The 108,901-nt window shown below is 36.9% G+C and overlaps 5 protein-coding genes across 8 annotated transcripts; 1 reads left to right on the top strand and 4 right to left on the bottom strand.

The window, feature by feature from the left end:
- Window positions 1-9,006: 9,006 nt before the first annotated feature.
- Window positions 9,007-17,242, top strand: LOC100378948 (blastula protease 10-like). The gene is made up of 8 exons (XM_085496199.1): window positions 9,007-9,184; window positions 9,483-9,555; window positions 10,086-10,289; window positions 10,691-10,817; window positions 11,315-11,431; window positions 12,059-12,156; window positions 16,282-16,412; window positions 17,049-17,242. The coding sequence occupies exons 1-8, from the start codon at window positions 9,087-9,089 to the stop codon at window positions 17,170-17,172; spliced, it is 972 nt and encodes a 323-aa protein (XP_085352325.1). The 5' UTR covers window positions 9,007-9,086; the 3' UTR covers window positions 17,173-17,242.
- A 5,964-nt stretch (window positions 17,243-23,206) lies between these two features.
- LOC100378205 (galectin-8-like) lies at window positions 23,207-29,462 on the bottom strand. Its single transcript, XM_002731539.4, has 8 exons — window positions 29,188-29,462; window positions 27,588-27,676; window positions 27,142-27,352; window positions 25,327-25,449; window positions 25,075-25,131; window positions 24,557-24,645; window positions 24,094-24,418; window positions 23,207-23,670 (listed from the first exon to the last, which is right to left on the bottom strand). The coding sequence occupies exons 1-7, from the start codon at window positions 29,320-29,322 to the stop codon at window positions 24,094-24,096; spliced, it is 1,029 nt and encodes a 342-aa protein (XP_002731585.1). The 5' UTR covers window positions 29,323-29,462; the 3' UTR covers window positions 23,207-23,670.
- Window positions 29,463-40,168: 10,706 nt separating this feature from the next.
- Window positions 40,169-45,347, bottom strand: LOC146748053 (uncharacterized). The gene is made up of 2 exons (XM_085496198.1): window positions 45,325-45,347; window positions 40,169-44,817 (listed from the first exon to the last, which is right to left on the bottom strand). The coding sequence occupies exons 1-2, from the start codon at window positions 45,345-45,347 to the stop codon at window positions 40,743-40,745; spliced, it is 4,098 nt and encodes a 1,365-aa protein (XP_085352324.1). The 3' UTR covers window positions 40,169-40,742.
- Window positions 45,348-45,685: 338 nt separating this feature from the next.
- LOC100378801 (galectin-8-like) lies at window positions 45,686-89,906 on the bottom strand. 4 transcript variants are annotated; one of them, XR_014931596.1, is made up of 10 exons: window positions 89,658-89,906; window positions 61,120-61,208; window positions 59,551-59,761; window positions 55,761-55,883; window positions 55,491-55,547; window positions 54,547-54,635; window positions 53,874-54,084; window positions 46,300-46,491; window positions 46,100-46,154; window positions 45,686-45,876 (listed from the first exon to the last, which is right to left on the bottom strand). XR_014931596.1 is itself a non-coding variant. In XM_002731543.4 (10 exons), exons 1-9 carry the CDS (start codon window positions 69,064-69,066, stop codon window positions 46,146-46,148), a joined length of 1,047 nt encoding a protein of 348 aa, XP_002731589.1. In that variant the 5' UTR covers window positions 69,067-69,171; the 3' UTR covers window positions 45,686-45,876; window positions 46,100-46,145. The 4 variants fall into 4 exon arrangements, 2 of the variants coding, with proteins under 2 accessions (XP_002731589.1, XP_085364000.1); XR_014931595.1 differs by lacking the exon at window positions 89,658-89,906 and adding an exon at window positions 68,932-69,171; XM_002731543.4 differs by lacking the exon at window positions 89,658-89,906 and adding an exon at window positions 68,932-69,171 and having other exon boundaries at window positions 46,369-46,491.
- A 4,102-nt stretch (window positions 89,907-94,008) lies between these two features.
- Window positions 94,009-105,966, bottom strand: LOC100378653 (galectin-8-like). The gene is made up of 8 exons (XM_006812467.2): window positions 105,715-105,966; window positions 102,415-102,503; window positions 101,191-101,401; window positions 99,246-99,368; window positions 97,849-97,905; window positions 95,341-95,429; window positions 94,815-95,139; window positions 94,009-94,361 (listed from the first exon to the last, which is right to left on the bottom strand). The coding sequence occupies exons 1-7, from the start codon at window positions 105,847-105,849 to the stop codon at window positions 94,815-94,817; spliced, it is 1,029 nt and encodes a 342-aa protein (XP_006812530.1). The 5' UTR covers window positions 105,850-105,966; the 3' UTR covers window positions 94,009-94,361.
- Window positions 105,967-108,901: the final 2,935 nt, after the last annotated feature.

The raw sequence follows: 108,901 nt of genomic DNA, 5'->3' as shown, positions 1-108,901 counted from the left end.
GGCATTTGGCAAGAGATAACGGTTAATGTGACCTTGTTAATATGCATACATGTAAGTGAACTGTTGTAGAGCAGAACATACAACTAATGCTACAATTGAGGCATTTGGCAAGAGATAACGGTTAATGTGACCTTGTTAATATGCATACATGTAAGTGAACTGTTGTAGAGCAGAACATACAACTAATGCTACAATTGAGGCATTTGACAAGAGATAACGGTTAATGTGACCTTGTTAATATGCATACATGTAAGTGAACTGTTGTAGAGCAGAACATGCAACTAATGCTACAATTGAGGCATTTGACAAGAGATAACGGTTAATGTGACCTTGTTAATATGCATACATGTAAGTGAACTGTTGTAGAGCAGAACATACAACTAATGCTACAATTGAGGCATTTGACAAGAGATAACGGTTAATGTGACCTTGTTAATATGCATACATGTAAGTGAACTGTTGTAGAGCAGAACATACAACTAATGCTACAATTGAGGCATTTGACAAGAGATACAACTAACATATCAGATAACCATATGTGTATATGGTCATATTGATTATACAATACCATAACTACCTTCAACCACCCTGATCACTGCTTGCAGTTATATATTTTTAAATGCCTTATTTGTTCTATTAGAAGCACACCTGCTCAAATATAAATGACAAAAGCATGTCTATGGTCGAAATGAGACTTATTAAGATGATTTTGCATGCAATTTTTGCTTATGGTGTGCTACTGATATATTAAATACAGTATTTATTTGTAATCCACGCCTCTAGTACACTTAGTACACAGGAGTTCTTTCTAAGCTTTCTTTGATTTTTGTTTGTATTAGGGATTGGACTTTAATTACTGGGAGTTGGGTTGGGGAAACTGATGAAAATTTTTTTATGATCCTAAGCTGGATAAATGATATTTGCATTCAATATCACTTCACTAAAAAAATCATTCTTGTCCAGGGAATGACTAAGGAGTGCAAAAGTCAATAAAAAAGTTGATATAGATTCTGGTACAATAGATTAATACTGAAAATAACAAACAATAATAGATCATTGAATCGCATGGTAAAACTACAGAGTAAGTATTTGTGCAGCCTGTAACTACTGATTTATAGAAATAGGAGCTATTCTTAGATCGCTTAGGCTGTTCATATTTGTAAAGCATCTAAATCATCTAAAATAAACAGTTGGTGGGCTAAAGATACATGACGCCCGTCTGCGTTGCTCATAACAACATTTGTATCTTCGTGTTTTAGTAGCAAAATTTTACCCGATCAGCGCAGAGAAAATCCAACAAATCTAGAACGCAAATGTTACGTTCATAATGTTGAACTATTTGTTGACCGCAGAATGTAAAAATAGGTGACTATTAAAGCGATAAGAATAAGCGGCAATGGGATTATGGGATCTTCGTATTTTTTTAATCCAGGGGTCAGTATCCAGTATTTGATTTTTTATTTGAGTATTTTCCAATATATACAAGGGTTGGGTATGTACCAGGATCCGCCCCTGGTTCGTATTCTAAAACTGGAATATTTTCAAATGTCGATATCCTGGGGTAAGGCTGAATAACGGTATAGATCATCTATATTTTCCAATATGTTAACGCCTTTTCTATTTCAATACTCTAGATACATGACTGAGATTACCATAGGACGATTCCGATACGTCATAATTACGATGTCTGGTCATATACGATGAGTTAAATCGTGATATTGCGAACCTTCAATAGGAAAGAACGAGCAATGATTACTGTGTCTTCCCCCGTTAAATAAATCACCCTTGTTGCCTCCACAAAACGCAAATAAAAACATTCAATACTCACGGTAATAACAAGAATAGTTCAAGCTATATATTTCAGTATTTTATACGTACTTATTTGTTAGAATAACACATAATACGATGTATACCATCATTTCTCTATGTATGACAACTATTATGCCATGTGGCATATTACACCGAATGACCGGATTACCTGTTCACGCCACAGTGCTAAAAAGATTTACAACAGTCTGAACAGTGTCATTATCTGCTCACTCGGAAGTTGTCTTCTGTAATTAGAGGTTATTAATTACAATAATAATTTTCAATTTACGAGAAAAGTCCGTACTTTGACACAGAAAATAATCCATTTTAGTATTCATTGCAATTGTTATTGATCGATTTATCCAACAGCTTAGGTGGTCACTGGTTGGACATTTATCACCTTGAGCGAATTTATTACCGAACTCGTTTGAAAATAAAAGTGAAATTGTTTGCCATGTGGTAGATGTATTGAATTATAACATTTGATGCTATTATGCCGTCTTTTTGTCACAGTCGTGAAATCATGAACTACATTATCGTTGCTAGGTGACAGTAAAAAAATTTTTCATATCAAAGATAAATTGTGCGAAAATAATTAATACTGATTAAAAGTACTAATCCTGTGGGTACATTGTCACAAATCATTGGAGGGGCAACATTGTCACTAATCATTGGAGGGGCAACATTGTCACTAATCATTGGAGGGGCAACATTGTCACTAATCATTGGAGGGGCAACATTGTCACTAATCATTGGAGGTGATACATTGTCACTAATCATTGGAGGGGCAACATCGTCCCTAATCATTGGAGGGGCAACATTGTCACTAATCATTGGAGGGGATACATTGTCATTAATCATTGGAGGGGCAACATTGTCACTAATCATTGGAGGGGCAACATTGTTACTATTCATTGGAGGGGATACATTGTCACTAATTATTGGAGGGGCAACATCGACACTTATCATTGGAGGTGGATACATTGTCACTAATCATTGGATGGGGAGACATTGTCACTAATCATTGGAGGTGGAGACATTGTCACTAATCATTGGAGGGGCAACATTGTCACTAATCATTGGAGGGGCAACATTGTCACTAATCATTGGAGGGGCAACATTGTTACTATTCATTAGGGGGGATACATTGTCACTAATCATTGGAGGGGCAACATCGACACTTATCATTGGAGGTGGATACATTGTCACTAATCATTGGATGGGGAGACATTGTCACTAAACATTGGAGGGAATACATTGTCACTAACCATTGGAGGGGAGACATTGTCACTAATCATTGGAGGGAATACATTGTCACTAATCATTGGAGGGAATACATTGTCGCTAATCATTGGAGAGGGATACATCGTCACTAATCATTGGAGGGGGTACATTGTTCATAGCTGTTAGATTTGTTCATTTCGTGGAAATATTTTTAGCGAATATTTTTGTTATATTTGGTAAAAATGCTTTGTTGGCTTCTTCTTGAAAACTGGAAATGAATTACCTTGATACTTGAGATGTAGATACTGTGGGCAAACGATAACACTAATTCTCTATTTTCGGTGAAAATGTTTGTTTATATTTCTCCACTTCAATCGCGTTTTTATACTTGATATATGTGTACCTTGAATGAAAGAAATTCCGTTTGTGACAGTACGGGAACACGCCGCGCATGAACAGACATACCCTTCAACTAGGGTTGATGAATCCACTACATGCATGGGTACTTATTATCAGTGATAAGATAAACATATGTGTTTAGACACTTATAATAGGATAAATTCAAAGCCAAGGTTGTTTGTTTCACCACTATAATGTTCATATATATATACATGTTTTTAAAGGGCTGTAGTCGTCGCGCCGCGCATGTGCAACATTTGTGTTGATAAACATTGATTTTCCCAGAATCCAATGCGCTTTTCTAATGAAATCTCGAGTACGAGTGCCACTTGCACTGGTTACCGACAATTCCATCGATACCTTCCAAGCACCAAAAAAGACCGTAAGGTAGTTTGTTTTTAACATTAAATGCTTTGTATGAAATGGCAAAAGAACTAAAACTGACACGATATTTGGGTAGCAGTCTTATTACAGTAATATTTCTTTTATTATGTTTGTTTATTTTTTAATATGTAATTAATTTTTATTTTTTCATGTATTTTATTTTATTTAAGTGTACCTGGTAGTAGTTATTTTAAATTCGGATAATCATAAAAAAATACTAGCCAAATAAAATCAAACTAAAAGAACAAGGTTTTATTTTAATCTGACTGGACAGCAGCCAATTTAACTCGTCGTAACTTGTGGAAGATTAATAGTATTGTAAGTGTCATACATTACACGTTAGGAATTCCAAAGTATGTGTCTCACATTCAGAACCTGTTCTCCTTGGACCCGGTTTCAAATTCAGTGCCAGGTGAATGAATTCGGGAAACGTAATTTTCCTACTGTCTCCAATGAAAGTAGCAATGACAACAAATCTCTTTCTAGATACAGCTCTGAGTCAAGAAACAGGCCATGAAGACTTACAAAATCCGTTTTGGGGTAAACATGTCTTTTAAGTTTACTTTTATTGTTTACGCTAGTAATATGCATTCGAAGTGTTGAGTAACTAGCATGCACTGTCACTATTTTAGCTAATTTAACACTAATTCAAGATGTGAATAATTTACCGAAAGTATATTCTCACAATAAGATACCTTAGTCAAATCTAGCAATCCATTTCTGATAGTGTTTCCCAAGTTTGTTTTTGTGTGTGGTAATTTCATAAACCAAATGATAAATGGATTTAACCAAATGTTTGAATAAAGGGAAGTATGGGTTGTTTTTACGAATGCTGAGTATCAACACAAGGTGGCTATAAATCTTAGATAAAGCAGGGCCGTCGTTTTATCTTTAATAGGACTCTGGAATGCCTTTGTGATTGTTTCGGGGATCGTTTTTCTTTTTCACATTATAGTCTCTCCAAGTGTTTAAAGTTAAAACTATGAACTCTTGTCATCTTTTATTCCAAATCAGTAAAAGTAATTTATTTTAAAACTCTGTAATCCAGCGGTATCATTGGTAATAAAGCACTCTACAGACATTTGGAATAAAAGGCACTTTTGATTCTAAGTAGGAACAGCAATATATCGAAACAACTTGAATTTACAGTCTACCATATATGTGATTACAATTAATCGGAACTCCCACCGTCTTTTACGATCGAAAAATAGCTGATAATAACCTTACGGTTTGGCATCATTTTAAATTATCCCAACGGAAATTGACAGCCACTGTGGGAGACCTTCGTATCGATGCTCATTTGTTATTATAATCACCGTCATGTCCACCTCATATAAAAACCCGTAGTTTCTCAACTTCATGTATTGTAGCAAAGATGAAGTTGTTCGTGGTCACCGCTTTTGTGACGTTTGTCCTATATAGTTCAGCATCTCCCGCCAAGGAGGTAAGATGATGTATGTTTACGATTGCGACATTTTTTTACATTCGCACAGTTTTCTGTAATATTTGTGACATAACTTGGAGACGGAACTTGTGTTAGAGGTAATACTTGAATATTACAAGGAATCGTAGAACTGAAGTGAACGCGAGTTCTTATCATGATAGTTAATTTTATATACCACAGAAGTTAAAAAGGCGGGTTATTTTCGGGGTTGAAGTAACTACGATTACTGTAGTAATTAGCGCACTGTTTTTACGGTGGTTATGACTTTCAAATTCGCCAATTTTATTTAATCAGCTCATTAGGATACACCGCTACCACTGATAAAATAAAGGTTCTAATGGAAAATCAAAAAAAGTTCATATACGCCAGGTTCAAATGCAACTGATCATTATGTAAGTTGATAGAATTTAGCGAACTTTCTCGATTTTGGTGCTACAACATAAATCCGTTCTCACTAAATGCATTCGTACTAGAGGGCTCTGTTTCATGCAAATTGCAATATTATTGTTTTCACTGTTCTCTTTAAATAAAGCATAATATTATATAAACCAAACAATACAACGCAAGTGTAATTTACACTCGCCTGTCGGACTCGTTTCATTCATAAGATACATGACCATATGTGTGGACGCGTACCACTAACTATGCATGATTGTTTGTTCAGGATATTCTAACAGTAAGTTGGCTTTCCCAAGATCAAGTTCATGACCTTGATATATACTCGTACTGTATTGTTTATTAATTACACCGATATTGGTCATCTGTCATCATTTATGGCATGCCGGTAATTATCTATGTTGATAGAAATACGCACGATAAATGAGTTGGAAATCTTAATATTTTTTCCCAAAGCACGGCGCACTTAAACTTGAAATACAATGTCAATGTCACATCATTAATCAACATATTATTATAATTAATTACAGGAAATTTCCGTATCCCCACTCCATTTTAATCTAGTTAAAATAAGAGTCTAGTTCGGGTTTCATTTATTGTTAATTCTTCCTTTTTTATTTATTTATTTTTCATACATGTTATTTAATTTAAATTTTTTGTAGTAGTTGTTTTTAAGTGATATTATACTCACGTTTATTCAACGTAGAATAGAATTTTATCAAATAAATATTGGACATCAGTTCATCAACATTCGTCATACATCGGTCATCCACTCTGATGTATCCTCAGCTCTCCAATCATACAACGGTCATCAACTACAATCGTACAACGGTCATCCATTCCTAATCTTACATATTTATAAACACTACGAACGCTGCGATAAAAACTTCCCATTTTCAAAATTGTAAAATTCTTACGCTGTTTTTTGGAGGGCCCTGAAAATAAGAAAATTAAAATATATATCAAGAATAATTTATAACAAAATGCATTACATAAGCGCGCCAATAATAACTTTCATAATTACCGATTAGACTAGAAAAAATAATTGTTCTCTATGTTCGAATTTTAGTTGTCTTGAATTATGACCGAAAAAGCCTGAATGAAATCACAAAGTATACACTGTGTTCAATAATTCATGTAATAACAATAACTTTAATCAATATGATTTACAAAATTCATACATCAAATATTTGTAAAGACACTTTATAGGATATTTACAGCATCATTGTAACAACAGCATACTGAAATATACCTATAGAAGGTCTATATTATTTACTATCTTGCATACATCGTCTTACATTTTCAAGGTATATTGTTCCAGCTCAATGCCTTCAAATATTCAATTTGTTTAATTTGTGACGTATCAGACTAATACTGATTTACATATACATGGCTAAAATTATGACGAGTCGTCATGACTACCATGTTGAACCCTTCATAGCCACGCATAGCATTTATTCTGCAATACTTTCTACATTTTTATTCAAGGCGCTGTTACATCAGCTAAAAATGGAAAACAACGTCGATCCGACGGAGGCGGAGACTGCCTATTCACCAAATTCAAATGAGGGCGACATCGTTCTAAACCCGGGCCAGCTTCGTGACTATAAAGATATGTCACGTCAATATGATGGCAGAGAGAAACGCAAAGCAGTCAATACAGATAACTATAAAGTTTGGCCTAGTGGTATTATCCCTTACGAATGGGATACCATAGGTACAGTTATTATTATAACATACTTCACATGTATCTAGAAAGGAACCAGATCTTATATTATGCTCCAGAAAAAAGTAACATGAAATATAAAATATATTACTTAAAATATTCGATACGCCATTTTGGTCTATTTTCGAATATTCAATGGAAAATGATTTGTTCTATTAGGTAGTCGTATTTATTTTGCTATAAAAATTGCTTTAAATAATTTATTCCGTATATAAGCTTTTCTAAGGCTGTACAATTAAACATAATAAATACAGGTAATTGTGAAAAGAGAATATGTATACAAACACACATATTACAATGAACCTGTCACCTCGCTATAATCTTCGTGGTGTGGAACACGTAAGCGTCTAATTGTACTTCAAATAACTAGTGGTTAGAAATAGAAGGTATGCTAAGAGTTTGTTATGTGCGGTAGACATATAAAACAATAAAACTCATAATTACATATAAAAATAGCTTTGACTATTATTTTATAGTTCAGAATTCGTTGAAGTTTTGAGTCTTAAATACATTATACCGATTGCCCGACTTTCAATTGATTTGTGTTTATGTGAGTAGGCCAAACATTATTTAAATCCTATATATAATTACATATAATTGATTTAGGTTCCATTTTAGAATATTCTCTGTCATTAAAGGTGCCCCATGCGGTTACTGTCAGTTACAGTCACTTTAATTTTGGAGGGGTCCTCCCAACACTCAGTACATGCCATAACATACATGGGTGGGTTCTGTTGGAAAGCCAGTGTTAGCTAACTGTGATAATCTGTGTAGGGTCCATGGTCACGCCTAAAATCATTGTCACATTTAATGTGAATTAGTCATCGTGAATAATTGGGATTAACAAAATAACATTTCCATTTCCAATAAAGATTTGTTTCATACGTAGAGTGGTTTAATTGAGTCAGTTGAGTCAAAGAAAGACAACGTTTTATGACAACGTTCAATGACAACGTTCAATGACAACGTTCAATGACAACGTTCAATGACAACGTGAACAGCATGGATTGTGACAGGCTACTAGTATCCTGGGAATAATACCTAAATATTTTGAATTGTGCGCAAGTGAACTTTTGAAAATAAGTCGAAGGAAGAGACCCCTTCAATAAATGTATTTATCAAAAATTAAGTACACGAAGCAAGCGCCTTTTAAATGTTAGACACTCATATAAATATTTAAAACTCGACAGTTTTGAATACTTATTATGAAAAGGTGTTAAAAATCGCTAGAAATATTAAGTCACGAATTACACATGTAAACTATTCAGAACTCGGTCGGCTGTCGTCAACGATGATTGGACCAAACGTAGCCTATGTTTTTATCACACCATACTGAACTATTCCATTGGCGTCGTGTTGTCCGTCCTATAGCGCATTCTACAAACAATGACGATACTGTGCTGTACTGTGATGTTTGTTTGTTTCAATGTCATCTAGTTTTTGGACTTGTACATGATTTTAAATATTTTGTTTTTTTTATTTTAAAATATCTACAATGTAAATACAGTCCAAGTACACACCATTATGATTATAACATTGCCAAGTTGTTGACATATTATTTATTTGTGTTATTTTTACACTCAAATTAGTTGTATTAAATTCTTCTCATATGAGAATTGAAATACAAAATATAAAATCACTGTAATTACACTTTACGTGTCATTGACCTCAGCTGAAGGGAACAGACCAAACGCACAGAAAGCTATGCGCGCATGGGAAGAAAATACCTGTCTCACTTTCCCCGAGTGGCCAGCAGAGGGAGTTAATCATAATGGTAAACTGTCATTCGTTGATGGAACTGGGTGAGTTCATATCTGTGAATTGAACACAAAATGCATAGTTTGGTTACATACAATTTGAATGCATGATGATTCACTATATATGAGATCACTTATTGTCAATAGTGCGAATGTATATAAGCATATATTTTATATATACGTAACCACATGTTTATAAGTATATCGTATATTCGTCCCTAGATACCGACGTATCTAACCGCAATAGTAACTATGGTTTTCAGAGTGGGTTCCTTTATCTCGTCTCTGTGTAAACCACTATATTTCTATTCTCTCGGGATGTATATTGTCCATTCGTTTCTAGATGTTGGTCCAATATGGCGTTTACTGGAGGAACTCAAAAGGTGTCTTTAGATTCCAGTGGTGGGTGCAGTGCGGTAAGTTTGTTGTTTGTTTGTTTGTTAATGATGCTTCATTCAATTTAAGAACATTTAGACAGGAATTTGTAGTATGATGCACGTAACTGGAAAGTACATTTCAACTTGAATAGATAGCGTGCTCTTGGTTGTTCGCAGTCGTCATTGAGCACATTTTTTGTATGCTTTTGTCCAATGGATTTAATCTTGGCATGTACAAACATTTTTTAAACTTATGAAATAGATGAAAGCATGATTTTTGGGATAAAATATTAATAAATTTTGAATGACGGTTGAAACAACTTGTCTAATCACAATGTAAATCGGACAATAATAGAAGGAAGCTCGCAAAGACTCATGGTAATTGGCGTTATTAAATGGTTTTTATGGCATATACTTTGGATTTTAATTAAGCGTCTTCCGTGTAAATGTTTTATAATTAGTCTATAAATTTCCATAAAAGACATCCATACCTACCGACATTCATACGGTAAGTATGATGGTATTGTGATTGGAATGGTGTTGTATAAGTTTTCTTTCATTCCAAACAGTTGGGAGTGGCGCTGCATGAGATTGGACACGTAATTGGGTTATGGCACGAGCATACAAGACCAGATAGAAACGACACTGTAACTATCAAAGGCGAAAATATTGAACCCGGAAAAGAGTCGTCTTTCACTACCAAGGATTGGGCGATGGTTGACTCCCATGACGTACCATATGACGTCACCTCAATTATGCACTATGCTCCAAAGGTAAATTTGTTTTATTTGAATAAATTGTTTATTTTGAATTTTCCTCATCTTTATGCAATAATACAGCGTTTGACGGAAATTTAGTCAATATATAATTGTTTTGTTGGTAGTCGATGAATCTCGTGTTTCTCTCGCATTCAACGAGATCTCGGTCACATGATTTGCGTCTTAGGTGTAGTAATAACACACACCTGTAACTCAAACCACAACAAACAAATTGAAAATTGAAAAAAAAAACATCGTTTCAAAACAACATTATAATTGTAATATAATAACTACGTATTCCAGAAAACAATTTCTAATAGTTGTTGAGATATAGAATAACTGGGAAAGTTCCAGATTTGTGTCGTGACTTACTTACTCTATAATTAAATGATACTGATTATCGTAAATTCCATTAGGCTTTCAGTGTTAATGGATTGCCAACCATCGAAGCTGAAGCGGAAGAATTCCAAAGTATAATGGGAAAGCAGACTTCACTTTCTCACTTGGACCACAAGATAGTGAATCTGATGTATAAGTGTAACGGTAGGATTGGATTATCTTTCGGTAAACGGGTAGGATACAATTTTGAAACAGAGATCCAGTATATATTTAGAGATCAAACATTTTAAATCATTGGAGAGACTGGAGGAGTGTTCTCAATGCCAGTGGCGGACCCAGTAAAATGTATTGGGGGGGGGGGGTTCCAAGCTACGCTTAAAATATACGGAGCGTAAATCGCAGAGAAGCTATGCGTAATCCAGATGGTATGAATCGTCATGCGTATTTTGGGGGGGGGGCATGGCCCCCTGGCCCCCTCTGGATCCGCCACTGCTCAATGCATTGCTCGTGGTGCTTTGTCTTTCCTGCCAACATGTTTTTCCTGCTAAACCTGGCATGCGTTTTTGTCTATCTTGCAATTGTGTCTAAAAAAATCGTCCAGCAACCCCAATTATCTCAAACAGTCGTCCTCTTATGCGCTAATTTCACAACTAGTCGGAGGGTACCTGAATACTAAAATGTCAATGTTGTTTTGTTCACAGCGCATTGCACAGATATGCCGGTATGCTCGGTAGGTGGATACGTCGGCAAAGACTGTACTTGTGTATGCCCGAGAGGATTCACGGGGGTCACGTGTGATGACGTCATAACTCAAGCAGGTGCATAATCCTTCGGGACATTTGAATATTGATACAATAGAAGTACAGCGCCTCCATGAAAGCGGAGACCCCCCAAAAAAGGAATTCTGCGGATGGACAGACCACGTGCTTTAACGATTAGTTGTTTGTGGTGTCGCCGAAAATAGCACCATGTCATATTCAATGAATCAGTATGATCATTGCTCTTGATCACATCAGTATTTTATGGGTTGTTTGTTGATAATTTCACCCTCGCTTTTATCATGGACTATCGAGAATGTAACAGTGCATCTCATCTCACGAAATCGAGGATTTTAGTGGAGAAAAAGACAAAGAGTGACAGAATAAATGAAATGTGCGATGAGAGAGGCAATGTGATGTATCAATAATAACGTCGGTATCACCATAGTTACCCATAGCAATGCCATAACTACCTCACCCATAGAAACAAATAAATAATGATCGAATAACCCATAGTGATTTTAGATGGTCACCCAATCAACAGAAACGTCACCACCAGAACCATGGTTACTCATCAACTTCCATATCACCTTGGTTACACACATAGTAATGCATGATTATTAGAGAGGGACATTTGTCATTATCCCAACATGCTTTGCAAAGCTATATTGTATTTGTTCTTGGCAGGATGTGGTGGTAAACTGACCGGTACTTCAGGATCATTTAGCACTCCTAACTACCCTTCTAACTACGGTGACAACAAGGAATGCAGCTGGTATATTGAGGTACTATTTGTTTTAAATTCAGTTCAAAGATAAAATCCACAGATTGAAGATGATGTATCATTCCCAACTACTACTGCATTGAGATATACATACCATTCCATACTGTTATTTCATTTAGACTTCAATCATCACACATGAAAGTCAATTACATCGCTATGACAGCTCTAATTTTAGTATGTCTCACTGATAATAGCACGATTGGCTATATGTATACGCATATTTAAAATTAAGACAAACTACAATACTATTATACGTAAACAAAATAAATATTATAAATAAAACACTTTTACCATATACAGTTGATGTCACAGCAGATGACTTGCAAGTTGTCACAACAGATGACTTGCAAGATGTCACGACAGATGACTTGCAAGATGTCACGACAGATCACTTGCAAGGTGTCACGACAGATGACTTGCAAGATATCACAACAGATGACTTGCAAGGTGTCAAGACAGATGACTTGCAAGATATCACGACAGATGACTTACAAGATACTAATATCACGACAGAAGACTTGCAAGATGTCATGACAGATGACTTGCAAGATGTCACGACAGATGACTTGCAAGATGTCACGACAGATGACCTGCAAGATGTCACGACAGATGACTTGTAAGATGTCCCAACAAATGACTTGCAATATGTCATGTCAGATGACTTGTAAGATGTCACGACAGATGACTTGCAAGATGTCACAACAGATGACTTGCAAGATGTCACAACAGATGGCTTGCAAGATGTCATGTCAGATGACTTGCAAAATGTCACGACAGATGACTTGCAAGATGTCTCAACAAATGACTTGTAAGATGTCCCAACAAATGACTTCTAAGATGTCACGACAGATGACTTGCAAGATGTCACAACAGATGACTTGCAAGATGTCACAACAGATGACTTGCAAGATGTCCCAACAAATGACTTGTAAGATGTCACGACAGATGACTTGCAAGATGTTACAACAGATGACTTGCAAGATGTCCCAACAAATGGCTTGCAAGATGTCACAAAAAGATGACTTGTAAGATATCACAACAGATGACTTGCAAGATGTCACAACAAATGACTTGCAAGATGTCCCAACAAATGACTTGTAAGATGTCACAACAGATGACTTGCAAGATGTCACAACAGATGACTTGCAAGATGTCACAACAGATGGCTTGCAAGATGTCATGTCAGATGACTTGCAAAATGTCACGACAGATGACTTGCAAGATGTCCCAACAAATGACTTGTAAGATGTCCCAACAAATGACTTCTAAGATGTCACGACAGATGACTTGCAAGATGTCACAACAGATGACTTGCAAGGTGTCACAACAGATGGCTTGCAAGATGTCATGTCAGATGACTTGCAAAATGTCACGACAGATGACTTGCAAGATGTCCCAACAAATGACTTGTAAGATGTCCCAACAAATGACTTCTAAGATGTCACGACAGATGACTTGCAAGATGTCACAACAGATGACTTGCAAGGTGTCACAACAGATGGCTTGCAAGATGTCATGTCAGATGACTTGCAAAATGTCACGACAGATGACTTGCAAGATGTCCCAACAAATGACTTGTAAGATGTCTCAACAAATGACTTGTAAGATGTCACGACAGATGACTTGCAAGATATCACAACAGATGACTTGCAAGATGTCACAACAGATGACTTGCAAGATGTCCCAACAAATGGCTTGCAAGATGTCACAAAAAGATGACTTGCAAGATATCACAACAGATGACTTGCAAGATGTCACAACAAATGACTTGCAAGATGTCCCAACAAATGACTTGTAAGATGTCACAACAGATGACTTGCAAGATGTCACGACAGATGACTTGCAAGATGTCACGACAGATGACTTGCAAGATGTCACGACAGATGACCTGCAAGATGTCACGACAGATGACTTGCAAGATGTCCCAACAAATGGCTTGCAAGATGTCACAAAAAGATGACTTGTAAGATATCACAACAGATGACTTGCAAGATGTCACAACAAATGACTTGCAAGATGTCCCAACAAATGACTTGTAAGATGTCACAACAGATGACTTGCAAGATGTCACAACAGATGACTTGCAAGGTGTCACAACAGATGGCTTGCAAGATGTCATGTCAGATGACTTGCAAAATGTCACGACAGATGACTTGCAAGATGTCCCAACAAATGACTTGTAAGATGTCCCAACAAATGACTTCTAAGATGTCACGACAGATGACTTGCAAGATGTCACAACAGATGACTTGCAAGGTGTCACAACAGATGGCTTGCAAGATGTCATGTCAGATGACTTGCAAAATGTCACGACAGATGACTTGCAAGATGTCCCAACAGATGACTTGTAAGATGTCCCAACAAATGACTTCTAAGATGTCACGACAGATGACTTGCAAGATGTCACAACAGATGACTTGCAAGGTGTCACAACAGATGGCTTGCAAGATGTCATGTCAGATGACTTGCAAAATGTCACGACAGATGACTTGCAAGATGTCCCAACAAATGACTTGTAAGATGTCTCAACAAATGACTTGTAAGATGTCACGACAGATGACTTGCAAGATATCACAACAGATGACTTGCAAGATGTCACAACAGATGACTTGCAAGATGTCCCAACAAATGGCTTGCAAGATGTCACAAAAAGATGACTTGCAAGATATCACAAGAGATGACTTGCAAGATGTCACAACAAATGACTTGCAAGATGTCCCAACAAATGACTTGTAAGATGTCACAACAGATGACTTGCAAGATGTCACGACAGATGACTTGCAAGATGTCACGACAGATGACTTGCAAGATGTCACGACAGATGACCTGCAAGATGTCACGACAGATGACTTGCAAGATGTCCCAACAAATGACTTGCAATATGTCATGTCAGATGACTTGTAAGATGTCACGACAGATGACTTGCAAGATGTCACAACAGATGACTTGCAAGATGTCCCAACAAATGACTTGTAAGATGTCCCAACAAATGACTTCTAAGATGTCACGACAGATGACTTGCAAGATGTCACAACAGATGACTTGCACGATGTCTCAACAAATGACTTGTAAGATGTCTCAACAAATGACTTGTAAGATGTCACGACAGATGACTTGCAAGATATCACAACAGATGACTTGCAAGATGTCACAACAGATGACTTGCAAGATGTCCCAACAAATGACTTGTAAGATGTCACAACAGGTGACTTGCAAGATGTCACGACAGATGACTTGCAAGATATCACAACAGATGACTTGCAAGATGTCACGACAGATGACTTGCAAGATATCACAACAGATGACTTGCAAGATGTCACGACAGATTACTTGCAATATGTCACGACAGATGACTTGCAAGATATCACAACAGATGACTTGCAAGATGTCACGACAGATGACTTGCAAGATGTCACGACAGATGACTTGTAAGATGTCCCAACAAATGACTTGTAAGATGTCACAACAGATGACTTGCAAGATGTCACGACAGATGACTTGCAAGATGTCACGACAGATGACTTGCAAGATGTCACGACAGATGACTTGCAAGATGTCACGACAGACGACTTGCAAGGTTTCACAACAGATGGCTTGCAAGATGTCACAACAGATGACTTGCAAGATGTCACGACAGTTGACTTGCAAGATGTCACGACAGATGACTTGCAAGATGTCACAACAGATGACTTGCAAGATGTCACAACAAATGACTTGCAAGATGTCCCAACAAATGACTTGTAAGATGTCCCAACAAATGACTTGTAAGATGTCACAACAGATGACTTGCAAGATGTCACGACAGATGACTTGCAAGATATCACAACAAATGACTAGTAAGATATCACAACAGATGACTTGCAAAATGTCACAACAAATGACTAGCAAGATATCACAACAGATGACTTGCAAGATATCACAACAGATGATTTGCAAGATATCCCAACAAATGACTTGCAAAGTGTCACAACATTATATTTTGTTCTACTGTATGCGTGTAAAACAATTGTGTGTATGTATGTTTAAATTCGTACGCATATGATTGTCTGATTTCCTCATTGGTATGTTTAAGAGGATGTTCAGATATTTCTGTATGAAATGTTCCACCTGACCATTCGTATTGCAGGTACCGGAAGACTCACGAGTTGCCGTCACATTTAGTCCCGATTTCAACATTGAAAACGGTGGGTCGTCCTGTGCATTCGATTACCTGGAAGTGCGCCAAAGTGAGCCGTTTATTGACGGTTACCCTAATAAGTATGTATCGTACTTTTTATTACGGATATATTTTGCCATTCATATAGAAAACACTAACTCTATACTCAACTATATTGTAAATGTCTGATAGATCACAATGTTCAGGGTGTCGTGCGCAAAACCTTGACACAAACTCTCGTTTTGTCGCATGCGAGAGTAACTCCTTCCTGACTGTATGTAACATTCCACTTTGACTTGCATCTACACCACGCCCACTATGGTATTAGTCACATTTCCGAAGGCATCTATGTCACGTATCTAATGTACATCTTTGATTATGTCTCTGAATGATGTATGACGGAGCAGGATGTTCCCGAATGTGCTCACTCTTTTCGTAATACATGACGTCACTTGGTTATATATCTATGTGAATTTCGTTTAATTACTCACAGTTGAATATATTCTTTTTACGTTTCCATGAAATGAACTAGTAAAGTAAAGTAATTAAAATCGCACGCCCAGTTTGGTAGTTAATTATTTCATTAGCCAATCAAAGTAAAGTAGAAATAACATACCGAGCCCTATAGATAATAAAACAACAACGTTAGATTGCGATATATTGTAGACTGTGTTCAAATTGGAATATTGTAACAAACGCCAACAAACATTTTCATTTGTATATTTTGCGTCTTTCAGATATTGTGGATATACTCTGCGTGGAGTGACTCTTGAATCCAAACTTAATGGAATGTTCATCAGTTTGGTTTCTGATCAGAGCTATAACTACAAGGGATTCGCCGCATCATATCAAGCCATTTAGGCCTGAATTATATTGAATTGATTTGTATTCAGTTCTATTTAATAGTTAATAAATAAGTCTTCTTCTTCGATACATATTATCTGAAAAGTTGTTTGTCATACATACATAGAAACGACATAACACAATTTGCCTTTATAAACTTAATTTCATTCAATCACTTTTGTATTTGTATTTGATATTACTGAAAGAGCGAGTATTAGCGAGTATTATCCAATAAAAACAAAATGTATGGCTTCTTCCCCAAAATATTGGAAACAAGCCAGAGTTGCTTCTGTATATTTGTATAACAAACCATTACAATTTGTTGATGATATAAAGTACCTTGGATACATAGTGTCAGCCTCTGGAGATGATGCTGGAGACATGCGTAGGCAACTCAGGTCAATTTATGCAAGGGCAAATCTTATTTTGAGAAACTTTGAGAAGTGTTCGGAACATGTGAAATGTACACTTTTTCGCTCATTTTTATATAGTAACTATTGCTTATAAATGTATGGAGCAATTATACTGTTAAGTAGTTGCGTGCTCTGCATGTAGCGTACAACAATGCACTTCGGTTGATTTTTAAATTAGAGAGGTCGAGGTGCAAGCGGTAATTGTGTCAGAAGAAATATTTTCAATTTTTCAACACTTTATAGAAAATCTTTGTACAATTTTAAATAGCGATTATTTCTGAGTGTCAATAGTATAATTGATAGTTGTATAAACAGTGATTTATTCCTAAGGTCAAGTTTTTGGCGCAATTATAGACGCCTTCTTTATAAATAATGTTATGTAAACTCACCCACAAATCTGGGGATAAAACTCATCTTGGTAAAATACACAAACCTTTATTTTCTAAAGAGTACAGTTTCGTTTATTTATATTTATTCGCCTGGCAATCGACAGGACAGGATAGCTTGATGAACCGAGTAAAACCTTATAGGACAATTTCCCAGATACATCACTTTATAAAGATTATGAATAAACGAATTCTGATTTTGTAACAGAATGGCGCACTCAAAAACCTCAAACTTGCATCTTTTCGAGTAAAAATTGATGTAGTCATGATTCTTGTGACAACTGTTATTTGTTTGTTAATGACAAATATATAAATTCATATTTGGCAGCATATCTGAAAACAAAATGGCGCCAATAAGTAAAAAGGCCGACATTGGTAGACCGTGAACTGGTACAGGAAGCAGGTATAGGTGAACCCTTCCCCTCTGCAGATAATTTGTGCAGACATTGCGAATTTAAAAGCATATTATTTATCAAGCAAAGTGCACTTCGTTTACAGCCTGATCATCTTGGCGTTTTCCAGTTATTGGATTTTTAATTATCGTAAGATAAATACCACAAACAATCAAAATAGCCATATAACATATGTCTAAGCCCCTTTTCCTATGACATTTTGTCATGCTCAATTTCTTATACCAAACTCAATTCCAATTTAACTCAATTTAACAAGATGACCTACATGAAATAAAATGATCGTTTTCAAAATATAAAATGCCATATTTGTTATGATAGCAAAAACATCTTGTGCACCAGAAATGATAATTTGTGTCATATCTGTGAACAAAATGTTGTCAATAGTCAAAATGGCCGACATTTAAGCGTCAAAATTCAATAATGTTTTGTCATTTTTTGTTCGTGAAGCTTGGGAGATAATACCTAATTACTTTATGATACTGAAAACAACTTAGGATAGCCCTCTTTAACAAAACCACCATATTTTAAATTAAAGATGGCCGCCGTGTTCGCTATACGATTCAGAACTCAACTGTGAAGGCAATGGCTGGAAAATCATATGCAAAGGGTGTACAGGAACATAAATATACATTGCAGGCTTATACTACTACCACGGTTGACATTATATTAAAAGTAAGGAGATAAAGTAATGGCTATAAGGAATGCAGTGCAATCTCAACGTCAAACTCAACATGAAGAAACAGATACAAGGATGGTTCTGCACTGTATGCACGCCATTACATATACTAGTTCGTAATATAGATGCTTTATCGGCGGCACATTAAGATAAGGTGACATGCAGTCATCTGTAGATGAAGAGGGCTACCTATGAAATATCCTAAATACATTCCTGTGCATGATGTTAGAAGATGTTTGTCATCTGGTCTGTATGAATTTCATGTCATAGTGTGATATGGTATCCTACTTTGAAATTGTCAGACACAGCAAAGTCCTTGGAAAGAACATTTGATGACAGAAATGGTCAATGACTGGTATATAATGTACGAGAGACAACAACTGTGGGAAAACACATGTGGTATTATTTTGCAAATTACAAAATTCAGAGTCACTGACAACGAATGCCTTGGTGTACCACATCCCCAAAGAAATGTATGGCGTCAAGCAAAACATTCCAACCTGTGTATTCCCTACAGAAACATGTAAGTATAGAGACAGTCAGTCACATATTACGAATCATTTAGACTAATGTATATCTCCATATGCATATGTTCATCAGTGCGAATAATGTAATATATATGAGGACAGGAAAGTTAAATGCTGGCCATATTCTATGTTGTTATTTTATAATAAATATCACAATATGACCTTTCATCTTTGACACGTGTACAAGTGTAGTTTATTAGACATGCGATAATTCATACACAGGTAGTAGTTATTCTGAAAGTATGCATATTCAATATCACGGCCATTTTGTTTTCTGCTGTGACATAAAAACCAGCAAAATACAATTTATGATGTGTTTATTGAATTTTTTTGGTAATTGAAACAAACTACATGAGTCTATAATTTTTTATCTTAACTAAGTTTTACTTTTCAGTGGTGACCATTTTGTTTTATTCAGCCATTTTGTTTTTCAAACCCGCCATACATCATGTTTATGGGATTCATGTTAAATACTGTAGTTCTGACAGTTTTAAACTTTTGAGTTGGCCATTTTGTTTTGTGTCCGCCATGTTGTTTAAAAATCATAATCCAGCAAACAAATTATTAGCAATTAATAAATGTTGTTTATCAACTTTTCCTCCAAAATTTGAAAAATTGTGTTAGTCTATTAGTAACCGATATCCCTTGATGAAATTGTTTTCTTGTAAATTGTAACTATTTCACCCCTTTCAGTGCGTTTACGAAAAAAAACAGCTATCTAAAAAATATTTTAAAATCTTTTTACTAGTATAGGAATAAATCAAAAACAGGCCTTTCTAATATTACGTCAAGAATACACGTAGTAAAAGTCTTGAGCAGGGGCTGTAAAACAGAGAACCCGTACGTGGTGGTGATGCGATGACTCATAGAATACACGTAGTAAAAGTCTTGAGCAGGGGCTGTAAAACAGAGAACCCGTACGTGGTGGTGATGCGATGACTCATAGAATACACGTAGTAAAAGTCTTGAGCAGGGGCTGTAAAACAGAGAACCCGTACGTGGTGGTGATGCGATGACTCATAGAATACACGTAGTAAAAGTCTTGAGCAGGGGCTGTAAAACAGAGAACCCGTACGTGGTGGTGATGCGATGACTCATAGAATACACGTAGTAAAAGTCTTGAGCAGGGGCTGTAAAACAAACAGAGAACCCGTACGTGGTGGTGATGCGATGATTCATAGAATACACGTAGTAAAAGTCTTGAGCAGGGGCTGTAAAACAGAGAACCCGTACGTAGTGGTGATGCGATGACTCATAGAATACACGTAGTAAAAGTCTTGAGCAGGGGCTGTAAAACAGAGAACCCGTACGTGGTGGTGATGCGATGACTCATAGAATACACGTAGTAAAAGTCTTGAACAGGCAGGGGCTGTAAAACAGAGAACCCGTACGTGGTGGTGATGCGATGACTCATAGAATACACGTAGTAAAAGTCTTGAGCAGGCAGGGGCTGTAAAACAGAGAACCCGTACGTGGTGGTGATGCGATGACTCATAGAATACACGTAGTAAAAGTCTTGAACAGGCAGGGGCTGTAAAACAGAGAACCCGTACGTGGTGGTGATGCGATGACTCATAGAATACACGTAGTAAAAGTCTTGAGCAGGCAGGGGCTGTAAAACAGAGAACCCGTACGTGGTGGTGATGCGATGACTCATAGAATACACGTAGTAAAAGTCTTGAGCAGGGGCTGTAAAACAGAGAACCCGTACGTGGTGGTGATGCGATGACTCATAGAATACACGTAGTAAAAGTCTTGAGCAGGGGCTGTAAAACAGAGAACCCGTACGTGGTGGTGATGCGATGACTCATAGAATACACGTAGTAAAAGTCTTGAGCAGGGGCTGTAAAACAGAGAACCCGTACGTGGTGGTGATGCGATGACTCATAGAATACACGTAGTAAAAGTCTTGAGCAGGGGCTGTAAAACAGAGAACCCGTACGTGGTGGTGATGCGATGACTCATAGAATACACGTAGTAAAAGTCTTGAGCAGGCAGGGGCTGTAAAACAGAGAACCCGTACGTGGTGGTGATGCGATGACTCATAGAATACACGTAGTAAAAGTCTTGAGCAGGGGCTGTAAAACAGAGAACCCGTACGTGGTGGTGATGCGATGACTCATAGAATACACGTAGTAAAAGTCTTGAGCAGGGGCTGTAAAACAGAGAACCCGTACGTGGTGGTGATGCGATGACTCATAGAATACACGTAGTAAAAGTCTTGAGCAGGCAGGGGCTGTAAAACAGAGAACCCGTACGTAGTGGTGATGCGATGACTCATAGAATACACGTAGTAAAAGTCTTGAGCAGGGGCTGTAAAACAGAGAACCCGTACGTGGTGGTGATGCGATGACTCATAGAATACACGTAGTAAAAGTCTTGAGCAGGGGCTGTAAAACAGAGAACCCGTACCCGTACGATGACTCATATAATGCAGTGCAGTCCTTTGAAAGACGTAAACGTATTAGACTGCTAGACGCGGAAAATCAAATTAATTCAAGCCAGAAATATTTTTGAAATATTCACCAAAAAAACAAGATAAACTATACTTGAGTATGAGAAAGACCTAATTTAAGGCAAAAACGGGTAGTGAATGTGCAGTGCAATATAATACTGACTTTCCAACACTGATAGTTTAAATACAGAGGTACATAAACTGCTGGGCACTCTCAGGGAAAAAAATATGTTTGGAACAACATATATATAAGAAACGTAAAACAAGCACGATAAACGTCTTGCAAAAAACGAAGAGAAAACAGAATGAGTGCTGGAATTGCAAATGTGCCAAAATAGCACCACGTATTGATGCCGATGCCATCGTGAGTGAAGATGATTTGTATTTTGAAAGAAGTGAATACTGTTAAATACATTAAACATCATAAGAAACAAAACAAACTTACAAGTGTGCTTATCTTAAAATACTGTTAAATACATTAAACATCTTAAGAAACAAAACAAACTTACAAGTGTGCTTATCTTAAAATTAAAGATCTTGCCCAAATATTTTTTTTTTTTGTATTTATAAACTTTTATTGGAGTTTGCACTGAAATTAACATCTTACGTACTGGTTTGTACATTACAAATTGCAATTAATCTACATATTGCCCAAATATTTGATGAAGATAGTGATGCGGAGGAGGAGACTGAGGAGAGTGATATACGCTCGTTGTCAATTACATTGCACAACGTAGTCTGCGATAAATTTATTCGTATTTACGTTTTTACAGAAGTTCGAATGTCGCATATTTTTCCCACTATTTGTAGTTGGTCACAAAATTGAAGACTGCTTGTGGCAGGGGTACTATGGAAGACGATTTGTACAGGAGATCAAAACACCGACACATTACAAGTTGCAGCAACTTATCAATTATATTTTGTCATCCATTCTCAACATTCTGTGTGTTATGGATGTGTCTTTGTATCCATCACGAGATTGTGGGATATACTACACCTAGACATTGTATTGTATCATTTTAAATCCCAAATTGTACTTACATTCACGGTGTTATATTTCACTTCATATATAGGAATCGAAACACAATATTTAAAAACACTGTATATACTGATGACGGTAGATGGCACTGTGAGTGGTAAGGTGGATAGTTCCGTCGTTATATAAATAACAACAGACTCACCTTGAATAGTACGATGTATATTTATTTAATTTTCTCTGGTAGTATTACACAGTAAATTAGAATTATATGTGGGATCAGTTGTCGTAACATATCGTATAAACTAGGTTCATAAGCACAGCGTGTTTCAAATTCCACGGTCAGTTGTAAACTTTGCGGCAGCCATCTTGTGAAGTGTTGCAAGACAGAAGTATCGAACGATATGCACTCGGCAACCAGTTTTCGCTTAAGTAGTTACCCAAAATATTCAGATTGATCTAATTTAGGGTTTCGGGTGTGTACATCATTCGCAATTTTAATTTAACGATGATTTATACGCCAATATACACTAGATTAAGTAGGTATTTGAAAATCCATATGTATGTAATGTAAAAAATATAGAAAAGTACAGCTGATTAGTGTTTAATTATTTTAGTTAATATTGTCTTCAATATTTGCAATTTGAGACCAGCCTCTCGACAAAATGATCTGTAGAAAAGGGAAAGAAAATATACAGTTAAAATTGGTGTTACACAATCTTGAAAAAATATACAAAATAATAAAAAAACTGGTCCAATTTATTTTTGAAAGAGCCCGACACCCACAAACAAGCGACTGTAAATCTTGAATTCATATTATGTTTTTGTTTGTTGTGTTCAATGTTGATATAAACACAGAAACATGATTTATTACGAACTGAAAACATTGCACAGAATAATATTCGAATACACTATGCACATTTGAATTGAATTAATAATACGTACCATCAATTCAAATCACACGTGCTTTAGAATTGTCACGAACGAATATTATTCTGTACCCAGTGTACGAACACGAATTGTCGAAATGCTGCCATTGTTGCCTTATATACCTTATCCTAAATCTATGATATAGTCACTCTGACTTACTAACCTATTGATAACGTATCTGGTTTATACGAACATCGCCGCCAACGTGCAGAGTATCAACTTGCTGGTAAGCAATTCGGTGACGATATTCCAACAAATGGCTGCCATTGACGGCTACTTTGTAACAGTCATTCTGACACAATATGATAATTTCGAAATTAGTATTCGCTTGAAATGGAAAATAAGGAGCAGTTCTCTCTTCTGGGCCCCATTTCTGTTGTTGTCTGGAATTTCGGACGATGACGTTAGCTGGGAATCGTGGATTGAAATGGAATACAACGTCATGCGCCTTCCCCTGGCTGTGTCCAATCTGGAAATTTACCATAAACCTTTAAGACGAAACAAAAAATGTAAAAAATGAATATTTCCAATCATACATATTCATTACTATGTATAACGTGGTAAACATTTGATAATTTCGTAATCTTAATAAACTCACAAATAACATTTAATGATTTATCCTATACCTGGTTGGATTGGGAGCCACAGTTCCGTTTATTATAACCATTCTACCAGGAAACATTCCATTCGGAATCGCTCCAACATAAGGAGTTGACTAAAAGACATTTTTCAAAAAAAGTATATTAATACACAAATTATAATAACTTTTTAATTTAGATTTTAACTTCCTTATCACTTTCGAAATGCAATCCACGTTTCTGATATCGGAATGTTGTAACAGCTTCTACACACTCTCGATAATAGTACAGAGAAGTATACGTCATGGGGTATACAGACATATCCAGCGTACAATTGAAGTAACATCCTATCCACAATTGTTGAATGCAATTGACACAGGACATTGATATTATTCATTTTTAATGAGTTTAAAATTGCCTTGTCATTATGCCAGCAAAAATACGAACATACAAGTGCATTAACCCGATCAAATAGGGTCAGTTTTAAAGAAAGGCAAATACTTGCATGGGTAATTATTATCACCCATTAAATCAATCATTTTAAAAATAGTAATCTTAATACTCACAGGGTTAACAATTGGTCCTGTCGGGGCCACAGCTGAACGAGTTCCTGTGACTTCAACCTGGATAACATAAACAACAGTCCATATTCCCAATTCAGTAAAAAAGAGACTTTTTGTTTATGGCACTAGTATGGGATCTTTACACACCAGAGAAGTGTAACTGATTGCAATTCTGTCTTCAAGTGTAATTAATTTAGCTTTCTGTTTGCACATTATAATAGTAGTATTCTATATATGCGATGTTTCTATGTTTACCTGTTCATCCTGGAACCTGACGGAGGTGATTGTGACGTCACCATTGATAGCAAGATAGTCGATCTTCTTCAGAGGTCTGACACGGTGTTTATACGTAATGTAATGCTGACCGTTGACAGCAACCTGTAAGGACGTACAGTTCAATATTTGGATATTTCATTTAATATAAGCAGTCTGAGGTATGGAGATCTGCATATCTGTAATCTTAACCAATCGAGGACATGACTTGGTCAAATGTAATTGCTTTCAGTGGTCTGATAAATCTTGATGATCACGTAATGGCCACGATTTAGAAACCACGAGTGACAAGTATGTGTGTGTGTGGGGGGGGGGGTCGGCCAATCAAAGTCGTTGCGAACTGTCGATATGTAACTATGTAACCACGGAAGTTCTAGACCGGGAGAGGCACTTGGCTGATCGAGTCTGGTCTTGGCTGATTACGTACGCGCGTTCTGAATTTCGAGGAGAAATAGGTTTCACGTTGTGCTATCACAGTGGAAGACCACGAAGAGAATCTAGTGTAAACTGAACCAGAGCATCGATTCAGCACGGTGCATTTGCTTAAAGATAAAATGGAATTACGTATATAGATACATCTGGCCAGCTTTAACTGTGCTACTAAAACCCCAAAACAGAAGAGGTATGGAACAACGTCACATACGAGCGCACATAACATACTTGAACGGGAAGATACCGCATAACGAATTCAATAAAAACTTGATGATAAATCTCGATTTTATTTTCTCAGGCGTTTTTAGCGTGTGTTGTTACCGTCGCTTGGAACTCAATTCCCGCGCGTGCGCAGGTGACGACCCTCCCGATTTAATTTATCCAGATATATCTTGTATTGGCGATTGCCCTTAAAATCATGTGTGTGTGTGTGTGATTTTCTGTGTCTTCACGTATTAATTCTTCTGCAGGGCCAATTTAGGTGCTAAAATCTGAAAAAAAATCCTGGTCCATTGTTGCCATGGCAATAACCATAACAATGATTTGTTGGGGTAACTTTTCACCAAGAACGGATTTTTAACTCTTCTGTGATTATTTTTGCTGGGACGATTTCGTTCATACTTGGTAGGCATGTCATACCTTCACTCCAGTTGAGTGGTAAAATTTCAAAAAAGAAAATCCTGACCCACTGTTGCCATGGCAACGGCCTAAAAACTGGTTTTTTTTTAATTCTTTCGTGCCAAATGTATTACTTCATAACAGTCTTGTATTAGCAGTGTTGAAATGGTCATGCTTTTTATTTTGGCTAAGTTGCTCACCGACGATAGACCTTCGGTGCCGACATTGTTACACTGTATTAAGTCCCAACGCAACTTTGAACTTTAAATGCTGTAAATGCTGAGTTAAATAAAAAAAGATGAAAATACAAAACGGTCGGAAATAATACGTTGTCATCTTATCGAAGTATAGGTTAAACGCCGATGATAATGATAACAAAAAAAACGTACTAGTAATAAAGTGAAGTGATTTAGGAGGCTGAATGCTCTTTCCAACTTTGTATATGGTTTTAGTTATAAACCAAGATTAGCTTCACGAAAAAATGTCGCCAATCAGCCTACCGGCTTGTCAAATGTACATGTTACAATTTAAAACAGTTCGCTTTTTTTTTTAAAACCGATTTCACAAATGTTATATATTCCGTCAAAAGGCCTTTATTTACAAATTTAACAGCCGTCGCGACGCAATGTATTTGCTGTGGGTCCCATGCGACGTATCAACGCGTGTAAAGACACACCCCGCCACCAGATTCGAAAGCCCGCCGTCTGACGACTGTAACTATTTAACATTGACATTTAATATCGATACCTTGAATTCTTCTTTGACAGCCAGGACCATAATCTCAAAGTTTTGACCAGGTACGAATGGCTGGTAAGGCACGCCACGTTCCTCGGCACCCCATTTCTCGTTTGTCAGCGTATTCCTAACAATATGTCCTGCTTTGACTCGCGCAGCAAAGTGGAATGCAATGTCTGCACGTGGTTTAGTACTGGCACCAATCTGAAAGTTTATAGCGAACCTGGAGGAAACATAACACAAAACCAATAAACATACATACCCCGAACAAACAAACAATGTCTACGTACTGTATATGTAACATTTTCATCTTTTTCGGAGATTTGTTAGTATGTGGCGATAGTTGTCGTAATTTTGAAATTCATGGTTGCGCCATTTATTGTTATTCGTCAGACACACATCGTTTTTTCAATATGCAATGAGACAACGTTAATGATACACGTGTGGTGAAAATGTACCTGTCGGCATTTGGGGGAACACTTCCCTGTATGACTACCATGGTCCCAGGTCTCATACATCCGGGGATTTGACCCAGGAAAGGAATGCTCTGTATAAACAAAATACATGTACATAAATAAAAAATATATATTGATTATTGTCATATATCATAACTACGTACCATAACCATTCATCAAAGATGTCAATGAACAATACCAAATACATCAGAGTTGTCAGACTGTTTTAATGATTATGACAAATTGCACTGGTCATGCTCTGATTGATCGAAATGTAAATTTACGGAAGATTATTTGATATATCATGCCCGAATTATTACTCAATTATGACGATGCAATGCAGGCAGGAATAAGTTTAGATCAAAAGATATCAAGGTTTAATAGTTTATTGAAACACTTAAAATTCCTCAGAAGGAATTAAAATGGTTGCACTGATTGCTAAAACACATATATAAAACATACAAACTTTACAAAAATTACTATCTAGATAGTAGTGCAAACACACAAATACAGTCATTTCATGTGTCAAAGTACAGTGGGTGTTGAAGGGCTTGAAACATTTTATCGACGATTATAAAACTATAACAACCATTGGCACTGCTTTTTTACGAGTAACATATGTAACAGACGGTGTCATGAGTCACAAACCTAGGATGTTGAAATCAGAGAGAGTTCTATTGTTGTCCCTTCGCGGATAAAGTACTTTCCCAATTGTCGCTTTCACATATGCTCGAAGGTTCACAGCTTATGTACAACAAAAATGAAATATTATCAAGTTCAAATGTTCTAGTATCGTCACGTAATTTACAATCAGAGCACTAGTAAAGTCACGTGTTTATTTTGTACGAATTAGTTACTGATTCAACCAACATTATATCAATGCAATATTATTGTAATACTAATACTAACGCGTAACCAAGATAAAATAGAATTTATAAAGTTTCATGAACAGCATTGCTTTCTTTGTTCAATACGTCTGGTGCACCAGTCCACGAACTCGCCCATTAAAACGGCTGGGATGGGTCTCCATTGGAAATCTATATGAAATAGGGTGGATGCTGACGTACGCAGATCACTTCCATTTCAATGCATAATTGTTTATTTATCATAAAGTTTGTCATGACAGTTTGCTATAAAGTCGTACTTTCAGAAAAGTTAAAATATAAGGTATAACATGAAGTGTTCATCGCCTTAAACTGGTATTATAGCTATGCGTGAAACGACACAGCCACTCAACAACGCCCCCTAATTGAATACCTCGCCAAACTAACCTGAGAGCCACGGACGTTCTGTTATTAAATGTCCATTTCATGATGAAATTACGTCCGCTATATTATATTATGCTTAAGTCGTATGGCATATAATAAAGCGGTCACGATCACATGACTTTTAAGCTAAAACGTAACTTTTGTTCCCGACAGTTACCGACTTTGGCCCGTGTCATACTCGTAATAGTGACTTTTACGGAACCCTGGACTATGGTCAAGGTGAGACCAGCGTGAAAACGAACTTGCCAGCCCTATTTGTAAAAATCCGAGATCTGTGTGCAACATCGTACATTTGACGCGTGATAAGGTGGATGCATAAATTACGCTATACTCACAGGGTTTAATAAGGGCTGGGCTGCGCCTGGCTCAGGGTAGCACAACTGCGGAGAAACTGCCCCCGGAGTAGGGTAGTGAGCGGCACAGCTACTGCTCATCGCTGGGTTCCAACCGGCAGGTGACGGGTATGCCATGATTTGTAAATAATATCTGATATATGTATAAATGAAATGATCTGACAACAAGCAAAGTTTCAGCTCAGCTCAGTATATGGCGTTATTGCACTTGCAATGTCACTTCCTCATGTACGCTATTTTATACGCGAGTGTGATAGTCATACTATTTACACACACTGATTGTTTGTATTCATTCGCGGGTATTCAAATAGTTCTAGAATGTGTTGACATCATGCGTTTTAAATTTACCAAAATAGCGTAACAAACGATTGAATATTACATACACAGAGTGTGCGAGTGTGTACGTACGTACGTGTATTTTTATTTTGCAATACACTATTGTTTTAATGCGCGGAAGGACATATGAGTTAAAGACTGAACCAATCATGTGAGCCTGACCAATGTACAAATACACAACACAGTTAGTTCGGAGAAAACATGACTCATTGGGCCACAGCCGGGGTGTAAATTTCATTTTGACTACTACACTTAAAGTACGGGAAAACCGCGTCAATCTTTCTGTTTAACCGCTATACACAAACAATTACTGCTGAAATACCGAGTGATGTTGTATTTTGTCTAACCACACTAGATGATCAAGACCTGTAACTAACGGGAAATGATGTCATGTTGGTCCTCCGAAATAGCACAGTAATTATGCATAGAAACCAGACTTTGGCGAGAAAAAACTGTGACGTTGAAAAGGTTAAACGAGTATAGTAATTAGATGACGTGCTACGGTTATTGAGTTCTATATTGACCCGTTTATTAAATATAGGCCAATTGGGTGATATTTAAATTTACGTTGCGATGAACTAGCAATATTGGCAGGGACTGATCTGCAAAGTTCACCAAAGAGCGCCGACTAAATTTAGTAACAGTCTTTCACTTTCGATTTAATAATACAAACAGTTGTTATGTGTGAACGTAGGGTATATCGAGTTCTAGCACAGGGAGCCCAGGAACTATAATCAACTGTAGAACGCAGTCTCTATGAGCGCGGGGGGGGGGTATCGGCTGGTATCTAGTGTAAGAAATAGACAAGGGATGAAGGCTCCAGCCAGCTCACATTTTTTAAACTCGAAAAAACAGACAAAAAGAATGAAAAACAAAATCTAAAAAAAATACCAGGTTGAAGAATATTAGTTGCTCCTTCAAATTTCACCAAAGCCTTGCCTACATTTTACCGATATCTGCAGAATAAATCAAGAAAACTACACAAATTGACTCCATTTAGGAATTCCTAACGGTTTGCCCGAACAAACGGCACAGTTGAAGGCGTGGCCTGTTCAGCATTTGTCAACAACCAATCACAAGTCTAGTTACGAACTACATCGAGGTCACGACTCGGTTAGCCTTGCTCAACTGGTTCGTAACCAGTCTTGTGATTGGTTGTTGCCAAATGCTACACTACACAGAACACAGAATATATTGGTACTGATTTACAATAAGAAAACATTCCGAACTCGGTCAGAGTGCCAGCCAGGCGGGGGTGACTCTATTATATGTGATTTTCTAAAATCGAACCTAGGGGTTTACAAAAACCTATTGTAAGTAAACAAAATGAAAGCATGACTCCCACCCATGCCACTGAGGGTAATATTACCAAAGGCGTTATAATTAAAACAAGAATAAAATATTTAAATGGACCCGAGACAAATTGATCTTACTACCCTGGTACTCGACTCTATAGGAGTTCTTACCTGCGCATCATCCCATGAGGTTTGCTGCTGGTCCAGCCAATGGTGAAACCGAGGTGGATGTGTCGGTCACGTTTAGAAAAAACGAAATCGTTGAGCACATGTCGGGCTACCCCACAGCCTCACAGTGTGGGACTTGGTAGTTTTAATTCCGCCAAGAAAGATCGAGGAACCATGTGACACCGTTCAATGAAAAATCGTGTTCTGATGGAGTAAGAGATTCCAACGGTACCGAGTAACTTGCAAGTCGGACTTGAAGTGAATTGAACTGAATGACGAGACTGTGTTTGAAGATTACACCACCGGTGCCGGTGCTTGAGGGGTAAGACACACCCTCACATATAAATCTAATCGTAACCCTGCCCCCTTTCAATTGTATATAACCCTCTACTGGTCACTTGTAGTTATTTGGAGGTGAATTTAATTGCATGGAGTTTTAGGGTTCATGTTAAGTGTGGGAGCATTAAGAAACTCTTTCCGCCAAGATGACGGAAACAAATTCCCTATTTATAAAAATGTTTAAATTGACATAAAATCACCAAAATAGAGAGAAGGATAATAGATATACTGACATAAAACAAATATGTTAGAAAATCACTCAAGACACCTGCATACACAATTGTCATTGATGGTATAGAATAAATAGAAATGTATGAATTATACAAAAATAATTACCAGTTTTATTACATACTAGGTCAAAGTTCATGTATTAGAGATTAAAACGTGGTTGTACAAATATGGCGCCTGTATAAGTACATATTACTATTAATGTTTAGTAATCTTTACTAGATTACTGCATTATCTGGGCATAACAGTATTCGATCAAGTATATTATTTGGAATAGCGGTTGAATAATACTGGTTAATAGATTGTTGTACTAAATTATATTGTATTTATATATGATCAGCTTCAAGTTATCGGCTAAATACATTAATTACCACACCCACCATTCTCAGGGTGGGTTGTTATGGTCGTGAACCTGAGATCTAGAAGGATGGATTTGCGAGCACACGAACAACACCTTGTAATGAAATATATATTAATACCGAATTCTAGTTAATATGGTATGCTTTATGACAGAATGTTATACAGGGTAAATTGTGGAGAGTCATAAAACAGGCATATTACCACATAGAATGTAGGATATCATTTGGTGATATCGACACTGGCTACTTTACACAGAACGGCGGTTTAAAACAGGGATGTGTTCTGGCTCCATTATTATTTTCATTTTACATTAATGAATTCAAAGAAATGCTTGATGAATCTTTACTTGGGGTTAACTTAAATGAAGTACTAATTAATGGCCTATTTTTTGCTGATGATATAGTACTTATTGCACCTAATGAAAGTCAACTAAGGGCAATGCATTACCCAAAAAATGTGTAATTTATGGAAAATGGCCGTTAACCTTTCCGACCACACCCTCTGCACAAAAATAATAGAACAATTTAATGCCTTATTTCCAGTTATGAAAGCAATACTTTGTAGTCATGGAAATATTAATCGAGTAGAATATGGTTTTTCACTTCGGAACCAGGTATTAAGGCCAGATTTAGAGTATGCTGGGGGGGGATCCTGATACTTAGTGGGACAAATATGGAGAATTTAGAAAAAATGCGTACGACAGGAAAATTCATTCTGGGTGCATGCAGAAATACTGCAAATGAGGCTGTCCTTGGTGATTTGGGGTTGTTCGCAATGAGATGTAGATTAGATATCATGAAACTAAAATATTACATCAGCCCCTGATGTAAAAGGGTAGCAAGCACTAGTACTTGCAATTTGCACATACAAAAAAATCAGGAGAGACAACAGTGACACTCAATGTCCAGAACTGTCGCCTGGCACAAAAACAAATTATAAAAATAAAAAAAATAAAAAAAAACATAGTGCCTGCAAGGTTACTGTATCGGCGAGAGTGTCAGAAATACAAAATCGTGCGAAGACGGATCTACAATGATGTCAAGTATTATAACCCGACGATATAATCGAAAGTGAGTGACACCCGCAATGTGACAACATTACCATACATGTGTTTACGAGTCGCATCTGTACTCACTAGAGACTCACTTCATTTCACAAGCTTAAGACTAGAAGTTTTTTTCACAGTTTATTGGTTTTGTATGGCACACATCATTTGAACTGTGTACTGCAATGTTTGTTTTGACTGCAGTGTTTGTGTCTATTTGCCATCCCATGATACATTGGACATATCGTTTTCATGACTGAGACTTCTTATAGTTGACTAAAAACTGAGAGTACTCCGACTAGGCTCTGATGAGTGATGGTGGCGACAATTCCCATTAAACACCAGAGAAGCTGAGTAAAGCCTAAACTGTTGTACTCTGGGTTGGTCTATTTAGGTATGTATCCTTTGGATCCAGCGAAACCTTATGGTAGTTCTGTCTGATGTAGTGTGGAATGACCATCTGAAAACACTGTAGGTTCTAAGTTGTAAGCCACAGAGATCTGATTTCTTAGCATAAAAATTAGGATTGGTTTGTGGGCTAATGGTATGTGCGAGTATGATCAATTTGTGAGTTTTTTGCCCATGACCTTGCATCAAAGAAACAAGGCAATGCATCGGACGGCAACAGAGGGCGGTATAACAAGGCATGAGAAACAGTGCTCCACTAAAATCATACAGTTGGGATGTTTGTGTCAGAGGTAAACATAAACAAGCCAACTTTTGGGAAGGTCAACGTCACTGAGTTGTGAAACAATCTAGAATATTATGTATTTGTCACTACAACGATTCACAACTTACTACTTACCTTTTCATTCTTTCCTTGGCCTGAAACATCTCAGTGCAACAAAGAGATGACAGTTATTTTTTGATCTAATTTGTAAGAATGTGCAAATCCGTTTTTCAACATGTCTCTTCTCAGTATGGTGGCCTCATATAGTATATTGGCGATCCGCTCCGCTAGGATTGCCCTTATAATCACTTTTGTCGTTTTGGGTGGGTGTGTGTGTGTGTGTCTGTGTGTGTACATTTCCAGTGTTTTCACGTATGATTTCTTCTGTGATTTTTTTGGCTTGGCCGATTTCTTTCAAACTTGGCAGGTGAGTCACACCTTCACCCTAGTTATTAGGAAAAATCGGAAAAAAATTGTTTGGTCCACCGTTGCCATAGCAACAGCCAAAAAACTGATTTTTGGATAGCTTCGCGCCAAATGTATCTCCTCCTACAAATTTTGGATAAAACACTTCAGACATAGCTCATTCTTCTCAGCTTGAGTGTGGGCACAAAGTTACTATTTGAATTTTTGATATCTGTTTTCATTACCGAGAAATTTGACCCCAAAGTTGGGGTAACTTTTCACCAGCAACGGCTTTTAACTCCTCTGTGATTTTTTCGGCTTGGCTGGTTTTGTTCATACTTGACAGGTAGGTCGTGCCGTCACTAATTGGAAAACAATCCTGGCCCACCACTGCCATTGCAACATCCAAAAACTTATTTTTGAATACTTTCGCCCCAAATGTATTACCTCCTACCAGTTTTGTACACAGTCAGCTGGCATCGGTGACGCTGGGTGTATATGATAAAGGGAAGTTGTGCAACCAAATTTGCCGAGTTCGCAGTTTTTCGCCAATAAAAAAATAACTAAGGCAACAACTCACGGTTTTTCAGCATTTTTGTAATAAAGACATTATTCTCCATCAATAATCCATCAACATTTCTACTAATTCTTGTGTTTTTTTTCGACGTTTTTCGAAAAACCTGCGATTAGGCTGCGAAAGTAGAACATTCCGGAGGGGGCGAAACGGAAGAGCCAAATTTAACGTGTAAAAATAGAACGCGTATTTTGACCTCTATGCGGTCGTTGCCAAAGAGCCCTGCGTCCATCGCCTGGCGATGCTCTTCCGTTTCACCAGTTGCGTTTTTTTTACTAAAATTTGGGCAGTACTGTCAGTCACGAAAATTGATGAATAAATTAATACACATAAAATATGAATCACGGGCTAATTCAATGGTCACCGAACACTCCACTGCTAAACAATATGTGGCAAGATAGTAGCGTACTGTATATTTGACCCAGATTTGACAAGCGTGGTACAGTTTTTTGCGCGTGTCCGTAATAACGCACACAAAGGATTGTGGGACAGAGTCCTTTATTTGCTGGCATTCTTGACTTTTGACTGCAGTTCTTTTTTATATTTGAGAGTAAATGCTTCTGATATGCTCTTAGGTTGCTTAATATCCGTCTGAAATTCTGGACTGTGGTCATATTTTTCGATTAGGAGTCGTATACAACGAACGGCATAATTGCGTGAAATTAGTTTGGAACTGTCGGTCCGTTTGATTGATTGTGCGTTTGTCCTGCCAGACATCTGGTGCCGTCGATTGCTTGTTGGCCGTTATAACTGTAACAACAAACTGGCTACATTTTAAAAACAATCAGCGACGAAAAAGCGGAGGTTAATGAGACAAACCATTTTACTCAAAGGAGTGGTAACTGTGATCTCATTTGTGCAGAAGAAACCCGGAATGTGACACGTTCGTATAAAAACAAGATTTGGATGGTAACGGTTCGACAATTTTCGAAATATACCGATAACTAAATCCTGTAATAACCTGGAGCTGCCTAACACCCCGGCCTGGCAACCCAGTCTGGCACCCATTTGAGTTCAGGAAGTAGAAGTTTCTCTGACCACGCGTTGAGTGTGTACAGTCATCATTGTTGTGAAAAACATTTGTGTGTGTGCAATAGTCCGGGAAATTTTGTTTTAACAAAATAAAAAGGTGTTTAGAGCGACTACCGTTGTCTTTAATCAGCTTCGAAAATTTTCCATATTCTATATGCTCTGCCATTGAGAAAATTACACTAGCTGACACTAGACCATTCTTCAGTGCAACGGGATATCTGTTCGTTTAGCTCAGAAACTGTACAAAACTGCCCTTTTTAGGGCCACCACATCCTCCAGAAAGAGATATACCGTGTTTTAACGAGGGTAACAGTTTGATTTAGCTATGGGTCCGTTGCTCTTTTTTTGTGTCGGCGTTTAGTCTTTGTGTTGTTTTTTTATAGTTGGTGTCATCAAATTTGTTGTTTTCAGACATTAGGATTTGTATCGACACAGAAGAACTATGCCCCCTATAAACTAGCCTAACACAAATGTGCGTCACCAATACAACATTTACCGTCACCTATTTATATTACGTGCAGTGGACGGTTGGGCGTTATGTTTGCTACAATGTATTTGTTTATCATAATTGTCTACTCTACTAACCAAAACATAACCGTTTACAAACCCTGTCGCCGACACTGGGACACGTTTCGATCTAACTAATTTCACGCAATTGTGACGTTTGTTGTATTTAAATAACTCACCATGACTAGTGTTTTGCATTATAAAGTATATTGTTATGAAGGTCAACACACTCCAAATTAGGTAAATATTTACCATTTCGTTTTTTCGCTTTCCAGCATTTACAGGAAACGCTTCATTCTAGAAAATCCTATCGCAAAACGATTGGAAATAAAAAATGTAACAGCAGAATACGTCCTAGCACAGTCACTCTACTAGTAGAGTGACTGTGGTCCTAGTAATAAACTAAGTTTAAATCCAGGTACTGCACCGCAGCAATAGGGACAGGCAGTTTGGGAGGTCAAAGAGAATAACACACACATACACATAGATGTATTGGATCCATATAGGGGGTAGTTTATTACTAAAGCACTATGAACTAAGAAACCAGTGTTTTCACAAGGAATATGCAAATTTATGCAAATGCTATGTAAATGTGAACATGCTGACTTTGAAAACACTTGTAACGTACATATCTAAAAACTGCAAACTAAACTAATGGACTAAAGTCCCCAAAGATCCAAGACATCGTAGTGAGAGTAGTTGTTACGTAGAATGTAGTCTGGCTATGAATTGGTTCATTGTTTGGCGCCTCAGAGGAAGGGATGGATGCAGATATTTTCTGAAGGAGTCGCTCTGCCAGTCCCCCAGGAGTTTGATTAACTCAGTGGGTATACCTGAGGACAACGCCCATGAAGCACCACCCCGGTGAAAACTGTGGGTTGAATACTGATCAGCATTATGCACCAATGGAGCCAAAAGAGAGGCCAGACGTTTGGTGAACATAGGAGGGAGGACTGGCTGGGAGGGAAGGAGTATAAAGGCTGGTCCTTCAGGAGGAGAGGGGGTATTCCTGAAGGCAGCAATAACAGCTGAAACGGGACAAAGAGGATGATTGGGGAGGATTGGGAGGGGTAAAAGCAGTTCACGACTTTTTGTTTGGATGGTTTTGGACCACCTAATTACCATACCTATGCCCCATGGAAACACCCGGAAGTCACCACATGACAAATGTTTAGCAGGATCAAAAAGCCGGATGGATGGGGGGAGAACATTTGATTTTCACAGGAGACCAAAAAACATAACCAAACATATAGCCCAAAACACTATATCTGTTACATGTGAGTGATCAAGCTGAGCATGAATACCAAGGAGAAGCTGTGGCGTTATAGGTAGCTTACGAGTAACGGAGGTACCCTTAACCCGGGCGATCCCTTTCATCAGAGAATTGAGGGTGAAATTCTCTGTGAGTGGGTTAGAGGATCCACATTCAGAATGCAAAAGTCTGATGACATTTAGATATTGGTGAATTGAGCTCGGCTTGAGACGCCTTGCCAAGTGGGCCACATATCTATATAGAACACCCGGGCTAACAGGGACTGGGCTGTAACCAAATTCTAAGCAGAATTCCAAAAAGGATTTCCTATGAACCTTGTATGTTCGTTTTGTGGAGTCTGCGAAGGTGCGGCTTCTATAGAAGGCGATCTCAGCATCCAGTTCTGACTCCATTTGTCGGAGTCGAGTACCTGCTAGACAAGAGAGAGTGCACGATGAGTCATATGATATGGTAATGACAGAATGAAGTTTCTGGGTTCCCAGTATGTGTCACTGTGAAGTAAGGAGTAAAGGCACTGTGCTTGACCAGGTTGGTGTAACCTAGATATAGCATCCGGAATGTCATTTTGCTTTCCTGGGATGTGTATGGCATGTATATTAAAATTGTAAGAAACTGAAAGCCAAAATAACTCCCGAAGAGCAGACATTACTAGCGGGTTGCGAGATGTACCATGATTGATATTGGCCATTGCGACTGTGCTACATACTGTGTAAATACATGCACTGTACAGTCTCGCCATCTAGGGCCCCATCTCCTAGCTGCTAAAATAATGGAAAGAACTTCTTTATGATTGATATGAAGGGATTTTGCGGCAGGCCAATCAAGACCCCAAGAGGTGTACTGCCAATCCCCTCTATGGAATATACCTGATGCCTGCGTGGAGGCATCCATGAGTATGTCTGTGATAGGGCGAGGGTCAATAAATTTGGTTGAGCCGTTAAAAAGAGGGAGGCAGTTTAACCACCATTGAATGTCGGCAACAAATTCAGTAGATAAAATGACCTTATGCGAAGGGCAGTGCAATTTGTTTAGCTGGTCTAGAATGCGGCGGAGGAAAGTTCTACCTCCCTTTATGACTCTGCATGCCCATGCGAGTTTACCCGCAAGGGACTCCAGCTGGCGGCGATTAGCACATTTTCTCTTCGAAAACTTGAGCAGCAGCTCTTGCAATTCATTCAGTTTTTGCGTCGGCAGGCGCAAAGTTAGCGTGGTGGTATTTATTTCAATACCAAGAAACGTAACCTTTTGAGTGGGTCCCATAACCTTACCCCAAGCAATGCGGAAACCTAATTGACGAAGTAGGCTGATGAGTGTGTTTAGGGCCATCCTGCATGTGGCGTAGCTTTCAGCAATGATGAGAAAGTCATCGAGATAGACAACCATGGCCTCACAAACACGGCGAGCCATCATACGTCTCACACTTTGGGTTAGCCTATGGAAGATACTTGGAGCCAATTTTGCACCAAATGGGAGGCGTGTATCATAAAGGTAGGTTGGTTGGCTGTCCCCCCCAAACGTCCATTCAATACCTGTGGCTTGGTAGTTAGAGGGATGGATTTTTACGGAGCGGTAGGCTGACTTTAGGTCAACCTTAGCTAGGTAGTTGCCATGTGAAATTAATTTTGTTGTGTCATCAATTGTTTGGTATCGGAAATGTTCATGAGAGGCATAATCGTTGACTGCGCTGCCTATTGGTTGACTGCAATCATGTATTAGCCTAACATCTTCAGAGTTAGGTTTAGGGATAGCACCTAGTGCGCTAACTATGGTAGGTCTATATGGGGTTGGTAAGTAGTAACCCTCCGCAATTTCTGAAAGTAGTTGGGACTCTACTTTCTGACGTGCCACTCCTGTAGCAGAGCGATAATTTTTTGTATATGCAGGGCGATATGCAACACCCTCAGTGGTTATGTGAAACCCATTTTTGATGCCTGCGAGGAGAAATTCAGCGTCGGGGTCATTTTGCAGTTCATTTTGCCATATTATGTAATTGAGAGCGTAATCTGGTGGGGCTGGTTTAGGGGTGGGTGGCGACTCCGTAATTAGTTTTTTGAAACCAGGGAAGGTGTGGCATGGGTAGTTTTAGGATGTACCTTGCGACAAGTAGGCTCTAGGCACACATGTGCATAGGTGCATGAAGTACCAAATTTGCAATTACCTCTATTAAATCCCAGGCATATCGGTCTACCTGATTGACTGTCAACCGGAGCTGGTGTACGATTTACCGAGTGGGAGTGAGTAGTATTACCAGATTTGAATTGTCCACTTACATTGTCCATAGTTTTGTTAGAATGTGGGGCAAATGGCACTTTTTCCTTTAAACTAGTATTTATTATCCGTTAAACAGCTGTCATATCACGTGCCCCTGTCTCTGATTAATATATCCAGTTTGTGTTTGGAATTCCATCAGCACGGGCCACGGAAAAGACAATTGCATTATATGAACTGTAACTCTGTTTAGGAAGTGTGATGTGGTGCTATATAGTGCATTGCCACTACACCATGTCTAAATTGTTAACCCTGTATTATATCATGGTTGTTCTTTCATTACATGTACTATGGATAATCACCAGGAACCGAATATTAAATTTGAGTTGAGCAACACCAGCCCACAGTTCCTAAAATCATCCTTGCCCACTAGTAAACAAAAAAACTTTGAGTTGAGCGGTACTGTTGTTTATCATAATGGAGACGTCCCTCTTAACAAGCAAGGAAACTATCAAAACAAGGATTGCTGTCCACACAAAAAGTTTTATTTTATTAATGTCGCCCAAAACCACATAGGTCATGCAAAACAACTCAGCTTTGAGGTACACTATTGACTAGAATTTTACACAGAACTAAATTCTACGTGTTGGTCTTCTGAGTACATAAGTAATAGCAATTAATCCGCATTTTGACTTTGTTAGTCACAATATTAACGATTTAAATTTAAATTAATTTAAATCAGCATCAGACTGACTGTATATAAAAAAAATCACGAATATATCCAATTTAAATTCACTTCGATTTAAATGGTCAATATTGATGAGTATTTTGTACTTTAATGGGATAAACGTACGCTCAGAACAATGAATCACGTAACCATAAATTGTATCAATCACAGAACACCATGGCGCACCATTCAAGTTTCCGCAAGCTGATATGCATATTTCATTGTATCGTTGCTGTCAAAGTACATGAATTACAAGACAACTTAGAATGAAAGTAAGCATAAAAAATATTACTGTACTCGTAAGGGCGCCGCCGCCATGAGTACGATCATTTTCACTTAATTATTGCCAGTTCTATTTAAAAAAGCATGCTTAATGAAAAAGGCCCATAATATTGTTAAACATTGCCCTTTTACTAGTTGACTGCAATACCGTTTTACTAGTTGACTGCAATGCCGTTTTACTAGTTGACTGCAATGCCGTTTTACTAGTTGACTGCACTGCGGTTTTAATAGTTGACTGCCATGCCGTTTTACTAGTTGACTGCAATACCGTTTTACTAGTTGAGTGCAATGCCGTTTTACTAGTTGAGTGTAATGCCGTTTTACTAGTTGACTGCAATGCCGTTTTACTAGTTGAGTGCAATGCCGTTTTACTAGTTGACTGCAATGCCGTTTCACTAGTTGAGTGCAATGCCGTTTTACTAGTTGACTGCAATGCCGTTTCACTAGTTGAGTGCAATGCCGTTTTAGTAGTTGAGTGCAATGCCGTTTCACTAGTTGAGTGTAATGCCGTTTTACTAGTTGACTGCAATGCCGTTTCACTAGTTGAGTGCAATGCCGTTTTACTAGTTGACTGCAATGCCGTTTTACTAGTTGACTGCAATGCCGTTTTACTAGTTGACTGCAATGCCGTTTTACTAGTTGAGTGTAATGCCGTTTTATTAGCTGAATGCAATGCCGTTTTACTAGTTGAGTGCAATTCCGTTTTACTAGTTGAGTGCAATGCCGTTTTACTAGTTGAGTGCAATGCCGTTTTACTAGTTGAGTGTAATGCCGTTTTACTAGTTGACTGCAATGCCCTTTTACTAGTTGACTGCAATGCCGTTTTACTAGTTGAGTGCAATGCCGTTTTACTAGTTGAATGCAATGCTGTTTTACTAGTTGAATGCAATGCCGTTTTACTAGTTGACTGCAATGCCGATTTACTAGTTGACTGCAATGCCGTTTTACTAGTTGACTGCAATGCCGTTTTACTAGTTGACTGCAATGCAGTTTTACTAGTTGACTGCAATGCAGTTTTACTAGTTGACTGCAATGCCGTTTTACTAGCTGACTGCAATGCAGTTTTACTAGTTGACAGCAATGCAGTTTTACTAGTTGACAGCAATGCAGTTTTACTAGTTGACAGCAATGCAGTTTTATTAGTTGACTGCAATGCCGTTTTACTAGTTGACTGCAATGCCGTTTTACTAGTCGACTGCAATGTCGTTTTACTAGTTGACTGCAACGCCGTTTTACTAGTTGACAGCAATGCCCTTTTACTAGTTGACTGCAATGCAGTTTTACTAGTTGACAGCAATGCCCTTTTACTAGTTGAAGGCAATGCAGTTTTACTAGTTGACTGCAATGCCGTTTTACTAGTTGACTGCAATGCCGTTTTACTAGTTGACTGCAATGCCGTTTTACTAGTTGACTGCAATGCCGTTTCACTAGTTGAGTGCAATGCCGTTTTACTAGTTGACTGCAATGCCGTTTTACTAGTTGACTGCAATGCCGTTTTACTAGTTGACTGCAATGCCGTTTTACTAGTTGAGTGTAATGCCGTTTTATTAGTTGAATGCAATGCCGTTTTACTAGTTGACTGCAATGCCGTTTCACTAGTTGAGTGCAATGCCGTTTTACTAGTTGAGTGCAATGCCGTTTCACTAGTTGAGTGTAATGCCGTTTTACTAGTTGACTGCAATGCCGTTTCACTAGTTGAGTGCAATGCCGTTTTACTAGTTGAGTGTAATGCCGTTTTACTAGTTGACTGCAATGCCCTTTTACTAGTTGACTGCAATGCCGTTTTACTAGTTGAGTGCAATACCGTTTTACTAGTTGAATGCAATGCTGTTTTACTAGTTGAATGCAATGCCGTTTTACTAGTTGACTGCAATGCCGATTTACTAGTTGACTGCAATGCCGTTTTACTAGTTGACTGCAATGCCGTTTTACTAGTTGACTGCAATGCAGTTTTACTAGTTGACTGCAATGCCGTTTTACTAGCTGACTGCAATGCAGTTTTACTAGTTGACAGCAATGCAGTTTTACTAGTTGACAGCAATGCAGTTTTACTAGTTGACAGCAATGCAGTTTTATTAGTTGACTGCAATGCCGTTTTACTAGTTGACTGCAATGCCGTTTTACTAGTCGACTGCAATGTCGTTTTACTAGTTGACTGCAACGCCGTTTTACTAGTTGACAGCAATGCCCTTTTACTAGTTGACTGCAATGCAGTTTTACTAGTTGACAGCAATGCCCTTTTACTAGTTGAAGGCAATGCAGTTTTACTAGTTGACTGCAATGCCGTTTTACTAGTTGACTGCAATGCCGTTTTACTAGTTGACTGCAATGCCGTTTTACTAGTTGACTGCCATGCCGTTTTACTAGTTGACTGCAATGCCGTTTTACTAGTTGAGTGCAATGCCGTTTTACTAGTTGAGTGTAATGCCGTTTTACTAGTTGACTGCAATGCCGTTTTACTAGTTGAGTGCAATGCCGTTTTACTAGTTGACTGCAATGTCGTTTTACTAGTTGACTGCAACGCCGTTTTACTAGTTGACAGCAATGCCCTTTTACTAGTTGACTGCAATGCAGTTTTACTAGTTGACAGCAATGCCCTTTTACTAGTTGACTGCAATGCCGTTTTACTAGTTGACTGCAATGCCGTTTCACTAGTTGAGTGCAATGCCGTTTTACTAGTTGACTGCAATGCCGTTTTACTAGTTGACTGCAATGCCGTTTTACTAGTTGACTGCAATGCCGTTTTACTAGTTGAGTGTAATGCCGTTTTATTAGTTGAATGCAATGCCGTTTTACTAGTTGACTGCAATGCCGTTTCACTAGTTGAGTGCAATGCCGTTTTACTAGTTGAGTGCAATGCCGTTTCACTAGTTGAGTGTAATGCCGTTTTACTAGTTGACTGCAATGCTGTTTCACTAGTTGAGTGCAATGCCGTTTTACTAGTTGAGTGTAATGCCGTTTTACTAGTTGACTGCAATGCCCTTTTACTAGTTGACTGCAATGCCGTTTTACTAGTTGAGTGCAATGCCGTTTTACTAGTTGAATGCAATGCTGTTTTACTAGTTGAATGCAATGCCGTTTTACTAGTTGACTGCAATGCCGATTTACTAGTTGACTGCAATGCCGTTTTACTAGTTGACTGCAATGCCGTTTTACTAGTTGACTGCAATGCAGTTTTACTAGTTGACTGCAATGCAGTTTTACTAGTTGACTGCAATGCCGTTTTACTAGCTGACTGCAATGCAGTTTTACTAGTTGACAGCAATGCAGTTTTACTAGTTGACAGCAATGCAGTTTTACTAGTTGACAGCAATGCAGTTTTATTAGTTGACTGCAATGCCGTTTTACTAGTTGACTGCAATGCCGTTTTACTAGTCGACTGCAATGTCGTTTTACTAGTTGACTGCAACGCCGTTTTACTAGTTGACAGCAATGCCCTTTTACTAGTTGACTGCAATGCAGTTTTACTAGTTGACAGCAATGCCCTTTTACTAGTTGAAGGCAATGCAGTTTTACTAGTTGACTGCAATGCCGTTTTACTAGTTGACTGCAATGCCGTTTTACTAGTTGACTGCAATGCCGTTTTACTAGTTGACTGCCATGCCGTTTTACTAGTTGACTGCAATGCCGTTTTACTAGTTGAGTGCAATGCCGTTTTACTAGTTGAGTGTAATGCCGTTTTACTAGTTGACTGCAATGCCGTTTTACTAGTTGACTGCAATGCCGTTTTACTAGTTGAGTGCAATGCCGTTTTACTAGTTGACTGCAATGTCGTTTTACTAGTTGACTGCAACGCCGTTTTACTAGTTGACAGCAATGCCCTTTTACTAGTTGAAGGCAATGCAGTTTTATTAGTTGACTGCAATGCCGTTTTACTAGTTGACTGCAATGCAGTTTTATTAGTTGACTGCAATGCCGTTTTACTAGTTGAGTGTAATGCCGTTTTACTAGTTGACTGCAATGCCGTTTTACTAGTTGATTGCAATGCCGTTTTACTAGTTGACAGCAATGCCCTTTTACTAGTTGAAGGCAATGCAGTTTTACTAGTTGATTGCAATGCCGTTTCACTGGCTGACTGCAATGCCGTTTTACTAGTTGATTGCAATGCCGTTTTACTAGTTGACTGCAATGCCGTTTTACTAGTTGATTGCAATGCCGTTTTACTAGTTCACTACAATGCCGTTTTACTAGTTGACTGCCATGCCGTTTTACTAGTTGACTGCAATGCTGTTTTACTAGTTTATAGCAATGTCCTTTGTTCAAGTCAAAGAAGAAATCATGGCCATGTTACGCTGTGATATAAAACCATCAACTTAAAGACGGAGTTTGAATTCATAGGTCGCACATAAAGCAATGAGATAACGCACTTTCCACTGAGTTAAAGCTTGTGACCATATACATTGAAAATAATCATTGAAAACGACACACTTCCTGCCACTTTTCTAAATAATGAAAACAAACATCACAAGTGAAAGTAAAGCAACTAAAGGGCAATTAAAGTATGTTTTAGAAATAATAATCGATTTGTTTTGTCATTATATCAGGTCATTGCATATCATATATTGTTACAGTATCAGTTTAGCATTTTCGTAGACACAGATGTATCTCTTTGTATTCTATCGGTATTAACCCTAACCCTAAACATGCATTGAAAAGGAACTGGCATGTACACCATAAAATCGAATATGGCCATATTTGGCTGAATTACAATAATGGATGTGCACCTGTAATCCAATATGTATGACCATTATACAAATATTGATCCAATCCAAATTCGCCCGGTTAAGGGCTCTGAAAACTGCTGAAAACTTGTGAATTATTTGCTACTGATCATGTTATGCTATCATAAAAGGTGTTTTGAGTCATGTGATGTATCAATTTGGATCATGTGATTTACCTTATAAAAATACATGTTACTTTAGAAAGACATACAGACTCAAACATATACGCACAGGATGGATGATTGTGCCTATGTATGATATGCTGTTTTGTGCATGTGCTTAAATGCGATTGGTCAAAGTATACCAGAGATAGGACCCGGTAACTTTATTTGTTAAAATAAAATGGCGTGGAATATAAATATATCGGCTATGCCAATATGTTATTTAAACTAAGAATCGAAAACAATATACTTGATTTTAAGTATTAGTATAAAAACATCATAAGAACCAGACATCTGCCGATACCAGGCGCACTGTACATTCACATTCACTTCGACCGCTCTGTTGAAAAAAGTAAAGAATTGTAAAATATACAAATTAAAATAACAGGTCTACTTATTGATATCGTATCTGGTTTATACGAACATCGCCACCAAAGTGTATTAAATTAGTATTAACTTGCTGGTAAGCAATTCGGCGTTTAATGAGCGAGCCTGAACTTCAAGGTTCACATCAATGACAACACAAATCTATCACTGTTTCCAGTAAACATAATTATACTTACATGTTGACAATGGGTCCTATTGGGGTGGCAGCTACGTAAGTCTTATCTACTGCAACTCAAAAATAAAACATCACACAAACGTTAGTTATAATCCCAATTAAGTTAAACACAGATTTATAATTATATTAGGTATATCAGTATTCATGATAGATAATGTTTTGTAACTGATAGAATTCAAAAAATGCTAAGGCTGAACTTACTGTGTCATATTAAACAAATGCTTTATATAAAATGTCATAGGTGATAGGTTACTATTTTTTGCCGCGTACCTGTTCATCCTGGAACTTCACAGATGTGATTATGACGTCACCAATGATACCAAGATAGTCGATCTTCTTCAGAGGTCTGACACGGTGTTTGTACGTAATGTAATGCTGACCGTTGACAGCAACCTGTAAGGACATACAGTTCAATATTTATGTCACCAATTCATCCTAAAATGTATACATACATTTATTCGCAGTGACCCATATTAAACAGTTATGGAAGTTAGGTAGCATTAACATCAATGATCAGATTTCCTCGACGTTTTCACTGTGGTTTTATTGTATGCTGATGTCCACTAAACAAAGAAGAAACGATACAGTCACAAAACAACTTTTCGCACAAAACAGAATCAAATATCCATGTAAATGGTAATTTTGAGGCCCATGGTAGAAAGCTCTCACAGCTTCCGTTTAGTTGTCAATAATTAAAACAAACAAATATAGTTATATGATTGGTAATTATGGTAGTAAAGAATTATTAACACTTTGTTATAATCATTTTAAATGAAATAATGATTTTCTTGGCAGTTTTTCTGCCTAAAATATTTGGTACTGAAAACAAATGAAAAGTTAATTTGTCAAAATCATAAATTATGTGGCAATTTAAAAAAAAAATGCTAAAACTTACAATATGTCTCTATCGTTGAATAAAATACATTTTGTTGAGAGACACCGGAAAAATAAATACAAGAATGAAACCAATTTGATCATTCAATAAACTTGAATTTATTAAAATTACAATATTCTGTGCCTGCAAATAGCAGTACACCTTATATATGAAGGCATTTGGTTACAGTGTTTTATGATTTATTTCAACTTCAAGTCAATATAAAAAAGAAAAGTCATCGAAATAACGTAACAATTATTAATTTCAATATGTATTGCCAGTCATTGTAACATTCGCAACGCCTTGATTAAACACAACTGTATGATAGATACTACTGGCCAAACAATATTTCTCAGCTCAGTATCATTCTTCTGAAATGTATAATATTATAGGTTATGTGATTTTGCGTCATAGGTAAGCATTCACGGCTCTAACAGTAGTGCACATATTCTTCTCTATTAGTGTACAGATGAATGATATATGGACCTCAATATTATGATAAAGTGAAGTGAAGACATATCATGCCGTATATAAATCAGAGTAGCCTATTCATGAAGGAACTTTCTACGTAAAACAAATGAAGCTGAAACAATCAGAGATCATCAACTTAGTTGATTCGTTGTATTGTTTTACCAGCTTATAATATCTGACATAGAAACGTTTGAATGTTGAGATAATAAGATAATAAGTTATAAAAACAAACTTGACTTAGCAGCTTGGATGACAGATGCCTATAATGTTTCTCATATTCATCCCACCCTGTGTAAGCTCTAGAATATCGACTTACTTGCGAAATGTATACCATATGCAGGAGAAAGAAGGTTCTTACTACAAAGATTGAAGAATTTGATGAAGGTAAAATAAAAGTCATTTCGTTTGTTGTACAGTCTGTGGTTTGTTTAACTCAAATTCAGGTAAATATATCAAATAAAGATAACTATTAATGGAATGATTGTCAATAAAAAGTATATCACCCATATAGTTGAGAATGAATGATTTTCTCCCTGAATCTGTTATTACAAATTTTGCCTCATAGGAGTAAAGAAAAAAAAAGGTCAGCAGAGGACCACAATTAGTTCCCATTTAAATGCCAATGCTTCGTTGAAACGCACCAAACATCACAATCAAATTTAAACATTAAGTATTATCTTGTGTTTTGAACTTTGCATACCGGTAACAAAATAGGTGCTTGTGTACCCTGATACATTGTACTTGCATCGTGAAGTACCATTTTTGCATGTCTTTCAAACGTATTTTGGAAGACCATCTTGCAATCTTTGATGGTAGAAAAAAACAGATGTTAAGATCTAGCAAAGTCGTTCGTTAAACACTTAAAGAACTATAATATATAATAATATAAGCTGGGCAAGTCATTGGCTTTTCCGGAGTTAACCACCACCCACAAAACGCACACACACACTCACACTCACAAATAAGTATTTGTCACCTGTCTTCCAAATACCTTGAACCGGACTGATCATTAAATCTAGTAACAAATGCTCATAAGCATTCTCCAACTAATCTATTAATAACTGACCGGATGCATTCGTCACTTGTCTTGTAAAAACTTTGCACAATGATGGTTACAGAATACTTTTCCACCAGAAATGTTATTAAATCTAGTAAAACTGACCATTAACAATAATACACCTATTTTCAGAATACTTTCCCACCAGGACGGTTATTCAATCTAGTAAAACTGACCATTAACAATAATACACCTATTTTCAGAATACATTTCCACCAGGAATGTTATTAAATCTAGTAAAACTGACCATTAACAATAATACACCTATTTTCAGAATACTTTTCCAACAGGAATGTTATTAAATCTAGTAAAACTGACCATTAACAATAATACACCTATTTTCAGAGTACTTTTTCCATCAGGAATGTTATTCAATCTAGTAAAACTGACCATTAACAATAATACACCTATTTTCAGAATACTTTTCCACCAGGAAGGTTATTCAATCTAGTAAAACTGGTCGTTAACAATAATACACCTATTTTCAGAATACTTTTCCACCAGGAATGTTATTAAATCTAGTAAAACTGACTATTAACAATAATACAACTATTTTCAGAATATCTTGCATCAAGCTGATCATTAAATCTAGTAATAACTGATCATAACCATTCATCACCCGTCTTCTGAATACACTGCACCAGGACGGTTATTCAATCTAGTAAAACTGACCATTAACAATAATACACCTATTTTCAGAATACTCTTCCACCAGGAATGTTATTAAATCTAGTAAAACTGACCGTTAACAATAATACACCTATTTTCAGAATACTTTTCCACCAGGAATGTTATTAAATCTAGTAAAACTGACCATTAACAATAATACACCTATTTTCAGAGCACTTTTCCACCAGGAATGTTATTAAATCTAGTAAACTGACCATTAACAATAATACACCTATTTTCAGAATACTTTTACAACAGGAATGTTATTAAATCTAGTAAACTGACCATTAACAATAATACACCTATTTTCAGAATACTTTTCCAACAGGAATGTTATTAAATCTAGTAAAACTGACCATTAACAATAATACACCTATTTTCAGAATACTTTTCCAACAGGAATGTTATTAAATCTAGTAAAACTGACCATTAACAATAATACACCTATTTTCAGAATACTTTTCCAACAGGAATGTTATTAAATCTAGTAAAACTGACCATTAACAATAATACACCTATTTTCAGAGTACTTTTCCACCAGGAATGTTATTAAATCTAGTAAAACTGACCATTAACAATAATACACCTATTTTCAGAATACTTTTCCAACAGGAATGTTATTAAATCTAGTAAAACTGACCATTAACAATAATACACCTATTTTCAGAATACTTTTCCAACAGGAATGTTATTCAATCTAGTAAAACTGACCATTAACAATAATACACCTATTTTCAGAGTACTTTTCCACCAGGAATGTTATTCAATCTAGTAAAACTGACTATTAACAATAATACAACTATTTTCAGAATATCTTGCATCAAGCTGATCATTAAATCTAGTAATAACTGATCATAACCATTCATCACCCGTCTTCTGAATACACTGCACCAGGAATGTTATTAAATCTAGTAAAACTGACCATTAACAATAATACACCTATTTTCAGAATACTTTTCTAACAGGAATGTTATTAAATCTAGTAAAACTGACCATTAACAATAATACACCTATTTTCAGAATACTTTTCCACCAGGAATGTTATTAAATCTAGTAAAACTGACCATTAACAATAATACACATATTTTCAGAGTACTTTTCCACCAGGAATGTTATTCAATCTAGTAAAACTGACTATTAACAATAATACAACTATTTTCAAAATATCTTGCATCAAGCTGATCATTAAATCTAGTAATAACTGATCATAACCATTCATCACCCGTCTTCTGAATACACTGCACCAGGACGGTTATTCAATCTAGTAAAACTGACCATTAACAATAATACACCTATTTTCAGAATACTTTTCCACCAGGAATGTTATTAAATCTAGTAAAACTGACCATTAACAATAATACACCTATTTTCAGAGTACTTTTCCATCAGGATTGTTATTAAATCTAGCAAAACTGACCATTAACAATAATACACCTATTTTGAGAATACTTTCCCACCAGGACGGTTATTCAATCTAGTAAAACTGACCATTAACAATAATACACCTATTTTCAGAATACTTTCCCACCAGGAATGTTATTAAATCTAGTAAAACTGACCATTAACAATAATACACCTATTTTCAGAATACTTTCCCACCAGGAATGTTATTAAATCTAGTAAAACTGACCATTAACAATAATACACCTATTTTCAGAATACTTTTCCACCAGGAATGTTATTAAATCTAGTAAAACTGACCATTAACAATAATACACCTATTTTCAGAATACTTTTCCAACAGAAATGTTATTAAATCTAGTAAAACTGACCATTAACAATAATACACCTATTTTCAGAATACTTTTCCACCAGGAATGTTATTAAATCTAGTAAAACTGACTATTAACAATAATACACCTATTTTCAGAATATTTTTCCACCAGGAATGTTATTAAATCTAGTAAAACTGACCATTAACAATAATACACCTATTTTCAGAGTACTTTTCCAACAGGAATGTTATTCAATCTAGTAAAACTGACTATTAACAATAATACACCTATTTTCAGAATATCTTGCATCAAGCTCATCATTAAATATAGTAATAACTGATCATAACCATTCATCACCCGTCTTCTGAATACACTGCACCAGAACGGTTATTAAATCTAGTAATAACTGACCATAACTATTCATCACCTGTCTTCCAAATACCTTGTACCAGGATGGGTATTAAATCTAGTTAGAACGCCTGTCTTCTTAATACCTTGCATCAGGTTGGTTATTTAATCTAGTAATAACTGACCATAACCATTCATCAACTGTCTTCCAAATACCTTGTACCAGGATGGGTATTAAATCTAGTTAGAACGCCTGTCTTCTTAATACCTTGCATCAGGTTGGTTATTAAATCTTAGACTAGTAATAACTAACCATAAGCATTCCTTGCCTGTCTTCTTAATACCTTACACCAAAATGGTTATTAAATCCAGTAATAACCTCATAATATACCAAAGATCTGACATTGCGTTGGCGAATTGGTGATAATTTTCCAAGCTTTCTCCCTCTGTTTCACTACCAAAAATATACTCCAGTACATTTGCTATGCGCTTCGTCCGCGCTCCGAAGTTGGACGTGGCGGGTTTATTTGTCACACTTTTAATGAATAAATTATTTATTCACGTATGCAAACGCCCTTATTTGAAATCTCATCAATCGGCGCATCGCTAATCGAGTCTCACAAATCCTGTTTGGATAAAATCAAATCCTTCAATTAATTCTCAGTTCTATATTTTCTTGAATATACCCACACAATGAGCGTAAATTGCATCATGTTCTCAAAGCTTTCAGGTTGCAACCTCGACAAACGCATAGCAGCAATTTCTCGTTTATGTCTACAGTAACCCCAGCCAAAGCGGAAGGTCGTTCGACATGTATTTTGATGGTCGTTTTGTTTCAATTTGAATACGTTTATACAGAATTTTAGGGGTTGACCAGGTACACGCAAGTTCCATAAACATATACGACAGTTTTCACCAGGAGATATATTGATAGTTTTTTCCAGCAATTCGTTCCTAGTAAAAAGTAGTAACTAGTAAATTTGTCAAGATTCGTTATTTCAGAGTGTGCATTTCCACTGCGATCTCGTCAACATTTCACTCAACATTTTATCAGTTTTTTTGTTTTGAAAGTATCGCACGCCAAATCCATTGCTGATCAAGGTGGCAGTGAATGATATTTCACCCTAACAACGAAATAAAATGTAGTTTCAATGTGTGTTATCTGTTTACACTTTAATTTATTAATTTTTCATGTGGGTAAATTTGTTACTGTTTATAAACCAATCATTCGAGCTTCGAAAATCAGGTTTAATTTTCTAGACTCCTATTTCTAATATTCATTCATATTTTAATTCATTTTCTTTGCTCTACAAATATAAAACATGCAGCCTGTTAGCAATGAACAATATGTATAGTATAGTATCAAAACAACCAGACTTGCTGTTTTCAACAAGAATTGAAAATATCACTACAAATGACAAAAATAATGTAGTACCTATTTATGTAATATCAAAGCAATTGGACGGTTTCCAACAAGAAAAAAATCACAAAAATATTCATCACAATTAGAGAATTGAATATTTCACAAGAAATGAACAAATCTGAGAGAGGTCCACATGTAGTAGCTATATGTATAATTGGACTTGTGGTTGTTAACAAAAAGTCGAAAATATCACTTTTTACTAAAAATTACAAAATATTCATCAAAATTAGAGATTTAAAGATACCATTACAAAATAAACAAATTTGAGAGAGTTCCACATGTAGTACCTATATATGTAATATCAAAGCAATTGGACTTGCGGTTTTCAACAAGAAGTCGAAAATATCACTTTTTACCAACAATTTCAAAAATATTCATCAAATTTAGAGAATTAAAGATATCATAACAAAATGAACAAATCTAAGAGAGGTCCACATGTAGTACCTATATATGTAATATCAAAGCAATTGGACTTGCGGTTTTCAACAGGAAGTTGAAAATATAACTTTTTACTAAACATAACAAAAATATTCATCAAAATTAGAGAATTGAAGTTATCATCATGAAATGAACAAATCTGAGAGAGGTCTACCCAAGGTATACACCAAGTATTAAAGCATTCGGGCTTGTAGTTTTCAAGAAGAAGTCGAAAAGGTAAAATATTGACACGGACGACGACGACGACAGACAAATACTCATATGATAAGCTCCGCTTGACAAAGTCGACAGTGGAGCTAAAAATATGTGTGGTAATCATTACTTTTGAAAAATGACGGATCAGTTTATTTAATTAAATTTTTGGTAGGATAAACTGAAATATTGAAGAATAGTTGAAAAGAGTCTGACGTGGTCATAAAACTAATCTTACATCACAACCAATCTATATCAATTATGAATCGATCTATTTTGTTCTTTACCAATAGTAAGTATTTATAATTATTTGTTAAAGAGTCAAAATTCAAAGTTAATAACCTAGTCATATAACTATTATTTAAATTGATGAATTTAAGGGCAAACAGTCTATACATATATTTTATCAAATCTATGTTTTATTTTAAACTGTCTAATTTTTTGAATACGTTTAAACCTATTTCAAGTTTCATTTTGGTGTTTTTTAATTAAAATTAACCTTGATTTACTACTAAAATTGTTTTAATTTGTTGATTTTTATTTATTTAAATTGTGCCATTGACATTCAAATATGAGATATATCTCTACCTTGAACTCGTCCTTGTCAGCCAGAATCATTATTTCAAAGTTATGACCATGTGCGAATGGCTGGTAAGGCACACCATTTTCCTCGGCACCCCACTTATCGTTTGTCAGCGTATTCCTAACAATATGCCCAAGCTTTACTCGGATTGCAAGGTGGAATGCAATGTCTGCACGTGGTTTAGTACTGGTACCAATTTGAAAGTTAATACCAAACCTGGGAAAACAATTGGGTTACTTGATTACAATGATATAACACAAAGCAAGCAAACATACAGATGAACACACATCGTAACACATTTTTCGAATGTAAATTACTCATTCCATTTGTGCAACTGTGTTACGATCGCCACAGTTTCAAAATTAATAGCTGTCAGAACTGTTCATAAAACACGGAACTGGAGCTGCGTGAATCACAAATTATTTTTATAAGTAAATTTTAAAGGTTGATATACAGGATACCTATCTTTACCTATTCCTAATCCGAGTGCCAAGTCACAGTGAATTAAATTAAATTTTAAGTTGAATTTTAGCTAGACACATCAAATACCATCCCTGTGTACGATATGACACATATCGGGTCTGGACCCGCGTTTTGATGACAATCTACAGGCAGAATACAGGCACGTCAAGACATGTGCATGATATACATGTAAACGCGTTAAAAGTTGTAATGTACCTGTCGGCCTTTGGGGGGATAGTTCCATATATGATTACCATTTTTCCAGGACTCAGACATCCAGGGATGTGACCAAGGAAAGGAATGCTCTGTGGAAAATAATACATAAATCTATATTATTGACAACTATGCATCATAATTCATTTGTCACAGATGTCCAACAGGAATGAAACTGTAACATTGTGTCTCAAATTGTCAAGATGTATATTTGCTAATTTGTTGCTGTAAATTCCTAGTACATTCAGATCACATATTTGCATGAAATTGCCACAATTGAGATCGAGACGTTAATTAAACAATGTTTAGACTCAATAATTGGAAAATAGAAACTAGCATTCTTTAAAACAAATTGGCCGTCATTTGATCATTTTTAACCCAATCTGAAATTGAAGGTACCATTATGTATTTACTGCGTTTAAATTAAATCTAGCTATGATTGGAATCCGGTTCTGAATATGATTTAATACATTTTCGGCCTTATTATGGCTTTGTTCATCTTGTATCGGACCATAAGTTAAATGCGCGTGCATATGACAGATATTAGTTATGTATGAAGATTATAAGATATATGGATTTGGAGCTATATTCTTTAAAACAAAATGCCCGCTAGTCGGACATTTCGAATTAAAATCGAAAAATAAAATGACGTGCATGAAGGTTTAATCAAGTCCAATGCATGTACCAAGTGTGAACCGAATCCATCCATGCACGAGCTAGTGAGAGCCTATGTACACTGACTTACGGTAGTTTTACAGTAAGAAGATTCACAATTATAGGAATTCGTACATGGGTGCATTGAATTCAACGTTAATTTAAACAACAATAGATAATAGTAACAATCACCGTTTCGTCCGACAAATTGGTCCATGAATCAAAACGTTAAATTACTCATTAAATGACAACACAAATATATCACTGTTTTCAGTAAAGATAAATATACTCACAGGATTGACAATGGGTACTATCGGGGCGGCAGATACGCAAGTTCCACCTGCTGCAACCTAAATAACACACCATACAAACGTTAGTTTATAATCCCTATTAAATGAAACACTGATATATAATTATGTTACGTATGTATATCAGTATTCATGATACATGTTTTGTAACTGATAGAACTAAAAAAATGCTAAGGCTAAACTTATTTTACTCTGTCATGTTAAATAAATGCTTTATATAAAATGTCATAGATTACTAATTTTTTGACAATGTACCTGTTCATCCTGGAACTTCACAGATGTGATTATGACGTCACCAATGATACCAAGATAGTCGATTTTCGTCAGAGGTCTGACACGGTGTTTGTACGTAATGTAATGCTGACTGTTGACAGCAACCTGTAAGGATGTACAGTTCAATATTTATGTCACCAATTCACCAAAAAATGTATATATGTATTTATTCACGGTACTCGTAGGCCTCTAAAACACATTATTTACCATTAAAACATGTTTTCTCGACGTTTTCACTGTGGTTTTATCGTTTGCTGATATTCACTGAACCAATATGAAACGATATGGCCATCAAATTACTTTTCGCACAAAACACAGAACAGATATCCATGAAAATGGTGATTTTGGGACCCATGGTAAAAAAAAGTCCCACAACTTTGGTTTGATTACCTATGGGGAAAAGGATTATATATAGTTATAAGCTCGGATATTATTAAGGTCGTAAGCCTTGCCGCTTGAATACTTCACGACTTCAGTGGTGATGAGTAAAGTGCACATGTCCTTCTCTATTAATGTACAAATGAATGATATATGGGATAAAAAAAAGTCGGGTGTGTGTAAAAGAAAGAGCATATCCTGCCGTATATAAATCAGAGTAGCATATTCATGAAGGAACTTTCTCCGTAAAACAAATGAAGCTGAAACAATCAGAGATCATCAACTTAGTTGATTCGTTGTATTGCTTTGCCAGTTCAAGATACCTGCCATAGAATGTTGAGATAATAAGTTCTTTTAAAAAACCCTTGACTTAGCAGCTTGGATGACAGATGTCTACAATGTTTCCCATATTCCATCCAGAGTAAGATCTAGAATAGCGAATAATTTGCATACACCATATGTAGGAGAAAAAGGGATATTACGACAAAGATTAGAGAAATTGATGATGGTCCAATATTTCTTTTGTCATATAATCTAGAAGATCAAGTGTAATTTGAATTTGTCATGCGGTATGATAGTATACAGTGTGGAAAAGTCAAAAATGTTGATAGCAGAAATTATAGACAGTAACCTAGATATCGAGTTTTCAAAAAGTTGAATTCTGCAATAACTACAATTGATTAACACGAAAATATAGCAACAGAATTTTGAAGTTTATCTTTGATGTTAAGAACTTGGAAGGTTTTTTGGTTGAGCACTTAGATGAACCTGCTATAAATCTGGCTTTATGTTTTATGTAGGTTAGGAATCCCCATAACATTCATTACTTGTCTTCCGATTACCTCGCACCAAGATGGTTACTAAATCTACTAATATTCAGTCCTCATCTGGGCCGTCTGGCGCTTGAGGCGAAACAAGAAGTTTCTATCTGGCTCTGTCAACCGCTATCCTGGGGGCAGTCTCAAGGGACAGTCTCTTACTCCTGAGCTCCTTTTCTAGTGTTCTTCTCCAGGTTTCTCATGGCCGACCTCGGTTTCTCCTCTCTTGAGGCGTCCAATATAATGATCTTCTTTAGAGAGAAGATGATGGCATGCGGCACACATGTCCCAGCCATCTCCATCGTCAGATCTACTAATCTACTAATAACTGACCAAAAAAAGTCACCGTCTGTCTGGTTGGTTATTATATATACTAATAACATACCACAATTATTCATTACCTGACTTCCAAATACCACTGAACCAGGTCGGTTATTAATTCTAGTGATAACTAACCATAAGCATGCATCGCCTATCTGCCAAATACCTCGCACCAGAATGCTTATTAAATCTAGTAATAACTGAACATAACCATTCATCACCTGTCTTCCGAATATCTTGTACCAGGATAGTTATTAAATCTAGTATTAACTGACCATAACCATTCATCACATGTCTTTCAAATATCATACATCAGGGTGGTTATTGAGTCTAGTAATAACTGAACTTAACAATTCACCACCTGTCTTTTGAATATCTTGCACCAGCATGCTTATTAAATCAAGTAATAACCGACCACAACAATTAATCACCTGTCTTCCAAATAATTTGCACCAGGATGGTTATTAAATCTAGTAATAAATGATCATTAGGCATTCATCGTCCACGTGCATACTACCCACTGGCAAAATATTAAAATACAAGATTCGAACAACTTCGGACAATAATTTTTGGAGATTTCATCTTTGACTACGGTTTCGTACTCGATTGTTCATTATATAATTAACCGATTCACATTTATGGATCCGTTATGTCCAGCCAAGAATGTCGGGCTCGGATGCACTCGAAACCTCATATAGTGGAATACGATACGAGTGTTTCAAAACTACCAAGCCACAGTCCCTCTATCAAGCCAACTGCTTCTGAGTTGATTCGTGACTGTTAGCAGGGAGAGTCTGTGATGCTGTCTTGCATGACAAACGAATCGTCCCTCAAGTTTATGAAAACAACTGTCAGGTCTATTGTATACGGATCAGCTGTGATGGAATTTGTCCACAATATGGAATGCATTTTCGTATACTTGCTAGTAAAAATCGACGCATAATTAAGTGCTGCTAATTCCGATTCATCGATGTCGAAGGTAACATTTTTATATATGTATGAGAAACTGGATCACATTGACAACTATAATGTACGGCTTTTGGCCAGAGTTATGAAAGCAGGTTATGTGACTAGTTTGATCAGAACACGGCAAAATTTACAATCCCACATCGAAACACTGGGTCAAAGTTTAATCTCAATTGTATTTTATATATTTATACTATAATTGTAGTAATAATACTTTTATCTTATTGTAATCTAATTTCACATTAAATTGATGGTGTATAACATCACCCACAACAATTGTGCCCACCTCATGGAGAAAGAATGACAAAAGTTCAAATGTCAAATGCGGAAAATTGTAGCTATGTGCATTTATATAAATTACATGTATCAAAATATTTCTTGCTTTCATTTGAATGTGTAATCTGTGTAGTGTTTCTGGAGTGCAAGAAGTCAAGTCCACCAGGGATGTACTTGGGCGATTTGGACATGTTTAGTGTAATACGGGGTGGCGTTTAGTCTAGGATAATGCAACATTGTTGCAATATTTTGTTTTAGCTTAATTAATTGATAAGCAATTGTTAGCAAAATAACAATCTAAATCGCAACATTGCCCAGCGGATTATTTTCGCGATGACAGTAAATCTGGTAATAACTGATTATATCTTTTTACCAGGCTAGTCGTTAAATCTAACAACCGAATGGTGTTATAGATCTCTGTTCAATAAACAGTGTAACTATATGTGGTGTAAAACAAACTTTCAATCAATTTTGATTTTTTTACAGAAAACATGGTGCTAAACTACCCGTGACTATCCTATGTTTTTATGTTGCATCCTTGTTTTCAATTCTCAAACAAATATTTGTAATTCATTTGAGTTGTATATATTAAAATATAATAATAGTTGAAAAATGAAGAAATAAAAAAATATATTTATGTTAGGAAATTACTATTTGCAAAAAAAAACACACACAATGGAATCTATTGACTGTAAATAAATTGATCTTGTCGGCCATATGTTAAGTTGTTTTCATAATTCTTTTTAGTTTTCGTCGATAAAAAAGCAAGAACAAAGCAGTTTTGTGAATAAATTCTCGTTGGTTTTTATATTCCTATGAGCTGAGAATTCAAAATACCATCGCCCGATTCGTACTGTTTCGTTGTAGCCGACCATCCCTTCGAAATCGCCGTGATCGTGTTAGGAATGGCTGTATTTGATCTTAGTTAAATTTAAAGAATCTTGAGTTACTACTAAAATTGATTTTAATTCATTGATTTTTTTAAATATTTATTCAATATGAGATATCTCTACCTTGAATTCGTCCTTGTCAGCTAGGATCATTATTTCAAAGTTTTGACCATGTATGAATGGCTGGTAAGGCACACCACTTTCTTCGGCACCCCACTTATCGTTTGTCAGCGTATTCCTAACAATATGCCCAAGCTTTACTCGGATTGCAAGGTGGAATGCAATGTCTGCACGTGGTTTAATACTGGTACCAATCTGAAAGTTTATACCAAACCTGAGAAAACAATTGGGTTACTTGATTACAATGATATAAAACAAAGAACATAAAGAAACATAGAAAAGAAACATAAAGATGAACAAACAAACAAATAATGTAGATTTCGAATGTAGATTATCATTTGTGCAACTGTGTTACTAGCTTCACAGTTTAAATTATTCAAGTCAATTTGAAGAAATATGTGTCATTGAATTAGATATTGAGGTTGCTGTACAGTATACCTACCTATTCCTAATCCGAGTGCTAAGTCACAGTGAATTACATTTTCAGCCGTTCTGAGAATTATTCGGACAGTCAGTTAGCAAAATGACTTGCAACTTTGCAAAACACTTTGGTCTTTGCCCAATCTAGACTTGTCGGCGCCACTTGAGTGACGGGCGCGTGGTTTGGGATTACTATTTCATAGGGGTTGTCTGCTTGGTGAATTGTAAGTATTATCTAGCGTGCGTTCACAGCAACCATTCTTTATTTTTTATAATTATATTGTAATTATTTTCAGTAATTTTGAAAATCACAAGTTGGATGTTGCTTAAATCTGTCAAAAAATGTCAACTCCTCGCTCATTTTAGTCAGTTGTACCTGTTACAAAAATGGACTAGACATAATAACGGTCGTTATACGTCATTTTCAAACTGCAGTTGAAAAAGTGATTCGATCAAGGAAGGCGCAGACTTTTGATTTGACAAAATCCATCAAACCATTATAATCGAGTTTTCCGTCTGTGTATTCCTGACATACTCACAGCACCAGTAATGTAAAAACAACTTTTAGTTTGGCCCAAAACTGTCGCGAAACTGCAGCGCGTCCCGCTAAGAAACTTTACTTTGAGCCTTCCCGCTAACGACGAGTTCATTAATACCTTGGGTTACTCAACACTCGGGAGTTGTTTTGTAAATTACGCTATGTCAGGTGGACTCAGATGGGTATAACAATTTAAAATAACACTTTGAATGCATATACAACATATAACCTGTCGAGTATATGGTAACCAACGCGTGTCGTTTTGAAAACAGCGTTTTACCCGCATCTTGCAAGATAATGGAATGATTCCAATTGTGGGCGTGCCAATACAACGGCGCCATCAAGTCTAGATTGGAAAAGACCCAAGTGTTTTGCAAAGTTCCAACATATATTGCTAACTGACTGTCCGAATAATTCTCAGAACGGCTGTAATTTGAGTTCTAACTAGATTAAACTGTAATTGCATTCCTATGTATGATTGCATTTTAATCGTTGTGCTGCCCAACAGATATCGGGTACGGACCGTGCTTTGGTGGAAGTTACGATAACAATGAGATGGAGAATACAGTCATACAAAGACGTATACGTGATATACGCATTAAATTGAAATGTACCTGTCGGCCTTTGGGGGGATAGTTCCATGTATGATTACCATTTTTCCAGGACTCAGACGTCCAGGGATTTGACCAAGAAAAGGAATGCTCTGTTTAAAATAATACATAAATCTATATTATTGAAAAGTATATATGAAGTGCGTCGAAGTACCATTATGTTAAAATGATTGTCATTCGACCATCATGAATCATTTCATGAAACAAATACGTGTATATATACCGATATATATGTACATTTTAGTTAGATCGGTTCAAACATGTGTTAAAAAACGGTTAGATACGTGGACTAAATATTGTATATGCATGTATAAAATGAAACAGTCAGACATAAGTAACAGGTACAGTTCTCTAATTATGGAGAATCGTTGTGTTTTTATTTTATGTCATATTTTATAAGATTAAACTATATTATATGTTATAATGAACAGATATGACTAATCATATAAATAATCAGCTTTCACATCAATTATATAATTAAATTTCGCAATGAAATTCTTTAAAAATAATGGTGTAATGTATATATTACACAAATCATGTTCAGTGTGAGAGTTATATTAATTAACTCACAGGTAAAATAATGTATTATTATTCTTATATACAAAAAATATTCAAAAGTGTTATCAACGATAAAATTACAATCGGCGTGATCAATGGGATATTTTTTATTTTCAGTTGTGCAAAAATGTACAATTTCGGTTATACTCCAGTTTTGTGTCTCAGACAAATAAATCGATTCCTAGTTATAAAAACCCACAAACTGAATTATTTATATATAATGAAAATTTTACATTATATCTCACTTAATTATAAAAAAATATTAAATAATATTTATTTGCAAATAAAGCAGTTCCTTGGTGTACAAAATTTCATCATCATCATCAGTGGAATAATTGAAACGAAATCAGGTGACTGGCTTCAAATTAAAGTATGTCCAATCAAGTTAAATTAAATTGAATTCAAACAATAATATCAAATAACAGAATAAGAAAGAAAATATTTCTCATGTTGTATTTACAAGTTAAATGTTTAAAAGTTCAGTAACATATAATGAAACAAGCCGGTAGGCTGGTTGGCGATCCGCTCCGCTCAAAAACAAGCAACATGTTGTTGGCTGTTTCCATGGTGTGACATAAACGTGAAGCTAACGTCGGTTTATAACCAATACAAAGTTCGCAAACACCATTCAGTCTTTAGAAGTCACTTAGTTTATTACTAGGACCACAGTCAGTATTCCACACAGTATTCTGCTGTTACATTTTTTATTTCCAAGCGTTTTGCGATAGGATTTTCTAGAATGAAGCGTTTCCTGTAAATGCTAGAAAGCGAAATAACGAAATGGTAAATATTTACCTAAATTACAATGTGTTGACCTTCATAATAATATACTTCATAATGCAAAACACTAGTCACGGTGAGTTATTTAAATATACGACTCCTAATCACCACAGTCCAGAATTTCAGACGGATATTAAGCAACCTAAGAGCATATCAGAAGCATTTACTCTCAAATATAAAAAAGAACTGCAGTCAAAAGTCAAGAATGCCAGCAAATAAAGAACTCTGTTCCACAATCCTTTGTGCGCGTTATTACGGACATAATTGTCAAATCTGGGTCAAATATAAGTACGCTACTATCTTGCCACAGATTGTTTAGTAGTGGAGTGTTCGGTGACCATTGAATTAGCCCGTGATTCATATTTTATGTGTATTAATTTATTCATCAATTTTCGTGACTGACAGTACTGCCCAAATTTTAGTCAAAAAAACGCAACTGGTGAAACAGAAGAGCATCGCCAGGCGATGGACGCGGGCTCTTTAGCAACGACCGCATAGAGGTCAAAATACGCGTTCTATTTTTACGCGTTAAATTTGGCTCTTCCATTTCGCCCCCTCCGGAATGTTCTACTTTCGCAGCCTAATCGCAGGTTTTTCGAAAAACGTCGAAAAAAAACAAGAATTAGTAGAAATGTTCCTGTTTTGGACGGATTATTGATAGAGAATAATGTCTTTATTCCAAAAATGCTGAAAAACCGTGAGTTGTTGCCTTAGTTATTTTTTTATTGGCGAAAAACTGCGAACTCGGCAAATTTGATTGCACAACTTCCCTTTATCATATACACCCAGCGACACCGATACCAGCTGACTGTGTACAAAACTGGTAGGAGGTAATACATTTGGGGCGAAAGTATTCAAAATTCAGTTTTTGGATGTTGCAATGGCAGTGGTGGGCCAGGATTTTTTTCCAATTAGTGACGGCACGACCTACCTGTGAAGTATGAACAAAACCAGCCGAGCTGTTGCTGGTGAAAAGTTACCCCAACTTTGGGGTCAAATTTCTCGGTAATGAAAACAGATATCAAAAATTCAAATAGTAACTTTGTGCCCACACTCAAGCTGAGTAGAATGAGCTATGTTTGAAGTGTTTTATCCCAAATTTGTAGGAGATACATTTGGCGCGAAGCTATCCAAAAATCAGTTTTTTGGCTGTTGCTATGGCAACGGTGGGCCAAAACATTTTTTCAGATTTTTCCTTATAACTAGGGTGAAAGTGTGACCTACCTGCCAAGTTTGAAAGAAATCGACCAAGCCAAAAAAATCACAGAAGAAATCATACGTGAAAACACTGGAAATGTACACACACAGACACACAAAACGACAAAAGTGATTATAAGGGCAATCCTAGCGGAGCGGATCGCCAATTATAAGGGCAATCCTAGCGGAGCGGATCGCCAACAAAAGTGATTATAAGGGCAATCCTAGCGGAGCGGATCGCCAATTATAAGGGCAATCCTAGCGGAGCGGATCGCCAACAAAAGTGATTATAAGGGCAATCCTAGCGGAGCGGATCGCCAACAAAAGTGATTATAAGGGCAATCCTAGCGGAGCGGATCGCCAACAAAAGTGATTATAAGGGCAATCCTAGCGGAGCGGATCGCCAACAAAAGTGATTATAAGGGCAATCCTAGCGGAGCGGATCACCAATAAATATCATTTGTGGTACTTGTTATAATCATTGTGTATTCGTCTGGGATTGCACGTGACATCTATAGTTTCGTATCAGTTGGAGTTTTATTGTCCTGTTATCTGTTTCCCCTTGTTTAGTAACGGTCTTGTAGTGTTTTGCAAGCCTAGATGTCATACGCTATATTCTTATTTTGTCGTTGCTTTGTATTTCATTATTTTGATATTAACAGCCTGAGATCAGGGCAGAATTCAGTGGCATTATCGATAAGTTATACGAGTCCTCCAAGAAAGTCATAAGGGACTCATCAGGGAGCAAATATTCAATTTCTTTTGGAGAATCGTCTTGTAGAATCTGAGACAGGTTTGATACATCCGAAGCAGTGGACTCCATGTCTTCCCTCCCCATTCTCAGAACACTCGGCGACCGTACATGTTTTCTGTTTAAACACATCAGTCATCAAAAGGCCTGCCAGGTCATATCTGTCTATGGGTTGGTTTCCACAGGGGACTGGTTCGTTGTGTCTGAAGTAGTATCCCGCTAGTCTATGTTTTCTGATTGTTTCCAATAGATTACCAAAGAGGTCTTTATTTGTGACATATTGACTCTAGTTGATGTTTTGTGCATGACGCAAGAAACGTGTGTATGTTCCATCAAGGTCTTTCTCCATTGCTTTGGTAAGTACAAAATTTACTCTTATAAATCCAATGGTACAAATTATTCGCCTCACGTCCTTGTGAAGGCGAGACAACTTTCTATTTGCATATAATGGAAAATGCAATCCAATCATATTTCTCTTAGTACATATCCTTGTATATATAAATATATTCTTGATATCTCTGGCATAGAACTGTGGACAATTTTTGTTTAGGTCACGCGGCGCAGTGGTTACTAAATCAACGTGCGCTCATACACTGGTTATATGTAAAAATGTTCAACCCGAGGTTGAATTCTATCATCTGACAGGTACAACAACAACATTACGATCACTGTGCCGCTCTAACACAGTTATGACAGACATAAATAGACGTAGTATATTCACGTTGCAAATTTCCTCAAACTAGTCTTGAGGATAGTGACAGTATAAATTAAAACACCAACAAATATAATAATTTTATTGACACAACATCATATCAAAGTTATACTGCATTATGGTCACTTAATACAACTATCAACAACATTAAAAATGGAATATACGTAGTTTGCGGCATTTAATAAATTGAAATTTGCATTCTTGACTAAGTTTATTCCTAAATATAAACATTAAGGAGGTAAGTTTGAGTATAGCATTTAAAAAAAACAGACAATATAATTGTTGTAAAGTATAAAAACAATCGCATGAATAAGCGTGCTCGACATAAGTGTGCTTACTGAAATTCAAAACTTTCGTGAAACTGTATATAGAAATACCCAATAATTAATTAACTGAAACGAACTATAACATCGTTAAACTCTTTCTTCATTGACACGAATGAAAGTTCCCAATATTTTTGACTCCCGTGTGCGAAGCACAAAAAGGGAGTCTTTGCAGTTAGTGTGTCTGTGTGTGTGTGTGTGTGTATGTGTGTGTGTGTACTTGGATTGCTATATGTTGCGAGGACAAAAATACAGATATATAGCTACTTCCGAGGACATACACACCTTCCGAGGACCTTTTTCATAGTCCTCGGAAAACATAATGTATATTAATAGTTAATTCGATTATTAATACGTTTTGCGTAGCTTAGGTTTAGTATCGGGGTAAGGTATGGTTCACGTTATATTAATATTAATATAATTATACCATTCCTTACCCCGATACTAAACCTAAGCTTCGCAAACATTTCTATGTTCAGTCACGGATATTCAACTCTTGTTTAATTAAACTTAATTAAAATGCAATTCTCCATTGTATTGCATTGTAATTGAGTTTAATTAAACTCCAATTAAAACGCAACCCTATATAGGAACGCGTTTTAATCGAGTTCATATCGCAACTATATTAAAAGTTAATTCAACTATATTAAAAGTTAATCCAATGAAGTCCTCGGAACATATAGCAATACAAGTATGTGTGTGTGTGTGTGTGTGTGTGTGTGTGTGTGTGTGTGCGTGTGTGTCTGTTCCATCGATATCTTAAGAACCAATGTTCGGATTTCAATGAAACTTGGTATATAGCTTGTCTGGGGCAATGCGCAGATTTGATTAGTTTTTGGTTGACATCCATGCATATTAATGAGCTCATCTGCATAATAATGTGTGAATTTTAAGCTATTTCAGTTATATCTCAAGAAGCATTAAAACGATTTTTATATAACGTGGTAAGAATGTTACTAATGATTGGCTGCTGCAATTCATTATTGTATTTTACATTTTAATTAAAATTTAGCATTTTTTATGTATTATTTTATTATTTTTTTTTTAAGTTTTTTATGCCCAATTGCACGAATACAACTAATAGGAATCGGTGAGTGGACTAATTTGCATAATGACGCGCATGCGTATTCTATTTGTTATGACCAGCAATTTATGATGGCGTCAGCCATTTTGTTATTTCCAGTGTGTTGTACAAAAACGAGGCAAGCGCTCGGGAGATGAAATGTATCAGTTTACATTATGAAAAGGTCTAAGAAATTACATGTATGATTTTTTATTATCATATAAGTAAATATATAAATAAGTAATTGAACAAATGTATAACCTCAATGACTGTGAAACGAATTACTGTGCAAGCTAGTTTACATTCACGTGTGGTGTACAATTACATTCAAGCCACGGAACATTGAACCCTGTGTGAGCCCAGTCACGAAAATAATGAATGTGAGATTCATCATCGCCAAAACCATGGCAGTGTTGTAGATTCGATTTCATGGTAAAATGTTGTGTAAATTCGTTGTACTTGTGAATCCTGATTTATCACCGTATTATTGAACGCGAGAACAAATATGGTGACCTCCAGCATCAATGTAGTTATATCAAGTCGCTGCCGTAAGGAGATATTTCCTTTGTATCACTTACCAACATTGTATTGTACTTCTTTCCTTTATTTTCCTTTACACATTTGGAAACTTGCATGGTGCACTTTCAACCCCACCTTCTCGTACGTAAAATGGGGCACATTCCCAGTAAAAATATCTATTTACACAGAGCTGACAAAATTCGCCTACATGTGTAAATTTATGTTGGGATTTGGAGAAAAAAACTCGTAAAACATACCGAATTTTGGTGTCGATTGTTGGTGGGCTGATCAGCATGTCGGATTATTTCTGAGAACGTTCTTCGTGTGGGAAATCACAAAATCATTAGCACTAAGTAAGCTGGTTTACCTTATTTTTGTGTCAGAGTACCCTGTACAAATGGCATGAATCGACATGCGATGATTACCAAAACAATTTGACAATCGGTGTCTCATTTGTTCACCGCTCCCTCAACACGGTGATTTGTTATGACGGTGGTTTGTTATGAGCGGTATTTTTTCCCAGCCCTTTTCGTCGGAAATTACGAATTCATTGGCTCTAATATATCCTAGTTTACTTTAGTTGTTTCATCCGATTATTCTGTACATTGATTTTACCACAGTCCATCATGATAGAGGGACTGTGATTTTACCTAGCAAAGGAAACAATCGGTGCTTGGCTTTGTTATATTTACACTATTGCAACATCTTATGTGGGCCCCCACAGCGTGAGCCTCGTGTTTCACTATTTTTTTCATTGAATATTACACCGCACGATATCCCTCAAATCGGAAGGCACATTTATTGCTCGAGTTACTGTTCCTATTAAGTGAAGCTGAGATAATTGCTAATTTGCATAACAATTCACTCAGTAAAAAGTTTGCTAATGCTCATAATTAAAATGGATGTAACAGTTCCAAGTTTGAATGTATTATCGTTTTGTAAAAAGTTAAATATAGTGCATAATATGGAGATCCCGTCATTTCTTTTTTTTACCATGTTTCTTTTTTATTATTTATGTACAGCCTTGCTAAATCTTGCTAAGCATTCAAAAGAGAGAATGTTTGTACCTGTTATCTATATTTTAAAATCGTCTTTTGAGTATGTTCCTCTATTCACAATTCTACAAAATGTTAACAGTCTATAGCCAAGACTGTTTGAATAATAAAAAGCAAAAAAAGAAAAATCCACTCTCAAGTGCCCACGAACCTGCATCTCTACCTTAAGATGTTATTGTTCATTTCAGTTCATTACTCATTTGTTTTGAAGTGTCAATGTGTTCAAAATTATTGGGTATTGTATCTACAATTTCACGAAAGGGTTGAATTTCAGTAAACACACTTATTTAGCTGCACATAAGTCGAGTACATTTTTCATGCGATTGGTATTACTTTTACAACAACTATATTTGTCTGTTTTTTATAATCAAACTTTACCTTTTCAATGTATTTATTTAGTACTTACTTGATTACGTGATTTGTTTATTTTATGTTATGATTTATGTACAATAGTACAAAGTGATAAATTATGAAATGCGAGATTTGATATTTACACTTTCATTAACACTTTCTAAAATAATAATAATAATAATGTTTTTACTATGCTATCAATAATGGAAAATGTTGTGATAATTAGCGCTTTTTTAATACATGTTCCTGGTAGAAACACATTTCAAAATGGAATAAACAATACCTTCGATCAAATTCAAAGTTAATTACTGTTATCATAGATGTACGAGCTCGTATCGTATGCTGAAAAGGCTCGTCTCTGGGTCTGATCGTAGTTTGTGCGCAACTGTAGCGTCATTCAAAAGACTTGATCTAAATACAATAACACATCATACACATGCACATGAGCGATATGTGCACAGGCTGGTAACGATAATGGTAGATGTTCATAATTACGTTATACTCACAGGGTTTAATGTCGGCTTGGTCGCCGCTGATTGAGGGTAACACATCTGCGGATAGGCCGCTCCCGGTGTAGGATAAGCGCCACAGCTACCACTGCCCATCGCTGGGTTCCAACCGGCAGGTGACGGATATGCCATGATTTGTAAATAATTATGTATTAATGGAATGGTCTGACCACAAACAAGATTCCAGTATATGACGTTATAGCGAATTTCCGCGGCACTTTCTCGTCACGACCACGTAGTCATAATATTCACACACACCGATTGGATGTATTCATACGCGAGATATTTAAGTAGTTCCTTAGTGTTACCTTTAAAATGAACCCAAATACTAAGAATAGTGTAGTAGTGTTAGTGTTATTACACATTGTGTGCAAATTGTAGTGTCCCTGCCTGGTAAAGACGAGGGTAATTATCCTTGTCGCACGATGTGTTCATACTTTTTGTATTCAAATACGTATGTAATATGCTCACATTTTACCTTTACAGCCGTTCTGAGAATTATTCGGACAGTCAGTTAGCAATATATGTTGGAACTTTGCAAAACACTTGGGTCTTTTCCAATCTAGACTTGATGGCGCCGTTGTATTGGCACGCCCACAATTGGAATCATTCCATTATCTTGCAAGATGCGGGTAAAACGCTGTTTTCAAAACGACACGCGTTGGTTACCATATACTCGACAGGTTATATGTTGTATATGCATTCAAAGTGTTATTTTAAATTGTTATACCCATCTGAGTCCACCTGACATAGCGTAATTTACAAAACAACTCCCGAGTGTTGAGTAACCCAAGGTATTAATGAACTCGTCGTTAGCGGGAAGGCTCAAAGTAAAGTTTCTTAGCGGGACGCGCTGCAGTTTCGCGACAGTTTTGGGCCAAACTAAAAGTTGTTTTTACATTACTGGTGCTGTGAGTATGTCAGGAATACACAGACGGAAAACTCGATTATAATGGTTTGATGGATTTTGTCAAATCAAAAGTCTGCGCCTTCCTTGATCGAATCACTTTTTCAACTGCAGTTTGAAAATGACGTATAACGACCGTTATTATGTCTAGTCCATTTTTGTAACAGGTACAACTGACTAAAATGAGCGAGGAGTTGACATTTTTTGACAGATTTAAGCAACATCCAACTTGTGATTTTCAAAATTACTGAAAATAATTACAATATAATTATAAAAAATAAAGAATGGTTGCTGTGAACGCACGCTAGATAATACTTACAATTCACCAAGCAGACAACCCCTATGAAATAGTAATCCCAAACCACGCGCCCGTCACTCAAGTGGCGCCGACAAGTCTAGATTGGGCAAAGACCAAAGTGTTTTGCAAAGTTGCAAGTCATTTTGCTAACTGACTGTCCGAATAATTCTCAGAACGGCTGTAAAATAGACAACGCAATTGTGCACGTACAGAGTATGTGAGTAGTACTCGTACGTATGTTTATTTATATCTCGCCATTTCATTATTTAATGCGGAGGGATATTCAATTCTTATGAGTGCAGTGAATGATTATGCAAAACAGTTTGTGGTATTCGAAGTGATGTCGTTTTTTTCAGTATCGGGAACTAGATTTCAAGTTGATAGGTACAAAAAGCAGTATAAAGGTTGTCACGAGGTCAATCTTTAGTTGTTTTTTTTTGTATATATCTATATAGTGGTACACAGTGCAGTCATGTATATTTGCATAACAATGGTGGCGCTATCACAGTGCAGGAGGTTGGGCCACCCCCGTATTTAAAATGAATGCGCCATTATCCAAAGTGTGGCTAGTGGCAAACCATGATTGGCTGAATTTAACTATGCGATTAGGTACACTTGGGTAGGGGTATAAAAGGCAGTCACACCTTAGCCATGTGCTTCCTTTTTTCCACTTTTTGTTTGTTTGCACAAATGAGGCAGGGTCCTGTGCTTTTGTTTCAATTCCGGAGTCTATTTGAACATTGGTTTATAAACTGTTCCTGTTCTGGGATGTAAAGTTGGCCTATTGAGTGCTGTGTAAACGAACATTCTAAGACTCTACATAAGCGCCACACCGGGAGATGTCAAGTCAACAGAAACAGTGTTCCGTGAAGTTGGACATTGAGTCGGAACTTTGCTGTATGCTGTTATCTGCAACAAAAAGGACAACTTCGTCGTGCTTCGGGTGGAAGTCAGAAGATTCGCGTAAACACAGATGGTCCAGCGCTGTGAAGGTCGGGAACTGTGAGTGCACTCGGGAAGTTACTAGGTTGGTTAAAGTTACGGGACAATTTATATTATTGTGGACCTTGTGTGCATTAATTTGGAAGCCATTTATTTGAAAGTACATTATTTCATTGTGTTTGTAATTTATCATGTATTAGTTGTTGCTAGGTGCAGCTCAATTCTTATTTATTCATTAATAATTATTTAAATATGTATTGACGTGTGACGTGTTTTATTGCTCCCCATTCCCCGTATATTCCAGTCCTTTATATATATATATATGCTGAATAAAATCACGCACACGGGAGGTAATAATCTGGCAGGTCTGACAGTTTAATAAGGTTTGTAGAAAATTCCGGAGTAGTGCAGGTGAAATTCTGTTTTGTGTGGTTGCGACCATACTGTTTCTATTCGGCCGTGTACTTTAGTGACTTGCGAGTCGCGTGTCAGACTGCTTGGCCCTTCCACACGTGACAAAGGTTGAGGTTAAAGGTTCGGGTTACAGGTTACTCCAGGTCGATAGCTTGAATTTGTTATTGGCAATCCGCTCCGCTAGGATTGCCCTTATAATCACTTTTGTCGTTTTGGGTGTGTGATTTCCAGTGTTTTCACGTATTATTTCTTCTGTGCTTTTTTGGCTTGGCCGATTTCGCTCAAACTTGGCAGGTAGGTCACACCTTCAGCCTAGTTATTAGGGAAAATCTGAAAAAAAAAATTGTTCGCGCCAAATGTATCTCTTCCTACACATTTAGGATAAAACACTTCAGACATAGCTCATTCTACTCAGCTTCAGTGTGGGCACAAAGTTACTATTTAAATTTTTGATATCTATTTTTCATTACCGAGAAATTTTATCCCAAAGTTGGGGTAACTTTTCACCAGCAATCGCTTTTTACTCTATGATTTTATCGGCTCGGCTGATTTTTTTCTTACTTGACAGATAGGTCGTACCGTCACTAATTGGAAAAAATCCTGGTCCACCACTGCCATTGCAACATACAAAAACTGATTTTTGAAAACTTTCGCCCCAAATGTATTACCTCCTACCAGTTTTGTAATAGCAGTGTTCAAATGATCATGCTTTTTATTTTGGCTACGTTGCGCACTCTGGTAAGATATCACTGATGCCGACATTGTTGCACTGTATCAACGTAATCCCAACGCAACTTCATTCTATACTGTCGCAACGCGGTTGGAAATAATAAATGTAACAGTAGAATTCGTCAAAGTAATAAACTAAGTGACTTCTAAAGACTGAATGGTTTTTGCGGAATTCGTATACGGGGCCCATTTTCATTACCGGGAAAATTGACCCCAAAGTTGGGGTAACTTTTCACCAGCAACGGCTTTTAACTCCTGTGACTTTTGCGAACTTTGTATACGGGCTCATTTAGTTAAAAACCGTCGTTAGCTTCACGTTATGTCACACCATAAAAACAGCCAAAAAACATTTTGCTTGTTTTTGAGCGGAGCGGATCGCCAACCAGCCTACCGGCTTGAAGATTAAAATATGTCAGACTGTTTTTATGTAAATGTCGTTATTTTGGCGCCTTTTGTGTGAGAATCACGAAGTGCTTCCACACAATAAAATGTTCAGTATTTGTAGTTTGTAATTTGTAATTTTAAACGATTGTGAAATGTATAAATATATTATTCATTACTTAAGAATAAATAATACAAATTTATAAAAACCTAAATACAGATTGGTATCTGGTATGTAGGTCACGTGTGCAGGGCAGAAATTGTGAATTGTAAAACGTGATGTCATTAGGGCTAAATGTTAGTTACTATAGTAACATGTAAATTAAGCCACCATTGGGGAACACTTTACCCAGGAAAACAACACCTTCAACACACCATGTGCATTATACAATTACTAAAATACCATGTCCTTGTATGGGGTGAGAATACCGCAAAAATTAGCTTGGTGTCATTATTTGAACATTGTTTAGTTGTTTGGTTTTTATTTGGAAACTAGTTTGGTTATTATTTGGTCATTATTCGGTTATTTGGTCTTTATTTAAACATTAATTTGCGCTTATTCCATTGTTATTACTGCAGCATCGTATTGCTATTGTTTCATTATTTCAACTTTATTTCTTAATTATTTCATTATTGTGTATTTGCTACAATATTATTTTGTCATTGTTTCATTATGTTACAATTGTGTCGTTATTTAAACATTATCTTGACATTCAATTGTCAAGATTCGGTTATTTTCACGTCCAAATGTCTTGACATTCGGTTCGCTTGACTTGCGATTACCTCAACATTCGATTACCTGACCTACATTAGCTGACCCCGCTATACATGTAGTGTTCAATCCATAGTCCCGGGCCGCCTCCGATAAAGCATTGCTCATGATGGCAATGTAGCCTTTGTAAAAGTTAGCGAGAATTTCTAAATGATGGCCGTTTCGTTAACACCCAGGGAACTGACTGAGGTCGTCAGAGCCTGTCGTGACGAAATATCAAACGCCGCAAAACGTGTTGTTGACACGACGCGCCCCTAACAAAATTCGCGAGAGATGACCCGACTTGATCATTAGATGATGACCAGAATGTGCCAAGAACCAAACACAAGACTGGTTACCGTGTCGTAAACTCGCGAAATTTGAAAGAACAACTAATATTCTTCAAGCTGGTATTTTTTTTTTATAGATTTTATTTTTCATTCTTTTCGCCTGTTTTTCAAGTTTAAAAAATGTGAGCTGGCTGGAGCCTTCTTCTCTTGTCTATTTCTAATACACTAGATACCAGCCGATACCCCCCCCCCCGCTCATAGGTACCGCTTATAGTTTATTATAGTTCCTGGGCTCCCTATGGTCTAAGCTGTGAAAAGTGAAAATAACAATTCGTTTCTGATGACGAGGCAGCTTGTTGGAACAGGCGCCGGCATTACTAAGGTATTACAACGAATGTGTTACAATCAGGTGCAGCCAATGGAGCTGTTCTCGGAAAAGCTGTTGATTTTTTCTATTTTTTGTAGGGGGCGGGAAATATCAGTACCCCCCCCCCCCAGTGGGCAGGGCAGATTTCTTAAAAAAATGCAAGGACAGGAAAACTTTTTTAGTGGGTAGGGTACTTACATAAAAAATATCGCAGGTTGGGCAAAACAGCCTTTAAGGCAGGGTATAATAAAAAACGCATTGGGGCAAATAACAGCAAAAATTTATTCCAGCTAAAATACAGTATTTTACTGTATATCAATTAGTCTTTTCGAGCCCAAAATAAGATAACATCTCAGACTACTACGCATTGACATGCGTGCATCGGTGTTTTTTTTATTTAATCACTCAAAAGATTTAGGAACACGAAAAAACACGCAGATATACTTTTCCCTTGTTTATTGTTTATACGTGGCGAGTATGTTTGATAGTTTATTACTTCTGTGTGAATATAATAAAATTATGTACTTTTTGGTACGGTATCACTCTTTTGGGAGGATATGGTGGCCCTGAAAAGGATCGTTTAGTTTAGTTTCGTTAGAAAACGATATGAATTTACTCGCCCATTCAAAATCAAGCGGAACCCTTTGTGTCAGCAAAATTTCCCCCTCAAAATGCAGGAAATAGCGTTTTGGAGGGTCTAGATTTCAAATTTTTGCATGCCCCCGGACCCCCTAGAGGTTGTGAGCAGATCTCGCCCCGATGTAAAATTTCGTGCCGTCCCATCTGAATTACAGATGTGCCAAAAACGTACAGCGTTGCCATAGATCTCGTCGAGTAACATTTTTTAGGGCAGAGGCATTCTCATTGGCCCAATAGAAATACGGTGTTTACTCCGATATTCGAACAAATATTGGCCAAATTAATGGTCGGTGTGCTTACTAGTAGTATCAGGGGGTAATTCTTCGGCCTAGGGGTTCTCCACACTTGCCAGGGGGGAATCTCGTCTCGTCTCTCTATCTCGTCCCCTTGAGGTATGGGATCGGGAAAGTCACTTTAACTTTACAGTCAAATAAGACACACACAACAAAATACGTTTCAGCTCTCGTCTTAGTCGGTCTGTGGAGCACTCTATAAGACACAGCGCCCTGGGGAAAAGTCCCCAAGACTATCGCAAGGCTGACCCAAGACTCTCTTAGACTGCGTCAAGGCTCGCCCCAAGTCTCTCTCGGACTGGACTCTCAGACTGCGTCTGTCGTGGAGTATTCGCCAAGACCAACTCAAAACTCTCTTTATTCATTTTCAAAACTCTAACCAATTACAAAACAGTAAAAGACTCTAGGGCGTAACCTTCAATCATAAAGCCAATCACACTAAGTACTGAATACGTCATATCTTTGATTAATCGTTCACTACATTAATAACTATGGATACCAACTGTCAGAATGAGTAGTCTGAATAGCGGCGGTTATCTGGTAATTAGTTCCAAACCACTGAGCCAAGTTCCGTCCAAAACTTCAAATAGGCCTGAACGATGACAGACATAACACAGCAATTCGCTAATAATCAGCTAATTAAGTCGGTCAACAGATACGCAAAAACAAAATCATGACACATTCCTTCACCCAAACTGAGAGATTATGCCTCCTGGCATAACACGTTCACAAATCAAAGATACCGTCGTCTACTCATCGTCATACGGGTTAAATACAATACTAATAAAAGATATAAATCAAAAGAGTAAAACACACTAATTAAGTACAATGGTTATAATGTCTCAAATATCAACGGTTATAAATAAAAAAAACAAGGGAAAGGCTACCAATAGGCCCGCTTTTCTCAAAACGGTTCACTGAGGTAACCCTTCGCTGCACTGTCTCCGTTACTAAGGTTACAAACTCTATATCAAAAGGTCAAAAAAACTAAGGCGTGGCGGTATAACCAAGCGATCAGTCAATCGCTGCAGTCGACAGCATGATCACGTGATTACCAGGGATGCGTCTCTCGGTTAAAGCATTGCAAAGCGGTAACTAATAAACAATGAATAAAAAGCTATTAATCAAACTCTTGTCATCTACGCTTATAAACTTCAACTGAACTCACAAGTCGTTAATCTAAACACAAGTCATACGGCATGGAAACGGAATGCAAAGACAATGTCGCTTTCATAACACATTACTCCTCTGGCAATTAAGACGGGAAAAGGCTAAAACGATAAAACTACTGAGTTACATATAAGCCTGTCAATCGTGAACAAAAGCTTGCGTTATCAAACAATACGTATATAAGCGCACCACCTCTCATTCCAAAAGACATTAAAAAACGTTACAAAGGTGCTATCAACTCAAAAAGCGTCAGAAGTATTCCGGAAACAACACATAAACAAAAACAACTCTTAAAACGTCGGTATCTCTGTACTCGACAAATCTCAAAACTCTGAAAAACTCATTAGGGCATTACTTTCCCCATCATAATCCTTACTCATAAACTCATTAAATCTCCATAAAACTTCACAAAACTCAAAACACTGTGTTGCAAATACTTGTCCACTGAGGCGCGCTTAAATCGTTATAAAGGACCTCGCACGTCACTAAATATCAGTTCAAAACAAAGATCTGGGCGCTTACATAACATACAATTCAACACCACAAAAAAAAAATGGTAAGAAAAAACGATAGGAAAAGCAAGCAATACATTACATTACATTACATTACCGAGCAATAGTGTTGTGATTGTGGAAAAGAGTTCAACGTCCTGAGTAACAGTGTCAGTTACAGTGTCCAACAAGCGGTTCTCTAAGCAATACACAGATATCTAAAGTCAAAGTCTATAAGCGTCTCTTCTCTTGTCGCGTTATTCCGGGTCGTTCTTTGTCATCTTCTTGTCTTTAATGTCGCTCAATTCTTAATTATACAGTCCTATCCGATACTCGTCCTTCCGAAGGGATTCTGAAATCTTCATCTCTTCAGCGTCGTTATCGGTGCCATACTGTTAACGGTGTTAGTCGTCAAGCGCGGTTTCGTCTCTGCCATGGAGCCAGTTAGTTCGGTTCACAAGAAAGACACCTCTTCGTCATTTCACTTTTCTTCACAGGATGTCAATGTGTGCTAAACACCTGCCTGGGATCTCCACTCGCGTATCAGGGGGGAAATCTTCTACTCTCGGGTTCTCCACACGTGTCAGGGGGATATCTCGTCTCGTCTCTCTATCGCGTCCCCTGGAGGTGCGGGATCGGGAAAGTCACTTAAGCTTTACAGTCAAATAAGACACGCACAACGAAATACGTTTCAGCTCTCGTCTTAGTCGGTCTGTGGAGCACTCTATAAGACACAGCGCCCTGGGGAAAAGTCCCCAAGACTATCGCAAGGCTGACCCAAGACTCTCTTAGACTGCGTCAAGGCTCGCCCCAAGTCTCTCTCGGACTGGACTCTCAGACTGCGTCTGTCGTGGAGTATTCGCCAAGACCAACTCAAAACTCTCTTTATTCATTTTCAAAACTCTAACCAATTACAAAACAGTAGAAGACTCTAGGGCGTAACCTTCAATCATAAAGCCAATCACACTAAGTACTGAATACGTCATATCTTTGATTAATCGTTCACTACATTAATAACTATGGATACCAACTGTCAGAATGAGTAGTCTGAATAGCGGCGGTTATCTGGTAATTAGTTCCAAACCACTGAGTCAAGTTCCGTTCAAAACTTCAAATAGGCCTGAACGATGACAGACATAACACAGCAATTCGCTAATAATCAGCTAATTAAGTCGGTCAACAGATACGCAAAAACAAATTCATGACAGTAGTTGCCACTATGATTACATGCATAAAATGAAATACGGAGAAAACATATGGTTATGAAATGATGATTCTAAGAAGTGTATACTGTCAATAAATGTGATATGAATAAACACAAACATACATTATTTTATAAACCGTCAAAGGTTATATATAATGATCGATAAAACGAATGAATCCCGACCACACATACTGATATTTCTGGAAATTACGTAAATACATTGCGTGATGATACTGAGCAGCAAATGTTTATAACCACAGTTTCATCTATCGAGAACCTTGTGCAGCAAGCGAAATTTCAGTTACAACTGCAACCCAGTTTATTTAGTCCATGGCGCAACTTTATGATGAAAACCGGTTGCAACCGGGGGCATGCAGTTCGATGAAATTCAGCTCCCCATCTACTAAATAGCAAATTTCTAGTCAACTACAGAATTGGGTTTTGTCAACCGTCGGAATAGGCTACTTTGGCCAGTAATATATGGGGAATTTGACGGAGGAGACATTCACAGCAATCGAATCAAAACAAAATTGAAACTGTGAAACTGCTTTGCGAGTCGACATTTACGAAAACCTCGAAGACAGCATAATTATGATTACTGCAGATACGAGACATGGCTGGTGAAAAACTCTCGTGACACTGACGTGATTGCTATTGACAATGAAACCCACAAATTCCTTGCCAATACAATTGAATGTATCGGCATCTTGACAATAATGGAGTGAACGTAAAAAATCACGCCCATAACAGGAATATGTCTGTCAATAAGTACCTGAGATAAGAGAGACCGGGAATGAGAATCAGAATGATACATAGTTCAACTTTTACTAAAAAAAAAAACGTGATGGCACTACCAAGTCCGATGGTTATTGACCGCGTAAGCCGTGTCATGATCGACTGTAATTCCCCCTCACCGGCTTCAGTCATCGCATTTGGAGAAGTAATATTCTCCAACTAAGTTTTGCGGCATTTGATATTGCGTCACGACAGGCTCTGACGACCTCAGTCATTTCCCTGGATGTTGGTGAAACGACCATTATTTAGAAATTCCCGCTAACTTTTACAAAGGCCGCATTGCCATCTTGAACAATGCTTTATCGGAGGCGGCCCGGGACTATGGATTGAATATTACATGTATAGCGGGGTCAGCTAATGTAGGTCAGGTAATCGAATGTTGAGGTAATCGCAAGTCAAGCGAATCGAATGTTGAGGTAATCGCAAGTCAAGCGAACCGAATGTCAAGATATTTGAACGTGAAAATAACCGAATCTTATGACAATTGAATGTAAAGGTAATGTCTAAATAACGACAATGTAACATAATGAAACAATGACAAAATAATATTGTAGCAATTACACAATAATGAAATAATTAAGAAATAAAGATGAAATAATGAAACAATAGCAATACGATGCTGCAGTAATAACACAATAATGGAATAAGCGCAAAATAATGTTTAAACAAAGACCAAATAACCGAATAATGACCTAATAATAAACAAACAAGTTTCTAAATAAAAACCAAACAACTAAACAATGTTCAAATAATGACACAAAGCTAATTTTGGCGGTATTCTCATCCCATAGACCCTGTTCCAGTAGCGATCGTACAAATTCCTCCCCCCCCAAAAAGAAATACATTATATACTAATTTACCAGGGCCTGATCCCCGGAGGAAATATACTTTACTTTAAGCCTCATATGAAGTTTGTCAATTGAAATGTTATCATTGAATAACATTGAATTCAGGCCCGTAGTTTGGGGGGGGGGGGGTCGGTCGAACCCCCTAAATTTTGGAAGTGAATAGATTTATGATCGTAGATTAGAACATAATAAAACAAACAGTATTAATTGAAATAATTATCATCAGTTGTGTTCACGTTACACGAAGTACGGGCTAAGATTTAAGCTGATTTAGGCTTATCTAGCATATTTGCATTTCGGCTAGACCCAATTGCGTCCACGCACAGGGAGGGTCAGTCGTTAGCACGGGCTAACGGCTGCCATTAGTTGGTGACCTTTGGTAAGCCGCTATTTACGAACGAAAAATGAATGACACACGCGAGGTTCTATTTCTGCTATTTCTGGCATGTTTCGTTCTAATTTTGAAGCGACGTGCACAGGAACGCGAGAGAAGACGGACCACTTATTTGGATGCACATAAACAGTATACAACGGGCGTAACAGAATACAGAGTTTTATTAATGCATGTCGTAGACAGCGAACCAAATTTATTTTGTCTACGATTGGAGCTGCTGTACGCTCTACTACAGTGACCCGATTAATGTGGAAGTGAGCGCGGAGTAATGACTGGTGGAATAGTGTCGTTATACGAACATGGGACAATTTTCACACCCAAAGGTCGCCGCGGAGGGCGCTTAGCCCTGGGCTAAGCGTTCGCGCATACTTCATTAGCCCGTGCTAAGGTCTAGACCGCGTCTTAAATTCGGATCAGATTTAACCCGTACTTAGCATTCCTTGGCCCGTGCTAAGCGTTCACGCACGTTTTCTTAGCACGGGCTAAAGAATTTGACCTCTTATCCCGTGCTAAGGAGCTGTGCGTGAACGCAACTATCGTTTAAATCACTTGACTCAGTGAGGTAACTATCAGACTCGGTCTAAATAGCATAGTAATGAGCATTTAGGTGGCAACGAGCTTTAAATGTCAATCGTGAAGTTACGCCGTCTCAGTTCAACAGCAGCCAATCAAAACAGGTTGTTATAAATGGGCAAGCTTTTATTCGGCGATTCCGAGATGGTGTAATGAAGATCGCGTTCAAGCAGCTGATGTTAAATATTAAAACAACATTGAAACAATAATGTAATGGTAGTCACTCTCTGAAGGATGTGGTGGTCCTGAATAGGTCCGTTTGTCTTGTGCTAGTGTTCGCTCAGTTAGTAAAGTGTGGGGTTCGAACGGGATTGAGACGACACTGTACTTTCATATTGGTTCATTAGTTTTGTATTCTTCAAGTTAATGATGGCATATATACTGTTTTGTTCTAAGTGTATCAGCCAAATGTAGTAAACATATTGTATTAGTACGTGTAGCCTGTGTTATTGGATATAGTGTACAACTACGGGTTTAAAACATCATTAAAAAAAATGACGAAGATTTATCATCACAAGTTGTATAGGTCGAGGAGCTTCTTGCAGCCAAACAATTATCCCACAGTGTTGCTTCAGCACTGAAACTATGCGATAAATCATATTTTTCAAACATATTTTTTTACACGTTTCTTTGATGTCTTAGAAAATTTTCTATGTTTTTAGTGGGTTCATAAAAAGGAGATGTAGTCATTGAAGTTTATTTATTTGTTTACTGCTAAACTGCTACTATATGCATATTATTCTACCGCCATCTAAAAACAGATTTACAGTGAACCAACAAATTTACGTACTGCAAGAAACTTGGTAGTATGCCATTGGTTAGTGCATTTAATTTGTTTGATGCAATCATTGTGCCAGCTATTTCTTATGGTAGCGATATGGGGGTACAAAAATTCGGAAATCGAGAGGGTACAGACAACATTTTGCAGATATCTACTTGGCATTAATACAAGTACAAACAATATAGCGATGTTGGACGAATGAGGAAGGCTGCAATTATGCTGTGGTTATTTCAAGCGTTGTCTCTTATATTGGTTAAAATTAAATAATAAATAGCTGGAACCCCAAAACATGTTATATCATGCTTAAACGATTAGACAAGACCGGCAGACTTACTCGGGAAACCCACATACAAATCTCCTGTTCAAATATGGTTTCGGCATTGTCTGGTTTGAAAAACAAGTTGCAGATACTGCAAATTTCTTAGAGATATTTACTCAAAGAATAAAAAAAATGTTGTCAGCAAGAATGGCATGCCTCAATTTCACAATCATCCAGGTGTGTACTTTCGGAAAAATCAATGTAGTATTATAACCTGGGAGATTTATTGGCAAGCAATTATAGACTAAAATACATACTGACGAGTTTTCGCTGTTTTGGCCATAAACATAATGTTGAATTAGGCAGACACACAAAAATACAGTTAGATCAATAAATTTTTAGTTTTTGCAGTGATACGTTTGAATTTAGCATGGTAGACAATTGAAATTATATGTTCATTTTATAATGATCTAAGGGCTAATTTATGCAAATACTGACAGTCTGGGCTTACTTCGTCGCTACACAAACTGCCACACCATATATCAACTAGCTCTGTATCTTTTCATAGACCTAAGGTCTATGATCTTTTAAAAGTTTTAAAGCGACGAGATAAATATGAATTCAGCTTAACTTAGTACCATATGTTTACAGGGATGTTGTATTGTTTTTAAAACGTGATATGCACTTTTCTACCCATTACATTTTGTACGGTGTGGTGAGGCTCTGTACAGAAATAAAATTACATAATTGACTAATACTAAAATGAATAATTGTAGACAGATTTCGACATGAAATTGTGTCACTTTTATGTGCACTAACATCTGTGAAGAGCGAAAAAGCTCGTGAGTAGCATTCTACCTTAAAATGCTTGGACAATAATGCTAAGATACGTACAGTCTTGTCTTTTTTGTGTACAACATTTTGCCGTAATGGATCAAGGGTGTGGGTGTGTTTGTGGGTGGGGAATGGCCTAGGACCCCTTCTCTAAAATGGTAAAATAGTTCAAAAATGTTATGTGGAATAACTTACCAACGTAACACAAAGTAAACCAATTGAATTTAAAACCGAGAATATAAAAATGTATGTAACAGAGCTCAACAACACTTTTTGAATATTATAAATAAATATATCATTTATTGTTGTTTTCGAACCCCCTATTTAAAAGTGCTGGCTACGGGCCTGGAATTTGATTTTTACAGTTCCTGACTAAGATTAAACATACGTTGATCCAAACCCTTACACGATGGGATGTATGTGCAAGCCACGACGCGAAGGGCGTGACATAGTATTATTACAGCAGACTAGGCTTTGACTTAAAGCTCCAATACCGGATATAGCGTACCGCGATTCACCACGTAGAGGTTTCTAGACAATTACACAAGTAAGATGATTCTTTCCGACGGGTAATTGCCACGTGTAAACAGGAAACGTAGTTTAGTATACTGCTGCAGCCTTATGCAGCACGGATCGCAGTCATGGCATTGTCATACAAATTGGACATAGGAAGGATTATGCAAGCCGTAAGGGACTGGACAGCGGGGTAGGTCGGTGGAGGGGTAGGTCGGTGTTTTTTTGGGGGGGGTCACTGATTTTTGTGCAAGTGTTGAGGGGAGGCTACAGTAATTTTTATTTTGAAAAAGTGTATTTTTGTGTGTTTACAATGTGCTTAATTTTCATCAAAAAGTGTTTTAATAACTCCCCACAACACGTTTCTAAAAATACCATAATATAATACACATGTTCTTAATTGCAACACTGCTTTCAATTAAAACGGTGTGTTTTTGTGAAAAACATGAAAGTGTTCCCAAGGGTTAAGTGTACAGAAAACGATGCTCAGTCGAAACATATTAAGGCTTTGTCGAAGATCTACATTTTTATTGTAGTGAGATTAGTTAAACTTATGATAAACTTTAAGCGTTTCTGAATTTCTATTCAACGAATTGTGACCGGTCTGTCGTCGGTACTTTGGACTTTGCATTATCAAATGGGTTAATTTGGGGAATCTATTTGGGGAATACTATGTGGGGATAATTCGGGAATTAAACTCGCTTGCAAGAGGTATTTTTGGATATATACACACACTCCAATCACGCAAGACAGTGAGTACACCGAATTATGACGTTTCAAATATTTAGTAAATAAGATCAATAAAACAAAAAAGGGAGCTAGGGGAGCTCTTCGTTCGCCGTGTCTTCTCCCAGTCTTTTCTTCCAGTCCTCTCCTTCCACTCCCCCTCTTCCGTCCGTCTCCTCCTTTATCCTCCCAAACCGAGCTTCCAATCCGTTGTGCGATTCCTTTGACATTCAAATCAGTTGCGCAATTGACGTATAATCAGATTCATGCCCTCACACGTATTATGTGTGCACGTGAATCGGTTGACAGAATCTTGATAAAATTAAGCTTGGAATATACAATACCTTCGACCCCGGGACCTTCGATCAAATTCATTACTGTTATCATAGGTATACGAGCTCGTATCGTATGCTGAAAAGTCTCGTCTCTGGGTCTGTTCGTATTTTGTGCGCAACTCCCGGGTGGGGGGTACTTGGCTGCTGATAATAATAATAATCTTTATTACCACCGTAAAGAAAATGTGACATTTCTTTTTTGGTTTACAGGTTACATGTAATAAAGTTTTTTTTATCACAATACAACAAAATATGTTGAAATAATAAAATGTCCAATACATATGCTATCGACATAAAATTTAAAATTTAAATTGTAGACAATAATAAAGATTTAATCTGCAAGAGATTTTTTTTCCAATGCTGTTTGTATGTAGTGTATTACTCCAAGTATACATTGCTTGTTTGTGTTGTTCATAATGTATATGAACCTTTGTCTACTGCTGACTGAATCAAATTTCTCCATATGAGAAAACAAGGAGTACAGATGTCTCCGTTCAACTGTATATAGTGGACATTGTGTGATAAAATGAATTTCATCTTCAATAACTGTACAGTTGAGACATTTTATGTCATCTATTGTTGTTTTTGGTCTTGTGTGTCTGCCTGTTTCTATGTGTAATTTGTGGCAGCTTAAACAAAATTTTCTTAATGTGCCTATTGCCTGGCTGTCAATAAGGTTTTTATTTTCATATTTTTGATTTTTTTTTTAATAGTTTAAATGTTCTTGGAGTCAGATCTCTCCATATCGGAGTTCCAAATATTTTCATAATGTTATTGTGTTATTCCTTGAAATTTTTGAAAATTGATTTTGTAAAGATTAGTGGTTTTAAGTTTTGTTAACCAGTAATCCTTAATTTCTTTATTGTTTTCCATCTCTGACAATGCATTAAGGGCTATGTTACTTTCATCAATTGTTTTGAGGCGTTTATAATACATAAGTGCTCTGTATTGTAAAGTACATAAAAGAGGTAGCCTTCTTATGTCCATTCTGACTGCCATATTACTAGCTTTGTTATTAATATTCATTAAATGTTTGCAAAACTGTAAATGAAATTTCTGTGTACTTGTTTTGTCCCAAGTGTTCCCATTTGTGTAAACTCCCCATATTTCACCAGCATAGGTAAGAATGGGTAGTTGGGTGGTTTCAAATAATTTCAAATGCACATTAACAGATGAGTTAGCATACTTAAGATTCTCAGCGCAGAGACCATCAGAGCCACGCGACTTTTGAGTTGGTAGCTTTACCGATAATATTCGCAATGTCCGCACTAGATACAAGAATACCGTTATTATAACAGTCAGATAGATAGTTATGAACTTTTGCTTTATATTGATCATTCTTCACGGAATTCAAAATAGCTTCAATATAATCGGTATACATATCCGCAATTTCTGGTTCACCCGAGGTACCCTCACCGTTGAGGGCGATGTACCACGTTTTTTGGTATGAGCCTTCTTCCAGAATGCACTGCACTCTTTACTTTGCAATATAATCAGCTCTAGCCTGTACTTCGTTCTTTCTGCAACTACGTAGTGCAAGCTTGAATTTTGATCTTGATGATTGCATCATATACTGAATGAAACCTTGTCTGGGTTTGCCTGCATCTCGCCACACAAGAAAACATTCACGGGCCCTATCATGGGCGTCTTTAACAAAATCATTCCAGCCTGGAGCTGGAACAAACCTGACCATAGATTTAAGTTTAAACCACAAATGTTCTGATTTTTTCAGTGCAGTCACAATATCTTTGTAGAACCGATTAATGTCACTACAATGATTACTATCTTTACATAATATCAGAGCAGCAAATGGCTTCCTCTGGAATGTCAATGGTTTTCAAATATAGCTCAGTGTGCTTTATATAATTTATCAAATTGTGTGTGTTTGCTTTCGCCCAATCAATGTGCATGTCACGTGGTTTAGTCTGGCTGGAGGATTGGCAGTTGGTGTGGATCAACTTTTGGGACTCGCACACAATGGACATTGGCATATGATCAGATGCAACACAGTCATAAATAATATGGATATCTATAATAGAGCGATGTGCACCAACATACGAAATACAATGGTCTAACCATGAGGTAGTGGAATGTGCCTCACTAACATATGTAAAGTTATCTGTATTTTTCACTAATAAGCACAGAGTCCGAAATTATAAGACTCATATTTGCACAGAACTCTTGGACTTCTTTACCGAAAAGCGATTTGAGGTCAGCATTCCAGTCCCCTATAATACAAACGTTGGGTGTGTCACAATCGTCGACGATGTCATCAATTTCACGGAGATAATTAATATATTCTTCTAAGTTGTCGTGTGAGTTTGTAGGGAGGTACACACATAGAAGAAACAACATGCTATTATCATTCCTGATTTCAGCCCCAATCAGTCTCTGATCATTATACGTTTTAACCTTAATCAAGTTCAAAAGTGACTTCCGCCACAGGATGGCTACACCCCCATATGGTCGCCCAACAATTATATCAGTACTTGTGTCAACAGCTGATATACCAGCCAGTGTCCTTGAAGAAGACAAATATTATGATCCTCGCACAGCTTATTGACAGTTGGTCTACTCGATTTAATAGATCTACAGTTGTAGGTGACAATTCTGAGACGATCTGCCATGGAGAATGAGTTAGTTACGACGATTATAGAATCTACGCACGAGCGCCCCCTTCGGCCACGTTTCGGGGCTCATAAGTTTAGAAAGTAGGACACTGTCTGAAGAAGACAAACAGAATGAGGAGTATGTGTCATATTTAGTAACCAATTTTCACATTTAACATTGACTACATTCAAGTTTGCCTGGACATATGCATCATTCATGACAGCTGTAGTATCAGGATCAAATCTACTGATGAAAATGCTTGTACGCTTATGAATAATAGAAAAACTCCCAGGAAGTTTGCAGGTGCCATAAACAAAATCACGTGGTCTCTTACGATAATGAAGACGACGGTTGCTGTCCACATTATAGTCACGTTGAGGATTAACTGAGTGTAATTTCTTTTGTTCGGATGACGTCAGCCCATTTAGCGATCCATTAATTAGCGCATCGCATAACTACGATGTCTTCGTCTTTGTCGACGGCTGCGTTGTGTTACATAACCATCATTCGTACTGTTATTGTCACTCATGCTTACATAACCAATTGAATACGATCACCATAATTGGCTGAAATCGCAGTATTTTCGTTATGAGCTTCAATCGCAGGTGCTATCGAATTAACTGTCAAACCATTCTGTTTACCATCCATTATATTTTGATCCGGTACTGACAGGGGCAGTTACCTCAGTATTGGATGATATATCCAGCTTTTTCTTGATGGCACGAATATCATTAAATATATCTTCATGATATTTAGAAATTGCATCCACATTATTTTTCAGAATTGTAATGTCACGTTTAGTGTGAACGTTGTCCTTCAATAGCAAGGAAAGATCGACGTGATCAAGGTCAAGGTGGTAGCTTACTCAGGTTTCTGGCAACAAAACACTGAATATGATCAGGTTCTATTTCATGTAGTAATCCCATGATGTTATTGACACACTTTTTAGTCCCAGCCTTCTGATATTTCGTCGAGTGGTTTGCTCACAACTCATATAACACACATTTAGCTTCATCGATCTCCGAGTCGCTGTACGGGTCAGTACATAACTTCACAAGCACATCTGTGGCAATAGTATCCATTTTGTCAACAAGAAAACATAACATTTCATTGATAACAATGCTTGTACCTTGATAGGTTGCATGCGCACTTGAAGATGCTCCATTAATCCAACTATTCACGTCTTCGTCTTTGTCCTCGACATTTCTACTCGGTGGAGTCGGGAACCGTTTAGAGTTGCATGTCTTGCACAAATCCAGATCGCCTTTACACAAAGAAACACCACGCGAAGTACCACAGTCATTACAGCGTATTCCACTCATCATGAGCAAAAAATGAGAGTCTCAAGTAAAAATCAAGGAGATAAGAAACATTTTTAGCAGAGACGAACGGCTGAGACCCCAAAAAAACCCTGTGCGCACACATGTCATAACACCGCTGGTAGTTTTACTTGTGGCTGTCGAACGGGCTGCAGTACAATTATTCCCTAGGCGACTCACAATACGTAGTACCTTTGTCAAAAGAAAAGGTGTTAAACCTCTAGGAACCACTTGGCACATAAGATTACTTTATGACTCACTATGAAGCAGCAATACAATTTTTTCCCATGTTGTTGGTATTTCTTTATAATAGTATGCAGTGTGATGATATGATCAGTGGTTCTATGTTCTATTGTCGTGTTGAAACGTATTTCGTTGTGTGTGTCTTATTTGACTGTAGAGCTTAAGTGACTTTCCCGATCTCGTACCTCAAGGGGACGCGATAGATATTCCCCCTTGACAAGTGTTTCTTTTTTTTCACCATGTTTCTTTTTTATTATTTATGTACAGCCTTGCTAAATCTTGCTAAGCATTCAAAAGAGAGAATGTTTGCACCTGTTATCTATATTTTAATATAGATTTTTGAGCATGTTCCAATATTCACAATTCTACAAAATTTTAACAGTCTATAGCCAAGACTGTTTGGATAATAAAAAGCAAAAAAACAAAAATTCACTCCCAAGTGCCCACGAACCTGCATCTCTACCTTAATTGTGACTTTTATTCCCTCATCTACTATACGTAACTGTACACTATTCTCATCTTCCTTCCTGTCATAGCAGTATTCACCTCGTGGATATATACTGTGTTTAAAGCTCTAATCCATACTTCTTGTAAGTCAGCTACAGTTAAATGTTAAATTTCACTGTTAATGTATTTCTCTAAGGTCTTTATTTGACCGTTTATTAAATCTGTCAGTGTGTAGTGTAGTTAGGGCTGATATTTTCAGTTTATTAAATATTTAATTAAATGTATGTTTAGATTTGTACAGTGTGCTAGTAGTACAGTGGCAGTGTAAACAAACAAGATGACCTTTGTATCGGTTCTATGTAACTGCTGTTACATGTCCTGTTACAACACTATATCATGATTGGAGGTAAAAACAGACCTCCATGACTATATTATATGCTGTTTTTTTATGGTTTTTTTAAAGAACTACCTAATTTAAAAAAGTAAGACTAATGAGAACGATACTCTAACCTAATCTAACGATAATCTAACCTAGCCTTTTAACTAAGATCCATGCATTGTAAAAACCTATGATATGGGACAGTCTAAGGAGGGACTGCGGATATGGTATACGTGTGTAGCCCACACTGCGAAACCCAGAGTCCATTTTAGACCAAATTGACACCAAAAATGTATACCCCATACCCCATGTTGTCTGGTAGATCCCATTTTAGACCCGCCATTTATCCAGCAGACCGTATTTTGGTCTTGACATATTAAAAGTAGACCGAAATTATCTTAATAAATACATGTACTTTGTATCAAATCATAAAAGTATGCATGCATCCCATCAAAACTATAGATATGTTTATCAAAAACATTTGGGAAATCCGGGAAAAAACACGAAATGCACAAAAAAACTTAAAATGGTGTTTGACATTGTGGACCCCATTTTAGACCAAATCCCTAAATTTTGTGGATCCCATTTAAGACCATATGACTGAAAAAAACACCCCAAAAGGCGGCACATCAGAGTAAGGTAAATTTCAGGGAGTAGCCCTCGGGCGCAACTGTAGCGTCATTCAAAGGACTTGATCTAAATACAATAACACATCATACACATGCACATGAGCGATATGTGCACAGGCTGGTAACGATAATGGTAGATGTTCATAATTACGTTATACTCACAGGGTTTAATGTCGGCTTGGTCGCCGCTGATTGAGGGTAGCACATCTGCGGAAGGGCCTCCCCCGGTGTAGGGTAAGCGCCACAGCTACCACCGCCCATCGCTGGGTTCCAACCGGCAGGTGACGGATATACCATGATTTGTAAATAATTATGTATTAATGATCAGACCACACAAAAAATCCAGTATATGACGTTATAGCGAATTTTAGCGGCACTTTCTCGTCAAGACCACGTAATCATACTATTCACACACACCGATTGGATGTATTCATACGCGAGGTATTTAAGTAGTTCCTTAATGTTACCTTTAAAATGAACCCAAATACTAAGAATAGTGTAGTAGTGTTAGTGTTATTACACATTGTGTGCAAATTGTAGTGTCACTGCCTGGTAAAGACGAGGGTAATTTTTCTTGTCGCACGATGTGTTCATACTTTTTGTATTCAAATAGTTATGTAATGTGCGCCCTTTTTACCTTTAAAATATACAACGCTATTTTGCACATACAGAGTATGTGCGTAGTACTCATACGTATGTTCGTGGTATTGTTGTTGTTTTTTTCTCAGTATCGGGAACTAGATTTGAAAGGTACAAAACACAGTAGGTTCGGGTTACAGGTTACTCCAGGTCGATAGCGCTTGAATTTGTTATGTAAATGTCGTTGCGTGAGAATCATGAAGTGCCTCCACACAATAGTAACATGTACATGTAAATTAAGCCACCATTGGGGGAACACTTTACCCAGGAAAACAACACCTTCAACACACCATGTGCATTGTACAATTACTAATCTACCATGTCTTTGTTCCAGTAGCGATCGTACAACCCCCCCCCCCCCCCGAAAAAAGAAATACTAACATTATATACTAATTTACCAGGGGCTGATCCCCAGAGGAAATTACTTTACTTTAAGCGTCATATAAAGTTTGTCAATGGAAATGTTATCATTGAATAACATTGAGTTTATTTTTTACAGTTCCTAACTAAGATTAAACATACGTTGATCCAAACCCTTACACGATGGGATGTATGTGCAAGCCACGACGCGAAGGTAGTATTATTACAGCAGACTAGGCTTTGACTTAAAGCTCCAATACCTGATATAGTGTACCGCGATTCACCACGTAGAGGTTTCTAGACAATTACACAAGTAAGATGATTCTTTCCGACGGGTAATTGCCACGTGTAAACAGGAAACGTAGTTTAGTATACTGCTGCAGCCTTATGCAGCACGGATCGCAGTCATGGCATTGTCATACAAATTGGACATAGGAAGGATTATGCAAGCCGTAAGGGACTGGACAGCGGGGTAGGTCGGTGGAGGGGTAGGTCGGTGTTTTTTTTTTTGGGGGGGGGGGCACTGATTTTTGTGCAAGTGTTGAGGGGAGGCTAGACAATTCGGAATGCACAGCAATTGTATTACACAAGTAAGATGATTCTTTCCGACGAGTTAATTGCCACGTGTAAACAGGAAACGTGGTTTAGCATACTGCTGCAGCCTTATGCAGCACGGATCGGCCATTGGGAAAGAAATAATTTATGCCCCCCCCCTCGAGTTATGACACAGCCATCTTCGATGCATTATTTAAAAATCAGCACTTCTTAATTTAAAGATGCAATATGGGCATGTATTTTTTAATTATTGCTTTTTGATAGTGTACATTGATAGATACATTCGACTATGATTTATCATAACATGAAAACGCTCTTCTTGTAACATACATCTGATTATTGAATCAATGAAACAATAAGAACTTCTAATACGTACAAAAACAATCACTCCACATTACTCCGTATTAGTTGTTTTGATTTCGTATGTAACGAATACTATTGCGTGCTTTACAAACGCAACAGGCTTGGTCTATAGAGTCGAAAAACAATATTGGAAAGTGCACGTTTTTGTCCCTCGAATCTTTAACTATATTTTGCCCAATTTGTAATCTATTGCCTGTTTAATGCTCCTCATTGAAGCTCTCGTGTCGACCCGTGACCTTTCAAGTATTCATTACTAAATGCTCACCTGTAACGCATTAGCAGTGTGCATATTCCTATATTTCGTTGCTATTACAGTCGCAAAGTATAATATTTGAATTTTGGACAATGAATCGGTGGATTACAGTTGTGTTTAACAATGTGCGGCTACATATGTCTAGTTCCCGGAGCTTCCTGCAGTCATGGCATTGTCATACAAATTGGACATAGAAAGGGTTGAGCAATCCGTAAGGCACTGGACAGAAAGTACAGGAGGGGGTAGGTCACTGTTTTTCGTGCAAGTGTTGAGGGGAGGGTTACAGTAATTTATGCAGGCATAAAGAGGGCGCAATTGTGTGTGCAATGTAAGCCTCATGACACCACAGTGAAAGTAGCCGAGATTTTATGCACAGTCGGGTGTTTGTCAGGTCTTATTATTGAATGACATGTTAAAAACATAAGTTATATTCAGATCTATGATGAGAAGCACGGTCTGATGATTTTAATAATAATAATATCGTTTTATAGTATGATTGTAGAATTTTCCAAGCTAGGGGAAACTTTTGTTGGTATGGTGGCTTTGCTGGCATGAAGCCACAAGCATACCTAGTTAACAAGTCACTATGAATAAATGGCTGGTCTAGTATCAACTAAAAATTAGATGTATTACATTACCAAAATCAAAATATATGGTCAGAAATTAAACAGGATAAGCTTTTCATGCATTTTTGAATTTCTTTTGCCTGGGCTCATGTACAAAGATATAGTAGTATGGTCAAAAAGCAAGATTACAGGCAGGCAGTCAGCCATCTCTGATCCGATTGTGAAACTAATTGTCATGGACATGTATCATAACAATGTATAATTTGAAGAGAGAAAAAACATGTCAACAAGATGGCTGCCAGTTGGTCATTTTGAATTCGAACACGAAACAAATCATGGAGGATATATATCTCAACATAAACGATGTTTGTATCAAATTTGAACAAAAAACGATAAATCCTGTTGAAGAAACCACATTTTTGGTCTAAAAGCCTTGGTAATATAGTTGTATGGTCAAAAAGCAAGATGGCCACCAGTCGGCTATCTTTAATCCGATTGTGAAGCAAATTTGTGTGGATATATCTGACAAATCATGCATAAGATACACATGTAAAAAAACAAATTGGCTGCCAGTCGGCCGTCTTTGATCCAATCCTGAAACGAATCCACATAGACATGTATCCTAACATGTATAATGTATGTACCAACTGACAATGCATAATATACCACATTTTCAAAAAACAAAATGGCTGCCAGTCGGCGATCTTTTATCCGATCATGAAACGAATTGTCATAGATATGTATCCAGACATGTATAATGTATGTACAAAAACTGACAAAATATGCATATCATATTTTCAAAAAACAAGATGGCTGCCAGTCGGCCACCTTTGATCCGATCACAAAACGAATCATTATAGACATGTATCCTAAGATGTATATTCCAAATTTGAACAAAATCTGACAAAGCATGTACAAGATACCACATTTTCAACAACAAAATGGCTGCCAGTCTGACATATTAGTTCATATGTCCCAGGTAAAGTACCAGGCACATACAAATAATGAACAGATTTGGTTCACAGGATTCTGAAATATGACTCTGGACGGACGAAGACCTAATTATAAGTCCTTGTTTCGAACTTTGTTCAAGCAAGGACTAATAAAGCTGGCAGGCCCTGATTGCCCAAACTTGGTATCATGTGCATTTTTATAGGCTCACTGTTTAAGTTAGTTTTGAATCTTATTTCATTCAGCATCACACCGATTCAAGGGAGAAATACGCTGAAGATGATTTGGTAAATAAGATTTCAAGGCAAGTTTTTCAACAAGCTTTGGATACAAATCTTCTCGATTATTTTGCAATTATTACTAGAATTCGTTGTACCAGTAAACTTTGGCTGTATCTCAGTATTGTTATAAAAAAGTGTAATAAGATTATAGAATGGTGGTATTGAACATCTCGTATTTTACACACGATTCAATACACAACACTCATGAAGGTACCAGTAAAATTGTTTATGAATCACCCTAATGTGGTACATACAGTATCATACATTGTTCTCTTCTCAATGAGAGCTGGGCTAATTGATTGAAGTAGAAAAGTTCTAAGCTCTGTAGTAGAACAGTAGTATGTATACATAGTTGTAATACATGTACTATCCTTACACTTAGAAGGAGGGAAGGTCACAATTTGTCATGCACCATTCAAGGGGGAGGTCAGCAAATTTCATGCAAATGTTTGTGAAAAGTCACATATTTTTATGTACGCGACACCGGCGCTGTACTTTTTGTCCAGTTCCCAACCACTGGAATTAGGCACAACGAACACATCAGATAACGAGAGGGTGATGCGGGGTTTACTTTGAAAACAACATAAAGACATTGTCGGCGTTATCTGTCAATCTTGCGTACAATGTTGCCGCTTTGATGTTAAAATGTTGTAACCGTATAATTAGAAATGATCTACCTAACCAACTGTAGTAATTTATCAACATTTGGCAGTACTAAGGCTAATCAAAAATATGTAAATGAACATTATTTTGTAGATAGTTATTTGATATCCATATCTTTGTAAAAGCCGATAGAAAACTATATTCTCCATATTATTTTATAAACACATCACGTGAATGCGACATCTGTAGATACCAGCCTCAGAGCGAATTCGTCATCTGCTACCTTAAACACAATCTGTAGAAAAAGTAAAAAAAAACCTATTAAAAAAGGTGCACCGCCGAATTTAAAATGTACTAAATATAACAATTTGGTACAGTGTGCCCATGACCACCATCACTACTATGAATACTAGCATTGTGTTTATATTCGTCTATTCAATTTGAACATTGCTATGAACACCGTATTCTGATTTATTATAATCTAAAAGCATTGCATACAAAATAATATTAGTATGATAATAATAATAAACTAAGCACAATGAATAGTACTATCATCAATCCAAATCACTTTTAGATTGAACGAATATTTTGTGAGTTCTACAAAACAACGTTGTCAGGTTATGGTAATTCGTAATCCAATGTAATATTAACATAAATTGTCGAACATGACATTCTGACATTGTTACACTTTTCCTAGGTCTCTGATTCGGTCAAGGTCAAATCACTGACTTAGGGTGGGTCTACCAACCTATTGATATCGTATTTGGTTTATACGAACATCGCCACAAACGTGTAAAGTATTAACTTGCTGGTAAGCAATTCGGTGACGATATTCCAACAAATGCCTGCCATTGACAGCTACTTTGTAACAGTCATTCTGGCACAATATGATAATTTCAAAATTGGTATTCGCTTGAAATGGAAAATAAGGAGCAGTTTTCTCTTCTGGTCCCCATTTCTTGCCGTGTCTGGTATTGCAGATAATTGCATTAGCTGGGAATCGTGGATTGAAGCGGAATGCGATATCATGACTCTTGTCCTGGTTGTGTCCAATCTGGAGGTGTACACCGAACCTGTAAAAGCAAATAGCGCTTATATATAAATAATATATATATTTTAGCGCTAATTTTCAATGAACAGCAAGAGCAATTATACTGCATTCACACACTACACTCTAAATATGGTAATTATTGATATCACATGACCCTGGCATAATCGAGTCAAAATAACTCGCAAATTAAATTTAACAAATTAACCGGATTAGTATCATATACCTGGTTGGATTGGGAGGCGCTGTCCCGTTTATTATAACCATTTTACCAGGAAACATTCCGTTCGGAATTGCTCCAATATATGGAGTTGACTGAAATAAAATTTTCAAAATATTATATGACGTTCGAAACCTAACATAATGATGTGAATAGTCAAGAGATTATACACTCACATTATAATTAATGAGCTGAATTAATACACCAGTCCAAAGTAGAAGCCATTGTTAATAACATAATTATAAGAATCTGGCACACTAAAACATGAAATATGGTAACTGAGTGGACGTAAGAGATATGAGTCAAAATAGATTAGAAGAGTTGAGTTCGTCGGTCAGTTAAACGAGTTATTCAATTGTAATTTAAATATCAGCCTCGTCACAGATATATTTGATTCTTATTGCACCAACGAAAACACGAACATACATATTTGCATTTAAGGCAATGGTCTACTCTGACAAAACGACGTATTCAGATGAGAGACGTACTCAGACAGGGAGACGTACACAGACAGAGAGACGCATTCAGAAAGAGAGACGTATTCAGACAGAGAGACGTATTCAGACAAAGAGATACGTATTCAGACAGGGAGACGTACTCGGAAAGAGAGACGTATTCAGACAGAGAGACGTATTCAGAAAGAGAGACGTATTCAGACAGAGAGACGTATTCGGACAGGAAGACGTATTCGGACAGGGAGACGTACTCAGACAGGGAGACGTACTCAGACAGAGAGACGTATTCAGAAAGAGAGACGTATTCAGACAGGGAGACGTACTCAGACAGAGAGACGTATTCAGAAAGAGAGACGTATTCAGACAAAGAGAGACGTATTCAGACAAGGAGACGTACTCAGAAAGAGAGACGTATTCAGACAGAGAGACGTATTCAGAAAGAGAGACGTATTCAGACAGGGAGACGTACTCAGACAGAGAGACGTATTCGGACAGGAAGACGTATTCGGACAGGGAGACGTACTCAGACAGGGAGACGTACTCAGACAGGGAGACGTACTCAGACAGAGAGACGTATTCGGAAAGAGAGACGTATTCAGAAGGAGAGACGTATTCAGACAAAGAGACGTACTCAGACAGAGAGACGTACCCAGAAAAAGAGACGTATCCAGACAGGGAAACGTATTCAGAAAGAGAGACGTATTCAGACAAAGAGACGTATTCAGACAGAGAGACGTATTCAGAAAGAGAGACGTATTCAGACAGGGAGACGTACTCAGACAGAGAGATGTACTCAGACAGAGAAACGTATTCAGACAGAGAGACGTATTCAGAAAGAGAGACGTATTCAGACAGAGAGACGTACTCAGACAGAGAGACGTACTCAGACAGAGAGACGTATTCGGACAGGGGGACGTACTCAGACAGGGAGACGTACTCAGACAGGCAGACGTACTCAGACAGTGAAACGTATTCAGAAAGAGAGACGTATTCAGACAGAGAGACGTATTCAGACAGAGAAATGTACTCAGACAGAGAGACGTTCTTAGACAGGGAGACGTACTCAAACAGAGAGATGTACTCAGACAGAGAAACGTATTCAGACAGAGAGACGTATTCAGACAGAGAGACGTATTCAGACAGAGAGACGTATTCAGACAGAGAGACGTATTCAGACAGGGAGACGTACTCAGACAGAGAGACGTATTCGGACAGGGAGACGTACTCAGACAGGGAGACGTACTCAGACAGGCAGACGTACTCAGACAGGCAGACGTACTCAGACAGAGAGACGTATTCGGAAAGAGGGACGTATTCAGACAGGGGGACGTACTCAGACAGGGGGACGTATCCAGACAGGGAAACGTATTCAGAAAGAGAGACGTATTCAGAAAGAGAGACGTATTCAGAAAGAGAGACGTATTCAGACAGAGAGACGTATTCAGAAAGAGTAACGTATTCAGACAGGGAAACGTACTCAGAAAGAGAGACGTATTCGGACAGGGAAACGTATTCGGACTGGGAAACGTATTCGGACTGGGAGACGTACTCAGACAGGGAGACGTACTCAGAAAGAGAGACGTATTCGGACAGGGAAACGTATTCAGAAAGAGAGACGTATTCAGAAAGAGAGACGTATTCAAACAGCGAAACGTATTCAGAAATAGAGACGTATTCAGACAGGAAGACGTATTCAGAAAGAGAGACGTATTCAGAAGGAGAGACGTATTCAGACAGGGAGACGTATTCGGAAAGAGAGACGTATTCAGAAGGAGAGACGTATTCAGACAGAGAGACGTATTCGGAAAGAGAGACGTATTCAGAAGGAGAGACGTATTGAGACAGGGAGACGTATTCAGAAAGAGAGACGTATTCAGAAAATGAGACGTACCCGGACATGGAGATGTTCTCGGACTCGTCTATCAAACTTCAACAAACATGTTTTAATAGTAGACACCATGTGTTCATGTCAAACGTGCTCATGAGACAAAACGTCAAGTTGTTCATTAAATGAGAACACAACTATATCAATGTTTTCGGTAAAGATAAATATACTCACAGGATTGACAATGGGTCCTATCGGGGCGGCAGATACATGGGTTCCACCTGCTGCAACCTAAATAAAACATCACGTCAGTTTATAATCCCAATTAAATTAAAACTTCACGAACACTGCTAAAGTAAATTAAGTTTACTGTATCTTGTTAAACAACCCCCCCCCACCCCCACACACACACACTATATATAAGATTGCATATGATTCTAGATTTAGTGAGATTTTTCGGAAATTAGTCGTACCACTGATTTATGGTATCGGTAGTTAACATTCCAATCTTTAAGAAATATAAAATACAACCTATTAAAACAGCAAAAAAAATACATAATTGAAGGCTTATATCTGCTTCTATTACTTCTAATCTAATATTTTGCTAATATGGCCAATACATATAGTATTGTCACAGTGTAAGGCCTGCGTATTGCTAATGAGAGGGCACCCACAGAATTCACACTGGATAGGGGGTTCTATCACTACTAGAAGCAGGCTATACACTGTGACATTTTGGTGTCAGAAGTGGGATTACTGACAATAGAATCCAAATCAGAATCACAATCCCAATCAGAATCACTATCCCACTTCTGACACCAAAATGTCAGTGTGACAGTGATTTACATAATAAAGGATGTTTACAACTTTGGAAGGACAATTGGAATCCACCAGGTGTGCTGTTATTTGAATAATAAAGGATGTTTATGATCTACTGAGTTGCCTACGTGACACATCTGCTAGCAAGATTACATTCTGATAGGATCATGTGGAAGCCCAGGTGGTGTCCCTGAATCTGGGCCATATATGCCTATAAATTGGATAGGACAGACAGAGGACAGTCATTTCAACTGTGTGTTGCTGCTACAATATTGTGAGACAAGTGATACTGGCTACAACTATCATTCTGTGAGACTTGCATGAACTGCTCTGCGATCTCCTGCTTTCAGCGGTGCCCTCCAGAATAACAGCATTCCTCAGCAAGCAAGACTCCTGTATTTGTTCGTCGTTGTGTTATGGAAGCCATTGACTGTCGTCCATTAATACATCCTGGAACTGTGAGTTATCACCAATGCACACTGTGTGAGTCCAGTGTGAGTTCTGTGGGTGCCATCTCATTAGCGATAAGCAGGCCTTTCACTGCGACGAGTATTTATTTCAACCCCGACTGAATTATTGCATTGACGAAATATTCTTGAAAACAATACTTTTTTAGCTACAGTTTTGTATCATTGTAGCTAGCTTCTTCTCCCATTTTATCTTTATTTAAGTAATTGTGTCAATAGATATCATATAGAGCCCTCAGTACTTCCTGATATAATCGTTTGTACATTTAGCTATTTTTCCTATTTTACTTTTAACATTGTTATTGAGGATGCAATACAATGACATGTTAGTGTTCGATAATGTACCTGTTCGTCCTGGAATTTCACTGATGTGATTCTGACGTCACCATTGATAGCAAGATAGTCGATCTTCTTCAGAGGTCTGACACGGTGTTTATACGCAACATAATGCTGACCGTTGACAGCAACCTGAAAGGACATACAGTTCAATATGTATTACATTCAAATCGATTCATTGTAACTTTTCTAAACAGGGTTCTGTCTATCGGTAATTTTTATGAATGAACCGAATATCTCATTCATATTGATTGATTAATTATATATATATATGTAGTCTGAAAATTCTAAAATACCACGTTTCCTCGTCGATAGGCGAGTCGAAGCAAATATACAAGTCAGAGCAGAAAGTCCAAAATGCCTATCAAAAATAAGCTGTCTTTTGATTCGGTGACTGTTAACAGGGTTGGTAGCCAATCAATCACAACCTTGCAAGAAGCTTCGCACTTAGGGGATGAATATCGTGAACTGCGAGTCGATGAAGAATTGGCACAATCTGCGTGAGCCAAACAAAGCCGACGCCCCGTAGATAACCACTCTTCTTCAATAAAAAAAGACAAAAGGTCACAGCACACCATATTTATTAAAGTCGAAATGAAAAAGGTGGCGTTTACATTTCTTTTGAGTCACTGTTATCAGTTGCTATATCCAGTGGGTAGTGCTTGAATGAAGACATTTTATTCGCGAATAAGTATTCTCCCACCGCACGAATTTATGCAATTTGATTGGTTGACTGGATGGGTTCAGTGAGGTTGACTTCTAATTGTAACAAGCAGCCAGTCGGCTGAGATAGCTCCACTGTTAGCAATGCACATTTCAATAAAAAAAACTGAAGATATCATTAGAAAATTAACAATATGTATAGTATCAAAGCAATGGGACTTGCTGTTTTCAACAAGAATTCAAAAATATCACTTTCCATCAAAAATGACAAAAATAATCATCAAAATTAGATAATTGAAGATATCATCACGAAATTAACAAATCTGAAAGAGGTCCACATGTAGTACCTATATATGTAATATCAAAGCAATTGGACTTGCGGTTTTTAACAAGAAGTCGAAAATATCACTTTTTACCAAAAATGACAAAAATATTCACCAAAATTAGAGAATTAAAGATATCATTACAAAATAAACAAATCTGAGAGAGGTCTACCCAAGGTACATATACACCAAGTATCAAAGCATTCAGGCTTGTAGTTTTCAAGAAGTCGAAAAGGTAAAACATTGACAGGGACGACAACGGACAATCGCTCATATGATAAGCTCCGCTCGACAAAGTCTACAGCGGAGCTAAAAAGTTCAAATAAAATTTTGATATTTGCATACAAGTCTGCGTCATAATATCCCTGTAAACATTGCTAACCACTTCAAAACTACAAACAGTTTTGATTTGGTCGATAAATGAAGGATACACTGAAATATTGACTCGGGTGACCCTTTAATCAACTATTCTCAATGCGTTCACATCCAGTTTCTAACATTAGTCACGACTTGATACGGTCTGATCCACTTGACAATGGTGAATATATACCCAATCGAAAGTTCACAATCCTCGAAGATTACAAATATCTGAGTTTAATAAAAGTATAACTAGAACAACTTTCAGTCTAGACTTGTACATATTCTTTTCTTTTTTAAAAGGATTTTTTCTGAGTTGTTTATGCTATTAAAAAAATTTAAATGGCGTGCACACAAAATTCGAGATGACCGCGATTTGTTTTGTCTTTTCGCTATCACTGCACTATTTCCAATTATATACATATTTTTTTTTAAATACAACAAGACTTGTAAGCAAGTCTACATCCAGTCTTGTATCAAATCTAACTACATCATGATGTGGTTATTTTAAACAGTTCATAGTTTGGGTTTTCTTATTTGCATTTAAGCAAGCATCATTTACAACTAACATGTTTAATTTTTGAATATTGAATTTTATTGGCATATGATACCTTAAATTCTTCCTTGTTAGCCAGGATCATTATTTCAAAGTTTTGACCAGGTACGAATGGCTGGTAAAGCACGCCACGTTCCTCGGCACCCCATTTCTCGTTTGTCAACGTATTCCTAACAATATGTCCTGCTTTGACTCGCGCAGCAAAGTGGAATGCAATGTCTGCACGTGGTTTAGTACTGGCACCAATCTGAAAGTTTATAGCGAACCTGGAGGAAACATAACACAAAACCAATAAACATACATACCCCGAACAAACAAACAATTTCTACGTACTGTATGGAACTGGTAAAAATTTTTGTTTTTTGGCAGTTGCAGACGAGTGTGAAGACAGCGTTCGGTTCGATTCGAGTTTAATTCGCGTTAGATTCACGTACGATTGAAACGTCCACTGAAATACTTATAATTCACTCAAATGTTGATATATAGCAATTTCAGATAATATTTTTGAGCGGGTAAAATAGAGATCAATTCAGTATTTTCAGTGGAAATGTGGGTTTAAATACATTCATGGTGCACATGGCGCGTCCGCGAATACGCGGAAGGCCAAAGGACAATGATTATAAATAAAAACATCATCAAACGTCCTTGTTTCAAAGATTTTATTTGTTTATAAATTGAATAGTTTTAATTTGTGGCTACATAATTTTTTATGTTTAATTTTCTGCGTTTCTCGTCTGTTTCTAGGGCTATTTTATACTTGTTTGAGCCCACGTGACATCCGATGTGAGCGAGACTGTAGGACTAATCATAATGATTTTCTTCAAAAGAAATGGTTGATCCCCAACTTTTCTACACATATATTCTATATATAAACTTTTGTGTAAATTATAGATATTTCAATTTGTACATCAATCGAACGCGAATCGAGCCGAACGCTGTTTTCACACTCGTGGGTGCATGATTATAATGACATAAGACATACAAACAAACAAACATACAAACATACAAATTTAAAGTCAACGATTTCTAGGTAATGTAGCTATGTAGTGTACTTAGTAACACTTTCATTTTGTTTCAAATCTAGATTGATAGATTGATCATTGCATTTGTTAGGCTACAATGTTACGTAGTAGTTATTATTGGTTGTGTTATCTACTGTTATTGGTATGGGTGTAATGGTGATACATAATAATTATACATATGCAATGAGATGCCGATATAGGCAGACGAGGACAAGATACGACTGATACACGTAAACGCAATAATAGTAAAAATGTACCTGTCGGCATTTGGGGGAACACTTCCCTGTATGACTACCATTTTCCCAGGTCTCATACATCCGGGGATTTGACCCAGGAAAGGAATGCTCTGAGTAAAAAAAAAAAAATAAATCAATATATATATAGTGGTCGTCACGCAGCCGCGTGTTCGAATTTCATGTAAATAAACAATGTATTTTACACGCGTTGTAGTACTTTGCTATGAGTCCCATATCAAACATGACGCGGCATCACGTCCACCACTCTTTAATTACACCTGTATATGTATCATGTCTCATTCTCCACAGATGTCCAACAGACTGTTAAGTTTTCAATAAAAGCAAAATACCTCACAGACACTTTATGACACCATTTGCTCTAATTGATCGTGATGTAACTTCACGGCAGAGTTTTTTTAATAATACAAACGGCATCGTATTATTTCTACAACGGTGAATGGATATATTTCACTGTGTACAATGTACATGTCAACCTGTCTGGATTCCAGGCATGAGGTAAATCATACTATTCATACACAACACCGGACAATACTATTAATATGTATACGAATAATTCCCGTACCACAGATGTAGTGGGGATTTGAAGCATCGAATCATAGCAACGTGTACGGCAACCGAAGTGGCTCACAACATGGCATTTTATAAAACCATTTTTACAATTCATTTTTATTTTATATTTCATTTTTAATAACCATTTTCGGTTCTGAAATCGATTTTTGTTTCTGTTATCTGTTTTCATTTAAAAAAAATGTTTAAATCCATTTTCGTTTTTTAAATCCATTTTTAAAATCTGTTTTTATTTTCAAATTTCATTGTCGTTTTTAAAATCCATTTTCGTTTTTAAAATCCGTTTTCATTTTCAAAATCCGTTTTCATTTTCAAAATCCATTTTTGATTTCAAAATCCATTTTTGTTTTTTAAATCCATTTTCGTTTTCAAAATCCATTTTCATTTTTAAAATCCACTTTCATTTTTAAAATCTATTTTTTTTTAAAATCCGTTTTTGTTTTTACTAATCCGTTTTTATTTTTAAAATCTATTTTCACGTTTTTGTTGACATTTGAAGTATAGGTATATACGTATTTTTCACGTTGAAGCAAATTTCCCATCATAATTTACATAAAAATCGCTGTTGTTCCCCCGCCTATCGCATTAACTTCAACCGTTTTTACGATAATTGTTTATACAAAGATTTTCATTTCGATTCGATATTCGATTTGTGTTTTGTATCCCAGTTTTGCATATCATTTCAACTTAACCATAGACCTTAAAAGTCTTTTAAGGTCTATGACTTAACCTGATAGTTTTTTTTTTTTTTATTTTAACCAGTGATGTTTCCATGGTAAGACTTCTTTATGTAAGTTCTTCTTCAGGCTATAACTATAGCCGTGGTTCCGCGGCGATTTTGGTCCATCAAGGGTTGTTGGCTAATTCGGTCGGCTTACACTTTCGCGTCAAATGCATTTGTGGTCAGGCTTGTCCACATACGACGTTGCCTTCAAGTTGTTTACCGACAATACCCTACCCGGTACCAAAACGCAGCAAAACCACGGCTATAACTTATTCTAATCAACCTTGGAGCTCTCATTTTATCAGCTGTAATGTTGATACTCAGGTTAGAACAAGTTATAGCTGTGGGTCTGCTGTGTTATCGTACCGGATAAGGTACTGTAGGTATGCAAGGCAGCGTCATCTGTGTGTGTATGTACAGGCATTCCACGCCACAGCGTAAGCCGACAGATAAAGCTAAGAATCCTCTATGCATCCAAAATCGCCGTGGAACCACGGCCAAATAGATTATAGTCTGCAGAAGAAATTATGTAAATAGGCCTTATCATGAAAACGCCACTGGTGGAAATAAAAAAAAATGCCAGAATCCGAGTTACAATTCCTAGTCATGTGGTATGAGGTCAGAGGGCGAGGTCACAGGTCAAAAAGTGAAAATGAAAATGGATTTTGAAAACGAAAATGGATTGAAAACCAAAAATGGATTTTAAAAATGAAAATGAAATTTGAAAACGGAAATGGATTTTTAAAATGAAAATGGAATATGAAAACGAAAATAGAATTTAAAAATAAAAAATAGATTTTAAAAACTAAAATAGATTTTGAAAATGAAAATCGAATTTGAAAACGAAAATAGATTTTAAAAATGAAAACGGATTTCAAAAATGAAAATGGATTTAAACAACTGTTTTTTAAAATAAAAACAGAACCCAGAAACGAAAGTGGGTTTAAAAATCGATTCCAGAACCGAAAGTGGTGTTTAAAAAGGATTATAAAATATAAATGAGTTTTCAAAATGTAAATGAATTGTAAAAATGGTTTTATAAAACGCCATGTTGTGAGCCACCTCGGTTGCCGTAAACGTGTGACCATGTGTCATCAGTTGAAACCACTGACCTTTGAACCTTTATATTGATAATATAGCAAACAGCGGGTGAGTCGGACACATCCGTGTTGCTGATATTGTCGTCATGTCGCACGACGGACAGGGGCCCGACGGCTTACAAGGTAATCACAACATTAGCGGTAATTTACACGTAATGTGAAATTACGTAGTGCACATATTTTCCAAATTCAAAAATATACATATCGCGAATACGTCACGTTAATGACATGATTCAACATACTTTTTATTTATTTACTTATTGACTCTTACACAATCTCCGGAGGGAAAGAAAATGATATGCAATATTTATGGCACGTTTTAAATTGTATTGTAACTAATTGTAAATTGTATTGTAAATTGTATTGTAAATTGTATTGTAACTAAATAGTAACTATAATATAAAATAAAGTGTAATATATAATTTCACGTATTGCATTGCATTGCTGTACTTGCTGGAGGATTAGTTATCTCGGTTCCACCCAGACGGCAGAAGATTAATACGTGTTGTGGTTCAATTGGACAATACATATGGAAACGGGGCTTATGGTTGGCTAACGAAACTGAGCCCGCTACACTAATAAAGTCTTATGATATACCTAGGGCACATTAAGAGTGACTACTGTCCGTGATATGTATGGCTTCTCGGACACAGAGTTGAGGTCAAACTGTGTGACAAATAATCTGAATAAAATCCGATGTATGTAGAGGCGCCATTGTATTATTTGTATATGTATGTTTATTTATTCTTTGGTGTCACGTGCCTTATTGAGTTATTTTATATATCGCAAACAAATGGAGCCTACCTAGAACATTCAATAACATGTAATGAAAATGGTTTCTGAATATTACATCTTATATAAGTACTATTAATATATATACACCCATAATATAAATTGAGTTATACTCACGGGGTTTAATATCGGCTTGGTCGCTCCTGGTTGAGGGTAGCACATCTGCGGATAGGCCGCCCCCGGTGTAGGGTAAGCGCCACAGCCACCACCGCCCATCGCTGGGTTCCAACCGGCAGGTGACGGATATGCCATGATTTGTAAATATTATCTGATATATGTATAAATGAAATGATCCGACAACAAGCAAGGTTTCAGCTCAGTATATGGCGTTATAGCGAATTGTCGAGTCCCTTGTACTCTGAGATTATGACCTCGTAGCCATACTATTCACACACTCTGATTGGTTGTATTCATACGCGAGGTATTTAAATAGTTCTTGAATATAATCATAAGTTTAATGTTAGAATAGACCAAAATAACGCAACGAATAGTGTCATAGTATTATTGAACAGTGTGTGTGCGTACATAAGTGTACATGTACTTGTGTTTTGTCATTGACTATATAATTGCTTATTGTTTTGAAAATGCGCGGATGAATATTCAGTGACAAGGCAATATCGATAGCACAACACAGGATAAATTTTATTTTGACTACCCTTGCATTACTTTTTTTAAATAATTTAAATAAATAATTTGATTAACACTTGCACATTCCCCGGAGGGATTGGCAATGGTTACAAAAGTTTAAGAAGGAATAAAAGGTTACAAAAAAGTTACAGTATAAGCATTCTTTTTATTTAACCATAGTCCCTATATAGACTAGAGGAGAGTTTATGTCTTATTATACATGAACATTTTCTGTTGGAATACCAAATGAATCGTGTCTCGGAACGCCACGTATCAGGAAAAACGACCGTAATGCCACGATGTCGATAAAGATTGAACTGGAAGTGTATCGCAAAGTAGACATCATTTCAATGACACAGCAGGTAGTACAATAACTACAATCAATATTTATTCAACATGAAAACATACCACTAGAGTAGTTTAAGGGCTATACAATATAAAACATCACTTAACGGGAAAGACAAACATAATGCTGAGAAAAAACATTTTATCAAGTTTTCACAACAGTGGCTATGACGTCATACTATAGTCCTTTACTGGGGAATCAAAATGGTGAACTGAAAAATTACTGATAGAATGTTGAATATCTAGAGAATGAAAAGTGATTTAAAAACGGTATAGTGCATTCTGTATATTGAGTATGCAATATCGCGTCTCCATGATGATCCGTGGTACATCGTGGCCATTTCACAATGTAATCTCATCCTTACAATTAATTAAATAAAAAATTAGTATATTAGTCTTATTTTTGATTCGCTGTTAACATAACTCTGTACCATGATATTGGTGATATATGAATTGGGTGCCATAGGATAGTACTTGATGGCCAACCAACCTAATCAAATATGTATTTTGCATTGTACGAGTGCAAAATAAGTTATTGGGAAATTAGGATATTAGTACCAGCTGTTCTATACGCATGCGCATTGGCCGATCCTGTCAAATCGCGTCATCTGTTTTGGGGCGTGTCTGGTCAATGTAAAATTGCTTCAGTCATTGGGTAACGGAATTAACTGGTGTATGTTTGAAAACCACTGTAAAGTGGCGGTAAAAGGAATTTGCGCGGTTTGGAAAGCACGTTTCCGGGGAGGAGAGGTGTCGTGGCGTGGTGAGTAGATTTGCTCCACAGGACGCCGAGCTCAAAAGTTGGGCGTCGGTACCGACGGAGAGGGAATATGGTGTCGAGCGACCAACATAGTACTTAAACCAAACTTAGAACTCGCAATACTGGTGCAGACGACTATGGTAGAACAACCATGAAAAATAAATGGCGGGTGTTGCACATTTAGCACAGAAATAGAAGACACGCCCACAGTTGGACAACCAATCATTTTATTATTGGTCACGATGTACTGCGGATCATCCCCCACACCCTTTGTAAACACCACATGCACGATGTGCCGTCATCCAATGGCGGGATGAGCGGCTTCCTTTGTGCACAATCAGCGTCAACTTCAAGAGAGAAATACGACGCACTTGCTAAGTCAGAACGTCTGGTGGCGCCCTACTATTTCATCATCAATAACCAAATATACTATTATTCTGTTACCGAATTGGACATTTGTTTATTTGAAGTAATTTCCAATTCTACGCCAGGTCCTTAGGAATTAATGATTCCATGTATTTATTTGGCCGTTATTTGACAGACTTAAAATGCCATAATGTTAATTCGCGAAAATTTAAACGCACTGATACTAATAATGAATTAAAAATTTGCCAAAAAATACTAAATTTGCTATCCCATGGAAATAATTGAAATCAAAATATTTGGCAATATATTGAGTTTTGCGTCGCATGCACACGATCGAAATGTCATATAAAATGGGCCTAATATGCTAATGCTGTATTTATTTAATTGTAAGAACGAGTTTAAATCCTGGAATGGCCATGCTCTGATAATGCCAATAGTTCCAAAAACCAAGAAACATTATCATTATGATCTTATTGCAAAGGATAGTTGAATATTGTCTATTAAAATTAATAATCCCCATAATCGTTTTCCAATATAGATAAATTATAGTACATAACAAATATATAACTCATCAATGAAATAAAGAAATGTATATATATATATATATTTACATTATTACTAATGCATTGCAATACAACTAATTAAATTGAAAAAAATGCAATATAAAATATTCTGTCAGTAACACTTCTCAAGGGCGTATTTCACGGTCAGTATTATTTACGAAAATATTTGTTTATAATTTTATAAATTAGCTTGGCAATTTCCACCCCAATTAGATATAATATGTACTAATTTTAATAAATAAAATTAAAGATACAGTAACAAAAATGAAATATTAATTATTGGCGATCCGCTACGCTAGGGTCCCTTATAATCACTTTTGTCGTTTTGTGTCTGTGTGTGTGTGATTTCCAGTGTTTTCACGTATTATTTCTTCTGTGATTTTTTTGGCTTGGCCGATTTTGCTCAAACTTGGCAGGTAGGTCACATCTTCACCTTAGTTATTAGGAAAAATCTGAAAAAAATGGCTTACCGTTGCCATAGCAACAGCCAAAAAAATGGTGTTTTTTTGGATAGCTTTGTGCCAAATGTATCTCCTCCTACAAATTTGGGATAAAACACTTCAGACATAGCTCATTCTACTCAGCTTGAGTGTGAACACAAAGTTACTATCTGAATTTTTTATATCTTTTTTCATTATCGCGA

The sequence above is a fragment of the Saccoglossus kowalevskii genome, chromosome 2, assembly GCF_978046115.1.
Source record: "Saccoglossus kowalevskii chromosome 2, keSacKowa6.1, whole genome shotgun sequence".
Lineage (NCBI taxonomy): Eukaryota > Metazoa > Hemichordata > Enteropneusta > Harrimaniidae > Saccoglossus > Saccoglossus kowalevskii.
This window is presented reverse-complemented; position numbering and strand designations above follow the sequence as displayed.

Coding starts and splice junctions, on each gene's coding strand:
- LOC100378948 (XM_085496199.1), top strand. CDS start 9,087: ATGCGCGCATGGGAAGAAAATACCTGTCTCACTTTCCCCGAGTGGCCA. Junction 9,185..9,482: donor TCATTCGTTGATGGAACTGG/GTGAGTTCATAT, acceptor ATTCGTTTCTAG/ATGTTGGTCCAATATGGCGT. Junction 11,432..12,058: donor TGACGTCATAACTCAAGCAG/GTGCATAATCCT, acceptor TGTTCTTGGCAG/GATGTGGTGGTAAACTGACC.
- LOC100378801 (XM_002731543.4), bottom strand. CDS start 69,066: ATGGCATATCCGTCACCTGCCGGTTGGAACCCAGCGATGGGCAGTGGT. Junction 61,209..68,931: donor CCAAGCCGACATTAAACCCT/GTGAGTATAACG, acceptor TATTTTAAACAG/AGCATTCCTTTTCTTGGTCA. Junction 59,762..61,119: donor ATCCCCCCAAAGGCCGACAG/GTACATTTCAAT, acceptor TTGTTTTCTCAG/GTTTGGTATAAACTTTCAGA.
- LOC100378205 (XM_002731539.4), bottom strand. CDS start 29,322: ATGGCATACCCGTCACCTGCCGGTTGGAACCCAGCGATGAGCAGTAGC. Junction 25,132..25,326: donor TCAGGTTCCAGGATGAACAG/GTAAACATAGAA, acceptor TATGTTATCCAG/GTTGAAGTCACAGGAACTCG. Junction 24,646..25,074: donor CAGGACCAATTGTTAACCCT/GTGAGTATTAAG, acceptor AATGTCTTTTAG/TCAACTCCTTATGTTGGAGC.
- LOC100378653 (XM_006812467.2), bottom strand. CDS start 105,849: ATGGCATATCCGTCACCTGCCGGTTGGAACCCAGCGATGGGCGGTGGT. Junction 99,369..101,190: donor CTAACAAGGAAGAATTTAAG/GTATCATATGCC, acceptor ATGTCCTTTCAG/GTTGCTGTCAACGGTCAGCA. Junction 97,906..99,245: donor TGAAATTCCAGGACGAACAG/GTACATTATCGA, acceptor TGTTTTATTTAG/GTTGCAGCAGGTGGAACCCA.
- LOC146748053 (XM_085496198.1), bottom strand. CDS start 45,347: ATGGCCATATTCGATTTTATGGT. Junction 44,818..45,324: donor GCCATATTCGATTTTATGGT/GTACATGCCAGT, acceptor GTAGTGAACTAG/TAAAACGGCATTGCAATCAA.